At 41.2% G+C, this 144179-nt stretch overlaps 1 protein-coding gene across 2 annotated transcripts; it reads left to right on the top strand.

The window, feature by feature from the left end:
• The first annotated feature begins 45700 nt into the window (after nucleotides 1-45700).
• Nucleotides 45701-109146, top strand: gosr2 (golgi SNAP receptor complex member 2). 2 transcript variants are annotated; one of them, XM_060848590.1, is made up of 6 exons: nucleotides 45709-46120; nucleotides 71325-71389; nucleotides 73502-73610; nucleotides 76251-76383; nucleotides 82753-82893; nucleotides 108924-109146. In XM_060848590.1, exons 1-6 carry the CDS (start codon nucleotides 46092-46094, stop codon nucleotides 109083-109085), a joined length of 639 nt encoding a protein of 212 aa, XP_060704573.1. In that variant the 5' UTR covers nucleotides 45709-46091; the 3' UTR covers nucleotides 109086-109146. The 2 variants fall into 2 exon arrangements, with proteins under 2 accessions (XP_060704574.1, XP_060704573.1); XM_060848591.1 differs by lacking the exon at nucleotides 82753-82893 and having other exon boundaries at nucleotides 45701-46120.
• The last annotated feature ends 35033 nt before the right edge of the window (nucleotides 109147-144179 follow it).

Genomic DNA, 144179 nt, shown 5'->3' with positions numbered 1-144179 from the left:
TGGTACTGGGTATTAAACCTAGTTGGTAAAAAGGAACTCAGAAATAGCCTCAGTTAGTGACAATGTATTAATCATGTTTTAGTGAGTACCCAGAGCTGAACGGAAGCCGAAAAAACAACAAACAAATAGGCCCCAGAGTCTGCAAAGCTTCCTGTTACTTCATACATACTGTTAAAGGTCGGTTAACCCTTTGATGGCCTTTCTCATTCTGTCTATGTTTCCTCTGCCATCTCCCACAATTATCCACATAATCAAGTTGGGCTTTAGGTTTCGGCTGCATTCAGTTCTTCAATTTTCTGTCTCACCTGAGTCCCAGGATGCCTCACACCACAGCACATGCACCACCTGTAGTCTGGCCAAAGAGCTGCACAATTCCTTGAGGTCAATTAAGGCAGAAATTGGCCTAAGTTTCCTTGATTTTCTTTTATCAACAATATCTGTTCATATGCTGTTTTGTGATATTGTTTGACCAGGACACTAGGGACAATTCATTTACCTCAAACAGTCATGGGATTTTTCATGTTTCTTCAAAAGGACAGATGGATATCAAGTTTAACATCACATCTGATATCCAGCAGCACTGCATTTTCTCAGTATTACCAAGAAATATTGTCTGCTCAAGTTGTCAGAATGGGTGTTGAAAAGACATCCTTCTTTTAATCCAGAAGGTCTGCCAAGGCATGATAGAGGCACTGGCTGAGAATTTCAGGTTTGTTGTACGGCATCGGTCACTAGTAGCCTGTGGTGTTAATGTAAAACGGAGAGAAGCAATGGAGTACTGAGGGAGTGCTGTAATGCTGCGGGTGCTGTTTTTCAATGTGACAGAAAATTGAGGCCTCGCCTCAGGCGGATTTAAAAATCTGCCTGGCTTTATTGGATTAACAGAGGGGAGCTGTCCAAATATCCTGATCAACATTTATTCCCCACCTACCACTACCAACGTATAAACTAGTTATCACAATCCAGAATGTTCTGCCTGAAAGAGGTGCTGGGGGCAGATTCAATCTTTGCTTTTGACAGAGAATTGAATAAGTCTGAAGCAAAAGAAAGGGGATAATTGTTGGGAAAGAAAAAGAGAGTTGGGCTGGACATGATGGGGTCAGTGGTCATCTTCTGTGATGTCACTGTTCTTTGATTCTAGGATCCTGTCTTCGTGCTATTCATGGCACATTGATGTGAACAAATCTGGAGCAACCTTTTGTACTGTATAGGAGTGACTAAACTTCAAAAGTAAGTAGGGGGCTGTAAAGCATTAAAAATTAGAATTAGGCTTATTGTCACAGGTACTCGAGTATAAAGATACAGGAATACAAAGAAACGTACAATGTTGTCATTCACAGTATCATCTGAAGTACAAAAAAGATAATGTAAGAAAATATAGTTAAAGTTCAATATTAAAATTCTTCTTAGTTTTAAGTAGAAAAATAAAGAAATAGAGTTAAATGTTCAATATTGGAACATAAAAACACAAGAACTAGAAACAGGAGGAGGCCATCTGGCCCTTCGAGCCTGTTCCACTATTCAATATGATCATAGCTGATCTTTTTGTGGACTCAGCTCCACTTACTCGCGCTCTCACTGGGTTGGTCCTTCTTGAACATTGCAGTCCTTGGAGAACTGGTTCGAAGGTAGAAGACAGAGGGTGGTGGTGGAGGGTTGTTTTTCAGACTGGAGGCCTGTGACCAATGGAGTGTAACAAGGATCAGTGCTGGGTCCACTACTTTTTGTCATTCATTTAAATGATTTGAATGTGAGCACAAGATGTATAGTTAGTAAGTTTGCAGGTGACACCAAAATTAGAGGCGTGGTGGACAGTGAAGAAGGTTACCTCAGATTACAACAGATTCTTGACAGATGGGCCAGTGGGCTGAGAAGTGGCAGATGGAGTTTAATTCAGATAAATGCAAGGTGCTGCATTTTGGCAAAGCAAATCTTAGCAGGACTTATACACTAAATGATAAGGTACTTGGGAATGTTGCTGAACAAAGAGACCTTGGAGTGCAGGTTCATTGTTCCTTGAAAGTGGAGTCGCAGGTAGATAGAATAGTAAAGAAGGTGTTTGGTATGCTTTCCTTTATCAGTCAGAGTATTGAGTATAGGAGTTGGGAGGTCATGTTGCGACTGTACAGTACATTGGTTAGGCCACTGTTGGAATATTGCATGCAATTCTGGTCTCCTTCCTATTGGAAAGATGTTGTGAAACTTGAAAGGGTTCAGAAAAGATTTATAAGGATGTTGCCAGGGTTGGAGGATTTGAGCTATAGGGAGAGGTTGAGTAGGCTGGGGCTGTTTTCCTTGTAGCATCGGAGACTGAGGGGTGACCTTATAGAGGTTTACAAAATTTTGAGGGGTATGGATAGGATAAAGAGACAAGTCTTTTTCCTGGGGTGGGGGAGTCCAGAACTAGAGGGAACAGGTTTAGGGTGAGAGGGGAAAGATATAAAAGAGACCTAAGGAGCAACTTTTTCACGCAGACGGTGGTATATGTATAGAATGAGCTGCCAGAGGAAGTGGTGGAGGCTGGTACAAGTGCAACATTTAAGAGGCATCTGGATGGGTAAATGAATAAGAAGGGTTTGGAGGGATATGGGCTGGATCCTGGCAGGAGGGACTAGATTGGGTTGGGATATCTGGTCGGCATGGACGGGTTGGACTGAAGGATCTGTTTCCATGCTGTACATCTCTGTGACTCTATAACTAACACAGAGAGTGTGAATGGGCAGTTTGGCATGGCCAATTCACCTGACCTGCACATCTTTGGATTGTGTGAGGAAACCCACTCGGACAACGTGCAAACTCCACACAGACAGTTGCCCTAGGCGGGAATCGAACCCGGGTCCCTGCCGCTGTAAGGCAGCAGTGCTAACCACTGAGCCACCATGCTGCCCCATGAGGTGCATGGATAGGATAAATAGACAAAGTCTTATCCCTGGGGTCAGGGAGTCCAGAACTAGAGGGCATAGGTTTAGGGTGAGAAGGAAAAGATATAAAAGAGATCTACGGGGCAACTTTTTCACACAGGGGGTGGTAGGTGTATGGAATGAGTTGCCAGAGGAAGTTTTGGACACTGGTACACGTGCAACATTTAAAAGGCATCTGGATGGGTATATGAATAGGAAGGGTTTGGTGGGATATGGGCCGGGTGCTGGCAGGTGGGACTAGATTGGGTTGGGATTAGATTGGGTTGGGATATCTGGTTGGCATGGACGGTTTGGACCGAAGGGTCTGTTTCCATGCTGTACATCTCTATGACTCTATGGCACTATGTGCTTAGGCATGCTGGGCTTACACTTCTTACAAGGGTTTGATCTCTCCATGCTAGCCTGGATCTCTCTGCACTCGACACCACTGCTGACCTCAGGAGACTTTAAGTTGCTTGCTTCTTCCACTGCCACAGATGCAGGGGACTGCTACCGCTGCCATGCTGGGTTTTAGCTCCCCTGTGCTGGGCTTGTGCTCTCGCTCTTCCCCATTTTCTGTCACTGTTCCCCATACTGGCTTGATTGCTCCACAAAACTAGACTAAAGTAAGAAAAAAAAACCTGTGAAGAAAGAAAGGTAAATGCGGACAGAGCAGATGAACTCTGGGCAGGAGTCCGCACACTGCGTTACTAGCCGCCGCCATCTTGAAGATCTTGGATTTGAGGTGTTTTGAAAATGTAAAGGAGATTTGATAAATGCAACTTCTTTCTTGCTGTACTGTTCTTAAAAGTAGTTTAAAGTTAAACGGAAGGCAAAACCTTTAAAAATAAATGTGGAAAGTTGTAGAATAGCAAAAAAAAACTTAACCGATCTGTCACAATTCTACTCTCTGGTTCATTAAATCCTTAATTATGGCATTGAATTGTATTTAGAATAATCCCAAACTTTCGGTTTCTATTAGTGAGGTGCAGTTTTGCTGAAATAAATCTCAATATATAGAATCAAAACTTCACAAATGTCAATTATCTGCAGATTCCCCTGAAATTAATTTAAAAGCTCAACTTGAAATCATTGAAAATTCTCTTCCTGAAGGAATATAAATCTTATTTCACTGACCACTGAAATTTGTGTAACTGGTCTGGCCAGTCAGCAGATGAATGACCAAAATAAGTATTGCTGCAAAGACACATTTTGTTGAAAATTTGGTCTTACACCCATCAGGACAATCCATGAGAAATGCCAAACCAAAAAGAAGACAACAGTTTTTTTTTGCCCTGGATGCTGTCAAGCTTCCCAGACATAACGTGGAGGTGCTGGTGTTGTACTGGGGTGGACAAGGTCAAAAGTCAGGCAATACCAGGTTATAGTCCAACAGGTTTATTTGAAATCACAAGCTTTTGGAGTGTTTTTCCTTCGTCAGGTGAAGTCATTTAATCTAACGAAGGGGCAACACCGTGAAAGATTATGCCATCTCTAGTGTTATTGGAACTACACTCAACCAGGTGAGTGGGGAGTATTCCATCACACTCTTGACTGGTGCCTTGTTCATGATGGACAGGCTTTGAGGAGTCAGGAGGTGGATTACTCACTGCAGGATTCCTGACCTGTTCTTGTAGCCAAATATTTATATGACGAGTCTGAAGATTTACGACCTCTCAAGAGGGGCCTCTTGGTTCGAGATCAGTCAAAAGAAGCAACGAATGCAGTCTGTTCAAAAGCAAGGGTCATTAGTTAATTGAATTAAGGTACCTTGACACAATTCTATTCAGCAATATAGAGGTTAAAGCTTCTGTGTTCCATGGTGAAGTTGCGCAATTACATTTGAAAATTACACATTATTTATATGTTTTTTTAGGAGACAGTACAGCCTTAATTACAAGAAAGACCAATCACATGTAATGAGGTGACATGATTTGCAGCAAATTAATCCAATGATATTTCCTGGGAAAGGGTTCTTAATTATGAGAAAAGTCCAATCAACTGTAATATGGTGACACGGTTGACAACAGGCTAATCCAATGGTATTCCTTGGAAAAGAAATCTTAGTTGTGTAAATTGTCATACCATGGTAGCAGTTCAAGGCTAGTTCAAATGATCAATTAATGTGTCAGTAACTGCTTTATGAAAACTCTATTGTCCTCTTATCTTTGAATTTCAGCTTAATTCTGCAAATCAGCAGCACAAGTTCACAGGGTTCAATCACAATTCTCAGCCATTTTATAGTATTCTTTTAAATTGTGATTAGTAAAATCTACATATACTTGTTGCTTCTAATAATAACCTAAATTCAAAATTTAGATCCTCAAGTCCAGTTCAGTTTCTGGCAGATGGTAACCCCAGGTTGTTGATAATGGGGAATTCAGCAATCTTAATGCAATTTAATGTAAAGAGGTGATGGTTAGATTCATACTTGCTGGATATGGCCATGATGAGAAAGTGAGGACTGCTGAAGATCAGAGTCAAAAAGTGTGGTGTTGGAAAGGCACAGCTGGTTAGGCAGCATCCGAGGAGCAGGAGAGTCAACTCCTCGGGCATAAGCCCTTTATCAGGAATGGTCATTGTGTGGCATTTGTGTAATACGAATCCCATTCGCCACTTGTGAGTCCAAGTATGGATGTTGTCCAGGTCTTGGTGAATTTGGACATACGCTTACAGTATCTGAGGAGTTGTGAATGGTGCTGAACATTGTACAATCATTGGCGAACATCCCCACTTCTGACCTTATGATGGAGGAAGGTTATTGATGAAGCAGCTGAAGATGGTTGGGCCTAGGACACGACTCTGAGGAACTCCTGCAGAGATGTCCTGGAACTGAGATGACCGACCTCCAACAACCATAACCATCTTCCTATTTGCCAGGTATAACTCCAACTAGCAGAGAGTTTTGGCACTGATTCTCATCGACATAAATATTGCTAGGAACCTTGATGCACACTCAGTTAAATTCAGTTTTTATGTCAAGAGTAGGAATTCTCATCACCTCATGGAAATTTAGTTCTTTTTTCTATATTTTTATAGCGAACATCATATCCGGATGCATCACAGCTTGATATGGCAATTGCTCTGCCCAAGACTGCAAGAAATTACAGCGGGTTGTGAATGCAGCTCAGTTCATCATGAAAACCACCCTTCCTTCCATTGACTCCGTCTATACTTCCCACTGCCTTGGGAAGGCAGCCAACTTATTCAAAGATTCCTCCCAACCCGGTCATACTCTTTTCCACTCTCTTCCATCCAGCAGATGATACAAAAGTTTGAAAACATGTACAAGAGGTTTAAAAACAGCTTCTTCCCCCTGTTATCAGACATTTGAACGGACCTCTTATATATTAGGTTGATCTTTCTCTGCACCTTCTCTGTAGTTGTGAAACTATTTTCCGTATTCTGTTCTATTAGCCTCATGAGCTTATGTAAGGCAAAAGTGGGTACTGAAGATGCGGGAGATTAGAGTCAAGATTAGAGTGGTGCTGGAAAAACACAGCAGGTCAGGCAGCATCTGTGGAGCAGGAAAATCAACATTTCGGGCAAAAGCCCGAAAGCCCTTTCCTGATGAAGGGCTTTTGCCTGAAACATTTCTAGCACCACTCTAATCTGAATAGCATGCAAAACAGTACTTTTCACTGTATCTCAGTACATATGACAATAATAAATCAAATCAAATTTCCATGGGCAGGGAAAAAGCAATGGTGTTTCACTGTGTTAATGAATTTACAGCTTGTTTCTTTCATTGATCAGTTACTTACTGCCATGTTCTCAGCTTGTTAACCCTGGCAAGTTCCACACAGCCTGGATAATCCATTTGCTGGCTGTTAAAACCAAAAATCTGGGTCAAAACCACAAGTGATTATTCATTTGGCAGTTTAAATGACTGACCTGGCAGTTCCATGGGGGTTTCCAAATCTTCTCAAAATCTACTGTAGTAAAACCCAAAAATATTGGAATAGTAAGGTGGTGTAGTGATAAATTGCCTGAAATGGTAATCCAGAGGCTATTGATCTGGGTACATTCTAATCCACCCCACACCCCCTCCTACCTCACCACTATCACTCCCCCATCCCACCCACCCCGTCAGTCGCTGGTGATGGAATTTAAATTTAATTGATAAAGTTTGGAAAAGTTTGGAATAAAAAGCTAACATTAGTAATGGTGACCACAAAATCATCATCAATTTTCATAAAAATCCACCTGGATCCTTTAGGGGAGGAAATCTGATAACATGTCTGACATGTGATTCCTGACCTACAACAACCTTGTTGACTCTTAACTGCCCTGAAAATGCCAAGCAAGCCTCTGAGTTTAAGGGCAACTAGGGATGGACAACAAATTCTAGCCTTGCCTGTGACACACATATCCCATGGAAAAAGTTTTAAAAAGCTATGGAAGTGAGCAGAATCATATTGGATTTCTGAAAAGCTGGTATTTTCAGCCATGTATTCCCATACAGACACCCAAAATCCCCAATGCCACTGTGTTTTTGCAGATGAAGTTCTGCTCAATGGCATTTGCTGTAATCACAGCTCAGGTATGATTGAGCTAACTGAGCTGTAAAACTGATTTTATTTTTCATTTCCTATACCAGTAAACATGAAGACTGCTATGAGTCAGATTTCTAATAAGTGACAAATTAGAAGTAGCTTTTGCATTGCGTGTCTTTAGTGTTGAAATGAAGTCAATATTTCATAGACTCCTTATAGCCAGCAGGGAGAGAGAAAGAGAGAGAGAGAGAGAAGGAGCACGAGAGAGAGAGCGAGAGAGAGGAAATTCTCATCTTATTGGTCCAGAGTAGGTTCAAGTGTCAACACAGGTCCAACATAATTGTATTAACACACTGCATTATTTTATCATTAATTTATAATCTCAATCTGAGCAAATCAGACATTAAATCAAAATTACAGGCCGTGAAATCTGTTTTTCTCTGATAGCTGCCCATGTTGCAACTTGCTGTCTCGTGTTAGGAATCTGGAATAATTTCAGAGAAATTTCTGGACCGCACTTTGTAACAGCTGTACAGGATCTGTCAGAGTATTAAAGGGTAATTTTATTTTCCAGTCATAATTATTTCTTCAGCCTCTTATTACCTGTCAGGTGGTGACAATAGAGATTTCAGTTTTCTCCTGTTGTGTTATCATGGCTGCAGGCGAGACAGATTCCACCATGGACTGTCAATGAGGCCTGTAGAGGCACACTGTTGTATTGCCCTTGTCCATGCATGTGGCTGTGTTCCTAAAAGTCTGATAGCATCTAAAATGTCTCATTTACGTGCCTGAAACATTACATAACTTTAAAGCAGGAAATAGAACCTAAAGTGGTTGGAATCAAGCATTGAGGTTTTTTGATGCAAGTCTATTCTCTGAATTTTAACAGAATCAAATCTTAAAAAGGGACTCACTATATCAAGAGTGACACTAAAAGTCAGCATGATTATATTAGGAGTAAATTACTGTAGATGTTGGAATCTATACTGACCTGGAAATCATAGCGGGTCAGATAGCATCGGTGGAAAGAGAAAGCAAGCAAATATTTCAAATCTAGATAACTTTTCATCAGAGCCCTAATGAAGGGACATCTCAACTCAAAATGTAAGCTTGCTGTCCCTCCATGGATGCTTCCTGACCCACTGTGATTTCCACCATTTTTTGTCCACCATAACTATATTGTTATTTTACTGAGTTGATTTGAAGACTTGCAGATAGACACCATCCCAGGATGTTTGAATAAATGTTCTGCTCCTCATCTCCCCATTGAGGTTGTTTCACTCCAAGAGATAAAAATACAATAATCTAATGGCTTTGGAATTGGACCAACCCCGACAAAGTTATGAATTCAAATTCCACCATTCTGAACTGTGAAACTGAATTCAATGGATTAAGAATTATATCATTGCAAAAACAAAAGGCCTTCAGAAAAGTGAGTTGTCAATTCTCTGCAGTTTAGCCTGCATGACTCAAGCTGCACACTATGTTGTTGACCCACAATGGCCTAGCAACACATTTGGTCCAAAGCATTACAGGATAGGATATAACCCATGCTCCACTATCTCAGCCCAAATTATCCTGCCAAACTCCCCAGTCACTAACTTCATGGAATCCATACAGTGAGAAAGCAGGCCATTCAGCTCATTGAGTCCACACTGATCCTCCGAAGAGCATCCCACTCAGACACACCCCATCCTTGTAATCCTGTATTTCCCGTGGCTAACCCATCCAGCCTGCACGTCCCTGGACACTATGGCAATTCAGTGTGGCCAGTCCACTTAACCTGTCTAACGTGGGAGGAAACCCAAGCACCTGGAGGAAACCCACACAGACATCAGGAGAATATACAACTCCATATAGATAGTTGCTCAAGGATTGATTTGAACCCGGGTCCCTGGTTCTGTGAGGTTGTAGTGCTAACTACTGAGCCACCGTGCTGCAATAATCTTTAAGATTATTGCACAGTTTAAAATAGTTAACATGGAATGATCACCATATTGTATCAACCAGGTAATTTACCTGAAATCACAGCCTACCCCAATAATATTGTATTCCTCCATGTAATGAACCTGTCAGCAGAAATATTCCACTTTCATTGTTCGCTGCCAATTTTCAAATGTTAATATCACTAGTAATCAAGCAAGGAACTGAGTCTTAAACAATACATCTGCCAAGCCCAACTTGTGTTGGCCAACATGAGGATGCTTTCTGATTGGCATTGACTTCATCATTCTGCCTGTCGCTATAAAACTGATAGAAATAGTGATAAAGGCAGCCTGAGGGCTACACATTGAAGGCTTGCAAAGCAGGCAACAGCACTGTACCTTACTGGATCCAGCTGAAGAATATTGATTTTTTAAAAATGGGCAGCTAACAGCAGGATGAGCAACAAAACAGAAATTCCTGGAGAAACTCAGCAGGTCTGATAGCATCTGTTGGGAGTCAATGTTTCAAGTTCAGTGACCCTTCTTCAGAACCAAAATAAATCACTTGTTAAGTGTTTCTGAAAGATCACAATTGTAAGTGGTGATGACATTTGGTATCCTGCTGAGGACCCTATCATCCTACTTGCCAATTTCTAAGTAATTCGGATCAGTCACTTCGATGTTAAGATGTGATCGAGTCCAATAGTCATGGGTCCAGACAAAATCTCATTCCTATGAACCCCTGAAGAATCTTATATGTTTCAATAACGTTGCTTCTCATTTTTTGAAATTCCAATGAGTACAGGCCTAAACTACGCAATCACTCCCCATAAGACAGCCCCTCCATACCCAGGATCAGCCTAATGAACCTTCTCTGGACTGCCTCCAGTGCGAACATATTCTCCCTAAGATAAGGGACCATAACTGTTCACAGTATTTCGGTAAGGGCTGGTTAAACCTCATTACATTTACACTCCATTCTCTTTGGAATAAAGGCCAACATTCCCTTTGCCTTCCCAATTACCTGCTGAACTTGGATTCTAGCTTTTTTGTGAATCATGCACAAGGGCTTTCAAATCCCTCTGCTCTGTAGCTTTCAGCAATCTTTCTCCATTTAATTAATATTCAGCTCATCCATTCTTCCTGCCAAAGTGCATAACCTCACGTCTTGCCACATCATAATCTATCAGTCAAGTTTTTCTCCCCTCACTGAGCCTGTCCATATCATTCTGTAGACCCCTAATGTCATCCTCAACACTTGCCTTCCCAGTTATTTTCGTATAATCCTGAATCTTGGCTCTAATACATTCATTTTCCTTATCCAAGTCATTAATGTAAATTGAAAATAATAATGGCCCAGCACCAATCCCTGTGGCATTTCACTCCAGGTTGCCATCTTGAAAATGACTCTTTTATTCCAACTCTTGATCTTCTTTTTGTTATAACTGCCTCAAGTACTCCCTCAGTTGTTCATCATGAAATCTCTCAGTTACTCACCAATAGCTTGCTAAATTACTTCCCCAAAACTTTCTCAGCTACTCATTAGCACATCCCTCAGTTCCTCACCAATAACTCCCTCAATTACTCACAATAATTCTCTCACTGATATTCAGGTTGTTTCCAGTAGAACAGTTCTTTATGGAAGTGAAGCTGTTAATGCTCTAGGAGAGTTCAACGAAGGTTGCCCTGACATAACAGCAGCACTGGACTAAATATGCACCTGAGAAGAACTGAATTCAATGTAGATTAAGGGGAATAAAACGCTGACAGTAGAAAATTTGTTGGATTCTTGGAGGCCAGTTTTCTTTGCTCCAGGACATCAACAGAGGATTTCTTCAGGATTGCATTCTTGGCTCAGCCGTCTCCAGTTCTTTCATCATTGACCTGCCCTGTATCATTAGGTCAGCAGATGAGCTCGTAACTGAGTGTTCAACCCCATTCATATAGCATTCCCCTAATGATGTTGCAGGAGTTGACTGAAAGATCTAGATAACATCCAGACAGAAGCTGGCAAGTGACAAGTAACATTAGTCCAATTTTCACACATTTGTACCACTGTTACGAGATCATCAATATTCAGATTTAACTCTACGGGCATATAGATACACTTGCCACAAGAGCAGGGCATATATTGGATATTCAATGATGAGTATCTCACCGTCCAGCCTCGTCTCAATTCTTCAATGTCTTGGATACTTTGATAAGTTCATGAATAGGTTTTGCAGGAATATGGGCCAAGTGCAGGCAGGTGGGACTAGTTTAGTTTGGGAACACGGTTGGCATGGAATAGCTGGACTTAAGGGTCTGTTTCAATGCTGAATGATTCTATGACTCAACCCATTTTGTTCTGTTGTGAACGGATCTTCCTTGAGCATGGAGTCTGATATTGGATTTGAACCTGGAGATTCTGGTTTAGAGACAGAAATTCTACCTATGGCTCCACAAGCCTTCCTAATTCTCTCCATTAGCAGATCAGGAGAGCAAGAAAACACAACGTTCAGGATTGAACAGGTCACTGCTGGGCTTTCATACTGAACTCTCCTACCTTGAAGACAGTTTTCCTTGGCTTCTGTGGTATCAGACTTGAACAAGTAGTCACTTTGTTTGATGACTTTTCCCTCCATTGGATAGAGCATTCATCCTCTCTGTCATCAGTGATGAGTGGAAAGGAAACATACAGTATTGACACCAGTGTTGGATGTTATGTTTGTTTTGATTCGATTTGATTTTTAAAATTTGATTAGATTAATTATTGTCACATGTATCTAATTGAAAAGTTTTGTTTTGCTTGCAGTACAGGCAGATGATAACATACAAAGACATAAAGATCATGGGGTGATTGAATAGAGCAAGGAATACAAAGTTATGGCTGCAAAGGAATTGTACAAAAAGCAAGATCAACATTAGATTTGAAATTTTGGGGTCTATTCAGAACAACGGGGATGATGCTGTTCTTGAACATGTTGGTATGTGTGTTTAAGCTTTTGTATCCGACAGAAGAGGTTGGAAGAGATTATAACTGGGGTGGGAGGGGTCTTTGATGATATTGGCTGCCTCAGTGGATATGCTGCCTCTGATGGATCAGGTGCTTGGCGGGAACAACTGTGTGAGAATTTACTTAGCCGATTCCCAAGGAGTCACTCCCAGTTTAAACAAATAGTCCAACTGAAATCCCTCAAGTATCACAGTTTTGCTGCATTTCACATCATGGGCACAAAGCTTTGGGAGTGGATCTTCCTCTGCAGTTTAATTATTACTTTGTTGCTACAGTGTAACATATTAAAAATAGCTTCGATTTGAGTAGTTTTTAATTATTTAGATGTTGCTTTTTTATTTCAAAACTCAATAGGCATTTAAACTCGGGAATTTCCTTTAGGGAGGTTTAACTGCTTGGAAACAGGGGCAGAGGTGACTGAAAACCTATGCTCTTGGCTCAAGCTCCTCTGTGGTCCAAGTTTGGACTCTGGAAATATCATTGAAGTGAGATTAGGAGATCACTTAAACATAATAACTCATTGTTAACTTGTAGCTTGACAAAGCGGTTCCAACAATCCAAGGAACCAGAAAGTACAATTACAAATTCTGATTGGTAATACTGCATTCAATTCACTAAACATAAAATAAGCAAAAACATTAAAATCACAATATATGAAAAAGACAAGCTGTCCATTTTATTAACTTGTCTCTCACATGCACATTGGGTTTAGCTGTTATCATAAAGTTGACTTGCACACTTTCTTAAAATTCTTGTTTCAGTACTTGAAATAAACATTATAAATATTTGTGTCTGGTAGCATTTTAATCAAGGAATCCAATCTCTTGGCCACGATCTAAGTGTGTGCTTTGACAGCCTCAGGGTTCTGAGGAGTTTGGTGAATGTATCACTCAAGCCTTGGAACTGAATGGAGAATAGATGGTGTGGTTTTTGGTGGTGTTGGTACATGTTGATGATGGTGGGGAGTGGAATGGAAAGGGAAAAAAACAGTTTATTTTTCTGAGAGTAATCGTCAGCTTTTCCAATTATGGCATACAAATTATTTGCCTACCAAAACTAAAGCTGAGCACAGACCCTCAAAACACCACGTTCTTTGTTTCGTCTTCTGGTCTGGTCAGTATCCTCCAACTGCAAAAACTAAGTGTTGCTATTACATGTTTTACAGCTACTGCTCTGATTTCCTATTTGAGGTGGGATTAGATTAGATTACTTAGATTAGATTACTTACAGTGTGGAAACAGGCCCTTCGGCCCAACAAGTCCACACCGACCCACCGAAGCGCAACCCACCCATACCCCTACATATACCCCTTACCTAACACTATGGGCAATTTAGCATGGCCAATTCACCTGACCCGCACGTCTTTGGACTGTGGGAGGAAACCGGAGCACCCGGAGGAAACCCACGCAGACACGGGGAGAACGTGTAAACTCCACACAGTCAGTCGCCTGAGGCAGGAATTGAACCCAGGTCACTGGCGCTGTGAGGCAGCAGTGCTAACCACTGTGCCACCGTGCCGCCCTAAAGCGGATCTGAGCTATGATCTCCAATTACACAGAATGGGGGTGATGAATTAATAAAGTATGGACCAGATTGAGCTGGGAAACAAGAAATGATTTTTAAAAGTGTTACAATGCTACTGGGGGGTAACTTTCAGTTGGGTTGCCAAAGTAATTCAGGAGATATTGGATCACGTGCTGATTATGCATCACTGCCCATTTTACTTTCAGCGAAGTCAAGAGAAAGAAACATTAAGAGAGGTAAAATGTACATAAAGTCAGATCTGAGCCTGAAGTACTTCCTTTGATTCAGTAGAAGTAAAAACCATGAGAGATTCACATTGTCACATTATAGGAAAGATTTGGAGACTTTATAGAGGGTGCAGAAGATGTTTACCAGCATGCTGCTTGGATTAGAGGGCATTAAGGAGAGGCTAGAAAAACATAGATTGTTTTGTCTGGAGCAGCGGAGGCTGAGGGGAAACTTGATAAAAGTCTGCAAAATTATGAGCTGCATAGATAGGGTTGACAGTCAGAATTGTTTTTCCTAGACTTGAAATGTCTAAAACTAGGGGCATGCATTTAAGGTAAGAGGGGGAAAGTTCAAAGGAGATTTGAGGAACAAGTTTTTCATGTAGAGAGTGGTAGAAGTGTGAAACATGTGCCGGGGTGGTGGTGGAAGCAGTAGGTGGGTTTAAGAGACTTTTCAACAAGCACTTGAAGTGCAAGGAATGGAGAGATATGGATCAAGAGGTTCATTTAATTTGGTGTAATGTGCGGCACACCATTGTGGATCGAATGGCCCATTTGTGTGCTGTACAGTTTTATATTCTAGATCTCTCATAGATGGTTGATCTCATCATGTCTATTATGTTATCCCTAATATCCTAAGTTACAATTGCCCACATTTAGTACAGATTCCACTGAAGATACTACCATTTGTATTGTTTATCATTATTGAAGAACACTTGCACAAATGTGCAAAGACCTTACATTCATGGTTTCCATAACTAGTGAGGATTTCAAGCCTCTACATAATTAGAATCGATAACACAACAATCCAGTACAACTGAACTGATGCAATTCAATTTGAATCTGTATTGCTCAAATAAAATCTGAGAGTCTGGCACAATGGACCAGGATTAGAGAATTACATAGATCTATGGAGCTGACAAAGGTCATTTGGCCCATTCAGTTCATGCTGGCAATTATGCTGAAATAAAATCTTCTCTGACATTTCCTCATCTACCTCAGTCAGTGTAACTCTTTGCCCCCTCTGCTCCAAATGTTTATCTGGCTTCCCTTTAATGAATATTCCCCTTAACTAATCCCCATGATAGAGAATTCCACACTCTTGCCAGTCTATGAGTAAAGGTGTTTCCTGTGAATTCCCTACTGGATTACTTGGTGACTATTTTGTTATAATTGTTAACTCTAGTTATGCTCCTCCCCAGGAGAGGAAACATCCTCTATCAAAACCTTTCCTAATGTTACAGACTATTATTAGGTCACTCTTCAGCCTTTTCATTTCAAGAATAATGAAACCTAGCCTGTTAACTTTTTTTTGTCAGGTGTAACTTCCCATTTCCGGTAACACCCTTACAAATTTCTTTATTGTTTCTATGTTTGATTTGATTTGATTTAAGCTTTATTGTCAAGTCAACTCACGTACAGAAATATAGGAGCACAGTGAAAAATGTACACTGTTGCCACTCATAGCACCACCTTAGATACGAAGGTACCTAGGTACAAATCTTAGGTACAAGTGGTAACATAGAAAAATAAAATTAAAGTAAAGCATTACTGCTGTTCTTAGAATTAAGCAGAAAAATAAAAGAATAAAGGTTAAACAATCTTAAGTGCATGCTCTGCAAGGGCTTAGTCTCCTCCGCTCTGGCCTACTGTCCAGGAAACCTCAGGCTTATGCTTATTACAATCCTTATTATGATATGGTTACAATTGTAGACAACGCTTGAACTTTGGTTCAATAAAGGTTTTGTGAAATAACTGTACAAAGGCCGGTATCTGTCACCAAGTCACCCTTTAGTTACATGTGCACAGCACACTGGCCGTAACCAGCCAGTTTGGAGTCAGTACCTGAAGTCAGAAGACTCTCCGAATCCCTAGTTTATATCTGTCAGCCAGGGCTCACTGATTGGCCCAGATTAACAACTCCAATCAAGGATCTCGTCAATAAGATTCACCTGACTCCACTCACTACAGTTTGATACAAATTTAACTTAAGTATCTTACTTTTCATTTTGATCCTTCTAGAAATGACCACTGATATTTGGCCTGCATTTTTATGGCCTTATTAGCTGTGTGATTAGTAAAGTGATTGGTACATTTATGGTCCCAGATCCCTTTGCTCCTTGACTCAATTTAGATTCTTAATTTCCAAGCAATATGTGAGCTCCTCATTTTTCTTATCAAAGTGGAGTTACCTATGATGAGATATATATGCTAATACTATATCAATCTTGCAAGTCATTAATGTCACCTTGTAATTTATTGTACCATTGAATAAGTGATGCCTGCAAATTTAGAAATTGTTTCTTTTGCTCTAAAGTCTATATCATTAACATACATTTTGGACAATTGATCCAGCTGACAGTTCCTTTAAAATGGATTTGCTTTGGCCCATTGGTTTTAGCAAGTGGTTCCTTTAACTTAGTTTGCCCAGTACTGCAAAGATCTTAGTTGTCACGGAATGAAACCTGTAGGTTTTTTGCACCTATTCACTAACCCCCTCCTCCTCACTACTCAGCAGTAATCATTGTGGGGCCTCACTGCTAGTCTGAAAAACTACCCTCACTCTCTGTTTCCTGTCTTGCAGCCAGTTAGATATCTATATTCACCTTTTCCCTTCCTCCACACACTCTGATCTGATTTCTGAATCTGTTATGACATACCCTACCAAAGGCCTTTGGGAAACCTAGGTGAGTTACATTTATTGTATTACCCTTGTCTACTTTGTCTGTTACTTGTTCAACAAATTCAGTGAGGTTAGTCAAGTAAGGCTTTTTATTTTGAAATTCATGGTGACTATATTTTATTGCATTTGTGGTTTCTAGATGCACTTCTATTTTGTTTGTAACAAGGATTCCGGTGTTTTATCTACTACATATGTTAAGTTAACAAGTCTCTGGTTGTCTGGGCATGTTCTATCTCCTTTCTTAAATATAGGTTTAGAATCATTGATTGAACATTGTCTATCCATCAGGTACTAGACCTTTTATCTCATGGTGCACTAATTGTTTGTAAAAGTGCTGCTTCTCTAGATTATTTTAAAATATTAGACTGTTCAAAAGAGAGAACAGCACCATTACTTAGAGGGTTAATGCTTAACTGGCTCTTTAGCTCTTTCTGGAACGTTTGATGGATGAGCTTCTTACACTCTTGTCAGGTTTATCCCCTGCAGTGGTGGAAGGCGTAGCTAGGACCTGTTTTGTGTAACAGAGACTGACAAAGCTGGGATGCGTCAGTCCATACCTCCAGGTGCTTCACTTAACGTATTCATCAGCCCTTTGCTATTCATTTCCCTCACTGCCTGCCCCAGGACATGAAGGCTCCTCCTGATAAAGCTCTTCATTTGTCCTCCTTCCTGGGTGAATCTGGTCAGAGAAATCACCTGGGGACATGCAGTACAGTGGTGGCCCACTGCTCCCTACATTCTAATCCTATTTACAATACATTGGCTTTATCTGACATGCTCCATTTGCCTGTTGCTGCTGGCTGTTGTGGCTGTGGGAACTGAGTTACTGACTAGCTCTGGTGTAAGGGGATTGACTGGTCTTGTGATGGATTTCCTGAGGTTCACTCCCACACACCTGTCCCAATGCAGCACCATCCTTCACACAGAAAAAAAAACAAACTTGGCATCATATTTTCTTACTTTGCTCTTAGTTTGTGCTTGAGTTATTTGTGAACTCCAAAAACAAGGGATTTGTAGCACAGCAAGTCAGAGATTTTCGTATATAGGGGAATTTCTGTCTGAGATCAATAAACATTTTCTATTCCACTCAGAATTTGAAGATTATTTGTCCATAACAGACACGGACTGTTGTGTACTTTCAGAACTTTCTGTTTCTACTTTCAGGCTTCCGTCATTTTCTTTTTATATTTACAAAGTCTAAGAATCAAAATGTACCCTGTTTTTATAAAGTTAAAAATCACACAACACCAGGTTATAGTCTAACAGGTCTATTTGGAAGTATTAGCTTTCGAAGCACTGCTACTTCATCAGGTGGTTGTGGATGAAGGAGCAGCGCTCCGAAAGCTAGTGCTTCCAAATAAACCTGTTGACTATAACCTGGTGTTGTGTGATTTTTAACCTTGTACCCCCAGTCCAACACTGGCACCTTCAAAAAAAAAGCCTATGTAACCTATTTTTAAATGAAAGGTAAATTTGACATTGTTCTTCTTCACAATTCATCTCAGCCAAGGCAGTCCCACAGCTGTCTGCTACCTGCATATGATTTCATACCTGAGCACTGCTCCAGCATTCTTTGGACGTCCATATATATCCCATTTATCTTAGCACCACCAGGGTATTATGCTACAGTTGCTGCCAGACCTTTGGTATCTCATCCATGTATGATTAAATAATCAGTCATCAGTAACTTGGTCAAATGTGGAAAAAGGCCCTTTGGCCCATCGAGTCGATGATGGTCAAAAACAATCACTTAACTATTCTAATCACATTTGCCAGCCCTTGGCTCAGTCCTGTACATCCAACCAAGAAACAAAAAGCCAAAGGACTGCAGATGCTGTAAATCAGAAACAAAATCATAAGTTGCTGGAAAAACTCAGCAAGGGCTGGCAGCATCTGTGAGGGGAAAGCAGCGCTAATGTTTAGACTTATACATTTAATAGACAATAGACAATAGGTGCAGGAGTAGGCCATTCTGCCCTTTGAGCCAGCACCACCATTCATTATGATCATGGCTGATCATCCTCAATCAGTATCCTGTTCCCGCTTTATCCCCATTACCTTTGATTCCATTATCCTTAAGTGCTCTATCCAACTCTTTCTTGAAAGTATCCAGACACTTGGCCTCCACAGCCTTCTGGGGCAGAGCATTCCATACACCCACCACTCTCTGGGTGAAGAAGTTTCTCCTCAACTCTGTTCTAAGTGGCCTACCCCTTATTTTTAAGCTGTGTCCTCTAGTTCGGGACTCACCCATCAGTGGAAACATGCTTCTGCTCCAGAGTGTCCAATCCTTTAATAATCCTATACGTCTCAATCAGGTCCCCTTTCAGCCTTATAAACTCAAGCATATACAAGCCCAGTCGCTCCAATCTTCCAGCATAAGATAGTCCCGCCATTCCGGGAATTGACCTCATGAACCTACGCTGCATTCCCTCAATAGCCAGAATGTCTTTCCTCAAATTTGGAGACCAAACTGCACACAATATTCCAGGTACGGTCTCACCAGGGCCTTGTACAGCTGCAGAAGGACCTCTTTGCTTCTATACTCAATTCCTCTTGTTATGAAGGCCAGCATGCTATTAGCTTTCTTCACTGTCTGCTGTACCTGCATGCTTGCTTTCATTGAGTGATGTGCAAGAACACTTAGATCTTGTTGTACTCCTCCTTTACGTAACTTGACTCCATTTAGGTAGTAATCTGCCTTCCTGTTTTTGCCACCAAAGTGGATAACCATGTATTTATCCACATTAAACTGCATCTGCCATGCATCTGTCCACTCACCTAGCCTGTCCAGGTCATCCTGTATTCTCCTAACATCCTCCTCACATTTCACCCTGCCACCCAGCTTAGTATAATCAACAAATTTGCTAATATTACTTTTAATACCTTCATCTATAACATTAATGTACATTGTAAAAAGCTTTGGTCCCAGCACTGATCCCTGTGGCACACCACTGGTCACTGCCTGCCATTCCGATAGGGAACCGTTTATCACTACTCTTTGTTTCCTGTCAGCCAACCAATTTTCAATCCATGTCAGTATTTTGCCCTTAATACCATGTGTCCTAATTTTGCTCACTAACCTCCTATTTGGGACTTTATTAAAGGCTTCCTGAAAGTCCAGGTATACTACATCCACTGGATCCCCCTTGTCCATCTTCAGAGCTGCATGCTCAAAAAATTCCAGAAGATTAGTCAAGCATGATTTCCCCTTCATAAATCCATGCTGACTCTGACCTATCCTGTTACTGTTATCCAGATGTGTCGTAATTTCGTACTTTATAATTGACTCCAGCACTTTTCCCACCATTGAGGTCAGACTAACTGGTCTATAATTCTCTGTTTTCTCTCTCCCTCCTTTCTTAAAAAGTGGGACAACATTAGCTGTGTTTGACAGCCTTCGATGTCAAAGGAGTTGAGGGTTACATAAGACAGAAGGTAGGGAACGTGGAGTTGTGGCCAAAGTCAGATCAGCCGTGGCACAGCAGGCTGGAGAGTTTACTCTTGCTCCTATTTCTTTGGATCCAATGATCACAACTGGAGCTTGAAAGTGGAAAAAAGACTCTCATTCGTATTTGTGGCACATGCAGTGTGGTCTGCAAGAAAGAATGCATGTGTATAGTTCTGAAAAACAGTCAACCGCACGGATTTGCCTTTCCAAATAGTAGCACCTTACATTTATCTAGATTAAACTCCATCTGTCACTCCTCAGCCCATTGGCCCATCTGATCATGGTCCCATTGTATTCTGAAATATTCTTCTTTGCTGTCCATTACACCTCCAATTTTGGTGTCATCTGCAAATTTACTAACCATATCTCCTGTATTCATACCCAAATGATTTATTTAGATGACAAAAAAAAGTGGACCCAGCACTGATCACTGCAGCATACCACTGGTCACAGGCCTCCAGTCTGAAAAGCAACCCTCCAACACTACCCTCTGTCTCCTACCTTCTAGGCAAATTTGTATCCAAATGGCTACTTTTCCCTGTATTCCAGGGAAATTTGTCAAACACCTTACTTAAGTCCATATAGACATAGTTCACTACTCTGCTTTCATTAATCCGCTTGGCCATTTCCTCAAAAGAATCAATCAAGTTAGTGAGACAAGATTTCCCACACACAAAGCCATGCTGACTATCTCTAATCAGCCTTTGCCTTTCCAAATGCATGTAAATCCTGCCACTCAAAATGCCCTCCAACTTGTCCACCACTGATGTCAGGCTCACTGGTCTATAGTTCCGTGGCTTTTCCTTACCACGTTTCTTAGATTATGACACCATGTTAGCCAATCTCCAGTCTTCCAGCACCTCACCTGTGACTATCGATGATACAAGTATCTCAGCAAAGGGCTTCCCTAACTTCCCACAAAGCTATAGGGTACACCTGATCATTTCCTGGGGATTTATCCACCTTTATGTATGTTATGACATCCAGCACCTCTTTCTGTGTAATTTGGACACTTTTCAAGATATCGCTACTTATTTGCTGGCAGGTGGGACTATATTGGGTTGGGATATCCAGTCAGCATGGATAAGTTGGACCGAAGGGTCTGTTTCCACGCTGTACATTTCAATGACTCTATGACTTTAAGTTCTCCAGTTTCCATGTGCTTATCCACAGCGAACAGTGATGCAAAATATTCATTTAGTATCTCATCCATCGCCTGCGATTCCACACATTAGAGTCTTGCTGATCTTTAAGGGGCCCTATTCCCTCCTGAGTTACTCTTTTGGATTCTCCTTAACCTTATTCCCCAATGCTATCTCATTTTCCCTTTTTGCCCTCCTGATTTCGCTCTTAAATATACTCCTACTACCGTTATACTCCTCTAGGGATTCACTCGATCCCTGCTGTCTATACCCGACATATGCTTTCTTCTTTTTCTTGACCAAAACCTCAATTTCTCTAGTCATTCAGCATTCACTACATCTACCTATCTTGCTCTTCACTCTGATTGGGACATACTACCTCTGCATTCTTGTTACCTCATTTTTGAAGGCTTCCCACTTTCCAGCTGTCCCTTTACCTGTGAATACCCTCCTGCAATCAACTTTTGAAAGTTCTTGTAGAATACTGTCAAAATTGGATATCCTCCAATTTAGAATTTTAACTTTTAGTTCAAGTCTATCCCTTACAATCACTATCTTACAATAAATTGAATCATGATCACTTGCCCCAAAGTGCCCCCCCCCCACTGACACCCCAATCACCTGTGGCATGTATTGTTAGAAAGTACAGATAGAAAGGGGTGAGGCCATGTGGGAATCTACTATTACTGCTGATCCCCTTCTCTGGTGATCCTCACCCTATGGTCCAGTTAGTTCCATCACTCACCAATACTCGAGTCTCTCCATCCCTGAGTCCTCAGTGGAGTGTCTTACAGGCAGTGACTACTGCCTCCCTAGTGACTCCCTAGAGGGTTGAGCCTCTGTTGGCCAAGTAGCTCATAGTAGATGGGACCTTAGGCCTGTGGGCAGGCACATCTCTGATCTGTCAAGTGGCTGAGATCTGAAGTTGTGGCACATCTTCTCAAAATGATACCAGCATGTCACCAGATCTCCAGTTGGCAGCTGACACCCCTCTATAATGTCAGACATTAAGGTACAGTCTAAATTTCTGAAGAATTTGTCTCATGTAGGAGCAGGCATTGCCATTCAGTCCATCAAACCTGTTCCACTGTTCAATAAGGCAAAAACATGGATGAGAGATGATGGCATCTTCCTCACTAACAGAAGACATTCCTACCCTGACTATTCCTTCCACTCTGACCTCAAGTTCACCTGGATCATCTCAGACACCACCGTCTCCTTCCTGGACCACTATATCTCCATCTCTGGTGACCGAGTCAACACGGTCATCTACTTCAAACCCACCAACTCCCACAGCTACCTGGACTGCACCTCCTCCCAAACCCCCTCCTGTAAAAATGTGATTGCTTACTTTCAATTCCTCCACCTCCACCATATCTGCTCCCAGGAGGCACAATTCCACTCCAAGACAGCCCAGATGGCCTCCTATTTCAAGGACCACAATTTCCCCTCCCATATGGTCAACAATACCTTCTAGTGCATCTCCTCCACTTCTCACACCTCCGTCCTTGAATCCCACCACTCCAACTGCAACAAGGATAGATACCCCCTTGCCTCTACCCCAATCCTCACCTTCTACCCCATTAATCTCTGGATACAGTGCATAATCCTCCACCATTTCTGCTGCCTATAATCAGACCCCACCACCAGAGATATATTTCCCTCTCCATCCCTATCAGCATTCCACAGAGACCATTCTCTCCGCGAGTGCCTCGTTAGGTCCATGCCTCCCCTCCCCCTCCTTTTAACAGAAAGTATTCTGTTAAAATCCTTTAACAGCTTTAGTCTACAAAGATCTATTGGTTTCCACGTTGAAATTTTCAATTGACCTCAAGATTCAACAGCATTTTAGGGATTTCTGCCACTGTTTGTATGAAAAGTGCTTCTTGATATCAAATCTAAATGGCTGAGATCTAATTCTAAGATTCTATCACCCTCTTTTTTGCTCAAATCCAAGCAACCCAACGTCTGGAGGAAGACAGCCTTGGGACCCTTCAACTACACAGCATCAACGTTGACTTTACTAGTTTTCAAATCTCCCCTCCCTCCAGATCCAACCCTCCAACTCATGACTGGCCTCTTCACCTGTCCCACCTGTCCATCTTCCTTCCCTCCATCTGCTCCACTCTCCCCACTGACCTATCACAATCACCCCCTCCCCACCTACATCCACCACCTTCCCAGATACCTTCCCTCAGCCCTCTTCCCCTACCACATTCCTGATGAAAACGTATGCCCGAAACTTTGGCATTCATCCTCCTTGGATGTTGCCTGACATGCTGTGCTTTTCCAGTACCACAGTTTTTGACTTTGTATCAAAAGAGCCATGCAATCCTTTCTATTCTGCATTCAAGGGCCTGGGTAATTATCAGTGCTGGAAGATAGACCATTGTACAACCCAATCAAGAACAGAATCTTGTCTTACATTACAAGATGGAGTTTATTGCATGATAGCAAATGATATAATTAACATTACTTATTTAGGCAGAATTATAACTGTCAGCAGCCAGGTACCAGATGTTTATATTCATCGGGACCTCATGGAAGACTAATTGTTTCCTCACCCAGATTTGTCAGATTGGGTGGCTCTAATACAACAGCAACATTTACTCTCTCAGAACTGATACCTTCTTGAACATTTGGGAGCTCAAATTAAAATAAAATGTTAATATAAAATTTCGTTCTGAAGGTAGGAATCGCATATTACAATTGCCAAAATTTTAAATTATCAATACCAATAAACAATAACTTAGTTGATGTATTTTGAATATAATTATTATGTGTGGGGTGTCAGTTGTGGAGAATTATATGTACTTTTCTGAATGAAGCAGCACAAAGCAGTCATCAACAAGTTTTAATAGGTAAAAACCTATTCCTATTCCTAAACCTAAAATTTCCTGGTGAAGGGCTTTTGCCCGAAACATCCATTTTCCTGCTCCTCGAATGCTGCCAGCACCACTCTAAGCTAGAACAAGTTTTAATATTGGAGTAAACCTGTGAGGCTTAGTGACTGCCACGGGGCATCATTCAACATGAACATGGTTTTGAGATAGAGGATTAGCCATGAGATCATACTGAATGGTAGACTGGGTTCAAAAGGCTGAATGGCCTACTCCTATTCCTATTCTTCTATGTGAGTGTGTAATGGACCCAGCCCATATCTAAGAGTGTTACCACTCTCTCCCTCTGATCTGTGCTCCTGGCCAGCAGAGCTCCAACTAGTTAAAAAAATATCCTTTTAACGAACCACTTCATTCATTCTCCCCCAGAACATGTTGAACCTAAACTCAAAGAAGTCAAGCTCTAATCCCACAGCAAAGATCTGACCACTTCCCAAATCAAGCATAGTGTCCCAGAGGGAGGTTTAGTTTGTGATTGCAGTTTGTCTTGATATATAAACTGTAATCCATATCTGCTGTGGTTGAATGAAAATGGCGTAAATATATTTACATAATATTCTTGCAATTGACAGGTATGTTTAAAGATCAATTAAATTCATGTTAGAGAATGAGTCATTGTGTTGGGCCGGAAGGGATTGTATACAAACCCTCCATCCCTCCCGGATTATTGGGAGTTAGCTCATCATGGAATAACATAAACAATAAAAATGTTTCTAAACAACTCCATAACAAAATACTAATAGTAATGTTTTGTTGCTGTTTGCTCAGATCACATTTGCAAGTCAGGTAATAAATGCGATTTTGAGAAGATTTGTAGCTCAGGTTGAGGTTCAGGTTGTAAGTTTGCTCACTGAGCTGGTAGGTTTGTTTTCAGACATTTCATCACCATGCTGGGTAACATCAACAGTGAGTCTCTGGTGAAGTGCTGGTGTTCTGTTCTAATTTCTATTTATGTGTCTTGGTCTCTTAAGGTGGATGATTTCGTATACACGAACACCAACTAGCCACCAAAAGACATGGCCCACTATCCAAGTATCCTTAAACACAGACGAAGAAGGACACCACTTTGACGGGGACAACACATCCATCCTAGGACAGGCTAAACCGAGACACACACAGGCATTCCTAGAGGCTGGGCATTCAAACTGGAATTCCTTCAATAAACAGATCAAATTAGACCCAATTTACCAAACTCTCAAAAAGAACTGGTAATGATATCACCCACAGTATCACACCAAGACACATAAATAGAAAGTGGGACAGAACACCAGCGCTTCACCGGAGAGTCACTGATGATGTTACCGAGCATGGTGATGAAACATCTGAGAACAAACCTGCCAGCTCACCTAGCAAATTTACAATCGGATAATATATATTGTGAAGCAGTTGTGGCAAGGATGGGTTAATGGTTCAGAACTCCCAAATGTACCAATCCTTGCAGGAAGAGCATCTCCTGAGCACCTGACCAATAGGTTTCTCTTCCAATCATTTATTAGGATCCAGAACTGCAGACTAAACCAACAATTCCTTCACTACAAGTGTTCATTAGGAATAATTGACCATTGTATTGCCTTCCAGCAGAACCTTTCTTCATATTTATCGTTAAATTAAGTTCTTGGGGCTGAAATTGGTCCTCATAACTTCTCATACGTGAGGACAGAAGGCCAGCATACTTGTGGTGCAATGGTAATGACCCCACCTGTAAGCTAGGAGGGTTTCATTCAAGTACAATCTGCTCTAGAGATGTGTAATAAAATCTCTGAATAATTTGATATGAAAATATCTATTCAGATGTGCCTAATTACAAAAAAAAAGTTACAAGGATTCATTTCAGGGAGAAAGCTCTGTTCCCAAGCAATCTTAGGTGCCAACATATTGGCATGTGCATCTGCACAGGCACATGTGTCACCTTTGTGAAACAGGAGTTAGATCCCTTTCGTATCGGAATGAGGGACCTATAGTGTCTCTTACAGAATTTCTGCATTAAATTAGGGAATGATAGAATAAACAAGTTCTGTGCCTGTGAAGGGGAACTAATCTTGCCTTATCTGTGACCACAGGAAATGCACTCTTGTTCCCCAAAATATGTTGGTGTGGAAGCAGAAATTCCTTGTCTAGCTCCACAGTACAATTACATCCTGCGGTTGACCTGCAAGTGGCTCTGCACCTGTTATTGTCTTCCTGTCCTCTGGGACTTAGCTGGGAGCTGTCCAGGCAGGTGCCTGAAATTTGATTACGGAAAACAGCTATCCTGTTCATTGGATAAGTCCAAGATCCACGTCTGGGGGCTCTTTGAGGGCCAGGACCCATTTAAAGACTCCAGTCTGGTATTGACCAACTGGGGTCTGTTGCTACATGGAGTGGACAACTAAACCTATGCAGCTATTCATGGAAGGGTCTATCAAGCAAAGACACTCAGTACCTGGTCAAGGGCTAGATGGGTGAGGCAGCTAATGACAGCCCTGTACCCTCTTCTCACAAATCCCAACGTGAGAAATCACACCCCTCCACCCCTTCCATATCAATGGCCTGGGTGACTCTGGGGGGGGGGGGTGCTGTCAAGTGTTCTTTCTCCAGTGGTGACCTCCTCAGTGGAACTATTGAGCACAAAAGCTGCTGGTCTCCAACTTACCGGCAACTCTTTATGGGTGAGGCTTCTGAGAGTCTTGATTCCAGGCGAAGGTTCAGGAGTGTTCTTACTACTACCTGATTGGCTCGATGTTTAATGGACCCTCTTGAAAACAGGCAGCATAGGTCACTCCAGCTGGCAAGCAGGCAAGACCCTGGGCAAAGTTCACCCTTTGTCCATCATTGATCAAGAACTTGGCTGACAGGAATCATTTCAGCTTTGTGTCTCCACACCCATAATAGTAATAATCTGATAACTCACCTCTCATACCTCTTTCACCACTGGCAACAGTGGAGGAATTTTCCATGGCGTTTTTAAGTGGAGTTGCAGGAAATTTCATCAGGGTGAGTCGGGCATGTACAACTCCTTTCCTGCAAATTTGATTCCACATCGTTTCTGAACTGTCTCCACCCTCACAACAACTCCCAACCAAACTGTTTCACTGCTTTTGTCATCAAATCTATACAATTTTTAATGGTAGGGTTTCTGGAGAGAAGTTTTATTTTTGGATAAGCCTTAGTTCTTTAGTCTGGGACACTCCTACAATGTGTCACTGAATTAACCACTTGCACATACATAATGTGGTGGAGAACCATGAGTCCAGAAGGTTTTGTGACGTTATTGCAATAACTCCTTCCACTTGACTTTTCCTTAATTTATTCACAGGATGTGGCCATTGCTGGCTGTGCTGTCATTCATTGCCCATCCTTAATTACCAGAGGGCAATTGAGAGTCACCCACATTGCTGTCAGTATGGAGTCTGTAGGCCAGACCAGGTAAGGATGTAAATTTCCTTGCCTAAACGACATTAGTGAACCAAATAGGTTTTTCCTGATAATTGAGTCATGGTTGTAATCATTAGACTTCTAACTCCAGATTTTTATTGAATTCAAATTCCACCATCTGCTGTGGTTTGTTTTACGCAAGACAGGAATAACTTTATTACTAATGAAAAGTACTTTACAAATTCTAGGAATGGCAATGACACAAGCTCGTTAAATAAAACCCACTCACTAACCACTCGGACCATAAGTCCAAAATCCCCCTTTCTCCCCGAGCTGGCACTTAAAATTGACTGACAAGTTAAAAGGTTAGCAGTGGAGGTTAGACTTTAGATTAAAGATAGAGAAAGGTGGTAAGCCACGTGCCTGGACCCAGAGTATTTGAATCTCAGGTTCGCAGTTCCAAGCTCTGAATGTGCTAAACCCCTCGAAGTAGCTCTATGATGGTTGGTGAGTTTGGAGATTAAACTTCAGATGGAGTTACTGAGATGTGTTGGTTCCTTCTTCTAGGCAGTCTTCTTGTGGCACCCTTACAACGTGACACTCACAATACGGCTTCTTGTTGAAGATGGTTTTCCAGTTCATTCTTTACTTCTCGAGTCACACTTATATGTTCTTTGCTTCAAGCAGTGTCCCCTGTGGTTCCTGACCAAGTGGGCACTCACTGCATGACTCCTGTCCAAGAGCAATCCTTTCTCGGACCTCACTGCTGAAGCTCTAGCAATCAACTCCCCACATGGTGCTTGGTTTTACAATTCCAGCGTCTCATTTTCCCTCACATTGTAACTTTTCTTACTGGTTGGGGGTGGGAGTGCTAGGCGCTGACTGAATCTTGTACCTCACACAGAATCCCAGTCTTTTGTGACAAAAAAAATTTCTAAAGCATGAATGTTAGAAGTTAATTATAGAAGGAAAGTTAGATAGAACAGATAAGGTTAGAACAAAACGAATCAAGGAATCATCAGGAGGAGCAGTATCACCAAGTAGTACCGGACAATATGGCTCCAATACTGTGAGAATACACATATAAGGATTGTTTGGTGCTGGAAAAGCATATCAGGTCAGGTAACATCCGAGGAGCAGGAGAATCAATGTTTCGGGCATAAGCCCTTCATCAGGAATCAGGCTTATGTCCGAAAAGTCGATTCTCCTGCTTGTCGGATGCTGGCTGACCTGCTGTGGTTTTCCAGCACAACATTCTTGACTCTGATCTCCAGCATCTGCATTCCTCACTTTCTCCACGTACAAGGATTGTCCCTATTGGTCTTATCCTTCCAGGGTACCAACCATCATGATCACCTGTTATAGTATACAGTTATTTTGTAAATCACTTCAGCATCCTGTTTTCAATTATTATTGCTGGGAACTTATTCCAGCTGTGAATCATTCTTTGTATGATGACTTAATCCTGATTTTACCTTTCCCAATCTTGAATTTGCCCTCTTGTTTTGTTCCTGGTGTACTTTCTCAAAACCATTAAGTCATAGAGTCATACAGCATGGTAACAAACTCTTCAGTTCAACCAGTCCATGCCAAACATAATACCAACTTAAACCAGTCCCACCTGTCTGTCCCAGCCCATATCCTTCCAAACCTTTCCCATTTATAGAGTTACCTAAATGTCTTTTAAACGTTTTAACTGTGTTGACATCCACCACTTCCTACAGCACATAGATGGGCCCTTTGGCCCAAATTGATCAATGCCAACCAAAATGTCTATCAATGCTAACCACATTTCCCTGCACTTGGCCCATATCTTTCTAATCCTTTGCTATCCATGTATTTGTCCAAATGCCTTTTAAGTGTTGTTAAAATACCTGCCTAAACCATTTCCAAGGGCAGCTCATTCCATTTGTTTACCAGCCTCTGTGTAAAAAAGCTGCCCCTCAGGTTCTCCTTTATTCTTTCTGCTTTAACCATAAACTGATGTTCTCTAGTCCTTCATTCCCTAACCCTGGGAAAAAGACTGAGTGCATTCACCTATCCATGCCTCACATGATCTTATACACTTCTATAAGATTGCCCCTCAGTCTCCTACGATCTAACGAAAAAAGTCCTAGCTTCTCCAATCTGTCCCTAGAACTCAGACCCTTGAGTCCTGGCAACATCTTTGTAAATTTCTTCTGCACTCTTTCCAGTTTAATAACATCCTTCCTATAGCAAGGTGGCCAAAACTGAGCACAATACTCCAAGTGCGGCCTCACCATAAAACTGGATCATAATTTCCCAACTTCTATACTCAATGTTTTGACTGATGAAGGCCAGTGTGCCAAAAGCCTTTTTCGCTGTTTTGTGTACCTGTGACTCCACTTTTCGAGAACAGCGCACCTGAACTCCAAAGTCCCTCTGTTCTAATACACTTCTTAAGGCTCTAAGGTTCAGCATGAAACTCCTGCCTTGATTTGTCTTTTCAAAATGCAAGACCTCACACTTATCTATATTAAACCCCATTTGCCATTTCTCAGCTCCTCTTCCTCAGCTGATTAAGGTACTGCTGCAAGGAAAGGCTGGTAGGTAGAGGGAATGCTGGATGACTAAAGAAATTGAGGGTTTGGTTAAGAAAAAGAAGGAAGCATATGTCACATATAGACAGGATAGATCGAGTTAATCCTAAGAAGAGCATAAAGGCAGTAGGAGTAAACTTAAGAGGAAATCAGGAGAGCAAAAAGGGGACATGAGATAGCTTTGGCAAATAGAATTAAGGAGAATCCAAAGGATTTTTACAAATATATTAAGTACAAAAGGGTAACTAGGGAGAGAATTGAGCCCCTCAAAGATCGTCAAGGCGGCCTTTGTGTGGAGCCACAGAAAATGGGGGAGACACTAAATGAGTATTTTGCGTCAGTATTTACTGTGGAAAAGGACATGGAAGGTATAAAGTGTAGGGAAATAAATGGTGACATCTTGAAAAATGTCCGTATTACAGAGGAGAAAGTGCTGGATGTGTTGAAAAGCATAAAGGTGGATAAATCCCCAGGACCTGATCAGGTGTACCCTAGAACTCTGTGGGAAGCTAGTGAAGTGATTGCTGGGCCTCTTGCTGAGATATTTGTATCATCGATAGTCACAGGTGAGGTGCTGGAAGACTGGAGGTTGGCTAACTTGATGCCACTGTTTAAGAAGGGTGGTAAGGACAAGCCAGGGAACTATAGACCAGTTAGCTTGACGTAAGTGGTGGGCAAGTTGTTGGAGGGAATCCTGAGGGACAGGATGTACATATATTTGGAAAGGCAAGGACTGATTAGGGACAGTCAACATGGCTTTGTGTGTGGGAAATCATGTCTCACAAACTTGATTGAATTTTTTCAAGACGTAACAAAGAGGATAGATGAAGGCAGTGCGGTAGGTGTGATCAATATGGACTTCAGTAAGGCGTTCGACAGAGTTCCCCATGAGAGACAGGTTAGCAAGGTTAGATCTTACGGAATACAGGGAGAACTAGCCATTTGGATACAGAACTGGCTCAAAGTAGAAGACAGGGGTGGTGGTGGAGGGTTGTTATTCAGACTGGAGGCCTGTGACCAGTGGAGTGCCACAAGGATCAGTGCTGGGTCCTCTACTTATCATCATTTATACAAATAATTTGGATGGGAGCCTAAGAGATACAGTTAGTAAGTTTGCAGATGACAGTGAAGAAGGTTACCTCAGATTACAACAGGATCTTGATCAGATGGGTCAATGGGCTGAGAAGTGGCAGATGGGGTTTAATTCAGATAAATGTGAGATACTGCATTTTGGGAAAGCAAATCTTAGCAGGACTTATACACTTAATGGTAAGGTCCTAGGGAGTGTTGCTGAACAATGAGACCTTGAAGTGCAGGTTCATAGCTTCTTGAAAATGAAGTCGCAGGTAGATAGGATAGTGTAGAAGGTCTTTGGTATGCTTTCATTTATTGGTCAGAGTATTGAGTTCAGGAGTTGGGAGGTCATGTTGCAGCTGTACAGAACATTGGTTAGGCGACAGTTGGAATATTGCGTGCAATTCTGGTTTCCTTCCTATCGGAAGGATGTTGTGAAACTTGAAAGAGTTCAGAAAAGGTTTACAAGGATGTTGCCAGGGTTGGCGGATTTGAGCTATAGGGAGAGGTTCAATAGGCTGGGGCTGTTTTCCCTGGAATGTTGGAGGCTGAGGGGTGACCTTATAGAGGTTTACAATATCATGAGGGGCATGGATAGGGTAAATAGACAAAGTCTTTTTCCTGGGGTGGGGAGTCCAGAACTAGAGGGCATCGGTCTAGGGTGAGAGGGGAAAGATATAAAAGAGACCTAAGGAACAATTTCTTCATGCAGAGGGTAGTATATGTATGGAATGAGCTGCCAGAGGAAGTGGTGGAGGCTGGTACAATTACAACATTTAAGAGGCATTTGGATGTGTATATGAATAGGAAGAGTTTGGAGGGAAATGGGCTGGGTGCTGTCAGGTGGGACTAGATTAGGTTGGGATTTCTGGTCGGCATGGACGGGTTGGACCGAAGGGTCTGTTTCCTTGCTGTACATCTTTATGACTCTGTGACTCTATAATTCCTGATAACCTTCCTCACTTTCTATGATGTGTCCTATTTTAATGTCATCTTCAAACTTACTAATCATGCCTTATACATTCTCATCAAAATGATTGATATAGATAGCAAATAGCAATGGGCCCAGCACTGACCCATGAGGCACTCCACTAGCCACAGTCCTCCAATCCAATTTGCATTTTTTGCACTATTACCCTCTGCTTCCTACCATCAAGCCAATTATGTATCCAATTTGCCAGCTCCCCCTGAATTCCATATGATCTAACCTCCCAGAGCAGCCTACCATGTAGAACCTGATCAAAGGCCTCACTGAAATCCATGTGGACTACATCTACTACCCTGCCCTCATCAACCTTCCTGATCACTTCATCAAAGGACTCTAACAAATTTGTGAGGCATGATCTCCCACGCATAAAGCTATGCTGATTATTCAAACCCTTTCTTTCCAAATGCATGTATATCTTATCTCTCAGAATCTTCTCAAGTAACAAACCTATTGTAGATGTTAGGCTTACTGGTCTATAGTTCCCAGGTTTTTGTTTAATAAGGGCACAACACTCGCTACCTTCCAGCCTAATGGGGCCTCACCCATACCTAACGATTACGCAAAAATATCAGCCAGGGCCCCACAATTTCTTCTCTAGCCTCTTGCAGTGTTCTTGGATGTATCTGGTCAGGACCAGGAGATTTATCCACTTTCATATATACATCCAACACCTCCTCTATTGTGATATGGACTGTCCCCAAGATATGACCACTAACTTCCCCAAGTTTCCAAGTCTTCATATCTTTCACTATGGTGAACACAGATGAGAAATATTCATCGAGGAACTCAACCATCTCTTATGGTTCTACACATACATGTTCCCTTGGCCCTCTGGAAGTTCCTTCCACAAGCAAACCATTGTCTGTGTACAAAAAGCATCCTCTGTGTATGAAATTCTTGATGCCTACTATCTCCCATTGTCAGTCATTTTTCACTCTCTCCCAGGTCAATGTTCTTTCAATACATGTCCTTCTATTAATGTAGCATAGATCTCAGTAATTACAAGCTATAAATAATATTCCTCTCAACCCGATTTGTAGCCCAGAAAGAACATAGGGAACTCTGGCCGTGGAAATGACGATCATGAGCAGGCAGCATGGAGTCTGTGTGCCGTCACAAATCACATGAACACAAGATTATTCGAGCTTATTTTAAATCATGTATTTTAAAACATGTTTATCCAGGCATGACATCTGATACATATTCATATGGTATTTTTCAAGGATGCAGGTGGTTGCTTGAATTATTCAGATATATTCATATGAATATATTAATATATCTGAATAATTATATTATCTGAACAACTAGCTGCATTCTTGAAAAATATCACTTTTAAAACCAGGATCATTATCATGAATGGCACAAGAGACTTGAGGGGCTGAATGACCACCTCCTGTTTCTAAAACACAAGCATTGTGGAGTGTTCACTAATAAATATGTGCCAATATGATAATTACACTATCTTATTTATGCAATTTCAAAGGCTTGGTTTTTCAATGCATCAACTGATGGCTTATTCAACATTACCCAAATATCATTCACTGCAGAGTCAAATAGTGATTTTACTGAGAGGCTGGAAACCGAAATCTGTTTCTCTCTGGAAACTGAAATTTTCTTCCCGAAGAGAAATTTTCTTCTCTTATTTGTTGTTTTAGGACCTGAAGACAGTGCAGTAACTCAAATCTGTCAATTATTGGAATAACATCAAAATTGAGCTGGATCTTTCAGAATTGAACCAGTTTGCAATTTTGTTAGGCAAACAGCTCTTTCATTTTTGAACCTGAATTTCCAATGCTTTCCCAATACTCATAAACATCTTGACTTCCAAAGAAAACAGTTATCCTTCATTTAAATACCTTACTTCATATTTTGACTCCATTTTTTGTCACATCAGTTTATATAGTTTTCTTCCAATCTTGTTAGATCATAAAAGACCAAGGTTTATCTGCTTACATTCTATAATTCCTGTGATACAACAATAATAACACCAGTAAGTCGGCTAAAACCTCACTGTAAATATCCTTTTTGGGGAAATGCAATTCATTTGAATATTTAAGAAAGGTGGTTTTACTTATTCCAAATGCAATTAGAGCAGTCTTAGATTTAATTTTACCAAAGTTTAAAATATGGAGAAGCATATAACTGATTTATTCAAAATCTTGACACAACTATTATTTATGACAAATTATATCATAAAATTTGGGCTGCAGTTTTCCACTGGCTAGTAGCAATCTGTTGCCGACATTTTGGAGCAAAACATGTTGTATTTAATGACATTGTTATGCATCATCAAATGTAGATAAGAGCAGAAACTGAAGCATCTGATGACTGTATTCTTCATTTATGCCAACTCCCATTTAGTCATCATACTCTACTTGCTCCTAGTTTATCAAAGTCTTGATTTCCATATTCTCATTGTCATGTTCAAATCCCTCCATGTTGCTGACTCTCTGTAATTTTTCCTCCAGGGTCTCTGTACTCCTATAATTCTGGCCTCCTGAACATCTTTGATTTTCTTTGCTTCACCATTGGTTGCCATCTAGACCGAAAGTCCCTCCCTAAATTGTCTACCTCCCTCTTCATTTAAGACACGTGTTACAGCTTAGCTGTTGGACCATGCTTTTGGTCCCCCACAATAATGGCTCCTTCTTTAAGTTGGAATCAATTTTTGGCAAGTACCTTGTGACATTCTATGAGTACCATGAAGCTTACTAGATAAATGTAATGTATTGTTATTGTTTGAACTGGGTTGTACCTATGGATGGTCAAAGTAGCTGCTTCATTCTCTTCTTTCTTAATGAAAGTGATGCCTTTTTGATAATTCTTCTGGAAGTACTAATGGGAATGTATGCTAAAAGTGAATATATAGGGCAGAACTTTTAGACCACAATTAGCTCTGACTCCATCCTGCACTCCACACTAGTATAGTTTTCCACTGGGAATGTGGAAACTCTCTGTATCATGTTCAGTGCAGTTATTCATTGCTATATGAAATGACCTTTCAGATAATCCTACCCTTCCTCTATTCTATTTTAAATCAGTATAATTAAAATTCCTCATAATAATCTTCTGCCCTTTACCCAATTCATTTCATATTTGTTCAAATAATTCCACATCGGTTTCCTCCACTTGCCCAGATGGACTGCAACAATCCCAATTATTAATTTCCTTTTGCGTCACATTTTTCCACCCAAACTGACTCATATCTCTCACCATCCAAAATCAAATCTCCTCTTTTGATAACACTCAGCTACTCCCTTTCCAAGAGTGCTTTCCCTCCTCCACCTCATTTTTCGCACCGCCTCGAAACAAAAAAAATTGTTTACGTAGAATTCTATAATTGCTTTGAGAAAATTTGTTTGCGGAACTTGAAAGGTATTACGTTTTTTCCTCTTTTTACTCTTCCGATCCAACTCTCCTCAAGTTGGCAGGTTGTGGTGAGATCTCCTTTGTATGGGAGCTGACCATTCTTTGACAAAATGAGAAAAAGGAACACTTGCATTTATATAGTACCTGTAATAACCTCAGAATGTCCTAAAACACTTTACAGATAATCAAGTTCTTTCAACTGTTGTAATGTGGGAAACATCAGCCAAATTGCACACAGTAATTCCCACAAGCAACAATGGCCAGAAAATTTGTTAGTTGAAGGATACATATTGACCAATAAGGGGAAAATTCTCCATCTCATCATCAAAAGAGTAATTTAAGACCTTTATATCCACTTCTGTCGATTGTTTTCTTTAAATGACTAAATATCTCTTCAGCTGACTCCACGTTCCCCTTTCAGTGGAAGGCCCAATTCATTGCCCTAATTATATGAAATGCTAGGACATTGATCACACCCCACTATAAGAGAAGCCCGAATGAGTGGAACAGATCCCCTGTCACTGATACCAGTGCCAGCCACCCCACACCCCCATGAACAAAATTCTCGAATAAAAGCAAATCGGTGGGGATGCTGAAGGTCTGAAACAAACACAGAGAATGGTGGAGAAAATCAGCAGGACTAAGCAGAGCTAACAGACCTGCTGAGTTTTTCCAGTATCCTCTATTTGTTTGTTATTTAATTCTCTAATCTGGTTCACCCTATGCCAACATGGTTAAGGTAATAATCCACAGAGTATTATTTCTGAGGTCTGGCCTTTAATGTAACTGTAATTGCTCGACCTCTTTCATGATTACTTGTGCCCTCAATCCATGAAGAAATATGAGAATTTACCACAGATTAATACCCCACTGTCAACATCTGGGGCTTACAGCTGACCAGAAACTGAACTGGACCAACAAGAGCAGATCAGAATAAAACGAAAGACTGTGCATGTGATGACCTGAAACACAAATAGAAATTGATTCAGTGTGTCTGGCAACATCTGTGGAGAGAAAGCAGAGGGAACTTTTTGAATCCAGTGACATTTCTTCAGTACCGAATAGTTGCTAGGAAATGACATGGAGAGAGAGGTAAAGGAGTGAGCAGACGGGTGGAGACAGAGCAGAGAGAGTGAAAGAAAAAAATTTAAGCAGATAAAGGATGGTTATTAGTAAAGCAGGGAAAGAGAAAAGCTGATAATGGGAACCCTGAGTGGGTGAAAATGGGTTGGCTATGCTGAAAGCAGCCCTTGTTATGACAGAGCCTAGGATGTAAGTAAAGGACATGGAAAAAGGTGTTCAGATTCTAAAATAATTGAACCTGATATTGAGTCCAGAATGCTGCCGAGTCCCCAAGTGGAAAATGTTGTTCCAGTTTGCTTCACTGGAGCACTGTAGCAAGCCTGAGACAGCAATGCTGGCTGGCAACTAGAAGCTCAGGGTCTTTTTTGCAGACAGAACATAAGCATTCTGTGAAGCAGTCACCCAGTCTGCACTTTGTTTCCCAATGTAGAACAAACCATGTTGTGAGCAGTGAATACAGTCGACTGAATGGAGTGAACTGTTTCACCTGGAAAGTGTGTTGGGTCCTTGGAAGTGAGACTGGAAAAACACAGCAGGCCAGGCAGCATCCAAGGAGCAGGAGAATTGATGTTTCGGGCATAAGCCCTTCTCCAGCATCTGCAATCCTCACTTTCTCCTTGGATACTGAGGAGGGAAAAAAAACAGGCAAGTGTTGCACTTTCTGACATTATATGGGAAGATGGTGTGGAAGTGTGGGGAGGTGTTGGGAATGGCGCAGTTGACCAAGGTGTATCAGAGGGAGTAGTCCATGTGGAATACTGACAAGGGAAGGGAAGGGAATATGTATCTGGCAGTGGCATCCTTTGAATGGAGATGCTGGTGGTGTGGTAAGTGAGGAAGAGGGGACCGTCTTGATCTTGTGGGAGGGAAGGGAAGGAGTGATGGCAGAAGTGCAGGAAATGAGACGGAAATGGTTAAGGGTAAAAAATGAGGTCTGCAGATGCTGGAGATCACAGCTGCAAATGTGTTGCTGGTCAAAGCACAGCAGGCCAGGCAGCATCTCAGGAATAGAGAATTCGACGTTTCGAGCATAAGCCCTTCATCAGGAAATGGTTAAGGGCCCGGCTGACTATGGTGGTGGGGAATCCTTAACTATGGAAAATGGTGGATATTTCTGAGGCTCCCCTATGAAAGGTAGCATCATCAGAACAGATGCAACAGAGATGAAGAAACTGGGAGAATGGGAAGGAGTCCTTACAGGAAATAGGGTGTGGGAATGTACAGTTGAAGGGCTTATGCCCAAAACGTCGAATTTCCTATTCCTTGGATGCTCCCTGACCTGCTGTGCTTTAACCAGCAACACATTTTCAACTGTGATCTCCAGCATCTGCAGACCTCATTTTTTACCTGTGGGAATGTACAGTCAAGGTAACTATGGGAATTGGTGGGTTTGTAATGGATATTGGTGGCCAGCCTATCCATAAATGGAAACAGAGATCTCAAGGAAGGGAAGGGAGGAGTCAGAATTAGACCAGGTGAAGGTGAGGGCAGGGTGGAATTTGGAAGGGAAATTCATAAATGTTTCCTGTTCGGGATGAGAGAAAGAAGCAGCAGCAATTATGCCATTGCTCTACTGGAGAAAGAGTTGTAGGTGGGGACCAGAGAAGGACTGGAACAGGAATGTTCAAAGTACCCCACAAAGAGACATAAAAACAAAACTGGGGGCCATGTGGATACCCAGAGCCACACCTTTGACCTGAAGAAAGTGAGAGGGGTTATTGTAGAAGTTGTTCAAAGTGAGGTGAAGCTTGGACAGGCGGAGAACAGTGACTGGTTCAGACTTACTTACCTGAAAGATTTGGAGATGCCGGTGTTGGACTGGGGTGTACAAAATTAAAAGTCACACGACACCAGGTTATCATCCAACAGGTTTAATTGGAAGCATACTAGCTTTCGGAGCGTCGCTCCTTCATCAGGTGGTAGTGGAGGGCTCAGTCCTAACACACAGAATTTATAGCAATGTAACTGAAATTATACATTGAAAAATTGATTGTCTGTTAAGCTTTTCATCTGTTAGGATACCGTGATAGTTTCACTTCTTTCATGTATAAATCACAAAACCTTTTTTTAAAAAGTTGCATTCTCAGGTTAGCTGTTAACAATGGTGATAGCTAGACAATATGTTGAAGGTGTTAGCCCCCTGTGTTCTCTGTCTATGCCATGATGTTTAAATTGATTCTAATCTAAAAAGTGAGATAACGGAGTTTTACATGAATTCATGCAGTTTTTGAGCTCAGAGTTCTACATGAATGAATGCAGTTTTTGAGCAAAGTACAATTTAACCCTGCAAGTACAAATTCACCCCACAAAATATATGTGTGCATGTGGGTCTTTGTCTGTGCGTGTGTGTGTGTGTGTGTGTCTGTCTGTCTGTCTGGGTTGGGGGTTGAGTCACACCATTCTGATGAGGAATGGATGTGTAATCCATGTGAAGAGGAGGCAGCTACTGATTAAAAAAAAGAGTAGAGGTAAAGAGAAATATGATCTGTGGGGCAGGAAAAGGCAGAAAAAATGAGTTTGTTATTTAATACAATGGTATTGTATTGAAGTGGGAGTTGACACTGGACATGCTGACATGGGCACACAGACACAAGAAGGCCACTGAGGCATAAGGTGGTCACTTAGCACACAAAATGGTCGCTGAGCCATTACATGGAAAAGTATAGCGAAGCATTCACAGATACTGCATGAAGCCAACAGGAAACCAGCACAATAGATATAGAGCATGTTTTCTTACAACCAGGTGAAACTAACCAAATAGGCCCAAGTAGAGGGGAGATGACGAAGGGAATCGTAAACCCATTATGTTCTGTCAATGAGCTTTTTAATTCAGCCAGGGTAATGACATCCTGCTTCTACATTTGTCAACCAATCAGAGAAGGTGCGATGGCTTAAATTCAGAAACTGTCCAGTTGAAGGCAGGTGATCACGACCAATTCCTGCAGCAGTGGACTTTTGCATAGCTGCTGAAACTGATAATGACTCTATAACATTTCTTTGAAACTGACAATGACTCTGTAAAGTTTTCTGTAAACAAAACATGCTGCGCAAAAAAAAAGACTCGATATCTGGACCATTATATCATGAAATGTATAAAATATCGTGACATGTACTCCGAGGGGGGGAGAAGGCTCGCAGCTGACAGCCGTGCTGCTGGACGTTTCTCTGTCCCTGGAGCTCCGGTTTCTTTGTACAATAAACTCTGTCGCTGAATCCCGATTCTGACTCTGAGACTGGAGATTTTCCCCACAACAATATTAAATAACTAATTATTATTTTGATGAAGATAAGCAATAGCAAGTTATAATCCCCTAGTTTGGAGTCAGAAGAAGAAGATGAAAACATTCCTGGCGGTAAATTGACTAGGATAGACAGCAGCATTCCCCTTTCTCCTTCAGCACCCAATTGACATTTGCACTAAATTCTCAATTTTAGCATTTGGTTAACAAACCCTTCATTTCACAGTCACTCTTTGCTCCGCAATGCATTGAGTCAAAAAGTCCTTTGGCGTATCCTTAGGTTGTGAAAGGGGTTCTAAACATGTAATTTATTTTTCTTCATTTCCTTCTTTCTTATATTGCCACAATTTGTGGGGTCAACATCATTTTGCCAATGATGTCTGGAAAAAAGTAGTTCTGATTTTAAAATGATTGCAGTATCTCATAACAGATAATATCTAATCTTTCAAGGCAATGTCAATGGAAGAAATATAGTCTTATGCCCGAAACGTCAATTCTCCTGCTCCTTAGATGCTGCCTGGCCTGCTGTGTTTTTCCAGTCTCATGTCAACTCCCATTGGACTTGATTGTAAAGGCATATTGTAGTCTATACATTTTGATAATAGCTAACTTATATTATTATTTATGATTCATTAAAAAACATCATTAATTTAGGAAGTAAAGCATTACAGTTGGTTGGAAGATAGGAGATCCACTCAGGCACAGATGATGATTTTGAGCTGCTATTGCCAGGCACTTGTTACTTCTTCAAATGGGCACTGTTTCTAAATAACACACACAGCAAAACCCCAAACACAACAGGCAAATCTTGCATGGATTGAGCCTGGTGAATGAAACCACTTAAGCAGATAGCACCAACTTTTGTAAGCGTGTAGCAGATGAGAGGGTGGGAATAATTGTCATTCACTCCCATGTTTTCTTACTACCAGGTGAAACTAACCAAATAGATTTTTTTTATTTCAAAAATATACTTTATTCATAAAATATTCATAAAATATTTGATACACTGTACATTTGGTAATGCCATACATATGTCAACATTTACATACACAGCTCAGAATTTTCATTATTACATACAGATCTGTGCATTTCTCACTCACATATTGAGCTGAGGCATCAGCAGAGCCCAAATGACTGCAGGGCCCCCTGATCTTCTTTAGACAGGCAGATGTTAAACGGTGGTCTTTCCCCACCTTGTCCTGGGAGCACTTTTTTTTATTTCAAAAATATACTTTATTCATAAAATATTTGATTCACTGTACATTTGGTAATGCCATACATATGTCAACATTTACATACACAGCTCAGAATTTTCATTAACCAAATAGATGCAAGTAGAGGGGAGGTGACGAAGGGCATTGTAAATCCATTATGTTCTGTCAATGAGCTTTTTAATTCAGCCAGGGTAATGACATCCTGCTTCTACATTTGTCAACCAATCAGAGAAGGTGCGATGGCTTATATTCAGAAACTGTCCACATTATGATTTCTAGATTAGATTAGATTAGATTACTTACAGTGTGGAAACAGGCCCTTCGGCCCAACAAGTCCACACCGACCCGCCGAAGCGCAACCCACCCATACCCCTACATATTACCCTTTACCTAACGCTACGGACAATTTAGCATGGCCAATTCACCTGACCCGCACATCTTTGTGACTGTGGGAGGAAACCGGAGCACCCGGAGGAAACCCACGCAGACACGGGGAGAACGCGCAAACTCCACACAGTCAGTCGCCTGAGTCGGGAAATGAACCCGGGTCTCAGGCGCTGTGAGGCAGCAGTGCTAACCACTGTGCCACCGTGCCGCCCACTAAGTTGCTGAAAGTTAAAGGGACCCTGGCAGGGTTCAAACTGCACATTGATTGCAAAGAATGAAAAAAAAGGAATGGAGTGATCTCCTTGATTTGTTTAAAGACATAACAAAAAGGATTGATGAGGCAGAGTGGTGGATGTGACCAATATGAATTTCAGTAATGCATTCAACAACTTTCTTCATGGTAGACTGGTTAGCAAGGTTAGATTATATGGAATCAGGAAGAACTTATTTAGAGAGCTATTTAGATACAGAACGGACTGGAATTTAGAACTCAGAGGATGGTGGTGGAGAGTTGCTTTTCAGACTGGAGGCCTGTGACCAGCAGTGTGCTACATGGGTGGGTGCTGGGTCCACTGCTTTTTGTCATTTATATAAATGATTTGGAGGTATGGTTAGTAATTTTGCAGATGACACCAAAATGGGAAGTGCAGTGGACAGTGAAGAAGGTTATCTCAGAGCACAACGGGACCTTGATCAGATGGGTAAGTGGAGTTTAATTTAGACAAATGCGAGGTGCTGCATTTCTGTTGAGCAAATCAGAGTTGGACCTCTACACTTAATGGTAAGGTCCTGGGGAGTGTTACTGAACAAAGAGACCTTGGAGTGCAAGTTCATAGTTCCTTGAATGTGGAGTCGCAGGTAGGCAGGTTAATGAAGAAGATGTTTGGTATGTCTTCCTTTCTTGGTCAGTACATTGAATGTAAGAGTTGGGACGTCATGTTGTAGTGGCACAGGACATTGGTTAGGCCACTTTTGGAATATTGTGAGCAATTCTGGTCTCCCTCCTATTGGAAGGATGTTGCAAAACTTAAAAGGGGTCAGAAAGAATTTACAAGGATGTTGCCAGGGATGAAGGAGTGGCTGAATAGACTGGGGCTGTTTTCTCTGGAGGTCGAAGATTGATAAAATCATGAGGGGCATGGAAAGGGTAAATAGAGAAGGTCTCTTCCCTTGGGTGGGGGGCTCCAGAACTAGAGGACATAGGTTTAAGGTGAGAGGGGAAAAATTAAAAAGAAACCTAAAGGACAACTTTTTCACACAAAGGGTGGTGCGGGTACGGAATGAGCTGCCAGAGGAAGTGGTGCAGGCTGGGACAATTACAACATTTAAAAGGCATCTGATTGGATATGTGAATAGGAAGGGTTTAGAGAGATATGGGCCATGTGCTGACAAATAGGACTAGAGTAGGTAAGGATATCTGGTCGGTATGGGCGAGTTGGACCGAAGGGTCTGTTACATCACTGTGACTCTATGACTTACCTGAAAGCTCCGTATTGGACTTGTGCTCACACCAAAATGAGTAGTAATAAAAATGGCTTTGGCAGTTACAAATCTGCGTTTACATTTGGCATTATTGTGATTCATGTTTGCCAGTAAAATGTAAACTTGCAGGTTTAATTAGGTATTCCTACCTATGATAGCACTGTTAGCCTCCAGTAGGAGGGAACATGAAATCACAATATGACAAGACTAGATTGGTAGTTTCCCATTAAGAAGCTGTCATGAAGGTTTGTGATGGAATCAATTGGAAGGAAGTATTGGCAAATACACATATTCATGTGTGGAATATTCTCAAGTCTTACTATCTGCTCTAATTCTGGCTTCACTGATTTCCTTTGTCTTGCAATTGATGGCCACGTCTTTAGTTGTCAAGATGAAGTGGTTCCAGTGTTGGACTGGGGTGGACAAAGTTAAAAATCACATAACACCAGGTTACAGTCCAACAGGTTTATTTGGAAGTACTAGCTTTTGGAGCATTACTGCTTCATCAGGTAGCCACCTGATGAAGGGGCAGCGCTCTAAAAGCTAGTACTTCCAAATAAACCTGCTGGACGATAACCTGGTTTTGTGTGATTTTTAGCTTTAGCTGTCAAGGTTGTCTCTGTACTGACTGTATGTTAATTTTGTCTAATTATATGCAGGCTATGGGCAGTAACTAGAGGTTCACTTTTGTGCCATCCTTTGTCAGAGGCAGGTTCTTTACGCAGAGAGTGGTAAGGGCATGGAATGCCCTACCTGCTAATGTAGTCAACTCAGCCACATTAGGGAGATTTAAACAATCCTTAGATAAGCACACGGATGATTTTGGGATAGTGTAGGGGGACGAACTGCGAATAGTTTACAGGTCGGCGCAACATTGATGGCCGAAGGGCCTGTTCTGCACTGTATTGTTCTATGCTGTGTAGTGATGGAAAAACACAGAAGGTCAGGCAGCATCTGAGGAGCAGGAGATTCAACATTTCAGGCATAAGCCCTTTGTCAGGAATTCCTGCTCTCAGACATCTGCAGTCCTCACTTTCTCCTGCCATCATACTGAACAAGTCAAAAGTATGCCTTTTCAGTTAGGAGGTGCTTGCTCGTCATGTGTAACTCCGCAAATAAACGCTTGTAGAATTGTGCAGAGTTTGACTCAATTGTATTCTTCACAGCACTGCTTTCTGGAGTATAATACAAAGTTCTGGAATTCTCCAACTGGACTTTCTGTGTCTTATATAGGAACTTTCCTAAAACCTACCGTATTGACTAAACTTTTGGCCATCTGTCTTACTCCTGTCTCTTATTCGCATTTGTTCCTATACCTGATCTAAATTGCTGCTATCTCTGATCTTGATCTGCTCCTGTCACTGGCCCTCTGCTGTTTCTTATCCTGATTTGCTCCTGGATCTGATCTGAATTTTCTTCAGTTGTGATCTGTATCAATAGCTGCTCCATTTTCTGATCCAGATATAGTAGGATGTATTCCAAATTCTGATGTGGAGTTGGGTCTACTTCAGCTTCTGATCTGAATTAAGATTTCCTCCGGTTTCTGATCCAGCGGCAGGATCTGAATCTACTCCAATTTCTGACCTGGATCCAAATCTGCACCAGTTTCCGATCTTATCGGTACTGGTTTCCAACCCAGTTCTGAATCTGCTCCCGTTTCTGATCAAAATCTGGAGCCGCTCAGATTTCCGATCGGGATCCGCTCCGGTTTCTGATCGGGACCCGCTCCAGTTTCTGATCCGGATCCGCTCGGGTTTCTGATCCGGATCCGCTCCGGTTTCTGAACGGGACCCGCTCTGGTTTCTGATCTGGATCTGCTCCGATTTCTGTTTGGGATCCGCTCCGGTTTCCGATCGGGACCCGCTCCGGTTTCTGATTGGGATCCGCTCAGGTTTCTGATGCGGATCCGCTCCGGTTTCTGATCGGGTTCCACTCTGGTTTCTGATCCGGATTCGCTCTGGTTACCGATTAGGATCCGCTCAGGTTTCTGATGCGGACCCGGTCCGGTTACTGATCAGGATCCGCTCCGGTTTCTGATCCTAATCTGCTCTGCTACTGATGTGGATCCGCTCCAGTTTCTGATCTGGATCTGCTCCGGTTTCTGATCAGGATCTGCTCCAGTTACTCATCAGGATCCATTCTGGTTTCTGATCTGGATCCACTCCGGTTTCTGATCCGGATTCGCTCCGGTTACTGATCAAGTACCGCTCCGGTTTCTGATCCTAATCTGCTCTGCTACTGATGCGGATCCGCTCCAGTTTATGATCTGGATCTGCTCCGGTTTCTGATCAGGATCTGCTCCGGTTACTCATCAGGATCCACTCCGGTTTCTGATCAGGATCCGCTCCGGTTTCTGATCTGGATCCGCCATGGTTTCTGATCTGGATCCGTTCCGGTTTCTGATCAGGATCCGCTCCGGTTTCTGATCTGGATCTGCTCCGGTTACTCATCAGGATCCACTCCGGTTTCTGATCAGGATCCGCTCCGGTTTCTGATCTGGATCCACTCCGGTTTCTGATCTGGATCCACTCCGGTTTCTGATCTGGATCTGCTCCGGTTTCTGATCAGGATCTGCTCCGGTTACTCATCAGGATCCACTCCGGTTTCTGATCAGGATCCGCTCCGGTTTCTGATCTGGATCCACTCCGGTTTCTGATCTGGATCCGGTCCGGTTTCTGATCAGGATCCGCTCCGGTTTCTGATCTGGATCCACTCCGGTTTCTGATCTGGATCCGGTCCGGTTTCTGATCAGGATCCGCTCCGGTTTCTGATCTGGATCCACTCCGGTTTCTGATCGGGATCCGGTCCGATTTCTCTTTCCGTGGCTCCCCCTCACTGCGGGAGTCGGGTCTCTGAAGCTGCTGCGAGAATCTTCCGAGAGCGAGACCCGGGGGGAGGCGGCGGGAGACACAGGCAGAGGCAGAGGGTGGGGGCAGGGCCCGGGCCTGGCCTGGACCCGGATCCATCGGGCCCGAGGCAGCGGCTGCTGACGTGTTCGTGTGAGAGAGAGAGAGAGAGCGAGCGGGAAATCCGGCCACAGCGGGACAGGGACAGGGACAGGGAGAGGGAGAGACCCCGGCCCCGGCCTGCTGCCGGGATGGAGACGCTCTACCATCAGACCAACAAGTAAGTGGAGGCCTTTGTGGGAGCTGGGGCTGGATTGTGGGCCATGAGGCCTCTCAGGATCCCCTTGGGCTCCAGGTGGGAACTGGAAGCTGATCCCAGAGTAAAGTTCAAACTGTAATTTATATTTAAAAAACTAGAGAGGAAGAGGGAGATTAATTGGATTTGGTCAAGGAGCCAGCACAAACCTGATGGAGCGAATGGTCTGCAGAGCAGTTAGATTCTGTGTCTGGCAGAATATGATGTTATTTTTGAAAATATATTTATAGGTAAACTTTCCCTTTTTTTATGTTGGCTGACATAAGGCTGTTACTTCTCCCTGGGCTAACACCGTTGCTTTCCTATTGCCTGACAGGTTAGGTGATGCTCGGGTGGGACTGAAAGGTGGGACTGCAGTCCCATGTAGTCCTTTTCTCCTGTACCACGCTCTCCCCACATAACAAGAAGTGCTTAAAAAGAATTGCTTGAATGCAATTACCTTCGAATCTATATTGAGCTCATCATAATTTGCAACAATTGTGCATGTTGCCACTCAGTTTCATCATCTAAATTTACAGTACTATTTTCAATTGTATGCTGTAACCAACTCCACCTAACCACTTGATCTCTGTATTGGTTTTGTGCTGTTATCCTGGATGAACTATATTTCTTCTAATTGACCTTAAGGTAGTTTATGAAATTAGGAGGGGCATAGATAGGATAAATAGACAAGGTATGACTCTATGACTACAAACATTGCAAGGAAAGAAGACCTTGTCCATGGCTCCCTCCACAATCTCTTTCCCAGACACTGATTCCATTTTTCTCTTGACACTATCTGCTAAATAAGAACTGTTGCAACTTTGGGACTGTGTTTCATATCGTTTTGAGCTTCCAACCTCATCCTCCCCATCACCAGTATGTCTCTACGCTTCTGGGATATCGCATGTCTTTCTCTAGTTCCCCTGCAGGCCATCTGCTTAAATCTTCATGCACAGTTGACTTCCAGAACTGTCAGAGAAGAGTCACACGGAAACAGACCAAGCATGATTCCAAACTAAACTAGTCCCACCTGCCTGTTACTGGCCCATACCTGTTCAAAGTGTTCCTATTTATGTACTTTTAAGGATTATAACTGTGCCTGGAGTCACCACTTCATCAGGAGGTTTATTCCACACACGAACCACCCTCGAAAACTTTCCCCTCACCTCCTTTTAAAATTTCTCTCTTATCTTAAAAATATGTTCCCATGTCTTGAAGTCTGCCGCCCCCCCCCACCCCAAGGAAAAAGACATTTCCCCATTTACATTTTAATGGTGGCTGTTCTTTTGTTGTCCATGGGGAATTGTCTCCCTGAATCCCTCTTCTCCTTGAAATCCATCTTTGACCAAGCTCCAAATCAAAATCTCTTTTTAAACTTCTGTTTGAATACACTTCTCTGAAGTGCCTTGGAACTCTTCTTCCCCAAACATGCTATGTACATTGTTGTGGTTCTATTCGCCAAGCTGGGAGTTTGTGTTGCAAACATTTCGTCCACTTTCTAGGTGACATCCGCAGTGCTTGGGAGCCTCCTGTGAAGCACTTCTGTGATGTTTCCTCCGGCATTTACAGTGGCTTATCTCTGCCACTTCCGGTTGTCAGTTGCTGTCCGCTGCAGTGGCCAGTATACTGGGTCCAGGTCAATGTGTTTGTTCATAGAGTCTGTGGATGAGTGCCGTGCCTCTAGGAATTCCCTGGCTGTTCTCTGTTTGGCTTGCCCTATAATAGTAGTGTTGTCCCAGTCGAATTCATGTTGTTTGTCATCTGCGTGTGTGGCTACTAAGGATAGCTGGTCGTGTCGTTTCGTGGCTAGTTGGTGTTCATGGATGCGGGTTGTTAGCTGTCTTCCCCTTTGTCCTATGTAGTGTTTTGTGCAGTCCTTGCATGGGAGTTTGTACACTACATTGGTTTTGCTCATGCTGGGTATCGGGTCCTTCGTCCTGGTGAGTTGTTGTCTGAGAGTGGCTGTTGGTTTGTGTGCTGTTATGAGTCCTAGTGGTCGCAGCAGTCTGGCTCCTGATGTGTGGTAGCTGAAAATGTGTTGCTGGTTAAAGCACAGCAGGTTAGGCAGCATCCAAGGAACAGGAAATTCGACGTTTCGGGCCAGATGACCCGAAACGTCGAATTTCCTGTTCCTTGGATGCTGCCTAACCTGCTGTGCTTTAACCAGCAACACATTTTCAGCTCTGATCTCCAGCATCTGAAGACCTCACTTTTTACTCCTGATGTGTGGTAGTGTGGCTAGTCCTTTGGGTTGCGGCATGTCCTCGTTCCGTTGTCTTTCCCTTAGGCATTTGTTGATGAAATTGCGCAGGTATCCGTTTTTGGTGAATACCAGGACGAAGGACCCGATACCCAGCATGAGCAAAACCAATGTAGTGTACAAAATCCCATGCAAGGACTGCACAAAACACTACATAGGACAAACGGGAAGACAGCTAACAACCCGCATCCATGAACACCAACTAGCCACGAAATGACACGACCAGCTATCCTTAGTAGTCACACACGCAGATGACAAACAACATGAATTCAACTGGGACAACACTACTATTATAGGGCAAGCCAAACAGAGAACAGTCAGGAAATTTCTAGAGGCATGGCACTCATCCACAGACTCTATCGACAAGCACATCGACCTGGACCCAATATACCGGCCACTGCAGCGGACAGCAACTGACAACCAGAAGCGGCAGAGACAAGCCACTGTAAATGCCGAAGGAAACATCACAGAAGCGCTTCACAAGAGGCTCCCAAGCACTGAGGATGTCACCTAGAAAGGGGACGAAACGTTCGCAATACAAACTCCCAGCTCGGCGAACAGAACCACAACAACGTGCACCCGAGCTACAAATCTTCTCCCAAACTTTGAATGCTATGTTCATACATGATATTGTTATTAGTCTTATTTCAGACACTAATGAACCATGTGTGTTCTGATATTTTTATTGTTACTTATTTTTAAATGTTAAATTAATTACGTTCCAAAAATATTTTGAAATGACTTCAAAATCCCAGAAGATATGACAATGTAGGTTCTGTAAGTTAATGTTTAACCTCAAACTCTGTACTTCCAGTGATTAAACTGAAGAACTTCTGTGGTAGTTACAGAATGAGCTCTGAATTAATGCATGTGTTCACATTGAACCAGCAATTTGCAATCAAAGTGAGAAATAATTTATTCTTGAAGAGAGTATGTTTTGGTTGTGAAATGTCTCGTCATTTGGTTCAAGAAAGTTGATGCTGAAAAATGGAATGCTTTCCATTTTGTGTATTTGGTCTCGAAATCAGACTCAGGTGTATAATATTAGAATCGAAGATCTTCTAATCTACCCAAGCTATAGACATTCCTATGTTTAAAAACAGCAGGTATGCTGTTGCTTCTTGGAGTAGACCTGCTAATTGAGCATCAATTTGGTACAATTTTGTATATTTGACGTATAGAACTGAAATTGAAACTGCCCAAACCCTTTTCATATCTTGTAGTCAATAGACTAGAGACTTTATTTCAATGGTCAGCTGTATGTAACCCCATATGCCAGATCCTGATGCCGTGTTCCAACCAGACCTGAGTTTCCCATGATCTCTGCATCACCAAGGCTGTTTTTATCCACTTGCACAAGATTTTATACATTTCCTTTGGTAACTGAAACAGGCTTTTCCCACCTCTGGAGTTGATTTCCATCCTTCATAAACTCAGTTGCAGCAACCTGGCACCCATCCTACACTAATCTCATTTACCAGTTCCTTCCCAATCCTCATGAACCTTTGTTGGCTCTCTTTGATACAATGCATTTTATATAAAATTCTTTTCTTTCCAGATTTCTTCTCAGTTTTGCTCCATCCTACCTCTGCAACTTCCTCTCAGCTTGTAAATCTTTGCTGCTCTGTATGTGGTCTTCAATACTGTTTTCTCCTTCACCCCTCCATAAGGAATGGAACTCTTAGCTACCTCTTACCTACTCTTTTGCTTTCAAAGTCGTATCCAAAACTGAACTCTCATTTTAGTTTTGATACAGCCTTCAACTCAGTTTCAGTTCACCTGTAATTGTTTCCTGCCTAAGAATGTTTTTACTTTTGAACTGTGATCTAAGTCATCAAACACACTACATTATAGTGTACATTGACATTTGTATGAATTCTCTGACCACTCTCCACCCTCCCCCACAGAAAAACATTTTCTCGGCATTAGTGTTCTCAGCAATAAAGTTGTGTGTTACAAAGCTATTCTGTTCTATGGGAAAGCAGCCATACAAAATGCAGTCATACATTTGTTTATGGAGCTATAACAGATAGCCCTGTTATCCATCTGTGTTGCCTTCAGCTGTACTTTGCACCAATATCTCTCAGGATTTGGTCTCGTGTTGCCTGTCTGCGTCAAGCTTGCGCTTGCCTCGATAGCCTGAAAAGTAGTTGATGAATGAGTTGCAGCTGCATTGGATCCACTGTTGGTTTTGGATCATCCACAGACTGTCTACTGATCCAGACAATTTGGAAAGTGGCACACCTGTAATTCAGCAGTCAGCAGCTATTCTGTCATTGTCTGTAATGCATTATGTTAGTAGCAGCCAGCTATATTGAATGGATTATTTCCAGAGGAGACCACCAGTGAAATCATTGCTTCATATCACGAGACCAGAGTACACTTCTATTAGACCATTGAAATGAATCAAACTATTTAAAGGAGTAGCTTGCTTAGTTTTATGGCCATCTGTTGTTGCCTTTCTTCGGTTGGAGAGAGTGGGTCTGCTTTGTGTTTTGTGCTCAGGATGTGGCCCACACGACAGATAAGTGGGATTCGACCAATCTGCCCATTGGAATCATAAAATTCATACCGTACAGGACGAGGTCACTTTTGACCCATTATGTTGAACCAGTGCTCTGAATGAGCATTTCACAAAGAGCAATCTCTTGTTTTCTCCCATAATTCTGTGTGTTGTTTCTTTTCAAGTAATGTGTAATTCACCATTGAATGCCTCCATTGAATTTACCTCCACCAAGCTCACAGGCAGTGCATTCTAGAACCACTTGCTGTATGAAAATGTTCTGTTTCGTATCACTTTTTTGCTACTTTTACGAATTCTCGATCCTTTCACAAATGGGAACATTTCCACCCTATTTGCACTGTCCATTTTGCATACTTCAGACCTTGTCTCAACTCTCTCTTCTTCACGGAATGCAATCCCAACTTCTCCAAACTGTCTTCACAATCTCATAACTGAAGTTACTCAACCCTGGAACCACTCCTTTTTGTGAAGTGGGAATTGCAATATTGATCCGTTGAGGAATGAGGCAAACATTGGCAACAGTGCTGTATTTTCTAGTGACAATGCTACATGAATAGAGCACTAACAGCAAACCTCTTTGTGCCTCAGGATTTAAGAGCTGTTTCATGCCTATTTATATTTCAAAATTCTGCATCTATCCCACTTGTACAATGTAGTACCATTATTGTCCCTCTATGAAAATGGCCTGCATGGTATTTGTATATTTTTTATTATGTGGGGCTGGGTTCATTTGGGATTATGGTCGCCATGGACTGGTTGGACTGAACGATCTGTTTCTGTGCTATATCACTCTATGAATGTGACTTGGTGCTGCTGGTTTAAAAATGTATTAGCAATCCTGAAAATCATGCAACGCCTGTATTTAGTACATTAAAAATAATGTTCTTGTCTTAACAGGCTAGTTGTAAGGAAAACTTAACAAAAGGAAACCTTTTTGGCTTTATTTTCTCAACAAGTCAGTGATACTTGTCAAATCGCTGGCGTAACTCACATTAATTGTTGATTCCTAGTACCCCTTAGTAAGGGTGGATCATTGCCTTGATTTCGATAGTGTCTGTGATTAGTGTCATCCGTGCTGTTGGGCTCAGTGATTTGACCTTGGGATGAAGGAGTGGAGATGTATGAATGATCCTGATAGTCACGATGGCGGTCTCATGAACCTGCTACTTTGATCCTATGTGTTTGTGTTTGATAGTTTTGGAGATGCTACTGAAGACGGCACAGTGACCTGCCATAGTGTGGATAGTACATACTGCAGCCAAGGTATGTCAGTGGTGTCAGGTCTGTGTGTGATAGACTAATGCTGTCGACCAAGGGGGCTGTTTTGTCCTGAATATTGTAGAGCCACTTCATTCACCCAGGCAATTGGACATTATTTCATCCTTCTGCCAAGCCTTGTAGATAGTTGGAGGAACCTTCAGCAAATTAGCCACCTGCCACAAAATATCTAGTCTTGGCTCTGCCTTAGCTTTTATGTTGCTGATTAGTTGAGGTACAGTGGAAAATAAAACAGAGTTGCGATAGTTTTCATTCAAGGATAGGCCCATGAGCAGGGAATAGAGCCCCATAACTCTAGTGATTTCTTCCAGCATGATTGCTCTCCAACATTTGAATTTTATGAGAATTCAAGTGCCGTTGAGTGTACCTCCTTGAGGTGGTGCTGCTGGTTCACTGATTGGCTGGCGGCTTTTACAAGCAGGCAGCCATTCGGGACTGGCCGTCAAACCTGATTAATGAGCCACTGTTGACAAAATTAAGGGTACGTCCCGCTGGCCAGCCATGTGTGTTGGTGACATATATTTCTGACTATGGTTAGAACTCTTAACACGTTTCTCAGAATTCTGCTCTCTCCCTTGTCCAGTATGAAGAACCTTCCCAAAGCCCCATTGCCTTATTCAAACCTCAGCTTACTGCTCCTAATTTCTCTCTCCATGACATGCAGTCCATTCTCTTACCTATTGCCTTTTCTTCTGTGGAGTCATTTGGAATGTTCTCCAGGTTAAGAGTGCTTTATGTGTAATTTCCAGAACTAAATTGTTTGTCGTTTAGTATTTTCTTGAACATAGAATGTAGAGCAGCACAGCACAGTACAGGCCTTTCGGCCCTCGATGGTGTGCCGACCTTTTATTCTACTCTAAGGTCAAACTAGCCTTCATACACTACATTTTACTATCATCCATGTGCCTATCCAAGAGTTGCTTAAATGTCCCTAATGTAGCTGACTCTACCACCACTGCTGGCAGTGCATTCCACGCACCCACCACCATGGGGAACCTTACTGTAGTTCATTCAGAAAGAAACAAGTCATGGGATACAGGGAAAATTTGCTGTCTGGATACAGAATTGGCTGGCTCACAGAAGCCAGAGGATGGTAGTAGATGGAAAGTATTCAGCCTGGTGCTCGGTGACCAGTGATGTTCCTCAGGTCTATTCAGGGAGCTGTGCTTTACGTGATTTTCATGCATGACTTGGATGAGGATGTGGAAGGGTGGATTAGTAAGTTTGTCGATGACATGAAGGTTGGTGGAGTTGTGGATAGTGTGGAGGGCTGTTGTAGGTTGCTTCTGCATCATTCAGAGACAGTATGTCCTTCCCATGATTAGATGAATTCTGTATTAAGTGGCATGTTCCTCTAACCAATCCTCTGATGTGATGTGTAGAGTTGATCTTGTTGTACCCCTCTAGGTAGCCTCATCTGATTTGATTTCTTATTGTCACATGTTCTGTGATATAGCGAAAAGTATGGGTTTACATGTTTACGGGATAAATCACACCTTATTGAGTACATCAGGGTAAAAGAGCGCTGAATATAGTGTTACAGTTACAGAAAAGGTGCAGAGAAAGATCAGCTCTTATGTATGAGAGGTCTGTTCGCAAGTCTGATAACAGTGGGGAAGAAGCTGTTCTTAAATCTATTGGTATGAACTTGCAAACTTTTGTATCTTCTGCCTGATGGAAGAGATTATAATCAAGGTGGAATGGTCTTTAATTATGTTGATGGCTTTCTTGAGGCAGCGGGAAGTATAGGTGGAGTCAATGGAAGGAAGGCTGGTTTTTGTGATGGATTTACCACTCTCTATAATTTCTTGTGGTCTTGGGCAGAGCAGTTGCCATACTAGGTTGTGATGGATATTTATTTTTAGGAATTTGAAGCTCCACCTCATTCCCATTGATACAGACGAGCCTGTTCTCCACTCCGCTTTCTGAAGTTGATGACCAGCTCCTTGATTTTGCTGACATAGAGGGAGAGATTGTTGTCTTTACACCATCCCAATAAGCTGACTATCTCTTTCCTGTACTCTGTTTCATCATTGTTTGAGATCTGATCCAATCCACTATTGTCATGTCGCCAGCAAGTTTGTAAATGGAGTTGGAGCTGAATTTGCCCTCACAGAGGTGAATGTATAAGTAATATAGTAAGTGGCTGAGTACACAGCCTTGTGGGGCAATGGTGTTGAGGATTATTGTGAAGGAAGTATTGTTACCTACCCCTATTGATTGTCATCTGCGGGTCAGCAAGTCGACGATCCAGTTGAAAAGGGGGGAAGCAGAGTCCTAGGTCATCTGACATGGTCGGACGTAGAGGTCCTTGAACCTTATAACTGTGCAATTTTATATTGTGAACCTCCCAATGAGTGCTGGTCTATCCAGTGATGCCCATATACTGTGAATGTATAAAAGCAAAAACTACCTTGAAAATAACCCAAACATATCTGAAAAGTGCTTTTGAAAGAACTGTCCCACTGAATTGGATGATGTTAACTCTTTTGAGGTTAATTTCTGTCCAATTTCTCCCATTCCTTGAAGATAAGCACTATTTTGCTTGACTGGCCTTTTAAACTTTTTTCTGTTGTAGATGGCCTTATCTCACCTATCCTCCCACAAATGAATTTTACCAGTGCATTTGCTGTGAAGCTGGCATACAGAAATTGCTCTCCTTTTCTCCAAAGAAAAAGAAAATCTCCCAATGTCTGCTGAAAGCCGTAATTTTTGTTGTGCTCGTTCACCACCGCAGTCATACCTCCTAAGGCAGTTTCTGTATGTGAGCTGAGGTACTGAGTGTTAACAGGCAGTTTAACCCTGGAGAAGGTTACAACTGAGATCAGTTCTGTTTTCACCATTCACTCTGAGTACATGAACTCTGCTGCACTGGACCCTGATCACAACTGGGAGACAGTGCCTGATTTATATTTTTCTAGCCACTTCTGCAGTAGGACTGAAAGTAGTTGTAGCAAACAAACTGCTGACTTGGCACAAACCAGTGATGGAGCCCCTCTGCAGGACTCAGTACTGTACCAGTGTGCTTGTTTTTAAAGATATTGGACTGTGATGTTATGCTGCTTCCAACACAATTTCATTAATTATGACTTGAAGATTTAAGATAAATGTTTATGCTTTAATTCTAGCATAAACAGCATTTTGTTGGCCAGAAAATGATATGATCACTCATACTATCAATACAAGAGCAGGTCACAAGCTGGCATTTCTGATGTACATAGCTCACCTCCTGTCTTCCCAATGCCTGACCATCATCCACACAGTGCAAGTCAGAAGTGTGATGGAATACTCTGTACTTAACTGGATCAGTGCAGCTTCAAGAACAGGCCACAGCAATCATCTTAATCATTACTGTATCCACCAATTTAAACTTTTAACTCCCTCCACCACTGATGCGCAGTGGCTAAATGTGTATCAAAGGCAGGTTTCAATAGAGTTACTTATCAAAACTCTTTCAACAAACTTGTGATTTCTATCACCTAGAAGAACAGGGACAAAGGATACATGGGGAAAACCATCACTTAAAAGGTTCCCTCCTAGCCACGCACCAAACTAACTGGGATCTATATCATCATTCCTCAACCGTCGTTGGGTCAAAATCTTGCAACCCTCTGCCCAACAGCACTGTGGATATACCTGAACTATATGAACTGCTGCGATTCATGCAAGTGGCTAAACACTGTCATCTCAAGGGTAATTCGAGATCAGCAATAAATGCTGACCTTGTCAACATTACCAAATCATGTGGAAGAATTTGAAAGAAAGCTTTTGTCATGTAGGAAAGCCTATAAATTCCAAATCCTGAAGCTAGTTCATAAGAGGGAGTGTGTCAACATTTAGGGAGAAACCATAATTGGATGAAGAACTGATTAAAGTTCACTGATCTGTCAGACAAAGTTTTCTCCTCCTTTAACGATTATTCAATATTCCTGAGGCATTAACTCTTCTTGGGACATTATTAAATAGACAATGACTATTATAAAGTTATTCCATAAAGGGTAGCTTCTCAGCCATGCATGATCCAGGCTTCAGACACAAGCTGTTCCAGTGGGATCACTGGATAGAAATCATTATTGTGTCTTTTTCTTTGGTCCTTCTCCACTGTGCCAACAAGCTGAGTTACTGGTGTCACAGGTGAAATCAGGCAAGATCACAGACCAGTGATCAAGCATGGGGAAACTTTGGTCAGTTTGCCTTAGTCCTATCAGTTATCTAATGAATAATTCTCAGTTAACCCAGAATTTGTTTGAGCTTTGAGTCATCCAGACTTGAAGCATTAGCTTGCTCTCTCTCTATGGAAGCTGTGATCTCCAGCATTTGTTGGTTTCAGTATAAATTCCAATGCCTGCAGTAGTTTGTTCCTAACCCAGAATGTATTTGTGTTAATATGACACCATGTTTTGTTTAACTTGTCCATCGGCAGAGATTTGCTTTAACATTGAGTCGAATATAGTACAAAGGGGAGTAGCGCCGCCTGGAATCAATATTATATTTCTTTTTACCTTATTTGATCTATGGTTATTTTGTAATTTTTAAATTGCATGGTGATCTCCTCAAGAGAATTGTCTGGGATGTAAAAGTGAGTACTGATTTTTTTTTCTCTGAAGATCTGGTTACTTAAACCGAGAGCTGGTTATTCTCTCATGAGGTTAATATATATTCATTGAACTTACTCCTAGCCCAAATCTTTTATGTCATCAACCGATCATAGGAAATACTTAAGAAATCAACCAAAAACCAAATCAAGATAGAGATAGGAAATTGATAGGAGGTATGTTTTAAGTTTAGTTCAGAGCTCCCAACGGTAATTGAGGTGAATGTTTAGTCCCACACGCATATTTACCTTGGAAGCTTAACCTTCAGATAGGTAGAAGTACACACCCTGGCCCCCTCTGGGAATGTCTTTGACACTGACCTTAACATTGAAATCTTGGGCTTGCTGCCCTGTAGTTAAGTAGAAATTAACCTCAGGGTATTTCCACTGTTAATCACAGGCATGGAACCTGGATTAACAGTGATCGATAGAAGGAATTGTATCAGGAAGGCTTATGCATTCACTTAAAACTAAACCTGAACAATTAACACCTACCCATGCCACCTCCATAGGAAGTCTGAGCCACAGTGCTGATAAAATGTATCAGTTTACGTGTAATCACTGTTGATTGTGGCATTATTTCTGGCTGGAAGATTTTGACCAAATTGTATCCGAGCAGCTGGCACGAATTTTGAAATACACAAGAAATTGACAAAGTCTTAAATATTAATTAGATTCAAATCAACATCGATTCAAATCTCCACACCTGATTGTTGTTCAGAGAGTAGCTGGACCTGGATTTCTGTTTGATCTGCATTTCTAGTACCAGGTATGGATAGAAGCAGAAAAGGGAGGATTGACTGTCCAGCATTGGCAGATACAAAGAAGCTGAGAGACCATGCAAGGTGTAATTCAGTTGCCAACTGTGATACACATTGCACTTGAAAAAAGGCTTGCTATCATTACTTAAAAGAGGAATATTCTCTCTTTGTGAAACTGAATATCACAAGCAAAAAACAGCATCTTTTACAGGATAGAGTGAACAAAACTGCATTTGAAGTCAGTGTTAGATGTATCAAGCTGAATCACGAAGCCCCTTACACTCATGTAACTGACTTGAAATCTGAGACATAGCTGGGATCTCTTAACAAACTTTGTCACTTTCTCTCAACAAGATTACCCATGCTTTTAGAAACTGAAATGTAGAAATTATGCAAATGGGATAACTAAGGTGAATGGATAACAACAGCAACTACTTGGACAGATTGTCCAATTACCCGGCATTCAATTATTTGAATATTTGATTATTTGGCAAGATCGCTTGCTCGCGATGCTTAGCTAAACTGTGTTATCTGGTATTCAATTATCCGGAATTCGATTAACCGAACAAAAGACTCCCCGCCTGTGTCCGTTGGGTAATCGAGGTTCCTCTGTATTTGTACAGCACCTTCAACGTAATCAACATGTCACAGTTATATTATAATGTGAAGATGACACTGAACTGCATACAACATAGTAGGACAGATGACCAAAAACCTTGGCCAGAGAGAGGGCTTTTGAGAAGCAACTTAACGTAGGAAAAATGCTGCAAATTTTCCAGTGAATTTCAGATCGTACAGCTGTGTGAGTGAAGGGAAGCTACCAATGACGAAATGATTAAAATCAGGGCTGCAATAGAATCTAGAACTAGAGGGATTCACTGCTTACTCTAGTGTTTGTTGCATAGCTGGAGACTTGAAAGACTAACTTCAATTGCATGTCCAGAGTTAGGGTGAAAGGAAAGGCTGATAGGTGTAGGGAAGGCTGGATGACTAGAGAAATTGAGCGCTTGGTTAAAAAGGGAAGCATATATCAGGTATAGATTGAATGAGTCCTTAGAAGAGTATAAAGGCAGTAGGAGTATACTTAAGAGGGAAATCATGAGGGCAAAAAGGGGGCATGAGATAGCTTTGGCAAATAGAATTAAGGAGAATCCAAAGGGTTTTTACAAATACATTAAGGACAAAAGGGTAACTAGGGAGAGAATAGGGCCCCTCAAAGATCAGCAAGGCGGCCTTTGTGTGGAGCCACAGGAGGTGGGAGAGATACTAAACGAGTATTTTGCATCAGTGTTTACTGTGGAAAAAGACATGGAAAATATAGAATGTAGGGAAATAGATGGTGACATCTTGAAAAATGTCCATATTACAGAGGAAAAAGTGCTGGATATCTTAAAACAAATAAAAGTGGATAAGTTCCTAGGACCTGATCAGGTGTACCCTAGAGCTCTGTGGGAAGCGAGGGAAGTGATTGCTGGGCTCCTTGTTGAGTTATTTGTATCGATAGTCACAGGTGAGGTACTGGAAGACTGGAGGTTGCCTAATGTGGTGCCACTGTTTAAGAAGGATGGTAAGGACAACCAGGGAATTATAGACCAATGAACTTGACGTTGGTGGTGGGCAAGTGTTGGAAAGAATCCTGTGGGACAGGGCATACATGTATTTGGAAAGGCAAGGACTGATTAGGGATAGTCAACATGGCTTTGTGAGTGGAAAATCATGTCTGACAAACTTGTTTGAGTTTTTTGAACAAGTAACAAAAAAGATTAGATTAGATTACTTACAGTGTGGAAACAGGCTCTTCTGCCCAACAAGTTCACACGGTTCAATTTCTGCCTCAGGCAACTGTCTGTGTGGAGTTTGCACATTCTCCCCATGTCGGGGCGTGGGTTTCCTCCGGGTGCTCCGGTTTCCTCCCACAGTCCAAAAATGTGCAGGCTAGGTGAATTGGCCATGCTAAATAGCCTGTAGTGTTAGGTGAAGTGGTAAATGTAGGGGAATGGGTCTGGGTGGTTGCTCTTTGGAGGACTTGTTGGGCAGAAGGGCCTGTTTCCACACTGTAAATAATCTAATCTAATTTAAATTAAATGTGAGGTGCTGCATTTTGGGAAAACAAATCTTCGCAGGACTTACGCACTTAATGGTAAGGTCCTAGGGAGTGTTGCTGAGCAAAGAGACCTTGGAGTGCAGGTTCATAGCTCCTTGAAAGTGGAGTCGCAGGTAGATAGTATAGTGAAGAAGACATTTGGTATGCTTTCCTTTTGCAGTAAAGAGTATTGAGTACAGGAGTTGGGAGGTCATGTTGCAGCTGTACAGGACATTGGTTCAGCCATTTAGAGTCATAGAGATGTACAGCATGGAAACAGACCCTTCTGTCCAACCCGTCTAAGCTGACCAGGTATCCCAACCCAATCTAGTCCCACCTGCCAGCACCCGGTCAAATCCCTCCAAACCCTTCCTATTCATATACCCATCCAAATGTGTCTTAAATGTTACAATTGTACCAGCCTCCACCACTTCCTCTGGCAGCTCATTCCATACACGTACCACCATCTGTGTGAAAAAGTTGCCCTGTAGATCTCATTTATATCTTTCCCCTCTCATCCTAAATCTATGCCGTCTAGTTCTGAACTCCACGACCCCAGGGAAAAGACTTTGTCTATTTACCCTATCCATGCCCCTCATAATTTTATAAGTCTCTATAAGGTCACCCCTCAGCCTCCGACGCTCCAGGGAAAACAGGGTGCAATTCTGGCCTCCTTCCTATTAGAAGGGTGTCGTGAAACTTGAAAGGGTTCAGAAAAAATTTACAAGGATCTTGGAGGGTTGGAGGATTTGAGCTATAGGGAGAGTTTGAATAGGCTGGAGCTGTTTTCTCTGGAGCGTTGGAGGCTGAGGGGTGACCCCACTGAGGCCTATAAAATCGTGAGGGGCATGGATAGGATAAATAGACAAAGTCTCTTCCCTGGGGTGGGGGATTCCAGGACTAGAGGGCATAGGTTTAGGGTGAGAGAGAAAAGATATAAAGAAGACCGAAGGAGCAACTTTTTCATGCAGAGGATGGTACGTGTGTGGAGCGAGCTGCCAGAGAAAGTGGTGGAGGCTTGTACAATTGCAACATTTAAGAGGCATCTGGATGGGTTTGTGAATAGGAAGGGTTTGGAGGGATGTGGGCCTGGTGCTGGTAAGTGGGACTAGATTGCATTTGGATATCTGGTTGGCATGGGCAAGTTGGATCAAAGGGTCTGTTTCCATTCTGTGCATCTCTATGACTCTATAACTAGGTGAAATGCTTCTATTGTAACATTATTTTCTGAATTTCTCCAAATCCCAAGATTGACACAAGTGTATTAGCTGTAATGTCAACAGTTTGCTAATCACACAAGGCCATCTACTTTCTCAGTTCTCTTGATTCTGCCTTGCCCGTTAGAATATAGAACATAACAGCACAGTACAGGCCCTTCAACCCTCGATGTTGCGTCACCCTGTGAAACCAATCTGAAGCCCATCTAATCTACACTATTCCATTCTCATCTATGTGCCTATCCAATGACCTTTTAAATGCCTGTAAAGTTGACCATTCTACAACTGTTGCAGGCAGTGCGTTTCACGCTGCTACTACTCTTTGAGTAAAGAAACTACCTCTGACATCTGTCCTATAACTGTCACCTCTCAATTTGAAGCTATGCCCCCTCGTGCTGTCCATCATCATCCTTGGAAAAAGGCTCCACTCGATCTAACGCTCTGATTATCTTTTGTGCCTCAATTAAGTCATCTCTCAAACTTTACCGAAAACAGCCTCAAATCCCTCAACCTTTCTTCCTAAGACCTTCCCTCCATAACAGGCAACATCCTAGTAAATCTCCTCTGAACCCTTTCCAAAGCTTTCACATCCTTCCTATAATGCGGTGACCAGAATTGCACTCAATACTCCAAGTGCAGCTACACCAGAGTTTTGTACAGCTGCAGCATAACCTCATGGTTCCAAAACTCCTGTTACTCCTTCCAAAGTGAATCAACTCTCGCTTTTCTGCATTAAACTCCATTTGCCACCGCTCAGCCCAGGTAAACATCTTACCTATGTCCCTCTGTAATGCACAACATCCTTCAGCACTATCCACAACTCTGCCGACCTTCGTGTCATCTGCAAATTTACTAACCTATCCTTCTACGTTCTCACTTAGGTCATTTATAAAAATGACAAACAGTATTGGATCTAAAACAGATCCTTGTGGTACACCACAAGTAACTGAACTCCAGGGTGAACATTTCCTATCAACCACCACCCTCTGTCTTGTTTCATCTAGCCAATTTTTGATCCAAACTGCTAAGTCACCCTCAATCCCATGCCTCAGTATTTTGTGCAGTAGCTTACCATTGGGAACCTTATCAAACGCCTTACTGAAATCCATATACACCACATCAACGGCTTTACCCTCATCCACCTGTTTGGTCACCTTCTCAAAGTACTCAATAAGGTTTGTGAGGCACAACCTACCCGTCACGAAACACTGTTGACTATCCCTAATCATCTTATTCCTTTCTAGATGATTATAAATCCTATCTTTTATAACCTTTTCGAACACTTTACTCACAACCAAGTACAGCTCACTGGTCTGTAATTACCAGGGTTGTCTCTTCTCCCCTTTTTGAACGAGTGAATAACATTTGCTATCCTCCAGTCTTATGGTATTATTCCAGTAGACGATGACTGCATATTCTTGTCGAAAAACAGGAGATATGGGTAGGCCATTTGGCCTCTTGAGTCTGATTCACATTCAGCCAGATCGCAGTCGATCTTCTATCGTAACTTTATTTCTGCATTATCTTAATTTACCTTTATAGCTACAGGTTGTTCTGTTGTAACATGAGTTATGTTAATGCAAATTCGCTCTAACCCAATTGACGAATTGGGGTCACTGTTTCTAAAGCACAAAGTTGTAAAACAGTTTGTTGGCTGTAACGTGATTACATCACCAACGTGCAATATATCTATAGTGCAGGGTTGCATAAGAATGTAAGCATCACATTATAGAAGAATCACCTGTATATTATCTAAACTGTAGGTTGTTGTATGAAAGTAACAAATATTTTGTGAAAAATCTATAGAAGAAAAGAATTGGCAGCAAAATAAGACATTCAATCTTGCAGTCTTAATGTTCGTAGATCCACAAGTTTAGTTCTCATTGTTTATGTTCGGAGAACTATTTGATTGAATCGCATTAAGCTGTTACTCATTGTCACAACAGTTGCCCTCTGTAGTCCTCTCTGTTGCTGTTGATAGATTTTGTCCCTGAGGCTACATGTACCTTTAGAGTTCAGTTATTTAAAGCAGGTATTTTTGTTGCAAGCCTGAAGCTGCAGCATCTCTGTTTACCAAGATTTAATTGCTTTCATTTCATCCAAATTGTAAATTGAGTCAGTAAATGAAACAAGTTTTGCCATATCTGTTAAAGATATGAGGAATCCTGGAAAGTACATCTGCTCGTAAGACAGGTGCTAGAAACTTTTCACTAATTTAACTGGAGCGAACTAACCAGGAGAGTTCATAGAATCCCTACAAGTGTTGAAACAGGCCCTTCGGCCCAACAGGTTTACACCGATCCTCCAAAGAGTAATCCACCCTAACCCATTTCCCTACCCTATTATCCTCTATTTACCCCTGACTAATTTACCTAACCTGATCATTATAGGCAATTTAGCATGGCCAATTCACCCATCCTGCACATGTTTGCATTGTGGGAGGAAACCGGAGTACCTGGAGGAAACCCACACAGACATGAGAATGTGCAAACTCCACACAGACAGTCGCTTGAGTTAGGAATCGAACCCAGATCCCTGTTGCTGTCAGACAGCAGTGCTAATCACTGAGCCACCGTGCCATCCCACTGAGCCACCGTTGCAGCACTGACCTCTGTCACAGGAACACTGAGACCACCTACTTTGAATGTCATTACTGCTATACACGTTTGGTACAGGTGAGATGGAAAAGAAAGTTACCTTAAATAATCTGCCCTAAAACTCACCTGTGCTTTACCTTCTCGTTGAGGGAGCTTTAAGGGTTACTATTTTAGGATTTTTAAAAAGATTACTTAATGAAAAAATGGCCATTGAAATAAAAACTGAAGCCCAAATCTGCAATTACGTTTATGCTCTGGCATTACTAGAGAATTTGATGTCATTTTTGAAATACAGGACTCCCGGATAAGAAATTACCTGTATTATAAGTGTGCTGATGTTTGAGATTCAGCAATGTGGAATGTGGTTAAATTGTATCTTGTTGGAGATGGTCATTTTCTGGCACTTGCAAGGTGTGAAAGTTTTGATTTTGTGAAGAAACTGAAATCAGACCATCTCAAAGCAATTTAAAAGCATTGAAGTATTTTTGACACATCTCTATGACTCTGTGTCATCACTGTTGTAATGGTGGAAACAGTTTGTATACGGGAAGCTGCCAAAACTTTAACAACAGATTAAGCAACTCATTTCACGCTGATACTCAGGACAGTCTTTGAGAGTAGTATTTTCCATAGTAGACAGCTAAACATTAATTATGTGAAAGTTATTAAACATGTTGAATGGACTATGCTGCAAGGCCATGGAGGCAGGTGGTCTGAGAAAAAAAAAAGATAATTGGATAAACTTAAAAATCACGCACCAGGTTATAATCCGACAGATTTATTTGAAAGTACAAGATTTTGGAGCTATTCCTTCGTCTGGTAGCTAGTGAGGCAGGATCATGGGACACAGAATTTACATGTAAAAGATCAAAGCGTCATACAACTAATACAATGCATTAGACAAACCCAGATAACTGTTAAGTCTTTAATCACTTAGAATGGGGATGCTGGATTCGATTGATTGATATGTAAATCTCAGAATTTCTTTCAGGTCACAGCCCCGAGATAACTTAAGGGTTTATCAGTGGATGAAAAAAGGTGTCATCTCAGCTCAGACAGTGCATTAAAGGTGTGAGGTTAGAGTCTGTCTGTGTCCCAACCTGGAGTCAGACTGCTGCACAGGACCTCCAACTAGCACAAGATACCAGATACTGGATTAGTGGTGCTGGAAGAGCACAGCAGTTCGGGCAGCATCCGAGGAGCAGTAAAATCGACATTTTGGGCAAAAGCCCTTCATCAGGAATAAAGGCAGAAAGCCTGAAGGGTGGAGAGATAATCCCCACCCCCACCTCCTCTAGCTTATCTCTCCACCCTTCAGGCTCTCTGCCTTTATTCGTGATGAAGGGCTTTTGCCCGAAACATCGATTTTACTGCCTCTCGGATGCTGCCTGAACTGCTGCGTTCTTCCAGCACCACTAATCCAGAATCTGGTTTCCAGCATCTGCAGTCATTGTTTTTACCAAGATACCAGATACTTTGATGACATTATCCTTCTCTGGATCTATGGTGAGCTGTGAAACAACTACACAGTGATATCATCCCACCATCAGACTTATTATGGACTACTGTTTAGGATCAGTCTCATTCTTGGACACATGCATCTCCATTAAGGACGGAAACCTCAGTAACTCACTTTACCACAAGCCTATTGATAACCTCATGATGCTGCACTTCTCTAGCTCCACCTTAAACATATTAAAACAGCCATCCCCTATGGACAAGCCCTATGCAGATACAGCATCTGTTCAAATGAGGAGGAATGAGGCGGACACCTTTTGGTGCTGAAGGAGTCGTCGTAAGAATGGGATACAGCGCTCAACTCATTGGTGGCCAGTTCAGACATGCTATAGTAAAAAAACCATAATGATCTCTTCAGAGGGCAGGCACAGGAGATCATCAATAGGATACTCTTCATCAGCCAGTTTTTCCTGGGAATGGAGAAACGATGCCATGTTCTTTGCAGTCTGCAACACATTATTGAAGAGTTGAGCACCTTGCCAGGATGTTCTCTCTGTCTCCCCTTCTCGCCTTCAAAAAAACTATCAAAACTTAAACAGACCAATGTTCACAGCAAAATACCCAGCCTTCAGGACAACATTGTCCACAGCAGTAAACAACCTTGTCATGGCAGCCAATGCAAGACACGCCAGAGCGTTGACATGGATGCTACCATTACACTTGGGCTCACCACCCACCATGTGCATGGCAGGTACTCATGTGACTCAGCCAATATTGCCTATCTCATACACTGCAGGCAATGATGCCCCGTGGCATGGTATATTGGCAAAACCATGCAGACACTGCGACAATGGATGAATTGTCAGTGTTCAACAATTGCCAGATAGGATGTTCTTGGGGAACACTTCAACGGTCATGGAATTTTGGCCTCTGATCTTCAGGTGACCATCCTCCAAGGGTGGACTTCAGAGATGCAACGACTCAGAGTCACCGAGCAGAGGCTGATAGCCAAGTTCGGTATCCATGAGGGCGACTTCAACTGCGACCTTGGGTTCATGACACAGTACAGGTGACCTCACCGCACTGTCCACTCTCTCTCTCTCACACACTCTCGCACAAACACACTCACACAGACCCTCTTTCTCTCATACATACACTCTCACTCAAGCGCGTGCACACAATCACAGGCATATATTCCATCCTACTTGTGAACTCCGTGCGCACACACATACACTCACACAATGTGCCTCTTTCTCTCTCTCTCTCTCTCTATCACCTGCACATGCACACATACATATGCATATATAAGTATATGGGGTGAATTTGATTTGCCAATATATTCTATTTTGTTCAAAAATGACACCATCTGTAGGCAGTCACTGTGACATTTTATAAATTCCTAATTGTAAATAATACCACTCTGACATCCAGGCTGGGATTCAAATAGGCTCTAACCTCACATCTTAATGTGTCTGCGCTGATGTGCCACCTTTATTTTTTATCCAATGATAAAAACTTAAGTGATCTTGGGGCTGTGACTTGAAAGAAATTCTGGGATTTACATATTGATCAATTGAAACCTACATCTCCATTTTAAATTATTAAAAACTGAACAGCCATCTAGGTTTGTCTAATACATCACATCAGTTGTATGACACCTTGATCCTTTACTTATGAATTCTGTGTTGAAAAATGTGGCCCTGGAAAAAGTACACCTGGTTAGGCAGAATTCAAGGAACAGGAGAGTTGACGTTTCAGGCATAAGCCCTTCAGAAATGTGGAGTGGACTAAGAGATAAGTAGGATGTGGGGGTGGGGCAGTGGGAAAGCTGGGTGGGATGGTGATAGGTGGGCTTTGGCCAACTACTTCAGCTCCCTCTCCCACTCGCTCAAGTACATGCAAATCCTGGGCTGCCTCCACCGCCAAAAACAAGCCCCTCTGAATGGAGGAAGAGCATCTTCCACCTTGGGACCCTACTACCACCACAGCGTCAAATTTGTCTAAACAAGTTTTGAAATCTCCCCACCTCATCCCAAATCCAACCCTTCAATTCGGCACCACCCTCTTGACCTGACTTACCTGTCCAAAGTCCTTTCCACCTATCTGCTCCACTGTCCCCACCGATCTATCACAATCACCTCCTACCTGCATCCACCTATCACTATTCCACCTACCTTTCCCATCCCCCTATTTATCTTGCAGTCCCCTTCCCCCTCCACATCTGCAGTCCCCAAGTTCCCCTTATAAATTCTGTGTCCTATGTACCTGACAAAGGTGCAGTGCTCCAAAAGTTTGTACTTTCAAATAAACTTATTGGACTATAACTTGGTATTGTGTGATTTTTAACTTTGTCCACCCCGGTCTAACACCAGCACCTCCACATGATAATTAGATAATTCAGTTAATGGGTGATTGAAGAGTGACAATCTGGACTGTGGTATTCTTTGCTTCCAGTGTTCCTATATACTGTATATAGAGAAAGAGAAACATCGCCAAGTTTAAGTGCATTTAAGTCGTCATTGGACAGGCATATGGATGTACATGGAATAGTGAAGGTGGGATGGGCTTCAGATTAGTATGACAGGGTAGCGCAACATCGAGGGTCGAAGAGCCTGTACTGCGCTGTAATGTTCTATGTTTATATAGTATCGTTGGCACTTTTCAGTCAGTGAAATAAATTTCGAGTTTAGCAGGAAATGTGTCAAGCAATTTTGAATACTGATGGGTTAGTGATTAGATAATCTGTTTTTCTGATTTGACTGAAGAATATACGTTCGCCAAGGCAATGGGGAGAACCCCCAAGATCTTCTTTGAGATAATGACCTAAGATCTTTTCCATCTCCCTGAGAGAGCAGAAAAGTACCTTAAATTAGTTTAGATTAGATTCCCTATAGTGTGGTAACAGGCTATTCGGCTCAACAAGTCCACGCCGTCCCTCTGAAGAGTAACCCACCCAGACCCATTTCTCTCTGACTAATGCACCTAACACTATGGGAAATTTAGCATGACCGATTCACCTGACCTGCACATCTTTGGACTGTGGGAGGAAAGCAAAGCACCCGGAGGAAATCCACACAGACACTGGGAGAGTGTGCAAACTCCACACAGACAGTTACCTGAGGCTCGACTTGAATCCAGATCCCTGGCGCTGTGAGGCAGCAGTGCTAACCACTGAGCCGCCCCGTGTAAATTCCAATTTTTAAAGCTGACATCTTTGACAGTACAGAACCCCCTAAGCACAGCCCTGGAATGTGAAGGTAAATTACACAATCGTGGTGGGACTTGAACCTTTGCTCTTCTGATTCAGGTGCTAAGGAGTAATTTGAAATTTGCAGCTACTAAGAGTTCTACTTAAAATGTGTTGATCCATTGTTGATATAGCTTGAGTATTGGTAGCAATAATTTATGGGGAAAAAGTAATCTTTGCGGTACAGAATGTGACATTCTCTTTCACCTCAAATTGCTCTCAGTTCTGATGAAAAGCCTGCAATGCCCAGGACTTCGTCCTTGTGTCACAGACAGCTAAAGTACATGTGCGAGAAATGATCCAAGTTGAGAACAACCAAACTTTCGGAGCGCTGCTGGATGTCTTTCACAGTTCAAGTAAACACAATTTGAACATTTTTATTACTCTTTACGAAACATTGTTGTTCTGTCATTGAGTTGCAATTCTACATTTTAAAAAACATGAAGCACGTGACTTTCAACTTCCATTGTTCTGAGCATTTGATTTTTGGTTTCCAAATGATTTTTGTCTCATAAATAGGAAAAGACAAATAAAAAATAACTAATGTACTGGATTTAAAGCTATTTCAATAGCCGTTTCAGAGCATTGGCACAGACACAAGGCACCTCCTATGTGATATGATTTTGAAAATTAATCTGACTTGTTTGGACTTGGCTTTATGTTTCATGAAAATGTCCCTCATGATCGTTGTAATGTAATACCGTATGAAAACTCTGTAAAGTTGTAAATAAGCTGTTAATTATACAAAAATACCTTTGTCGTGGAGGTAGCTTGTTGAATGTATTTAAAATCCTGCAATTGGTTGGTAATGTCAATCTGAAATTCTCAGGAAGTCCTGGCAACATGTACAACAACTGCTATAGAATAACGTTTTTGCAAAATATTGAAGGAATCAATAAGCATTTGAACGATGTGGATTAACCAGAAGACCTCCAGTTACTTTAGCCAGTTGCTCTAGAACTCGTCCTGAAATGCTATTTAAAAAAAGTAAAATCACCTCTTCTGAATGCAGATTTTTTTTTATTGTCAAGAACTTTGGTTCCTGTTTCTCAAACACTAACAGTCTGCTCTGTTAGGGTATTTTTTGGTTATGAAAACATCACTGGTCTTAGTGCTCTCCTACTCCCAAGATTAGAGAGAATCTGATCCCATCCCACCATACCTCCCAAAGGCAATATAATTCATAGGAAAGTATCAATTGATATCACAAGGCAGATATTTGTACTGTCGTGTCTGTGTTGTTATTTGTTTTCTGTAGTGACTTAGTAGTTCCATATCCACCAGTAATGAAACTACATATTCACTTCTACAATAATCTGTAAAGCAAAATCCAAATATCTTGTTTGTTTGTCAGACTGTGATGTATGGTTGGTCTTGGCAAGCTGATTCTTTTGTATCTAAATGAATAATAAGCCATTTCTCCAACTAGTGGAATGTTCTATGACTGATTAGGACAGATAAGTGTCTGCACAATAGAAATATAGTTACTATCACGTTGTGATGTAGGTAGGAAAGCTCAGCACATTCAGCAGGTAAGGTACTGCTGAAAGTGAAGGGGGAAATGTTAAGTTTCTTATCAAGTGCCAAGTTTTGTTTAACTTTCCGCATTGTTCATTTTCTCTCAGTTTTAAAAAAAATATTAACTTTGGTGATGTCTGTAGATTAAATAGCTTCATCCTCCTCTTTCATCCACATGTATTTCACTTCATTTTGATCCTAATTTGGAAGGTATGATTTTTAACAGAAGTGTTTATTGGAACTGCGAGTATCTGTGGTATTTCAGCGTTTGATCAGGGATGATTTGCTGAGCGCAGCACCAAGAGGAGCTACAGTAAACAGCAGTTCCTCTGGTCCACCCTCTGTCAGCATATTAAAAGATTCATTTCGATATGTGGCTTCTTATGCACCCACTCTGTCATCATCTGGCTGATTGTCAATAATAGGAGGAGAAAGTGAGGACTGCAGATGCTGGAGATGAGAGCTGAAAATGTGTTGCTGGAAAAGCGCAGCAGGTCAGGCAGCATCGAAAAAGCAAACTCCTTCAGGAAGGGCTGAAGAAGGGCTCATGCCCGAAACGTCGATTCTCTTACTCTTTGGATGCTGCCTGACCTGCGCTTTTCCAGCAACACATTTTCAGCTGTCAATAATAGGAGTCAGGACCTGCTTTGGATCTGTCACAGATGACCTGAATTAATACTTCTGCCCACTGCTTTCTGACACAAAAGCCTGCTGAAATATGTTGACTGAGATCAGGATAATTGGGATCCATTCAGAATTTAATTTTTTAATCTAATTGAAGTTCTGAGGTCTTTATAGCTCAACAGCTCATTCAATAACACTCTTTCTTGGAATTGCATTGACTAATTTCTGTGCTGTATGTTCTTCACGTCAACTGGTCCATGGCAGTGTTAATGTTCCACATGAGTTTCCTTTTGACTACAGTACCTTGTGTGACGTTCATATGTATGAGAGTAAGTTAGTGGAAATAAACACTTGAATTTTTTAAACTATGATTCTACTTCCAAATGGTTTGAGACAAAGAGAAGCTGAGGAAAATAGCATCGATATATTTGAGAGAAAGGTGGGTAAATATGTGTAAAAAAGATGAATATCTTGTTGGTTTTGGATGAAACCAAATGGGAGGATGCTTTCGTGGATTTCAGCACTAAATCTCCTGAGCAGTATATTGTATCCTGTGCTGCGAATACTTTCAAATAGTCATTTAAGTATGTAGGCTCATTTATTAACATAGCATTTTCTCTTAAAAGATACTGATAATAATATTTCTCTCGTGACTGTCAGTAGTGTTTGCTTGTGAAAATGTTTTTTCGCCAGCCTTGTTAACCAACCTGTCTCACAGTGACTTGGGATGTGCAGCTACTGATTTGTGTCACCACTGTGCCCTAGATTGTATGTTTACATCATTGCAATGCATGCTTCCAATCTTCCTCTATCTTTGCCATCAGCTGTGCCCTGAAAGCTGAGCCACTCCTTGTGCTTTTGTCTGGTTTTCCATGGACTGATAGGGTGTGCTTGCACAGAATACTGGGGGGGGGAGGGAGTTGGGGGTGGGGGGGGGGTGGAAATGTCCTCTTTCCTCCGAAGGGCTCTGCCCATGTTTGCAGATAGATGCTAACACACCCATTTCCTCCTGTCTCTCCTCGCAGGCAGATTCATGAGGTGCAAACTCACATGGGGCAGCTGGAGAAGGCGGATGCGCAGTCTGTTCACTGTAAGTATTCATAATTAGGAGATGTAAACAGAGCCAGCCTGGTGCCAAGGCAGGGGAGCGGCTGATGTGGGCATGAGGCTCTGCCAAAAGAAATAATGACATTATTTTTAGTCCTGGTGGGGCATCTTATTACGACATCATATTATTAGGGTATGGTCCAAACCTCTTAGAGGGATGTTACAGCTTTTCATGAAGACATTCTAAACAAACATTTTTTGATTTTTTTTATTCAGATACCCTCCAGAGCTAATCTATTATAGCTTTGATCTCATCTCTTCAAATGTTTTACATGATAAACAGTAAATTTGTTAATTTGGAACTCTGAGGACTATTTCAGACATTAATCACTTGGGGTGACTGTCTGCCTTCATGCTTCTTAACTGATCTTGCCATATATTCACTTGCTGCAGCCCAGTTGGATTGGGGGGGGGGGGGGGGGGGAGGGTTAAAAATTTCAGTAAATTTCAACTAAAATTTATATTTTAGTGGTAGTATTAATGGAAAGTATAGTAGGAAATGCATGGGTTGGGCTGTATGGCTCTACTTACCCTATAGCAGCTGCCCTCTGATCTTTTTCCCTTTGTGATTTGACCCAGGCCGTGCTGGACATGGAGTCAGACCTCCCGCTAACCTAATATCTAAAATGTACTGAATAATTTTAGCACCATATGCTGCAATATTGTTTTAGCAGTTGTTGCAGAGCATTGATTAGGAGCACTGGCTGAATGTTCTTTTCCCCTATTGTTCACCCAGGACATTGAGGCCTATTTGTAGCAACCATTACTGCCACCCCAGGTTAAGTCAGTTTAAATCAGCAGACTGGAATGGAGCCTTGTGACCTTATATCTCAGTTGCTAGTCACCAACTGAGCCATCAACGAGGCGTTCTGACATTCTCTTAATTGGAGTTTGTGTAATTTGGGATTGAAAGTTCATAGAATGCCTCTCTGAGCATGTTTTTATTTCATATTTTAAAAGTCAGTCCCAGTGTTGTCTTGTTATTTGATAGCAGTTGACCCTAAGGGTCTTAGCAGAAAATAAATAAATAAGGAAAGAGTGATGCATTTACATAGCCCCTTCACCGTCTCAGGACATCCCAATTGTCTGTAAAGTGTTTTTAGTACTTTTCTGCCAACAGTTGTAATCTAGGAAACAGGACCTCTAATTTGCACACAACTGCCTCCAGAGCAATGTGATCATGATCATGCTTTTTGAAATGCTGAGTGAGAGATAAATATTGGCTAGAACCACAAGTTAGGACCACTTGTGTTAGCACTTCTTAGAACTGGTACTGTAGGACCTAGTGGAGGGGCCTCATACTTTCTGTGCTACATGTGAGTACCTGGCTTGATTTTTATGTTGCAGATTCCATTCCCCCAGGTGCATTTCTGGCAAGGGCAGCATGTAAAATAAGGTGCCTTGCCCCACACCTCTATCATACAGGGGCTGGTGGACAGGCATTGAAATTGGTTAGCTAGCTTAGGTATATTGTTTTATAAATTTGTAATGTATAATTGATTTTAAATGTAAATATTATGAACTCCGTTGACCCTAATATGACCCTGAGAACACAGAACAGTACAGCACAGTACGATCCCTTTGGCCCTCTATGTTGTGCCCTGCCACAGCACAATATGTTTGGTGTATGCAGGTTTTTTGTTCATGTTTTCAAAATAACAGGAAGGAAGTTGTGTTGGCCCTGGAAGATGCCGTTTCCTCATCAGTGGTATGTACCCAGAAGATAGAGGCCTCCTTCATTCATGCACACAAGCACTCTCCTCACTTTCTTCTTTTACATTCTCTTCTGTCTTCTTTTTCTCCTGTCTTTCCCTCTCTCGCTTGCTCTCACACTTGCACTCTCGCATGGTCGCTCCCATGCTGTCGTTCATGTGCGCGTACCCTCTCTCTCACATGCAGTCTGTCTTTTTCTCTCTCAACAACCTTCTGACTCTGATGAGAGATGTCACCCATGCCTGACACTATAAATGTGCCATATTGACATTCAGACAAGTTGGTGTATTACATGTCTACAGTTTGGCTTTAAGAACTTGCATAGTTCATCTATTTCTACTTCTATTGTTTTAATGATTTAATAATTCTGTTGCTGCTGCAGTGGTGGAAAATGAAATACAAGCCAGAATAGATCAGATTTTCAGCAATCTGGAGCGCCTTGAAATACTGACCAGCAAAGAGCCTCCAAATAGACGGCAAAATGCTAAACTGTAAGTGTGATTGCTATTTCAGTACACATCATTCCGTTCTTTTGTAAGCTTATTTATTTGTGATATATGTTGAACTTTTTACAAAAGAGTCCTAGGTTTCAACAAGCTGCGTGAAGCATTGAGTTTTGTGTAGCTGTATTGTTCAGGAAATTCCAAGCCGGTGTCCTGAATCCAGTGTAACAGGATAGTTGCAGCATACATAAAAATATATACTTTTAATACATGAATCTCAATATGAAACATGCTGAGGTCCAAAACAGATGTCTCTGCAAAACACTTGTTATAAATCACATAGTGACGATGTTCTTCCAATTAAATTTTTCACCTTTTGTCAAATTTTAATGAGTTGGTTATAATCAAAAAGAACCTGTGTGTATCTGCTAATTGACTTAGAAATTGACATGCTTGTTTTTGTGCCAAAAGTTCAAAAGATATAGGATCAAAATCAGGCCATTCAGCCCATCAAATCTGCTCCACCATTCGATCATGGCTGATATGCTCCTCATCCCCATTTTCCTGCCTTCTCTCCATATCCCTTCAACCCATTACCAGTTCAAAATCTGTCTAGCTCCTCCTTAATTTTACTCACTGTCCCAGAATCCACTGCATTTTGGGGTAGTGAATTCCACACATTCACACCCTTTTGGGAGAAGTAGTTTCTCCTCAACTCTGTTTTAAATTTGCTACCCCTTATCTTAAGACTATGATCTCTTACCCTAGATTGCCCCACAGGACGAAGCAACAGCTTCACGTCTATTTTATCCACACCTTTTTATCATCTTGAATACCTTAATTTGATCTCCCCTCATTCTTCTAAATTCCAGATAGTATAAGTCTAAACTGTTCAATCTGTCTTCATATGGCAAACCCCTCATCTCTGGGATCAATCTAGTGAACCTCCACTGATCTGCCTCCAATGCCACTGCATCTTTCCTCAAATGAGGGGACCAAACCTGTGCACAATACTTCATATGCAGTCTTACCAACCCCTTGTATACTTGCACCAATACTTCCTTACCTTTATATTCTATTCCCTTAGCTATAAAGGTCAGCATTCACTTTCTCATTATCTGCTGTGCCTGTATGCTATTTTTCTGTGACTCATGAACGAGTACACCTAGATCCTTCCACACCGGAGCACCATGAAGTCCCTCCCCATTGAGATAATAGGTCATCTCATTTTCTTTGACCCAAATGCATGACCTCACATTTATCCATGTTAAACTCCAAATGCCACATTTTGGCCCACTCTCTAAACCTATTCTATATCCATTTGTAAGGTTCTTATTTCTCATTGCAGTTTAACATACTGCCAATTTTTGTGTCGTCCACAAATTTGGCTATAAAGCCTACTATCCCTGTATCCAAAATTTTAATCAAAATGTGAGGTTTCAGTGCTTCAGTTGTGTTAATGTTAGGAGTCAATCTGTTTTAAATTCAAATCTATTCCTTAATTCCCAATCGTAAAATTTCCAAAGTGACTGCCACCAGAATAAAATTAAATCACCTTCATCTTCCACCCTCATTTCCTACTGACTGTAGATTGTTGTAATATAACTCCATATAAAATAGGAAATCCTCCTGGTGTACCAGATTTATGCCACTGAATAATTTTATAAATGAGGGACTAATTATTTTGTAAACTGTATATTTTGCCTCTTCGCTCTGGGCCCCAGTCATGGATGCTTTAAATGGAGTGGGGAATGGGCAGTTGTAATAGCATTTCCTCTAGTGGAAAATAAAAGCTGCCTTTAGTAATCTGGGCAGCATTATGAATTCCAGAGTGCTGTGACTGAAATAAGAAAACCAGAAAGAAAAATTCACCTTGTAAATCTAAAGAAGAGTTGGTGATGTGGAGAAATTAATTTATCTCTTTATTTGAAGGTTTTCTTAAGATATAGTTAAGTAAAGAAAATTCTAAAACTATGATTGAGATGTATTAAAGTTTGTTCTGTAATGCTGGATTGTTTATTTCTTTATTTTACCTAAGAATTTGTATTTACGAATTTGTACGTTTGTGCCGAAGATCGCACCATAAGTGGCGACTTGTAAACATTTCACTGTACTCATGTGAGTACATGTGACAATAAAATTAATTCTCATTGGACAAAATTCTTGTGGAGGGTCTGAGCACATAAAAGGGGCAATGCAGCTGCATGTTATTACTTCGTTTTTTTCAATTCTGGCTGATGATGAGGATTGTACACCTGAAAAAGCAAATTTGGATTGAGCACTCGCCTTGCAGGCATGTGCATCAGTACATCTATTAGGCTGTGTGCATTTCAAAAAACTGTTGCAGAGGGCAGCAAGTTTTTGTCCTTGGAAAAGGTTGCTGTATTCAGTTATGGGTTGCTATAGGCAAATTGGCTTCTGTGTTTGCTGACAAAGCAGCAGTAATTAATCACAGTAGTTAATTGGCATTTGAAGTGTCTTAGTTGATCCTCAGGTTGTGAAATGTGTTATATAAAAAATAGTACTTTATCTCAACAACTTCATGTTTCTTCCTGTGCACTAACTAGATTCCAAGATCTTTGTGATTAACACTGTCCTTAGGCCATGGCCTACTGCATTTAGGTTTTGCAGTGAAATATTTTTTGATAGTTATTAACTTATTGTTAAATTTGGTATTTTTCTCTCCAGCAAAGTGGATCAACTAAAATATGACTGCCAGCACCTGCAAACAGCTCTGAAGAATTTTCAGCACCGTCGATATGCCCGTGAACAACAGGATCGAGAGAGAGAAGAACTGTTGTCACGCACATTCACAACCAACGTAAGGAGCTATTCATGCTGTTTAACCCTACAATTTTTTTAAGTTTGTGAAACCAGTTCAAATAAAGACAGGTAGTGCAATAGAAGGGAAGTGTGTGGTGTAGTTGTAATGTCACTGGACTAGTAATCCAGAGTTAATCCTCTGTGAATCTGGGAATCCTCTGGAAATCCCACCATGGCAGCTGTTGGAATTTCAATTCAACCAGTAATCTGGAAGAAAAAAAGACTAGTCTTGTTAATAGTGACAGTGAAGCTATCAGCAATTGTTGTAAAAACCATTCTGGTACAATTATGTACATTAGGGAAGGAAATGTGGCCTACATGTGACTCACTCAATGGGGTTGACTTTTAACTGCAATGGCCTAGCAAGTTTCTCCCATCAATGGCAATTGGGAAAGGGCAACAAAAGCTCATGTTTTAGGATGATTCCCACAACCCATTAGCTTATAAAGAAAAAAACAAGATTGGAGCACCAGGGGAAACATGGGATTTTGGTCAGTGCCTGTTATGTCTCCATATGTTGATGTGCAATGAAGTGTGGTGGTGGAGGAATCCATCCTAAGAGCAAAATACTGCAGATGCTCAAAAGCTGAATTAAATCAGAAAATGCTCACTGTACTTCGCAATTCAGGCAACGTTTATGGAAAGAAGGAAAAATAACTTTTTAGCTCCGTAACCTTGCATCAGAATTCGAAAATTAGAAATGTACGGAGTTTTGAGCAATTGAAAGCAAGGCAGGTTGGAACAAAAAAAAGTTGAATGTGTGATAGGTGAGGACAAGAGAGATTAAATGACAATTTTTATCGTATAACATCCACAGCGATTCATGATGGGATAAATAATGAAACAAAAGGAACATCTAGATGAGTATTGAATGACATAAAAGTGACCATCTAAATGCAAAGTAAAGGGATTAAGAAAGAAGCAAGAGAATAACCAAACTAGCAAAAAAAGGCTAAATCCCAAGTGGAAGTTATGATCTAAAATTGTTGAACTCTTTGTTGAGCTCGGAAGCCTGTAAAATGCCCTGTCAAAAAATGAACAGCTATTCCTCAAGCTTTCATTGAGCATTATTGGAGAACTATAGGAATCCAAGGGCAGAAAAGTTAAAGATGGTGAAGAATTGATTACGTGCTGAACAGAGGTATTTTGCAAAGTGGTCATCCAGTTTGCATTTTACCAATGTAGAGAAAACATATGAGATTGAAAGGAAATATAAGTTTAATTTGAAAGGGATATTTGATGTCAGTGATGATAATAAAGGGATAGTAATAGAGAGGGAAGGGTTTTCTATTTCTTGCGATTGTCAGGGTGAGTGTCGGATTTGAGGGAATGCTTGGGGGTGACTGAGCACTAGACAGTGGTGTGTGGAAAAATATTCCCTTCAGAGAGTGATAAATGGCAGGGAGCAGGGCAAGAGGGCCAAATGTTATACTTCTACAGTGTAACAATTCTGCAATTTGGCAATAGTCTTTGATGATGGCAGAAATGTTGGAAAAGAGATCTAACATTTCTCTAGTGGCTAATTTCTACACTAGTGATTGCTCGGAGGCAGCTCATTATCTGTCTAGCTGCATTGAGTAATGGTAGGAATTGAGAAGGAGTGAAAGAAAAATAGAAGGAATTTTGCCTTCAATGCAAGAAAAAAACTTCATATTCGCTGCGTGGATAATTCTACAGTTCAGCTTAAGAAGAAAAATGCTAGTGTTAGCAGATAATTGTTAGTGCTACTGCTAAAGTTCTGAAATCATTGGAATGTATACATGGTGTAAATCTTTGTATCCCCTGTGGTGAAGGATTCAGCGAAGGGTGAGGAGGGGTACAATGGAAGAGGATGATTATATGTTGAATGTTTGCCTTCAGGTAGTAAGTTGTAGTTTGCTGTAATACTGCAATGATGGTAATAACATACATACCTTCATTTCTACATTGTTCTGTAAAGAAGCTAAGAGGTCCTTGCAAAAGTATTTTAGTTCTGGTATATTTAATTATGAAGCTACTTCTATCTGGTGGAAACTAATGTAGGGGTTTCACAAATTATCTGGTCCTGTTGCCTTCTGCTTTAGTCTTTCATTGGCATTGATCCAAAATCCAGAGGAACTAACATTAACAAAAAATTGATGTCGGATTATCCCTTAAGATGATGGTGTTTAATATACATTATAATGTGACATTTTGAAAAATTCTTTTAGGCTTAAGTTTCCCTCCCACCCCAAAAGATTATTCTACACTCTGCAAATTTAAATTTTGGCTAAAAAAATTGGATTGTATTAGTAAATAATGATGCTAATTTTAGAGTATTGTTTAAGATCCAGTCTCCTCTTAGCCTACCAACTTGGACTGAAGTTGACATCACAGCAGCATGAAAGGTTATTCCAGAATTTTAGAAGTACTTGTTACTGAATCAGACTCCCTTATATAAAAGATCACTACTTTTCTGATTCTTTTTCGAAGGGAGAAAAATGCCTGCTTAATATCCCTTTGATATGGATTTAGGATTATTGGGCACCGTGAATACTGCAGCTTTAAGTCTCTGTGTTACTTAAAGTTTTAGGCCTTACTGAGAAAGTTTGGTCAATCCTCAGTAGAAAACGTGTTGTGATAGTCAACTGTGCCTGAAGTAAATTTAGAAAGATTTAGTCCACTTGAATCGCTAACTTTTGTCACAGAGTTGTGACACAACACTGATGCTTCTGAATGAAGCATGGCACATGGAAAATTGCACTTGTGCAGAGAATTTCAGAAGGAATGCTTCACTTGTTGAAGCTGGAGAATGGTTGAGTCCAATTTTAAAATTGCTATTATATCTTCCAAGTGCATGAGAATTGTTCTATACATTGTATATTTGGTTTGGCTGACCAATACTTTGCTGTGAAATCTGTTGTAGTAAAAAGTGAGGTCTGCAGATGCTGGAGATCAGAGCTGAAAATGTGTTGCTGGTTAAAGCGCAGCAGGTCAGGCAGCATCCAAGGAACAGGAAATTCGACGTTTCGGGCAAAAGCCATTCCTGATGAAGGGCTTTTGCCCGAAACGTCGAATTTCCTGTTCCTTGGATGCTGCCTGACCTGCTGTGAAATCTGTTGTGTTTGTATTAGAAGACCTGCAGCTACTTTCTCGAATGGGTGCAAGTGCTTCCTAAACTTCTGTTGAGAGATTTTGAAAGAATGAACTGGGTGAAGAATGTGTGCAGCTGGGAAGAATGGTGGCTGCTGACTGTGTCAGAGGGTGAGATTGAAAGAATGTTCTTGTAGGAAGGGAGAGTTCTATACAGCTATGAGATTAGTGTGGAATCAAAATCTTGGGAAATTGTTGAACTGAGAGGTGTTGGAGATGTGGATCATATTTTGGTGTTAGTGGTACCAAAGTAATGGAGAAGGGCACTAAAATTGCAGAGATTGAAACAGACACCCCAAGATACACAGGGATATCTGCATCGCTGAGATCTACTTCCACCTTCATAGCATTATGTGTCTCTACTTCTATCTTGGCTCATCTGCAGTTGAGAGTCCCATGTCTTTTGTGCCCTTTTTAATTCTGGAGGTGATTATTCCAGTGCTTACCTGGTCGATCAGTCATCTTCTGCTCTGCATAAACCTGATTCATTAGAAACTCTGTTTCCTAACTCTCACGAAATTCTCTTCACTCAATGTTCCAATGCTCACTGAGCTACAATAATTTCTAATATGACAATGCCTCACTTTTAAACATTCACTTGGTTTCAAACTCTCTCCATGAATTATAATCCTCCGATCTCTGCCATCTTCCAGCTGTAAACTTCTGAGAATTTGTGACTTTGTAATCTCAACACTGACAACCGTGCCTTCAACTGATGAACACTTAGGCTTGTATTCTCTGGAATTCCCCCTGAAACCGCTTGTCTTTTTATCTACTTGTTAGGATGGCATCCTTAATTTCTTTCCTCTTTGACCAAGTTTTTAGCTACCTTCTCTCTCTCTCTCTCTCTCTCTCACCTTATGTGGCTTAATGTTTAATAATACTCCTGAAATGCCTTAGTGAAAAATATCCTGTTAAAGATGCTGCATAAAAGCATGATGATGTGGGATTGAAATTTTACATCGTTAGTTCAGGCTAAACAAAGAGCTGAGAATGGGGATGTAGGAGCGAATTACTTTAGATGCTCAAATCTGTACAGAAGATAAAAAAATGCTGGAAATCACAGCGAGTTATGCAGTGTTGAAGGGTCATCTAACTTTGGCTTGCTCTTTCTCTATGGATGCTGCCTGACCAACCATGATTTTGAGACCGAGGATGTAGTTATATTTAAGATACAAAGATTTTGATGATGATGATGCCAAAGGCTGGCATCTAATGTTCCAGTCTTCAGCTGAAGCTGATTCTGGCTTCTTGTAACTAGTGAGCAAGTAATTGTCAAAGTCTGTGTAGTTCGGAGCACGTGCTCTGGGAAATAAAGCTGGATATCAGCAGTAAGGCTATAAATGGCTTGCAGTTGATTTGATTTCCTGTCTGGACCTATGGAAATAGAACTATGGCAGGATATTCTTATTAGAGAAGGTACACAGTCAACCATTAAACAGAATATGCAGTTATGACTGCATAATTATAACATTTGCAAAGGGTGCCGTTGACTTCTTGGTCAAAATTGTTTCCTATAGATGGAAGATTCCATGGCAACAATACTTGAGGCAGTTTTGGACAGAACTGAGGGATCCAGGATGGTTTCCTTTTTCAGAAAAGGAGAATAATGATATTTATTTTGAAAGACATATGAACAGTAGTAGATCAAGAATAATTAATTGTGATTAGCAGCTGAGCCAGGACAGTCAAGAGCATAGCTAGTCTGTCTACAGGAAGGGCGAGTTTGGCGACTGGCGTTAGGAGACTGGGATGGCTTGGACTAGGAGCTGAAGCAAGTGAATGGTCAGGAACAAAGGAAATGGTCAGAAAGATGGGCAACTACTTGAATGGCCTGTTCTGAAGACACGAATTGGTAAGTTCCTCCTCCTCCATCAAAGGTAAGGGTGAAGGTACAAAGAAGGGAACATAGTGGAATTGAACAATTAAACACCTTGGTGCTGTTAGTACAGACTGTGCAAGTATGAGCATCTAGTTGTACAAAGGATAGTAGTTCTTATCTACCTGAGAACTGGCTTTGTGTAGGTGGATAGTTTGGATAATGCTTTGTGTATCTGTTTATTGCTTGTCACTAATGAGCAAATGTTTAGAGTGAGTGACTGGTGCAGTTCTCATTGAGTCCTATCCTTCCAGGCACAAGTTCAAACCTGGTGAAGTGGAAGTGCAATTGATAAGGGTGGTTAATTTGACAGTCTTTTTAATGTACTGTTATTTGAACACTTGTAACCCATTAGGATTTGATTACTTTTGGAATAGAACCAAATTAGTGGGAGCATGAAATTCTTGCTACTGAGTCAGTTGTTGATGCTCTATTATTTAACGTCAGATTATCCCTTGCAAGTTTTTCTTAAAATAGAAAATTAGAAAATTTAGATCCCTGCTTATTTTCTTAGAATAGGATGCTGTTGGTTATCCATGTTGTTGGAGGAGTTGCTACATTAGAGATGAGATCTTTGAGCAAGTTCCTGTGCAGTTACAGAGGAGCATTGTATCACTTTGTCCCAGTATTCATTTTCTGAGATGCAAGGAGCTTATGGAAAAACAAAGAGGAACACTGAGAATCTTATATGTGAAATACAGAGTCCTACAGCACAGAGACAGGCCCTTTAGCCCAAATTGATCCATGCTGACCAAAATGTCCATCTACGCTAACTCCAATGAACACAAATCTCTGATAAATTTGAATGCAAAAGGTCTTTCAACCTGTAGATTAGCTATTTGACTGCACTAGCAGATTGAAGCACAGTCACGGCAATTATAGACTCATTATTTCAGACCATTGTGAAGTCACAACCTAAATCCAGAGTCAGGATTTAACTTGAGAGAAGCAGAGAGTCTCAATCAAAACATAAACTGGTTCAATACTGTAGTTGCTCTGTAAACACATTAAACATTATCTCCACTTTCACATGAACTACTTCAATGAATGATTGGAGATGTGCTGTTTGGTCCTAGAGAGTACGACACTGATAGAAGACATTTACCTAAGTTTGCAAATGCATTGCAGTTCTCATGTGTTTTAATAATGTTTGACAGTTCATTTACATTTTCATTACTTTATTATTTCTCAGCCCTCCTTTCTATTTTTTAAAAAAAAGTGATATTCTGACAAAGATTGAGGGATAGCCTATAATCAGATTTCCCTCATAATTGCATATTTGTAAACCCGTGCTGAGATGAACCATATAAACATTGTTTTTATTTGATACCGAAAGGAATCTAAGCAGGTAATGAGGACCTCCCATTTTTTATGCAGGATGCTGACACCTCAATAGCAATAGACGAGTCCTTGCAGTTTAACACTTCTTTACACAATGCACACAAAGGAATGGATGATCTCCTGGGGAGCGGGTCCTCTATTCTGACTGGACTGCGGGATCAACGGATGACTCTCAAGGTGGGACAAAACAGAACCTGCAGGATCTCTAAAAAGACCCTGTTATGTATAACCTTTTTATATTGAATTACCTGTCTCTGACTATTAACACAGTATTTCATACTAGGTATCGTTTTTTCATTGCCAGATTTTCTCTCCTCCCATTGCTGACTGATGACGTTAATCTACGAGACTTTTTTAATAGTGATCTGCACCTTTCGATTCAGTGTCTTCAGTCTAAGCAGCAAGAGTAGCTATGTCAAGTGATTTCCAATTATGTAGCGAGGGAATGCTTGTTGATACTTAAAGCGTCAATACTGGACCCCTATTGATGCTGCATTGCAGCATTTTTCATTTAGTGGGGTCTTTACCTGGTGTTTGTGCAAAGGTTTAAGATGTCTGCTTTGTTATAATTGAAGCTACAAATATTTTTGAGAAAAAGTAGTTAAGGATCACGATCATCAAACTTACATGTGGAGTCCAACATTTTTTGACTTGGACGTCCAAATAAGTGTCATATACATTGTCTCAATAAGGTGAATTTTTTCTCATCTAAAGGTCAGTATTGTCAAAACGTGAGGAATAATTTGTCATTTTCACAAATGTGGTTACACATTTGACATAATAGTTTTATTCTTTAAAGAATATTTTCAGATAAGTCCTTCCCAAACAGCTACAGAGAATGAAATAGAGTCATAGAGATATACAGCATGGAAACAGACCCTTCGGTCCACCCATCCATGCCGACCAGATATCCCAACCCAATCTAGTCCCACCTGCCAGCACCTGGCCCATATCCCTCCAAACCCTTCCTATTCATGTACCCATCCAAATGCCTCTTAAATGTTGCAATTGTACCAGCATCTACCACTTCCACTGGCAGCTCATTCCATACACATACCACCCTCTGTGTGAAAAAGTTGCCCCTTAGGTCTCTTTTATATCTTTCCCCTCTCACCCTAAACCTATGCCCTCTAGTTCTGGACTCCCCTCGCCAAGGAAAAGACTTTGCCTATTTACCTTATCCATGCCCCTCTGACGCTCCAGGGAAAACAGCCCCAGCCTGTTCAGTCTCTCCCTGTAGCTCAAATCCTCCAACCCTGCCAACATCCTTGTAAATCTTTTCTGAATACTTTCAAGTTTCACAACATTTTTCTGATAGGAAGGAAACCACAATTGCATGCAATATTCCAACAGTGGCCTCACCAATATCCTGTATAGCCGCAACATTACCTCCCAATTCCAGTACTCAATACTCTGACCAATAAAGGAAAGCATACCAAATGCCGCCTTCACTTTCAAGGAGCTGTGAACCTGCACTCCAAGGTCTCTTTGTTTTGCAACACTCCATAGGACCTTACCATTAAGTGTATAAGTCCTGCTAAGATTTGCTTTCCCAAAATGCAGCACCTCGCATTTATCTGAATTAAACTCCATCTGCCACTTTTCAGCCCATTGGCTCATCTGGTCCAGATCCTGTTGTAATCTGAGGTAACCCTTTTCGCTGTCCACTACATCTCCAATTTTGGTGTCATCTGCAAACTTACTAACTGTACCTCTTATGCTCGCATCCAAATCATTTATGTAAATGACAAAAAGTAGAGGACCCAGCATTAATCCTTGTGGCACTCCACTGGTCACAGGCCTCCAGTCTGAAAAACAACCCTCCACCACCACCCTCTGTCTTCTACCTTTGAGCCAGTTCTGTATCCAAATGGCTAGTTCTCCCTGTATTCCATGAGATCTAACCTTGCTAATCAGTCTCCCATGGGGAACCTTGTCGAATGCCTTACTGAAGTCCATATAGATCACATCTACCGCTCTGCCCTCATCAATCCTTTTTGTTACTTCCTCAAAAAACTCAATCAAGTTTGTGAGATATTATTTCCCACGCGCACAGCCATATTGACTGTCCCTAATCAGTCCTTGCCTTTCCAAATACACGTACATCCTGTCCATCAGGTTTCCTTCCAACAACTTGCCCACCACTGACGTCAGGCTCACTGGTCTATAGTTCCTTGGCTTGTCCTTACCACCCTTCTTAAACGTGGCACCAAGTTAGCCAACCTCCAGTCTTCTGGCACCTGACCTGTGAATATCGATGATACAAATAACTCAGCAAGAGGCCCAGGAATCCCTTCTCTAGCTTCCCACAGAGTTCTCGGGTACACCTGATCAGGTCCTGGGGATTTATCCACTTTTACCCGTTTCAAGGCATCCAGCACTTCCTCCTCTGTAATATGGACATTTTGCAAGATGTCACCATCTATTTCCCTATAGTCTATGTCTTCCATATCCTTTTCCACAGTAAATACTGATGCAAAATATTCAGTTAGTGTCTCCCCCATTTTCTGCAGCTCCACAGGGAATGGCAGGGAACTGAAACTTAACATTGGCAATAAATTCAGTGCTGTTTTCCCTTATACTTTTAAAATGATATTTTTGTTTTACTTAGCTCATAAACCTCTCACAGTACTTTTTATTATTTTATACGATTAGTTCATGATATTTTGTTTCTGTTTTTGCGTCAATATTTATATGTCTCTTCGGTCTCAAATTGTATAATGGTACCTTAGAAGAGCACCACCTATTGTTCTTTCACTTTGTATCCTGTCTATGTAATGCAGGTGCTTAGCCTTGCTCCATTTATCTTGGGTACCATATAATGTCTTGTACACATGGAAATTAATCCATGGAACTGCAGGTGAAAAATGCTCAGTAAGATTGTTTTCCTTGGGTGAAGAATTCATTTTATTTGTTTCTGTACAAGCTCGAACTGACATATCATCATCTTGATGGAGAGAATTCTCAGAACTCCAGGTCTCTCATGAAGATAGATAGATCATCTCAACAGTTCTTCTTTTGCCATTGGATGGTTGAGTGCATCAAGTACCAAAGTACATTTTTCGGGAAGGAAACAGAGTGACAGATTGAATGGTTGTTTTATTTGTTCCTCAGCTTAACTCAGTCATGTTCCAATTGATGACATATGGAAGAGTTATGAAGGAACCCTTGCTGCTTTGTGGAATCTAATTGTTGAAGTTTAATTGATGCCAATGGTTGATTGTTATGCCTTCTTCATCTTTAGGCTCCCATCTTCCAAATGTTATGCCACTTAATTGTGCTCTGTTTTGTGTGGAGAGTGTAGTTTGAAAAGGATGGATTGTCTACCTGTTACATAATATCTAAATGTTGTTCATCCTGCACCCATTTCCATGTAAACAAATATTGCAGCAGAACAGTTTTCTTATTGTGGGACAGAGTAGTTTTTTTATTGAAAAAGGTTTTTATATTTTACAAAATTATAAAAGTACAAAATGATAGTATAACAATCTTATATTACAAAAACATTAACAACAAACTACCTACTACTTTACAAAATAAATCAAAACTATCACAAAGTTTTGCGGAACAATCTTTCCATGTTACAATTCGATAAATAATTGAACTTAGCAAATGAGTTTAAATTAGCTTAAATTATATTAGCCTAACCTAACTTAATTTAGATGAGGTCAAATTAAATAAAATCAACTTAAAGTAATTTAACGTAACTTACATCACCTGATGCACCCCCACCGAAGCTCCCAACCATGGGAGCATCAGTTATTATACCAGTATTTATTCAAGCTTCTTCCCTGCAAGGCCCCTGGACCACCAAATCTGGCCTTCACGGCTATATAAAGGCCCAGGTCAATATGGCTGACAAGTCCGTGTCCATGCAATTTAAAAAGGGCCGCCATGTCTTATAGAATAGTTCCATTTTCTGGTGCACTACATTCATAACAAAATCCAGAGGAACGTTCTCCATCATTAATCTACGCCGTCCCATGAGACCTTGGGGAGTTTTCTGAGGTCCAGTTCATTAAAATGTACTTGCTTGCACAATACGTGAGAATGTTGAATAATCTCTTCCTGTGTTCATTTAGCGAAGGCAGATTCGGCAATCCCAAAAGAAGGAATACTGGATCTGCCTTAACTTCAATTCTCAGGATCTCCTTCACTTCATTTGCTATAGCATCCCAATACCTACGGATCTTATGACATGACTGCAGACAATATGTATGGGTACTGGTGCTTGTTTTACATTTAGGGCTCTCGAAATGAATTTTGCTAATCACTCTGGGGTCACATGGGCTCCATGGAGATCTTCAATTGCACAGCCTACGCTTTATTGCATAGAGATCTTTTTCATATTGTCCTGCCATGTTTCAGACTAAATTTATGCCCCTAGTTCCTGACTCCAGATTCCGTAGAATCTTTCCATATCTTCCAAGGTGCCCCCTCTCTGTAAATGGTATAGAGCACTGACAGAGAGTGCCCATGCACCAGAGCACTCTTCTCGCCATGTCGGATTTGTAGGGCTGAGCTAAAATTGTATGTAATCTTCCTCTGTATATAATCCCCAATCCGAAAATAATGGAAGAGGTCCCTATGAGGTAGCTAGTATTGGTGACTCAGCTGGTCAAAAGACATCAGGACCCCTCCCCCAAAAAGGTCTCCCTTGACCTCCCATGCTTTAAAGCCAAAATTTATTGATGCCAGCCTGAATCCTGGGGCTTCAACTAAGGATGCAAACAATGAGGTCTTATGCAGTTTGTCCTTACCCTGCCGCATCATCCTCCACATTTTAACTGTGTTTATAATAATTAGCCTTCTACAATGCTCAGCAACAGATTTCATCCTGTCCATAAACAGCAAATTAAGGAGGGGCAGTTGCCTGTGAGGTTTCAATGTCAAGCCATATCAACCTCTGATCCTTCCACACCCAGTCACTCACATAGAACAATATGGCGCTTATTTGGTATTGCTGAAAATCTGGGAGATCTAGCCCTCCCCTGCCCTAATCTGCCCCACCTCCCCCCCATACCCTGTGGGAGTTGCAACTTGGTGAATTTAATATGAGAGTGCCTATAACACCAAGTGAAGGATCCAAGCCAGCTATTGAGCTTCAGAAGCCTTCTCCTGAGGTATAGTAGCAGAGGAAGAACATCCATTTTAATTAGATTAGATTAGATTACTTACAGTGTGGAAACAGGCCCTTCGGCCCAACAAGCCCACATCGACCCGTCGAAGTGCAACCCACCCAGCCCCATTCCCCTACCCCTGCCCCTAACACTACGAGCAATTTAGCGTGGTCAATTCACCTAAACTGCACATTTTTGGAGTGTGGGAGGAAACCGATGCACCGGGAGGAAACTGGAGCACCCGGAGGAAACCCACTCAGACACGGGAAGAATGCGCAAACTCCACACAGTCAGTCGCCTGAGGCAGGAATTGAACCCGGGTCTCTGGCGCTGTGAGGCAGCAGTGCCGCCCACAAAATCAGAACTATTTGGCCTAACCATGATAATGGTAACCCCTCCAACGTTGACTATTCTGTTTTATCCTTTCAAACAATTGCACAAAGTTAGCTCGATACAGCTGGTGGAAAGCAGGGGTAATAAAAAGACCCAAGAAAGAAAACTTTTTGGTCACCACTGGAAAAGAAATTGTGTTCCACCCTCCAGGTCAGGCACTCTCACCAAGTCCTCTATGGGCATGGCTTCTGATTTTGTAAAATTAATTTTATACCCCAAGAAAATGCCAAATAAGTTAATCTTTTGTATTAACCGGGGTACAGACATTTCCAGGTTAGCCAAAAAGAGAAAAACTCATCAGCGTAGAGAGTAATTTTGTGCTCTCCCAAGCTTACCTTTGGGGCAACTATTTTAGAGTCCTTCTGAATAGCTTCCACCAATGGTTTGATTACTAAGGTGAATAGCGGTGGTGAGAGAGCACACCCTTGTCGGCTGCCTCTCCCAATGCTAATATTATTTGATGTTACGCCATTCATAAGGACCACCACCATAAGGTCGTTACTCAGCAGTACCATCCACCTAATGAATCCCCCAGGCCAAAATGTTCAAGAACACCAAAAAGATACGCCCACTCCACCCAGTCAAATGCCCTTTCCGCATCCAAGGAGACCACCAAGGCCGGAATTGACCTCTGCTGTCATACCTGTGCTATATTCAGCACTCTCCTGATAATACTGGAAGAGCTACAACCCTTAATAAAACCTGCCTGGCCTTCCTTTATGATAGTGGGCAGAACCTTCTCCAATATCAAAGCTAGCATCTTAGACAGGATTTAAAAACCTACGTTCAGCAGCGAGATATGTATATACGATGCACAGTCCTCGGGATCTTTCCCTCCCTTTAGAATAAGGGAGATATTGGCCTCCCTAAGAGGGTGGAAGGCAGTCCTGGCTGTATGAGTGATTTCTATACGCAATATTTGCTGGGCCAACATGTTTATGAACTCCTTTTCGAACCCATTCAGAAACCCATCCGGGCCAGGTGCTTTGCCACTATGGAACTGTCTTACCGCCTCTTGTGTTGTTACGGGTGCATTCGAAAGGGAGGCTTGCTCTGCATTCATACCTGAGAGGTTCAGATTCTCAAAAAAGGATTCCATCCTTGCTACTCCATCCTCACAACCCTCCGATCGATATAACTCTGCGTAAAATTTCCTGAATATTGCATTAATCTTTTTAGACTCGTGCGTGATAGTACCAGTTCTCTCCTGAATGGACACAGTGGACTGTGGGGCACTTTTCTTCCTGGCCAAATATGCCAGCTATCTACTTGGCTTATCACCGTATTCAAATAAACTTTGCTTCGCAAAGGAGACCTCTCTCTTTGCCACCTAGCTTGGCCACAGACAGTCTATTATAATACACCAATTCGACTGTCTTCAGCCAGGCATCAAACATATGTTGCTGTTCTCTCGTCTTTTCCTGCTCACTGAGTATGAAATAATTAAGCCCCTTAAATAAGCCTTGGTGGTCTCCCAAAGCATCGATGGGTTACTGGCCGTACCCGAGTTAATGTCACAGAAGGTCCTAAACTCCCTTGTGAAGTACTCTGTAAACTTGCTATTCTTCAAGAGACATTGATCCTTGCGCTGATCCATGTATCTATTCCACTACTTCTGACCTTGGCATCCAAGTACATTGCTGCATGGTCTGAAATGGTTATAGTCCCAATCCTGCAGAATAACACCTAATCCAGACAGATCGATAGAACAAAGAACATATCAATTCTCCTGCGGCACTTGCGTGAGTTGGAGTAAAAGATGAAATCTATACCATTAGGGTGATGACATCTCCAAGCATTCATCTGCTCCCACCCCCAAATAAGTCCACCAACTTTCTGGATTGCAGGGAAATACCTGAGGAACCCTTTGGCATCATGTCCACCTTGGGATCCATGAGATGGTTGAAGTTTCCTCTTATAATGTTGTGGCACACCCCAAGAGTGTTGATTAAGAATTTAAGGAGATGTGTCAGTGGTCTTATAGACATTCAGGATGCCAGACCCTTCCCTGTGTATTAAGGCCTTGAGGATCATGATCTGCCCATGTTCATCCTTAATTTGGTCTATTATCTGAAATGGGAGGTTCCTCTGTACTAAGATACCACTTCTCTGCTTTTAGAATTAAAAGTGGAAAAGAATACCCTCCACAGTTAAAGGAGAAAGTGAGGTCTGCAGATGCTGGAGATCAGAACTGAAAATGTGTTGCTGGAAAAGCGCAGCAGGTCAGGCAGCATCCAAGGAACAGGAGATTCGACGTTTCGGGCATAAGCCCTTCTCCAATGGGCTCCTGAAGAAGGGCTTATGCCCAAAACGTCGAATCTCCTGTTCCTTGGATGCTGCCTGGCCTGCTGCGCTTTTCCAGCAACACAATTTCACCTCCACAGTTAAAGCACAGTACTGCCAGGTACCTCACAAAAAATTGGATATTCAGGTCTCTCAACCTCTTCCTGACTTCATCAAAAGATTTCCTCTTCTTATTTACAACTCCAGAAAAGTCTTGAAAGAACATAATTTTCAACATCTTGTATACCGGGGCTTCTGAGTCTTCCCCCAGCCTTCTGGAGGCTTCCATTATCATTTGCTTCTCCTTGTAACACTGGGGTCGCAGTAGAACTGGGCAGGGGCTCTGATCTGACCCGGACCAGTGGGCATCGCTATCCGGTGGGCCTGCTCCAGCCTGACTCGACTCCCAGTCCCAGAAGCTGCGGTAGCCACTGCTCCAGGAGGCTACCGGGTTCTCACCACCTTCACGTTCCGGGAGCCTGGTTACCTGTAAATCCTTCCTTCGACCTCAATTCTTGAGGTCGTCGACCTGATCCAGCAAGGCCCAAACCTGGTTTTCCAACATTTGGATTCTTTCCTCCAAATTCTCCGCCACGGTCGTTTGTTCAGCCGCGTTGATCAAGTATTTGGATCTCCTGCACACGCTTTTGTAGCAGCGGTTCCAGTGCCGACTGGGTTTTCTCCTGCAGTTTTACGAACATCGAGACTAAGTTAAGTTGCTCCAATGGGTTCAAAGGCGCCGCCGCTGGCGTCGGGTCCATGACCACGGGTGTGCCTGGTACTGTAGGGGAGTGCCCTGCCTGCTGTGATCCTCGTGCTCCTATTCCTTTATTCGTCTTCATCTTGTTCCCAAATGTTAGGACCAGTATTTAAAAGGTTCTAGGGGTTTTGTTTTATTTTATTTTCCCAATTTTTCTTATAGATGGCTAGTGGGTCGGGGTATATGTAAAAGCACCACTTTACTTGGGTTATGGTGCAGAGCCCAGCACAGCAGACCTATCAGATCACCACCATCTTGGATCCCTCGAGTTTAGTTTCCAATTACAGTTAACTTTCCGAGATCCTGGAGGTGAAGAAGACATATGTGACGTGTACTGGTGGTATGCGTAACAAACATATATAAACTATCAGTAGGAACCGGTCCCTGCTGAGTGTGGGGAATGCTTATTATTTGATAGAGACTATACAAAACGGGTAATTTATTATTTTAATTGTCCACACCTCAGCTATGTTTTTAATTATTTTTCTACCAAATAATTGGTGATCTATCTTAGTTCTAGACTGGTGTGTGATGTTTTACTACCCATATTTTGATTCTCTATATGGCATCCAGATAGAGGAGACTTTAAAATTTATTTATGATATCTAGATGTCGCTGGTTTGGTGAGCATTTAGAGTCCATTCCTAGTTGCCCTTAAGGTGATGGTGAGCTGCCTGCTTGAACTGCCACAGTGTATTTGTTGTAAGTAGATTCACAATTCAGTTGAGGGTGAGGGGACAGTGACACTGAAGAAATGGCAAAGTATTTACAAGTCAGGATGCTGTCTTTTATGAGAGGAGGTAGAGAAAACTCTGAATGCTAACCTTGGATCAGGAGAGGCATGTACCGAAAAATAGAGGGAAGCAAAGAACTAATGAATAGAAAATAATTAGTCAAAGATGATCGATGAAAAAGCTTTTTCAAGTCGTTGATCAAAGAAGGAAAAGGAAATTAAGAAAATCAAAAAAGGAAAAAGAAGGAAATCATCTCTGATGGAGAGTCATCTAGATTTGAAACGTTAGCTTTCTGTCTCTCCACGGATGCTTTCTGACACAGTGATTTCCAGCATATTTTGTTTTCAGTACAGATTCCAACTTCTGCTGTAATTTGCTCCTAAAAAAGGAAAAGAGCTCAGTTAGTGTTTCTTTCACATGTAACTTCTTTTTACCACTTGAATGTGCTGAGGAAAGTTATCTGGCCTCCTGCTATATGTTCTTTACGAGTGCCATTTCTAGCAGCACGTTGGGAATGTATACATGACTGGCTTGGTGATTGCAAGCCGCCTTCTTTACTGTTTGAAGTGCCTTTGATTTGAATGCATAAGCAAAAGGAAGATGGTATCTCAAAGTTTCATGTCAGCCTGCCCAATATAGTTTTCAGAATTAATAATTGGATTTCCACAGTTGAATGGATTAGATCTACCTTGGTAACTGAATGAAAACTGACTGCAGTTTTAGAGAAAATACATTGTTCGGTACTAGCTTTTTTTCATGTAGCTGTTAAGCTTTGAATTTTCAAATGCTGTTTTCTTGCTTGAAATCACATTTCAAGCTTCCTACCTTTCAGTCTGAGAGGTCTCCTTTACTTTTTAGTCTCTCCAGAGTTAATGCAGATCATTTAATAAATGATTTTGAAAGGATTCCCATTATACTACTTTGCAAAATCATCATGGAAACATATTGGTATTTAAATAATTTACAGTAAGGAAAGTGGGTAATTGTTATGAACACATCTGTAAATTATCCTGAAGCAGCCCACTAGGGTTAATTTTCTCTTTTATCCAGTTCAGTTTGTTTTAAACTTTGAGTAAATCACTTGGTTTTCTTTTTGAGGCTCAAGTATACTAGTCCTTTGAAATATTGCAGCTTTTACCAGGCAAAATACGTTGGCTGCCTAAATAATTTCTATACCGAAGCAAACATGAGAAATCCAAGTGGGACTGCAAACCCAAAAAGATCCTGTTGCTTTATGTCTTTGAAGAGATATCTGTTGATGTCGATCCCAATTAATAACAATGACTGTTTTGGTTGATCTTTTTTTTTGTATTCTTATTTTGTTTTAAAAGTCTGCCCTGAGAAGATCCTGTGGAACATTCCGCATACTGGAACTAAAGTTTCTTCTTCATTGTCTCTCGGTCAAAATTTCAGGTGTTCTGTGGTTATGAACTGGATAAATGGTTCTGAGCAGTCACCTTAAACAGTGAGTGGCATTTACCTTAGATCTCAGGTGCCACAGGCTAGAGATCTAACAGTGAATAGTTTAAGTACATTGATACAATGAACTCTTTATGTAAGATAATATAAGCTTTATAACCTCATCATGACACTGGGAAGATTTGGAAACCTTGCTACTGGTAGTTCTTTCTTAATAAATCAACAAAGATTGTACAGTTTGAAAGAGCAGTTGATTAAAATTTATATCAATGTGAACATATCAGTTCCTTTTAATTTTAAAAATGTTCTTTATGTGAAAGTCTAGTTTTTCAGTAATTAGCCAACAACTTAATTATTTTCTCCACATGCTTGATATGATCACAATCTGTAGTTATGGGCTATCCAAAATGAATCTTCTGTTGAGTGATGTTCCATCTTTTCTCTCTCTCTCTGTCTTTTATATAAGTTTACAGACTGAATGCGGTTTACTCCTCTTCAGTTTCATCTTGTCTTGTGACTCACTTGTATTTGTGCAGTTCCATAGTTACTGGCACCTCTGCTATCTTGCTACAAAGGCAGCAGTTCATACAGGAGTCAAACCATTTGTGTCCTTGTGAAAATGCATGAACACGTTCCATGAGGGATGCGAGTCCAGCACAGTTTACTCTGCTTTTTTGAAATCAGGTAACTCTGGACTGACCACTGACTCCATCCCCTTCCCAGGCTACTATCTGAGGTTCACAAGACTGTTTGTAGATTTGGCTTTTATTTTATTTTACTATGGATTTGAATTCCAACCCCATTTCAACTTCATCTCCACTGTATAATTGCCCATTTTTAATCTTGCCTTAGCTCATCTACTGATTGTGCATTTTTTTACCTCTAGACATAACTATTTAAATAATCTTCAGTCTTCTATAAACTTGAGCTCAACCAAAAAAGCTGTGATTTTGTGATTACCATTTGTCTCTTTCATATACAAATGTACAAATTATGAGAAAGCATAGGCTACCTCTAGTCTGCTCTATCATATAATAAGATCATAGCTGACTGATGACTCCATATTCCAGCCTACCCACAATAAAGCATCTGCAGTCCTTGTAAACATTTGTCTACCTCTGTTTTCAAAAAAATTCAAAGACTTTGCTTCCATTGCCTTTCAAAGAAAATGTTCCAAAGACTCAAGATCCTTGTGAGAAACAAAGTCTCCTTATCGCTGTCTGAACTGGGCAATCCCTTTTTAAAATAGGAAGCCCTCATCCTAGGTTCTCTTACAAGCATCAAATCATCATCTTTCAGCCTGTCTTAGCCTAACCCTCATCTGACTGCCTTGATCACACTTCGTACCTAGTTCCTGTGAAGACCTGACAGCACTCTCTTTTTTTTTTCTCTCTGGCTTTGTCAACATCTGCTGTTTGCATCTTCTATGCCAGTACTTTTACGTATCTTTTCCTTTCTCCTGAAACAAAGATACATCTCCATGCTGGTTGGTAGGTACTCGATTGAATCCATTGCATTCCTAAGCTTCTCTCCATCCCTCCCACAATCATGACGAAATTCCTGTTTTCATCACCTTCCAGCCCATCATGTTCAACAGACCATTTTACAGCATGACATGACTATCAATTTTCCTATTCCTTTCCCTACACTTACTTACAACATTCTGAAAGGACTGCTTTCATTGCTGTATCTTGGTTCATGCTGTAATCTCTTCTTTCCCTTGGCAGCTTTCCATGCAAATACAGGAGATGCACCAACTGCCTTTTCACTTGTTCCCTTCAAGACATCCAAGACCGTAAACTCTCCTTCCAAACAAATTAGGAATTGACTTAATTTTGTTTTCAATTGTACTTGATGGTCATGTTACAGTTTCTTACATTTGGGAAACCAAATGCAATTTGAGTGATTGGCTGGGAACAGCATCTAACCAATCAAGTTGGCACTTTAATGATCTTTCCTGTCAACAGTCAGATAATAACCACCTTGCTTTCCTTTCTGATAGCATTGGTGATGTTTCTGTTCTTGGTAGTTAAATTTCTGTTAGACCATGTTTTATTCTTATCTGACAAACTACCAGCTCTGCTTTTGTCTTACATCATAATTCATTTGTCATTTAATCAATTTTGCATTTGACCCTACAAGCCTTCCCTTTTGTTCTTTTGTCCCCCTTTCTCCTTTTCTTTGTCTCTGTATTTGTGCAAAACCTGTTGCAGATTGTTCCAATTCTGCTATGATACCTACAGGGAAACCAGAGACTAAAGTAAATAAATTTACTGAATGGCCATCAAAATAAAGAAGTTGCAAGGAAGATTTTATATTTTGTAACTTTGACTTCAGTATAAATTAGAATCAGCTCAAAATAAGCATAAGCTAATAGGCCTGAGATAGCAGATATAACAGAGACTGTCTTTCTGAGTTAGGACAGAATTGATCTATGTATAGAGCTTATATTTTGTCTTTCACTTTAAACATCATTCCAAATTCTTTTTGGTCAGTTGTAAATTGTCTTTTCAGAGCTTCTGGACATTTGTTTTCCTCCATGATGTCAAACAGAAAATTGACCGTCGCATAGAGAGCCTTGAATGCTTCTCCTTAACAAAATTTTATGTTTTTTTTGTCTCTGCTTTCTTATCGTGTCAGAATCTGCTTGATCACCTTCTGCCCACATCCATCCTATCTTCAGCAGTAGCTTTTTCATCTGTCTTCCCTGTGTCTGGCCACATAACTTTCATAACTACTCTCCTTTTCTGCTTCCAAGTCAAATGGACCAGTATTTTTTTAATTAACCAAGAAAAGTACAATTTAGTGCTTGACAATTCATGTAAACTCTTAAAAATCCTTTTCAGATACTTGGAAGATAATTACAGCTATTCCAATGATATATTAGTAATTAAAGCTCTTTCACACTGCCAGCTTCTCGTTCAAAAGATTGTCACAATTTTGACTAACAGTTTTAAAAAGTGAAATGTCAACCCTATTTCTCTGCTACAGTTACTGCCTTACCTGCTGGGTATTCTTAATATTTTCTATGTCCCTATCCTAACTTGCACCTGGCATCATTTATTCATCAACCTTTACTGACTTTCAGTCCAATGATGCTTTGATTTAAAAATTCTCATTTAACCCTAACCCTAATCAATTTCCCCTCCCTATCTCTTTTACCTCCTTCAGCCCATCAGATTCTCGTGCCTTTTGGTCTTTTGCACAATCTCGATTTTCATCACTCTACTATGAGGATTCCTCTGGGTGGTATGAGACTTAAATGCAGATCTTGGACATTGCTTGTTTCAGGAGAGTGTTCAGCTCAGCAAATAAATTAATCAGCCAAAATTCTATATTCTACATTGACTTCAAGTACACATTGGCTTCCTTCAGTTTCCCACATTTGTTCAGAACTACCCAGATAGACTATCAGCCCTGTACAACACATTGCTCACACTAGTCTCAACATTCTTGCACAGATGTCCATACATTATCAGAGGGAAAAAAAAACCGAATGATGTACATTTCTTTTGAGCTTAAATAAAACATATGGCAAAATTTAGCTGTCAGCTCAATAATCAGGCAGATTTCAAGCTGTGAGTAATGCGAAATAAATCTTAGTTAAATCATGGTTGACGTATCTACAACTGTTAGATAAGTTGATTCCAAATAGGAAAATAAATAGAACAGACACTGTTTTCAGTGATTGAGCCTAACAGCACTTGAAACACTGATTGATATCCCTTGATTTAGCTAAAAGCCAGGTAAATTGTTAAATCCCTCAACCCAAAATGCCTTGCTGTGTTCTTATTGCAGTTGTCAGTGATCTATACAATCTAATTATTGATAACTGGTGTCACCAAACTGTACAGTGAAAATTGTATCAGAGAATCTCACGGTGTATTTGGTTTCACAGAATCCCTACAGTTTGGAAGCAGACCATTTGGCCCATCGAATCCACATTCCCCCTCTGAAGAGCATCCCACCCAGACCCACCACCCTACCCTATCCCTGTAACTCGGCATTTCCCATGGCTAATCCACCAAGCTAGCACATCCCTGGAAAGTACGGACTGTTTAGCATGGCCAATCTACTTAACCTACATTCCTTTGGACTGTGGGAGGAGCATGCAGAGGAAACCTGCGCAGACATGGGGAGAATGTGCAAAGTGCATAAGACATAGGAGTGGAAGTAAGGCCATTCGGCCCATCGAGTCCACTCCGCCATTCAATCATGGCTGATGGGCATTTCAACTCCACTAACCAGCATTCTCCCCGTAGCCCTTAAATTCTTGATGTCACAAGGAATTATCAATGTCTGCCTTGAAGACATTTAGCGTCTCGGCCTCCACTGCACTCTGCAGCAATGAATTCCACAGGCCCACCACTCTCTGGCTGAAGAAATGTCTCCGCATTTCTGTTCTGAATTGACGCCCCCTAATTCTAAGGCTGTGTCCACGGGTCCTAGTCTCCTTGCCTAACGGAAACAATTTCCTGGAGTCCACCCTTTCCAAGCCATGTATTATCTTGTAAGTTTCTATTAAATCTCCCCTTAATCTTCTAAACTTCAGTGAATACAATCTCAGGATCCTCAGCCGTTCCTCATATGTTAGACCTACCATTCCAGGGATCATCCGTGTGAATTTCCGCTGGACACGCTCCAGTGCCAGTATGTCCTTCCTGAGGTGTGGGGACCAAAACTGGACACAGTACTCCAAATGAGGCCTAACCAGAGCTTTTTAAAGTCTCAGTAGCACACCGGTGCTTTTATATTCCAACCCTTTTGAGATCAATGACAACATTTGCTTTCTTAATCACGGACTCAACCTGCATGTTTACCTTTAGAGAATCCTCGACTAGCACTCTCAGATCCCTTTGTACTTTGGCTTTACGAATTTTCTCACCGTTTAGAAAGTAGCCTATGCTTTTATTCATTTTTCCAAAGTGCAAGACCTCGCATTTGCTCACGTTGAATTCCATCAGCCATTTCCTGGACTACTCTCCCAAACTGTCTAGATCCTTCTGCAGCCTCCCCACTTCCTCAGTACTACCTGCCTGTCCATCTAACTTCGTATCATCGGCAAACTTCGCTAGAATGTCCCTGTCCACACAGACAGTTGCCTGAGGGTGTAATCAAACCCGGGTCCCTGGTGTTGTGAGGCAGCAGTGCTAACCAGTTTGTGCCAGCTCCTATGAAAGAGCTACTGATTAGTTTTACCCCGCAATATTTTCTACAACCCTGCAAATTTTTTGTTTGCATCTAAATATCTATCTCCTTTTTGATTGTTACTGATGAATCTGTTTCAGCTGCCCTTCATATAGAGCATTCGGTGTAATAACCCATCTGCATAGAATAAATAAAACCTTTCCTCCTGGCTTTTTTGCTAATTATTTTAAATTTTCCCTCCTATCTGTGACCGCTTCACTTTTCCTTGTTCCAACGAATGGTAACGGATCTGAAATGTCCACAGTTTCTGTATCAAAATATACTGTGAGATAGACTGAATATCTCTAGCATTTTTTAAATTTTAACCATGCATTTGGAAACTGATCCTCCTTATTTAGTCAGTTAAAATCCTTTATGATTTTGAATGCCTCTATTAAATATAGCTTTGTCTGCTCTGATGAGAACCATTTCAGGTTTTTTAGTCTATCAATGTAACACCCCTTGTATCACCATTGTAAAATGTGCATACGTTTTTCTGAATCAAGTTAAAAAGCCTAAGGCGCTCAGTAGTGGTTCAGCTACTGTTTCAAGTTGGCCAACTGCACGTGGAAATGAGTTTTTTTGTTCAGAATTGCACCGTGATCATCATATAAATGGAATACATATTGTTCCATTGTAAAAGTAGAAGGTAAAGTTGCCATTGTTTACCACTTTATTGGTTCCCCCCTGAGATGAATCCTCAGACTCCTTCCTTTTTTTGGCAATTTCTTAAGTCTCTTTCTTTGATCTAATACAATCTTTCCTTTTTCTTGTAAGCCAGAGGTAGATCATGTTTGATTTTGTGTCTCAAACGATTGTAGATTTGTTGTAATTCTCCATGTATTCTCTAAGTGCATGCTATTGCCTGCCTACTGTTATAACTTTTAATGTAATTTCTCAGTCTACCACAACTAACTTACTCATCATACTTTCATAGTTCCTTTTATTTCATCTAATGTGCTATATATCTGCTTGCCAACATTCCTGTTGCTTGCCCTCGCCCTCTCTGATCGCCGTTGCCCTCTCCGATCGCCCATTCCTGGTGGGTAAGTCAATAGCTGCGATTGATTGTATTTTTCTAAGTATCTCTACTTTAAGCAAAATTCCTTTTATATCCTATTCCTGATTAAATCTTCCGCCGGCATCCTACCCTTGAAGCAGTTTTCTCTTCCTGACTGGGTTTCCTTGCTACTATTTATTTCTGTTCAAAAGAGCCTCCTAAAATCTGTCCTTTCCTTAAAGTTGCTAAATATGGTGTCCAGATCAGGAGGGAAAGAGAATAGAACTGTCTCACTTTTCTCTTTGATGATGAAATCTATTAGCTGAATTCTGGTGTTATAGTCAATCACATTTGTCTTCTTAAAGCTAAAAGCTTTGAGCAGATGCTGTTAGGTAAAATTATGCAGTGATATATTTTTGTGAAACAGTTAAATAATCTGGTTATATTGGAGAAAGGAAGCTCAACTTGCTTGGTTTTGGTGAACCTTTGTATTTAGTATACATGGTCTTTTATTACAGATGGTTGGCCTTATACTGTGAATCTTTGAATTGAGTAATGTTCTGGGGGCTGAACCACTGTGAGTGCTGAGTTTGCACAGCAAACATGGCCACGTTCACTATTCTATCTATCTGATGGGTCATTTGGGATAAGGTTTTCATTGTGTTCACAGGAAAAAGGTCCTGTCAGGTATTATAATATATCATCATCTGTTATTCAAAGCTTCAGAACTGGCCAGTGTGCATTTTGTTTAGGTCTGTTCTGATAACTGGAATTCCTCACTAAAAACACTTCTTAATTGGGGATTAATTTGAATGAAGTTAAGGAAGATAAGACTTCGGTGGCTAATGTGCTGCAAGAATTCAAATTGTGTATTCTCCAGATTGCACAGCAAAAATCAGCAGTGGAGATTCAATCCTTCAGTTAACCTCCTGTGAGTGACATGTGCAATATATTGGCCATATTGAGACAAGTTAAACTTGTGATTATTGCTCAATTGCTCCTATTCCTCAAATGTTCAATTTTTTTTACAGCAAAAGCTAGTGCAATATTGTCACTTCAGCTGTGAATGCTTTGGAACCTGCTTTGATAGTCTTGATATAAGTCATAAATGTCAAATCTTGCAGTGACCGCTCCGCCCAGTCTGTCAATCTTGGTGATAAGGGTTCTTTTATACATATTTAAAAATGATTGCAAGAACACTTATCAAACCGTGTAACTTTTCCATTGATTGATCAGTACATTTCCAACAATGACAGTACTTGTTATGTCACAGGCAATTAGCAGATTATAAACACTTAATGGATTACTTGAAGTTTGAATTGTTTTTAAATTTTCGTGGTGTATGGAAAAAGGCTGCCCAATTGCCAAGGTGGGTGTGAGAATGTGATTTGGCCCTTTTTTTGTGTTTGTTCACCGTTCAATTCAGTTTTGCCCTCCCTCCACTTCTGTCATTGCGCCTTCCTCTATCTGTGTTGGCGGCCAGTTGGAAGCATGTCACTGTCTTTATCTAAGGTGTGGTCCCTGGGAACTGAGGAGCAGAGCTGTGAGAAATGCAAGTCCTGTCTGCTTCTGTTAGGGAGCAGAGAAGTAAGTGAAGTCAGGATCACTTGCAGTATAACGTACGCAGCAGGCTGGAATTTTCTTGCCAATAATATGCTTTCTACTTTTTAAATTTAACAGTCTGAGAACAAAAATGTATGTACTACAGTTTTTGAAAAACCTGGGAACAAGAAAGTCCAGATGATCCAGTTGTTGGTTTGGATGTGGTTCTAACCTGGAATTGGGTTCCAGGCTATCTATTGATCAGTTCCCACACTGTAGGTTTAATCATCTATTCCAAAGCGGCTGCCTCCCACTGGAAAACATCTGTGTCCTTGGGTTGTTTTTCCAACTTCAGAAATGATCTGAGCTGTAAACTTTGTAAACAACAGATAGCATATAATCACAGTTACGTGGCCACTACAGAACTTGCTGCATCCATGGAGAGGGTTCATTTCATATTCTTGTTTTGTCAGCAAACTCTTATAGTGAAAGTGATTCTGATCTTTGTTGCCATTTTTCTAAATAGAAAGACATTCTTCCTTTCTTCATTATGTTGCTTCCTCATGAGGTAGCACTAAAGTTGGGCTTCTGGTAAAAATATATGTTGAGCAGAGTTATAGTCAGGCAGTTGTCTCCCTTATATCTTATAATGCCCCAGAATCTGCAGTTGTAATTGATTCCCTGGAAGGATGGAATACCCATCTGCCAGGAATTAGTCCATCGCAACCAATAAAAAACAGCTAACCTTGCACATCAAACACCTGGAAGTGAAGACAGTGGCTCTGGAATATTTCAAGTGCTTAGTACAAAGCAAATCATTACATGGGCAATTCTAGAATACTTTGCCACATCATCAAGTAGGAGGGACTTATAGCCAAAGTTGAATGGGGAAGTGAGGGATCTTATTTCTGCCACCTGCATAACCAGCTTCTACATTTCAATGATAGCGATCTTGTCAGCCTGAAAGCTGGATGATCACCCTTTGTTTTCATATACTGTATTCCTGGATCCGATATGAGTTATAGGATTGTCTACTGAATGTCATCTCTGGTGTGTTCACTAAGATGCTATCTACATAGTACATTTTTATGATAGTGACTTTAATGCATTATAATCTCGTCTTTGGAGTCTACCTTCTGTATTTTCAATTTTCTGCACTGTATTGAATTGTCACTATTTTATATCGTTGATATAGAGAAAAGTAACTTGTTCCACTGCTTTTCTCTATACCATCCTCGCTGTGTGGAACGTGATTATTCATCTAAAACTGTGTTCAAGTTGACTGATGTACTTGTGGCTTTTACACTGGTACAGGATTGCATTAACGTTAGGAACCAAACTGTGATGTACCATATTCCTTACATTGTAGTGCTTCTTTATCATTTTTATTTCATGTAATAATGTGACTCTGTGGAGTTGTCTTGTCTTTTTTTATACATCTTTTCTATGTTGAGTGCTGTATCTGTTACTCCTTATATTTGTTAAACCTTTTATGTTCAATTTGATAATAGGAAAAATGGTTTAAAAAGAATCAGCATACGTTACCACATTGCCCTTTCTGTGTTCAGGAGTTGCGTTTCTAATGTTGGGAGTTCTATACCATTTAGCATTACACTGGTTAGAGACAACCTGGGAGAATCCTTTCTATAGAATGCTCTCCTGTTTGTGACATAATGCTGTCCCCGAACGTGCTCATACTCCTGGGACATTAAGAAATTTTGGACTAAGTGTCACCGCTGACTTCAGTCAGTGTTAAAGTTATAAAATCCTACATTTGATCAGGATGCTGATCGTACTTGTCTGAAAGGGTGGTGAAAGCACAGATGATAGTAACTAGGAAAAAAGGAACTGGAAAATAACTTGAAAAGGGAAAATTTGCAGAACTATGGGAAATAGACCATAGAGACTAGTGGATAAGTCTTTCAAAGATCTGGCACAGAAACAGTGGGCTGAATGGTCTCTTTCTGAGCTGCACAATCACATGATGATTCACGGTCAGTCCAGCCAAAAGTCCATTATAATCATTTATCCTTATTATCTCTGCTGTTGAGCTATGCTTATCAGTGTGCTGAAGCAAACCTAATCAGTTCACTGTCACTTTATCAGTGCAACCACAGCTGTAGAACCTTGCTGTGAATATCCAGAAGGAACTTGGGAAGAGGGGAATGTCATTTAGCCCCTCAAGCCTGTATATCATTTGCTGAGATTGTGGCTGATTTGTGACTGAACTAAAATAATTTTTTTTGTCCTTTAATGCAATTGTTCAACAAAAATCTCTGTTTTACAATTAACAATTGATTTGACATTATTTGTCATTTGTGAAAACGAGTTCAAATTTCTGATACCCATTATGTGTTGGAACATTTATTAACTTCAGTGTGAAAGGCTTGGCTCTACTTTTTCAACTGTCTCTGAAGACAAAACTCCCAAATCTGTTAGAAAGTATCTTTCTCCTTTCCCCTTAATATCCTGAATATTTTAATTAATGACCCCATCATCTTCAAAATTCCTATAATACAAATCACGTTTGTATAATCTTGCCTCAATATAATTTTTGGAGTCCAGATACCATTCTGACTAACCCGTACTGTGCTCACAATGCCAATTTTTCCTTCTGTGATATGAAGAGCTGCATTCCACGTATGATCTACTCATTAATGCAGATGATTCCTGTCCCCTTGTAGTCCTCTAGATATGTAGCCAGTTTTCTGTTGTGACTAATCTTTCTGTTTGGACTTACAGTTTTGGTTGGGATGCTGTTTGGAGGTTCGGGGTGGCCTCGATGAGTCTACTGGCTGCTCCCACATTGTAGGGATTCTATGAATGGCAATACTGAGTAATTGGTGAAGCTCTCCTATGGCCTCCTTACTCCCTGCTCCCTCCACTGCAATCCGTTTGCCATCATCTTGCAGAAGTTGTGGTGCGGCTTGCTTGTAGAGGAAACCTGGTCACCCGGGGTAGCAGCTACCCCTGACTGTTCAGCACTTGGTGAGGTAGTGAGCCAATCCCTTCTCCCTGTGACTCAGTTCCAGCCAAGGGCCGGCTCTCTGTACGCTGCAATTCCCACACTCTCCATGTTCCTGGCTGTGCTCTGGCACAGCCCTGACAACCTGCAGTAGCAGCGGTGCACACTCCAACTGGCTCGGCTCAGCAAAGGATAAAAGTGACAGAATCATTGGACCCATGCAGTGAATGACAACATGATCCAACAATTGTACTGGAACTATTCCCCTCCTCCCCGTAATAGGGGCGCTCGGTGTCAGCAGGTAAGGTTGTACTGCCATCCGAAAATATCACGGCAAACCTCTTGCTTTGTCGTGACACACTGGTTGAAAGCCATTGCTGCAAAGTACTTCTCTTAGGAAAGAGTTCCTTCAATGCAACCATGTGATTTTACAAGTCTTGTTCTCTACAACTGGAAAAATAAGTTCCAATTTTTAATCAAATGTCATTGGAATGTTTTGCTAACGCTACTTGATATTTTCAGTCAGGCAAGTGATTTGTTTCAGTAAAAAGTAAGGTCTGCAGATGCTGGAGATCAGAGCTGAAAATGTGTTGCTGGTTAAAGCACAGCAGGTTAGGCAGCATCCAAGGAACAGGAAATTCGACGTTTCGGGCCAGAGCCCTTCATCAGGAAAGTGATTTGTTTCAGCAAGGCAGTTTGTAAAGCTACCAAATGCAGGGTTTTGCTTCTTGTATATAACTCTGTTTAAACCTCTTTAATTTCAGAGCGATAAATCACTGGCCATGTTGACCACCAATTAAACTTCAACAACATTGCTGTTCTAGCCCTTTCATCATTTGAACCCGTTTCCTTTTCCAATATTTACAGCTTTATATTTATCTACATCTGGATACTTGAGTATTACAGATTATAATTTATGCCAACCCACGATTGTACACTGTTGCTGTGGGAAGAATTGGCAGTATTGTTTGCTTTAAATCTATGCAGATTTGAAGATAATTTTATGTTGATGAGTATGGAGTTCTATAATTGAACCTCAGCAGGAGTGAATGAAGATTTGCCAAAATTAGTTCTAACAGCAGGAAGTTTGCAAATTGATTTACTTAATGACCTTATAATATAATGTGATTCCACTGATAACTGAAACAATCTAATAGATGCGAATTGCTGAAGCATTTCATATCGTTGTACGCTGAATTAAATCTTGACTCTCAAGCTAATGGAAGCAAATTGATGGCAGTTTTGCAAGCATGAGGAAAAAGGACATTGTCAAACGTAAACTGCTTAATCTATAAAACCTTAACCTCACTATTGATGTCCATTTAAAAAAAAAGTGTTTTAAAAATGATATGCATAGTATTGTGAAAGTCTCTTTCGCCAGTGAAATTGCAGAACTAGAAATGCTATTTCTTCAAACGCTCGCTCACATCCCAAAACTGAGTGGATCCCAGAACCTCCTTTCCTTTCAGTCATTTACCTGAATCATCTCTGCAGTATCACAATATTTTTTCCCTGATGCCAACTTGCATTCTATAAAGCATAATGTTGTCAGTCAGCCAGCGTTGTTACTCTGATTATACAATATACAGAAAGCATTGTCAATGCAATTTGTTGACTTTTGAGGATGTAGATAGCAAAAAGCACAAGCCTAGCTTTGTGTATTGATTGTATCTTCCATGGTGCTCAGCAGTACTTTCTTGTGAAGCGTGATGGCCTTCTGAAGGATTTCCCTTACCGGGTAATGAGTAGGGTGTAGGAGGTTGAGGAGTGACCTTCTAGAAATTTATGAAATCATGATGGGTGAATAGCAAAGATCTTTTCGGAAGGCTAAGGAAATTCAGTTATTCTGGTCCCATTTGCCAGCACTTGGCCCAGGTGAGGAATAGGTTTAAGGTAAGCAGGGAAAGATTTAAAAGGGACTTGAGAGGCATGTTTTCACCCAGAGGTGGTTCGTATGTGGAATGAACTTCCATAGGATGCGGTAGATGCAGGTACAGTTCCAACATTTAAACAACATTTGGAAAGGCCCATGAATGGATAGGATAGTGAAAAAATAGTTTGGTATGCTTTCCTTTATTGGTCAGAGTATTGAGTATCGGAGTTGGAAGGTCCTGCTGTGGTTGTGTAGGACATTGGTTAGACCACTTTTGGAATATTATGTGCAATTCTGGTCTCCCTTACAGGAAGGCTGTTGTGAAATGTGAAAGGGTTCAGAAAAGATTTACAAGGATGTTGCCAGGGTTGGAGGGTTTGAGCTTTTGGAAGAGGCTGAATAGCCTGGAGCTGTTTTCCCTGGAGTGTCAGAGGCTGAGGGGTGACCTTATAGAGGTTTATAAAATCATTAGGGGCATGGATAGGGTAAATAGACAAAGTATTTTCCCTGGGGTGGGGGAGTTCAGAACTAGAGGGCATAGGTTTAAAGTGAGAGGGGAAAAATTTAAAAGGTAACTAAGGAGCAACTTCTTCACACAGAAGATGGTGCATGTATGGAATGAGCTGCCAGACGAAGTGGTGCAGGCTGGTACAATTAAAACATTTGAAAGACATCTGGATGGGGATATGAATAGGAAGGGTTTGGGGGATATGAATGAAGTGCTGGCAAATGGGACTAGATTAATTGAGAATACCTGGTAAGCATGGACAAGTTGGGCCAAAGGGTCTGTTTCTGTGCTGTATATCTTTATGACTCTGTAGTAGGCAAGGTTTAGAGGGATATGGGATTTGGAAAACTTGTTTGGAATGGACATGTTGGATCAGAGGGTCTGTTTTTGTGTTGAGTGATTGCTTGGCCTTTTGAATTATGCTGCTGTAGAAACAGATTATTCACATGTAAGTCTAATTTACTTTTTGTTGGTCTTGAGTGCTGTTGTGTTCAGAGTAGAGACTAAGTATAATCTTCAGTTGAAATAAGTTATAATCAGACCTAAACATGCTGACATATTCCATTCTCATTTTAAAGTCGTACATTCTGTTGTCAGTTTTTTCTGATTCTATTATGAAACGCTCCATGGTCACTTTTATAATGGAAGCTGTAATATGTAAACTTGTCATACAGCAATTACAATGCCAGTGGTGCCACACTGCGTCCACTACTGAGAGACTCAAATCCTAAAGGTAATTACTGTAGTCCTATTCATATCGTGATTTATCATAAACCTCATAAGGCACTTTGTACGATCACTTATTCTAACGTGCAGTATTATGTAAGCAAATGTTCCGCCATTGTCAGCCAGTAGTGCAACACAGATAGTAGTAGAAAAAATAGTAATTTAATTTACTAGCACAGGTACTTCTGGAATAATGTGCGTTTTGGCAGTAAGATTTGGCTATAATGTTGCTACAAATTTAAGGAATGGTATTTTGGGGAAGGCTTACCTCTGTTGGCAATAGCATGATTGCAGCAGGGATTAGTTTACGCACTTTGTTCTGCACGTGCTCTGAAATCTGTGTGCCATTCTGCGCATGCGCCGGTGTTCTTGGTGTTCTGCGCATGCACTGGTGTCTGTGCATTTGCAGTGTCAGTGCTGGTCTTCGAACCATTCTGTACATATGCCAAAGTCTCTGTGCTGTTCTGTGCATGCATCATGTCAATGCTGGTCCATGTGCCATTCTGCACATATGATGTCAGCTTCCAACAGAGTAGCTTTCTGTGAGAGATACTGAACAGAGCAGCTTTATTCCATTTTTCAAACCTACTGTGTTAAATTTACTTTTGCTTTGCTAATAAATATGATTTCAACCTCCATTTAGGCTGTACTATACTTTGCACTAGACTTTTGGATGATTTTTCAGCGATCATGAGTGATATTCTTTGTTAGTCTACCTCTAAATCCACTTTTCCCAAAGGTCTCATTATTTCTATTAAGCAAGGTTTGGCTGCAACGCAACGATGACATTATAGGAGAACGACTGGTATTTGTTGGTGGTATTAAGTATCATCTCATGGTTTTGAATAGTATGGGCAAATTCTTTAACTTCCTGTTCAAGAGCTGCTCCACTGACCAAGGAGTCTTCTGTACTTCCAAAATTACTATTACATTAAGATGAGGAAGAAATTGCATTTATAGAGCACCTTTGAGGACTTCTTTTCTCATGGACATCTTTTCTTCTTCATAGATATGAGCATCATTGATCATCGTGAGGATATATAATCTATATCTTCAATCATACTGCTCGTTCTGAATTCTTCTTGAAAGAGATGGTGCACAACTGTTAAATCAGTGCAGCCTACATCACTGTCAGAGAGAGTATTCCAGGATTTTAACTCCATGGCCATGAAAGAACAGTGATAGATTTCTGAAATAGGATGGTATGTGATCAAGGGGTGGGGGTTGGGTGAAGAGGGGTTGAGGGGTGTGCTCTGGATGATGGGAAGGTACATCTACTGCCCTTTTTCTTCCAGGTGGTTGAGGTTCAGGGTAAGATCAGAGTTGAAGAGTAGTCACAGTTTTTAAAGAAAGAAATGAGACAGGCGATTTACACAGCGAAGTCCCACAAAAAGTAGTGCGATAATGAGGAACTAAACATGTTTCTTTCATGTTTACTGGTATTGGTTACTGTTTGTCAGGACAATGTGTACAACTCACTTGCTGATCGTATGAATAGTGCTGTAGGATCTTTTTGTGTCTACCTGAGAGAGTGAGTGTTGAGTCATTATTTTTGTTAATTTATGTACTTGAAATGATATCAGGATGAGAAAAGAATGATCCTGTCCAAGTTGTTTTGAAGCTATCTGTTGCTTCACTCTTGTGCTCTGTTTTTTCTGACTGTAGCATTTTGTCTAATATAGTATCTGTCATTGCAGGGAGCACAGAAGAAGATCCTGGATGTGGCAAATATGTTGGGAATGTCAAATACTGTGATGCGTCTAATTGAGAAGCGAGCGTTCCAGGACAAGTTCATTATGATTGGTGGGATGGTGGTCACCTGCATTATCATGGTCTTGGCGGTTAAATATTTGACATGAGTCAATTTTGTCTTGTGGACTCTGCTTCAGGGAAAATAAAGAATCAGTATTTCCATGAAAAGACTGCCCAAGTGATTGTCTGGCTCGTTGCTTTCAGACTCCTTCCCCTCCCTCCCCCAACCCCCCATTGCCCTGAAACTATTTCAGGTTAATGACTACTAGTCTGGACAAAAAGCCTTTACACAATCTGTAACAATGATGCCAATTCTTTTGGCCAGCACCATTGATCAAAGGTTTGATAAAGGCCAATAATTTCAAATCTAATAAATAAAAATGATGCATTATAATCATTTTAATTTTGTAGTACCTGGAGGAGGGAAAAAAAATCTTTGTTTAATAAAAAGAAACCTGTAAAAAATGCTGAATTTGATGATACTGCCAGGAAGCCACTTTGTACTAATTGCTCCTATCCCATCTCCAGGCATTTTCCTGCAGAAATAAACAAGTAATTTCAGATAGCTGACGTGACCTTCTCAGAAATAGCATTTTCAACCTTTGATGCATTCAAATGAGGCATTCCATATTTCCCACGCCAAATGTTGCAACCTGGTGTTTCAGGTAATAGCCAGGTGCACTGTCCCCATTTGCCACCCGTTGAGCTCTCAATTCTTGTGAGAGCAAGTTCCAGATCTCAGCCAAGTTTTGGAGGCAATTGTTGACTTGAAGGTGTATTTGCTGCATAGTCAATGAGAAACTCTTGAGGATGAGTGAACCCAGGCTACTTACATAGATCATCTAATAGTGGGCTCCAAACAGCATCACAGGGAAAGTGTGTAAGGTATCCTCTTCCTGTCCCTAAATTCATCCAGTGGCAATTTTTTTAAAAATCTCATCCGAAGAAAAACTGGAATTGGACTTAAAGGAAAAAGATACAGCTCTTACTATTGAAAGTTTTTTTCTATTGCTGTTGGAGGCTGTATTTATTATAAAGCAGCAAACTACGTTTACTTATTCAGTCTAGATGGTGCCCAAGTGACATCATATTCACTGTGAAGCTGAGAAATGGTATCCTTAGTCCGTTTGCATTAGTGGGAAATGGATGTGATGTGAATTGTTTCTCATTGGAATAACCTGTATGCTTACTGTGCATCAAATTGTGTGGTCATATTCCATGATATTGACTCTCAGCCTACAGGATACTTTGGAATAACTGAAAGATAGTTTCTGTACTCAATAAAAGAAAAAGCTAAATTGCCTCACCCTCATTGCTATTTTGTCGTTAGTTCAATGTTCTTTTGTCTGTGTTCGATACTTATAGCACGTGTATTGCCAGTTTCACTGTAGGCTGGCCCTAAACTATACTTAAAATTATTAAACCAAGCTCCATTCAGTAGATATCCAATGACTCCTGTAAATCTGTTAAAGATTCTTCTACTTTCTGAATGTTAAGGTGCAATGTACATCCTGCATTATGGTTTGAAATGCAACTGTGTATATATGATTAATGGTTTAATGCTTCCGATACACAGATATGGGTTGTAATTTCTTTTGACATTCTGTCTATCAGACTGTGAATCCTGTCTTTCCACCTCAATAGGTTTGAGTAAATAACGTAAATTTCAATCCAAATCTTATGAGGCAGGCTTTCCTCTTCCTGTGCCTGGGACTATTGGATTGCTTGGGCTGTGAGAAATGAGAATACACAGGAAGTCAGGCTGGGAGGAGTGCACAGTCATAAGGGAGCTTGTCTGATCTTTTGTCTATTTAAAGTAATTGTGGAAATTAAGCTGACTCCAGTAGGGTGTGCATACTTCCCACCCAATTTTCCTGTATTCACTACGCCCAGGTGATCCAGTAGCCCAAAGCACGGGAACATTTGCCCTGCAAATAGTTGGCTTGCCATATCTTGATTAATTTTGCAAATGAGAGTGCATTGACCTGTCCCATATGATATGTTTGTTTAACTGTTCCCTTTTGGTAATTGATTGTCAATGTTGATGATGGTTGAAAAGTCCATTTGCTTTCCACTGATCACTTCTGGTTAGAATTATTAAAGAACTTAATGTAAATGCAAATATTCTGTACTTTAAAAACTGTTTCATCTCAATTATTGAAGAACATTTCAGTACGTTGTTTAATAAGTTTGATCCTGGATACTTATCAAGTGAGCTAGACATTTTGCAGCATTTAAAGCATTGTAGTTAAATCTATGAGCTTTAATGTTGTTATGCTCTCTGTCTGTCACTACTAATTGGTAATGAATGGTTGTGAAACTTCTGGTTCTAGTGGGGCCTGTGTGTTGTCCTGGTTTCTTTTAGTTCCAGGTAAGTTTCCAGGATATTTTCCGACTACCTATTTCAAATCTTCACCAACCACTGTTCTGGAAAAGTTTCTCTCACCATTTTAATGGACATTCCCAAAATTATAAACTCTGCAGGATTGAATAAAATCAAAACCATGAATTAACTATATGTTTGCGCATATAGGTACAGATGTTCATAAAGATAGAGATAAAAGACAGCTGGACACATCATTGCTTATCCTGCAGGATGCAACCTGTGTCAAATCACTGTCCAACTTTAGCAAACTTACTTGGAAAATATTCCCCTCCTGCTTTGGTGAATCAATCAAGCAAGGTGACTATTACGGTTTGCAAACAACATGTCAGAAATTCCTGGACACACTGCATGACTTCCTACTACAATGATTAGAAGTTTGTGTACAGCAGACAACATTGTTTATAATATGCTCTCAATGAACTGAGCTCCATGGTGTCGTCTTCCAGCTACCCTATCACAAGGACAATTATAATAATCCGCCTGTCCTGGGAAGTACTGATAACTGAAAATTTATCCGTAAAACTGAAAAGTACACAAAAACTTTGCTTCAAATTATTTCAGAAGGTATCGCAAACATGATAACAGTGCAAGTTTCACAAAGTTAATAGTTCCAAATTAATTTAGGTGTAGTTTTGACCTATGATTACTTTGTTGATACTGCTGCTTTGGATTTCTGCAAAGATTAACTATGTAAAGGTACATTGCACACACAAATCTTAAAATGCATTCAGGAAGTCTTCTACCTGCGATAAGAGAAGAAGCAGCTGCAGGCTTAGTTTTAGAGAATGAGTTTGGGCAGGTGTGAATGGTCAGAGGGAGAGCATCTTAATGAGGTGTTTCATATAGACTTAGAGTAGTTATGGAAAAGATGAAAGATAAAGGAAGAATCGGGGTGGCATGGTGGCTCAGTGGTTAGCACTGCTGCCTCACAGCGCCAGGGACCCAGGTTTGATTCCAGCCTCTGGTGACTGTGCAAACTCCACGCAGACATTCTCCCTGTGATTGTGTGTGTTCCATCCGGGTGCTCTGGTTTCCTCCCACAGTCCAAAGATGTGCAGGTCAAGTGAATTGGCCATGCTAAATTGCCCATAGTGTTAGGTGCATTAGTCAGAAATGGATCTGGGTGGGTTACTCTTTGGAAGGTCGGTGTGGACTTGTTGGGCTGACAGGCCTGTTTCCATACTGTAGGGAATCTAATCTAACTAAAGTTTTAACATTTTGCAGGGAAAGGCTAGTTTACAAAGCAGAGATGAAATTTGACATGTGGACTAGAAGCAGCTACTTGAAGACAAATCAGTGTCAGAACTGTGAGAGGTACTCACGAAAGAAGTTGAGGGTTCAGAATAAATATAAGCCAAGAAAATGTGTGGCTCTCTTACATCTGAACTCCAGGGATCTTTAGACAACATCGAGCTTGGATAAAACAAAGGGAAAAAGTTTATTTCAGATGTCCCAAGCTCAATATTGCAGAAAGCCTAGTGTCCTATTGAAAGTGCAGGAGGGAAAATAAAAGGAAATTAGGAAAGCAAAGAGGCGACTTTTTTTTTAAAAAAAATGCAAGTTAAATCACAGAAAACCCAATATGATTTAAAAATCCAAGAAGATAGCTAAGGTTAAGCAAGTTAGAAACTTGTTTGCAGATGTGATCCAGAGTGGGAGATAATCTCATTGAAGCTTACAAAATACTGAAGTGTTAGTTTGGGTAGATGCACATAAAATGTTTCAGTTGATAGTAGCATCTAAAACTAAACAGAAATTTAAAAATAAGGGGGATTTCACTTTGGTCTGAGATGCGGAGAATTCTTTTTTTTACTCATTGTTGTTAACCTTTGGAATCCTCTGTCACAGAGGACTGTAAAAGCTCTAGAGGCATACTTTTAAGGGAAACGGTAGGTGGCTTTAAAGAGATGGGAGGAAAAAACTATCATCCAAAGTTGGTGGGAATCTGGAACTCACTGCCTGTAAGGGTGGTAGAGACATAAACACTCAGTATTTAAGAAGTATTTGGATGTGCACTTGTGATATCAAGGCATGCATGCTGGAAAATGGGATTAGGATAGGTGATCATTTTTGTTCACCATAGACCTGGGCCAATGGATTTTTTTCTGTACTATAGACTTCCATTACTCAGTCTTTGAGTATGTTTAAGATGGGCGTTGATAGATTTCTGATTGCCAATAGAGTCCAGGGTTATGGTGATAGTGTGGGGATAAGACATTGAGGAGTTTGATCAGCCATGATTGTGTTGAAGGATGGGGCAGGCTCAATGGTACAGAATAGCCTACACCTTTTCCTATATTCCTGATGTCAGGGATGGTATTGTTGTTACATACAGTGCCAGCCTTGTCTCACTGATAGCAGTCTTGACCTTGAGCCATTAGGTTTTGTGTTCAAGCTCCATTTCAGTGATTCAAACATATAATTTTGGCTGACACCCTAGTGCTATACCTTATGAATGCTGTACTATCTTTCATTTGAAATGTTAAATAGAGGGACGATGTGACCTTTTTTCTCCACCTAGTGTGATCCGTTCATTTACAGAGTTGGTATGACCCAGAAGGAGGCTATTTGTTCCATTGTGTCTACACTGGCTCTGAGCATTTTAATGCAATACCAATCTCGTTCCTTTCCATGCAACTCTACACATTGCTACTATTTAAGTAATCATCTAACGCTCTCTTAGATTCTTAAATTGAGTCTGACTGTACCATGCTTCCAGGCAGTGCTTTCCAGACCCTAAGTACTTAGTGTGTGAAAAATTTTCCTCACTTTGCATTTGCTTCTTTTTGCTAAACATCTTAAAACTATGCTTTCTGATTCTCAATCCATTTAAGATCAATTTTTCCCTATCCAGTCTGTCCAGATGCCTCATGATTTTGATAATTCGCAGAGAAAAGGTACTCTTATCCTTCTCCTTTCCAAAGAAAACAGTCCCAGATTCTCCAAACTTTTCTCACTATGATGTTTCTTTTAATTCATTCATTGAATGAGGATGTCACTGCTGGCCCAACATTTATTACCCATCCCTAATTGCTGCAGAAGGCCATTAAGTGTCAACCACGTTTCTGTCGGTCTGGAGTCATTTGTAGTCCAGGCTGGGTAAGGAAAGCAGATTTCGCTCCCTTGAGGACATTGGTGAACTAGATGGACTTTTCCCAACAAACAGCAATGGTTTAATGGTCATTGTTAGACTCTTAATTCGGGATTCCACCTTCTGACGTGGCAGGATTTGGACTCGGGTCCCCAGAACATTACCCAGGTCTTTCGATTAATTTTCTAGAGATCATAGCACTAGGCCATTGCCTCCCTCTCTCATTCCTGAAACTATTCTGCATTCTCTCCGATGTGTTCACACTCTTCTAGTGTGGCTCCCGGTATTGAATGTTTTCTATGAGTTTTGGGCAGCATGGTGGCTCAGTGGTTCGCACTACTGCCTCACAGCACCAGGTTCAATTCTCACCTCGGGCAACTGTCTCTGTGGAGTATGCACAGTCTCCATGTGTCTGCGCGGATTTCCTCCGGGTACTTCAGTTTCCTCCCACAATCCAAAGATATGCAGGTCAGGTGACTTGGCCATGCTAAATTGCCCATGGTGTTAGATGCATTAGTTAGGGGTAAAGGTAGTGTAGGGAATGGGTCTGGGTGGGTTACTCTTTGGAGGGTTGGTGTGGACTTGTTGGGCCAGTGGCCTGTTTCCATACTGTAGGGAATCTATTCTATAACTTCCTTGTTCTTGTACTCTGTGGCCCTATTAGTGAAGTGAAGGAGATTGTAAGCTGTATTAACAGCTCTCTCTGCCTGTCCCGCTAACTTTAATATCTTCTGTACATTTATGCTTTGGTTAGTCTGGTCCTGAACACCATTCAGAATAGTATCCTTCATACTCTCTCTCCATGTTCCTTGTACCAAAGTATATCACTTCATGCTCGTTCACATTGAGCTTCATCCGACATGTTGTGAATGTCCTTTTGAAGTTCTGTAGTGTCTCTACAGTGAACAAGTTTAGTGCCATCTGAAAGCTTTGAAATTGTCTCCTGCACATCAAGATGTAGATCACTCGTGTATACCAGGAAAAACTATGATCCTAATACTGTCCCTGGGGAAATCCACTCCAAACAAGCTTCTGGTCTGGAAAAGGCCCATTAATCATTGCTCTCTCTTTCCTATCCCTCAGGTAGTTTTGCATCGATCGCTCTTTTATTCATGACCTTTAATTTCCATCCTAAGGGTTTTATGTGGCACTGTACTAAAAGCCTTTTGGAAGTCCATGCAAACCACATTTATCAGCCCTCCCCACATCAACCCTCCCTGTTACTGCTTCAAAAAACCTCAAAAGGACATTGCCAAGTTGGTGAAGTGGAGAGAAAGGTGGCAGATGATGTTCAACATGGATAGGTGTGAGATGAAATGCTTTGGTACAAGGAACATGGAAAGACAATAATAAAGGGTACTATTCTAAATGGTGTGCAGGAGCAGAGTGGCCAGGATGTAAAAGTACATATAATCCCTGCCTCCTTCAACATCATGTTACTTACTCTGATCACTTAACCATGAAGATGCTAAAAGGCAGTGAGGAACATTTAAAGAGAGGTATGAGGGTATAGTGGAAGGAAGTAACAGTCACATGCATTGTATTTAATATCAGTGTGTTTATTTAGTTTTGACAAGCCAACGTGTTTTGGGTATTGCTTTCTACAATATTTAATTGCTTTTGGTATTATCTTGATTTGAATTTCATAGCTTGTTATTATCTCTTTTTAAGTGCTTGTTTAAAATATTTAGTTTGTGATAAATTCTGGGGGATTATATTGAAGATAAATATATTTCTTAATAAACCCATTGATGCCTTTGAGCTCGCTGCCACAGCTATGAAATAGAAATCAAACGAGGATTAAAGTAGCAGTAAAATTAAATGCTTTCTTATTGGCGGTAGGGCATCTTGACCTTTGCTCAAAATGGATGTGGGGTTGAGAAGATCAAAACGTCTTCTGCAAATATATAAAATTAATAGACAGGACACACAGTTGATCCAACAATTTTGCCCACACTCATGGAGTGTCGTGACTGGTCACTACCTTGGGATCCAGGCTACATGTGAATGACAGCAATGAGATATGAGTATGTGCTGTGGCTCATCTATGGGAAAGCTGGACATAGGCTCTCTATCATACTAAACTGGATGGATAGGTATGAAGGGAAAACAGGCCCTATAGGGCATCAAGTATGGTGTTGAGTGGCCTGAGTATTACTGTGAGAACTGTAACAGCACTCCTGATTCTTGCAAACTTTCTCCCAGAGAAACGTATAGCGTCATATATGAGTCATACAGCATGGAAACAGACCCTTCGGTCCAACTAGTCCACACCAATTATGTTCCTAAACTGAATTAGTCCCACTTGCCTGCATTTGGCCCATATCCCAACAAACCCTTCTTGTTGTACTTATCCAGTGCCTTTTAAACGTTGTAACTATATCTTATCCCTTTTTCTGCAGCAATCCCTATTGTTCCTCAAGATTATGCTAGTGTGCTACCATAATTTGTACCTTGAGGAGACACCAGCTGGAAACAGGCCAGACAACTCTGGCAGACAAGAAATTGGTGGCCTACAGTTGCGATTGTTAACTAAGAGTTTTAACTGTGATCTGGAGAGTCATGACTGGTAACTTCTAAAAATCATTTTATAAAATTACCAGAGAGGGAGACACCCATGGACTGATACCTTGGGGCCTTCACAACAGATTATTCAGAATTTCATAAGCTTGGCAGCATCTGTGTTTCAAGGGAGAGGCACTGGCTTAGTGGTATTATCATTGGATTATTAATTCAGAAACTCAGCTAATATTCTGGGGACCTGGGTTTAAATCTTGCCAGAATGGCAGAATTTGAATTCATTAAAAAACCTCAGGAATTAAGGGTCTAATATGACTGTGAAATCATTGTTGATCATCAAAAAACCCCATCTAGTACAATAATGTTCTTTACTACTTTGGGGCGGCACGGTGGCTCAGTGGTTAGCACTGCCACTTTACAGCGCCAGGGTCCCAGGTTTGATTCCAGCTTCAGGCGACTGCTAGTGTGGAGTTTACACATTTGTGTGGGTTTCCTCTGGGTGCTCCGGTTTCCTCCCACAGTCCAAAGATATGCAGGCCAGGTGAATTGGCCATACTAAGTTGCCCATTGTGTTAGGTGCATTAGGCATAGGGAAATGGGTCTGGATGAGTTACTCTTTGGAGGGTTGGTGTGGAGTTGTTGGGCTGAAGGGCCTGTTTCCACACTGTAGGGAATCTAATCTAATCTACTATCCTTACTTGATCTGGCCTATATGTGACTCCAGACCCATAGGTATTGGAGGGTTTGAGCTATAGGGACAGACTGAATAGGCTGGGGCTTTTATTCCCTGGATCATCGGGGACTGAGGGGTAACCTTCTAGAGGATTATAAGATCATGAAAAACATGGATAGGGTAAATAGCCAAGTGTTTTTCCCAGGGTAGAGAAGTCCAAACCTAGAGGGCATAAGTTTAAAGTGAGAGAAAAAAAATTAAAAGGGACCTGAGGAATGACTTTTTTCATGCAGAGGGTGGTATGTGTATGTACTGACCTGCAAGAGGAGATGGTGAAGGCATTTGGTCAGTTACATGAATAGGAAAGGTTTAGAGGGAAATGGGCCAAATGCTGGCAAATGGGACTAGATCAGTTTTACAATATCTGGTCAGCACAGATGAACTGGAAGGGCTTGTTTCTGTGCTGTACAACTCTATGATTACGACTTTTAACTGCCCTCCGGGTAATTGGGGATGGACAATAAATGTTGGCCGAGCCAGAGTCCCCCCCACCCCAACACACACACCTCCCCACGTCCTGTCAGTGAATTTTAAAAAATTATCCCAATAATCCCTGAATTTGCTTATTCAGATTTAGCATCCAAATCCAAACCATTTCTGCTATCTTTTTTCCATTTTCTAAATAATGATATCACTACTGAGGGAATCTTCTAGTTGACATGAGTAGGGTAAACCGTGGCTTATTCTCATGTCTGAGTCAGAAGCTTGCACTGTGCAGTACTAAGCAAGTGTTCCACTTTTCAAGGAGCTGTCTTTCTGCTGAGCTATAAAACTATGGCACAATTACCCTTTCAGGTGGTTGTAAACAAGCTAATGCAAAGAGAAGCAGGGACAATGCCTGCAGTGGCTAACCAATATCTCTTCCCTGAACCAACAGCATTAAAAGAGATGATCTGTTCATTACCTTAGTGCTTTTCAGTGGATTTTACACAATTTATCTCTGTGTCTGCATTACAACAGTGGCTACAGTTAAAAGATGTTTAATTGATCATAAAGATCATCAAATGCACAATATTAATGTAAGTCTGTTTGCTGTCTACCCCACCAGTCACTTTATTTAAATTCAGTTCTGTCTTTTCTTTTGTCCTATTTTCTTTGAAAAGATCTTTATTTCAATAACATTTGGCCTTTTGATATTCATATGACTTGAAGCCATGAGCCTTAATGCCTCCGGGATCTCATTAATTTCCATTGTTTTTCCTTTATTGTCCAATAACACTGTATCCTTTTGCATGTAATAAAATATTCATTGGTTGAAGTAATTAGAAAGTTATTAGCCAAGCAGTCAAAGTCTATGTTCTTAATGGGGACTTTACTTCCTCAAACCGCTCTTTTCAGGTACAACAATTGGAAAATATGGGGAGTGTTAATGTTTTCAAAAGATCATAAGAAATTAGAGCAGACCAATCCATTCAATCTATCTAGGTTGATCAACTATTCTGTATGATTATACCGGAATTGATTGTGGCCTTAACTCCAATTTCCTTAATAACCCTTAATTTCTTTGTCAACCAAACATCTGTCTAACTTAATCTTGAATATATTCAATGAACCAGTCTCCATTGCCTGCTGGTTCAAAGACTAATGGGTCTCTGAGAGGAGTTCATTTTTGTGCCCATCTTAAATGGGAGTTCACATATTTTGAAACGGTGCCTCCAGTTTTAAATTCTGGTATGAGAGGTCACATTCTCTCAGCATTAAACTCATCAAGATTCCTCCGAATCCCGGTGTCTCAATAACCATTCTTTTACACTCCATGATCACGGGCCCATTTTGCTTCATTTTTCCTCAGAAAACAGCTCCCATATTCCAAGTATCAACCTTCTTTGAACTGCCTTCTGTGTAATTTTCACTGACTGTCATCATTAACATTAATTGATTCAAATAGTATAAAACCCTCAAACTTATTTCACAATATTTTGGGTTGTTGTGCCATTCTTGTCAGAATAATGACTATCTTTGAGGCCCTTATCAATGCGAAAATACATTAATTGGCTGTTTTACGTTATTGATCTGTTTAATGTTCACAAGAATCACGCAAAATTGCTTCACTTCAAGCTTTACCCCAATTTTTCCACATGGACCTTATTGTAAATTTCTTTCAAGGGCTTCTTGAGAGTTGTTCTAATTGTGCTAGACTGACCTCTGTTTTTATCCCACCATAAATCTGATGTATATGTGTCTTTTCCAAATGCTCAATTCCCTAAACATTGCCTTTCTGACTTGGTGAACCACATTCGTTACAGGTAACCTTGGCCATACTTGAAAAGAACAAATTGATAATTTGCCTTTTTAATAGAGTCCATTCAAGTATTTTGGGAATAGTTTCAGACAATTTCCCCATGAGTCAGAATATCTTTACTTTGCCATTTTAAATATGTTTGATCATCAATTGTTTGTGAACATTTGGTGCCTGATAATTTTCAATGATGAATGGAAATGCAGCAAGTTTAAACAAGATTGTGCGTTATTAATATCCTGAACAAACAACACAATCAGCAATAGCAGCGATTCAATTGTGAAAAGGCTTATCAATCAATACTTGGCATTGCAACACCAAACTATTGAGTTCAGGATGTCTGCTTTTTGGCTCTCGTCACATACGGAGCTCTTCGAAATTGTTAAAGGTAGGACAGCGAGCACAGAGACGATGGATGAAAATGGGCAGGTTCAGAGTGGTGGCTGACTTCAGGTTTATGAAGGGGAGAATGTCAGAAACCAAAAGGATCGCTTTGGGTTTGACAAATCTGGAGGTAACAAAGGCATGGATGAGTGTTTCAGAATCAAATAAGCTGAGGCATGGTAAGATTGTGCCTTTCACAGAGGTAGAAATAGAAAGTCTTAGTGAAGGCATTGATATGTGGATGGAAAAATCACTTTAGGGTCATATAAGATATACCAGGGTTGACTGAGCCTCTTTCGGTTGCTGGGAGAGGTTGGAGTCAGAGGCTTAAGAGTTGAATCAGGGCTGAAGGCAATAGCCCATACTTAATTGGAGGAAATTTCAGTATTGAATGTCTGAGAAGCACTTTGATAAACTGAGAGGTAGTGCCATGTCAGTGTACGTATACTGTCTTTTCAGATAATGTTACTGATAGGCAGCATTCAAATGAGAAACAGCAGGAGGCCAAGGATAAATCTTGTGAAATCTAACCCTCAACCTGAAGTTGAGGGAGAAGGAAGAGAAACCATAGCAGATAATTTTCTGACTATGATAAGATGAATAATAATGGAATCTGGTGAATGCAGTCTAGGCAGCTGGACATTGAGAGGAATAGAGGAGGACAATGTTATCAGCCCTGTCAAAGGATGCAAACAAGAGCCAGGAAACATGGACATGGATTTGAGGGGATAACATCTTCAAGGCCTTTAGAAAGGAAAGGGCAGTTGGAGTAGTATTTTACAACGTTGACAAGCCCAATAATCCTTTTGGGGGATAAGGGTCATGATGGCAGATATGCAGGCTATGGAGATAGTACCGCAGGAAGGAGAATGATTCAGGAGATGTAGGAGTAAGCAAAGGAAGTTTTTTTGTTGGTAGTTTAGTAGAAATTGGATCAAGACAGTACGAGATGGGTCTCATGGGCAACTTGAGCTCAGAGAAAAACTCGAAAGTTGCAAGATCAGGGATTGGGCAAGGAGAGGAAGTTTGGCCCATGGGTTGGGAGAAAGAATGGAAGGGCAATGAACTTTGGACAAAAAATGTGAAATGTTGAGGTTGGAATCAAGAATGAGAATTAGTTGGAGCAGAAGCCAGGAAGAAAAGCAGTGAACTCTGAGCAATTTGATGTCCTCTGGTGGGTGGTAGAGAATGAGGGTTTTAAATGAGGGATGAAAAGGAAAGAGTGGAACAAGACAAGTTGCTCAGAGGAACAGAAAATATCAGTTTGGGGGCAGAGCAAGGTGTTACTTTATGATAAGATCGACAACAGAACAGCGAGACTCTGGGCAAGTCAAGGAGTGGAGTATGTTGTTAGGAGGGAAGGCTTCAGTTAATGGGGAATTGTCATCACTCTTCAGCCATATCTTCTTCTGCTGCGGGCATCTGTAACAAACTGCTGGAGTTATGGGCTTTGTTCCTGACTGACTGGGCATTCTGAGGGGAGTTGAAAGAAGGGATATTGGGATGACTTGCTGACCTCAGGATCACCACAGGAGCAGTGAGGTGGACTGGACAGATTATTCTCCAAGTTGGGAGTTTAGCAAGAAGCTGAGTCAGTCTTGGATTCTAGTAGAATGGAAACAGCACTCCGTAGGCACTTTGGAGGATACTAAAAGAGACAGAGAACGGTATCTTTATCCAAGAAGGTAACAAGCCGGGGATGCTGGTAGAAGAATAGACTCATCATAGCCTATAAATAGTGGAATGCCACAAGGATCAGTTCTGGACCTCTACTATTTTCAATCTCTATTAATGGCTTATCTTAGATTCATTTCGCTCTATTTCTTATGTTTTCTGACAATACAAAGGTGGGACTTCAAACTATGAGAAGGACTAAGAGAGGCTGCAAGGAGATATAGACATTAGATAAGCAGGAGGCTGGAAGAACACAGCAAGCCAGGTAGCATCAGGAGGTGGAGAAGTCAGCGTTTTGGGTGTAATTCTTCAGGACTGGGGGTGGGTGTAAGGAAAGCTGCAGATACAGGGACATGTGAAGGTGGGGGACGATTTTGGGTGGGGAGAGGGGTGGGATGGTAGGTTGGATTAGGTGAACACAGGTGGAGGATATGACCTGGAGGTCGGTGGGAGGAGTGAATCCGGTTAGTAGCTGGAAGAAAGGGTTGGTCAGAGCAATGGAAGGGATGGAGAGGGAGGTTATTTTGAAATTGGAGAAGTCGGTGTTGAGTCCTCCAAGCTGTAGGCTGCCCAGATGGAAGATGAGGTTGTGTTTCTCCAATTTGCGGTCTGATTCATTCACTGTGACAACGGAGGAGGCCAAGGGTGGTCATATTGGAAAGGGAGTGGGAGACGGAATTAAAATGGACAGTGACTGGGAAGTCAGGTTGGCCCCTGTGTGCCTGACTGAGATGCTCGGCGAAACGTGCCCTGAATTTAAGTTTGGTCTCACCGATATAGACAGATGAAGCAGCAATTGGAGTGTAACGTGGGAAAAGTAGACACTATTTGGTCATAGCAATAGAAGAGCAGTTTTTTTAAAGCTGTGAAACTTGTAAGTGTTGACTTGAATTTCTTTTAGAAGGAATACAGATAGCATACAGCAAGCAAGAAGGCAAATTGTACATGGGCATTTATTACAAGAGAATTGAAATATGGGATTTAAGATAATTGATACAATTATCCTGGACTTTGCTCTGACATTTGTAATATTGTGTGCAGTTTCAGTCTTCATAGGTAAAGAAAGACTTGTAATGGGGGCAGATAGCAAAAGTTCCTGGGCTGAGGAGTTGATGTGAGGAAAGACTGAGTAGATTATGTCTGTGTCCTCAGGAGAATGAGAGGCAATCTAATTGAGGCATACAAGATTCTGAAGAGACCGGAGAAGGTAGAGGTTGAGGGACTCTTTCTGCTGGTTGGGGAATCTGCAAGGTCAAAAAGTATGGTGGTGGAGAAGCACAGCCAGTCAGGCAGCATCTGAGAAGCAGGAGAGTCGATATTTTGAGCATAAGCTCTTCATCAGGAATGTCACATTGGGTGCTGCCTGACCAGCTGTGCTTTTCCAGCAGCACACTTTTTGACTCTTATCTCCAGCATCTGCAATCCTGTCTTTCTCCTGGAAAATCTATAACAGGATGCCATCTCAGGATAGTGAGTTGATCATTTAACACTGAGTTAAGGACAAATCGTTTCACTGAATGTTGTGAATGTTGGGAAGTCTTTACCCAAAAGGATGGAGGATGATTGATTGCTGATTGTTGTTAAGGCTGGGATAGTTTATTTGGTTTAACATGGAATCAGTTGGAGCCATTGATTAGATTAGATTAGATTACTTACAGTGTGGAAACAGGCCCTTCGGCCCAACAAGTCCACACCGACCCGCCGAAGCGCAACCCACCCATACCCCTACCCCTAACCTAACATTAGGGACAATTTAGCATGGCCAATTCACCTGATCCACACATCTTTGTGACTGTGGGAGGAAACCGGAGCATCCGGAGGAAACCCATGCAGAGACGGGGAGAACGTGCAAACTCCACACAGGCAGTCACCTGAGACGGGAATTGAACCCGGGTCTCTGGCGCTGTGAGGCAGCAATGTGGAATTGACACCCAAGCTCAATCTAGGTTGTTTTTGATGTCAGGCAGGCTTGCCTAGCTGAATGTCTATCCCTGCTCCTGTCTCTAAAGTTCTAAAAGATTAGGACTTGGGATGGCAGAATAACCAAGTGGGAGAGATGAAAGGAGGCATGATAGCTGGTATGAAGGTATTAAATATACACTTTTTAAGATCACAGGGGAGACATAGATGAGCTGTTGTCTACAATAATTTTGGTAGTTACACCTGATAAAGAAACAAATATTTCGGGGAAAGGAATGTGTAAACCCAGATTTCTGGCTGTGACATCAGGTGTTTGGGAAAACATTCTGCAACTTTTGGTTGGAAGGAAAATTAAACTGATTGTGGAGAAAAAAAGGCTGAGATCAGATTTCACCAGGAGTTCAAGGTAACAGATTTTGAGGAGCTGTGCGTGTGAGACAGCTAAGCAACAATGGAAACTGAAGACTTGGTTTAGAAAGGGGAATGGTATAACTTGGTTACCACCACGACTTCAGTTTTTACCAGATCCAGCCATGCAGTGTACTGGGGTGGTGTTAAGTGGTCAGATGACTGTGACTGTGGGAAATCTAAGTCATTGGGGCAGTTATGAAAGAGTGAAGGATGTTCTGTACCTTTTTTGGTGATGACTATATCTGTGGACCTTGATTAGAACATAGATGTTGGCAGAATCAAATTTTGTGTAACAAAAAATTAAAGTCTACCAGTCAAAGAAAGAGCTGTGAAGGACTTTGAGCTGTGCATAGCATCACATGTGCTAAGGGGGTTCCAGTAAATCTATGAAAGCTGTCTTTTTTGTATTAGCTTTTAAAAATATTTCTTTATAGCAACATAGCAATTGAAGAGCTAAGATATGTGAATATATTGGCAATTTTACATGGACCTTGCCCATCATTGTGCTATTTCCAACTGTTCAGATGATGAACACTCCAATCTTTAAATATCATCACTTGACTATGATTTGCTGGACACTTGTATCTACTCCTCAAGGCATGTGGATTGCATAGAAAAGCTCATGGAATATCCATTTATGTCTAAAACTGATATCATAACTGCTTATGTGAAGAAATGGTGTCCTGTATTTCAATCACTCACTGCTATGAGCAATTTGCAGATTTAATGTTGAGGTTGTAGAAGGCTCACTGTTAGGGTTTTGTAGATCTGTGTCATGTGAAGAACTGAATCCTCAAGCATACTGAAATGGAATCTCTGCAACACTATGGTAACTCTGAATTAATTTGAAACATCAGCAGGATAGAGTCATGCAGTTTTACAGCGTGGAAACAGACCTTTCGGTCCAACTTGTCCATGCCGACCAGATAGCCTAAATTAATTGGCCAGCATTTGCCAGCACTTGGCCCATATCTCTAAACCCTTCCTATTCATATACCCATCCAGAAGTCTTTTCAATGTTGTAGTTGTACCAGCTTCCACCTCTTCCTCTTGTGTAGAGTGGTTTATTTATCAAGTCAGCTTTAGGTTTAACTAATCGTGCTATTGTTTTCATATTCTTATTTCTTGCATTAATTTCCACCCCTCTCCCTGTTTAACAGCTTCAAGTCTGTGTCTGTAATGGTTAGTCCACAGGTACGTCAGCTCTACAGCAACACTACTGGCCACTTAAACACAGGGCGACTGCTGTATCCGTGGAATCTGTTTCAGTGACCTGCGATTCACTGCAGCCCGAACATATTACAGGGAAATTTCCAAAACCAGGGACCAGGTGGCTACTGGGAAGGTGGCTACTGAATGGGTTTGCTCCTATCCGTAGTTTTGGTTTCTGAGGTAGGTCTTGGGATGTATCCCCCATGGGTATGGAGGGGAATACTGTAACTGCAGCAGGTGCGAACATGCTCAACTTGTTGCTGCTGTACCTTGACCTGACAGTAGTGTTGCTGTTGAACAGATCTATTCGTTACATGGAAAAGGCAAACTACTTAAGGTGCCTTGGAAATGGAACAAATAGCAAGGTATTATGATTTCACAGCAACAGCAGAATGCAAAGAAAACTGATATCATGCCTTAAGAATTGCCATACACCAACACATAACCTTGTGTACTTTAATGTTGAGGTTAATTTTTCCTGACTGTTCAAAATGGAGTTAAAAAAATCACAACACCAGGTTTAATTGGAAGCACACTAGCTTTCGGAGTGACGCTCCTTCATCAGGTGATTGTGGAGGGCTTGATCGTAACACAGAATTTATAGCAAAAATTTGCAGTGTGATGTAACTGAAATTATTCATTGAAAAATTGATTGTCTGTTAAGCCTTTCATCTATTAGAATAGAGTGATAGTTTCACTTCTTTCATGTGTAAATCCCAAAACCCTTTTTAAAGTTGCATTCTCGGGTTAGCTGTATAACAATGGTGATAGCTAGACAATATGTTGAAGGTAAAAACAATGACTGCAGATGCTGGAAACCAGATTCTGGATCAGTGGTGCTGGAAGAGCACAGCAGTTCTTTGGATGCTGCCTGAACTGCTGTGCTGCTTCCAGCACCACTGATCCAGAATATGTTGAAGGTGTTAGCCCCCTGTGTTCTCTGTCTATGACCTGATGTTTAGATTGTTATCTCACTTTTTAGATTAGAATCAGAGTTTTACATAAATTCATGCAGTTTGAGCTCAGTTCTACATGAATGTGTGCACTTTGCTCAAAAGCTGCAATGTAACCCTGCAAGTACAAATTCACCACACAAAATATGTGTGTGCATGTGGGTCTTTGTCTGTGTGTGTGTAGTGGGTGCAGAATGTCTTAAGTCTGTGAGGGGTGCATATGAGAGTGTGGGTATGTATATGTCTATAAGGGTGTGTGTGGGTGTCTGTGTGCGCGGCTGTGTGTACCTGTGTCCGCGTGTATGTGAGACTGTGTAGGAATATCTGTGTGTAGTGCAATGGTGATCACCTGTAACGTGACATGAACCCAAGGTCCCAGTTGAGGCCCTCCCTATGGGTACCGAACTTAGCTATCAGCCTCTGCTCGGCCACTTTCCTCTGACCTCGGATGGTCACCCGAAGGTCTGAGGCTGAATGTCCTGGACCACTGAAGTTCCCCAACTCCTGTCTGTTGATTGTTGTGCGGTGCCCATTCATCCATTGCTGTAGCCTTTGCTCAGTTTCCCCAAATGTACCATGCCTCCGGGCATCCTTGCCTGCAACGTTGGCTGAGTCACATGAGTACCTGCCATGTACAAGGTGGGAGGTGTTCCCACACTCCAGTTCAAAATGGAGAATTGAATGGCATTTAAGATCAGAAGCATCTCAAACGTACTGAAAAACAAACACTGCAGCATTAGTGGTTCACTAATTTCCTTAGGGAAGGAATCTTGTGCTTATTCAGTCTGTTATATATGTGATTCACAGTCTCACAGCACCATGATTAGTCAACTGTCCTTTGAAGTCACCTAAAAAGCCCTTCAGTTGCATCAAGTTTGGGGCACTAATTGATGGATAGTAAATGCCAGATAATATATGCTACATATTGACAAGTATTAAAACACGTTGTCTTGTGTTATATTTCTCACTGATGGGGATACTGGATATGTCAGAACCCAGAGTAGAATCTGGCTTGATAGACCATAGTTTTACTTTCCATTTTGTTTATCATGGGGACCAGTCAGTGAACATAATCAAAAGAGGCTGCAAGTGTACTTTCAACAAAAGCATAAAAATTGATTGCACAGAGGACAATATGAACAAGAACATGAGCTATTGTCATCTGAATTCCAAATTTCAGAAAGAAAGATTAAATTCCTTTTGCCCAGAAATGCCCTGACACCTCAGTGAAGAGCCATCCTTCTCTCCACATGAAAGCTGATAATCAGTTTTGTTTTGGCAAATTTCTCTGCATTCATTCAATGCTATTTTCTTCAGGTAATGCTTCTTCCTCAATCCTTAAAACAAGCTACTAATTTCTCTGTCTATCTTTCTCCCTCTTGCTCCTCACCCCCTCTCCCTGTCTTCCTCCCTTTCCTCTCAGTCAAAAAATTGAAGTCAGCAAACACCTTGGTGTCCTGCTGGTCGTTTAGCTGACATCACATGACTTTTATAAATGCGGTTTAGAAATCAATATTCAAAATAACATTGACCCCTAAAATAAAAGTCAGACCTTCACAGACCAAAGAAAAATCCACTTTCTCCACTTAGCACCCAATATCATGAACATGTTATTAATTTTTATTACACTTGTTAAATAATGTTAGTGATTGTCACTTCCTGTGAAGGAGGTTCAATTGGTTTATCTATTTGTATTTACTGAAGTGGCTTCAGTTATATACCAATGATGGAGTGGCAATAAAACTCAGGACACAAACTGGCGAGTTTAAGGTCCTAGACGTCAGACTTTGTCTTAGAGGCATGTTTTGAGTTTGGTTGACTGTGGTTTAACTCCTGCCTAAGTCTCAAAGAAAAAACACCATTCAATCTAATAAATCTGCCCAAGACCAAAATTCCAATCAACTTACATAAAAAGTGGGGAAAAAAAATGAAATTTAAAATCCTTCAAGCCTTGTTCTCAAGAATAAGTTGAAAAATTATTCATTAGAACAAATCTAAAGCATGAAACTGACTGTTGTCTAACAACCTATTAACTAATAGAGACTAGATTCTAAAATATACCATTCATTCTTCATTGATATCCTTGCTGAATCCCTCTCAAGTTTAACTGTGTAATTTAGTTCTGTACTTTTATTCAGTTTTGTAGGTCATATAAATTTGAGTTGACATAATATGTGCTCCATTGTGCAATGATTTCCCTTTCAGATCTGTCTTCTCCAGATTGACTGCACTTTGTTTTACTGTCTGAATGATTGGTAATATTTGTGATAATTTCCTGCTGGTGTAAACTCCTAAAAAGCACACAATTACTGTTTTCTGGTTATTAGTTAAGACCTTAATACAATACAACCACTTTAACCTTCTGTTCTTGTCTGTCTATTCTTACCCTTAGAATTTGGTCTGTTGAAGGTTCTATTCTAGACTGTACAGAGGCTGACTAATCTCCTTTAGAAAATGATCTTCCTGCTGTGCCAAAGATCTATATAGTAATGTGCTAAAATGGTTAGCTGCCTCTAGCATCCTACAAGACACATTGTGGGCTATTTTATTTCATTGTATTTGCAAGCTTTACAATTTACACATGTACCACAAGAATTAATTTACTTTTACCACAAACTGCACTTCTGTAGATCATAGTGTTTCTAGAATTCATATAGTTATCTGGCAGTGATCTTAGGTGTAAAGCAATACATACTAAATGCTTAAGATTCTATCCTGCAGTCGAATGGAACAAAAAGAAATCGTTCAATTTTTGTCATGATTTGGAGATGCCGGTGTTGGACTGGGGTGTGCAAAGTTAAAAATCACACAACATGAGGTTATAGTCCAACAGGTTTAGTTGGAAGCACTAGCTTTCGGAGTGACGCCTGATGAAGAAGAGTCGCTCCGAAAGCTAGTGTGCTTCCAATTAAACCTGTTGGACTATAACCTGTTGTGTGATTTTTAACTTCAATTTTTGTGTACTTTTTTGAGCCTTCACTTCTGTCACTGTGATTAAAGGAAGGCCACAAAACAACTCATTGACTTCAAGCTTTGAATTGAAATTTCCAAATGAAATCTATTTATGTTATCTGTTCTTTCTCAGCTTTAACAATCCGCTCTATGATTTTCCCAGTGGAATCTCTGTGAATCTTTCTTTATTAATCTCAAAGTTCTCCTTAAACCAGTTTTACATTTTTTTTATATTAAGTTGCCTTGATAGGATGCCCAAACATCAGATGTATGATTCACACACCTGGAATAATATTTCATAATTTGGATTGTATCTTGGGTGGTGGAGATCATTCAAGTGATAATTTACAAAATCCATGTCAATATTCAACATGAATCTCAGCAGTGGTTTACACAAGGTGAGAATAACCTGCTTCTGCTTGAATTTGAATGCCCTGCAGATATTCCTTATAGCAATTTCAAGTATATATTGATATGATACAATATAATACAGCACAGGAGCAGGGCCTTCGGCCCACCAAATATACGCCAAATCCTAATCTTTATTTAGACCCGCTACATTTTGTGTGATTCCTATCCCTCTGTTAGCTTCCTGTTTATGTGCCTTAAATGTTGCTAACATGTCTGCTGCCACTAGCTGTGTGTTCCAGGCACCCACCACCCTCTAGGGGAAACATTTTCCCCACACTTCTTCCCCAAACCTTCCCCCTCACCTTGAACCTGTGCCCTCTTGTAGCTGACCTTACCACCCAGGGAAAAGGCCCCCGACTATCCATGCTTCTCATCATTTTTTTAAATACAAAAAAAATTTACAGCCCACGAACAGGCCCTTTGGCCCTCCAAGCCTGAGCCAATCCAAATGTACTGTCTAAACCTGTCAGTCAATTCCCAAGCATCTGCTCCCCACCTACTCATGCATCTGTCCAGACGCATCTTAAATGAATCTACCGTGCCTACCTCTACCACCTCTGTTGGCAACACATTCCAAACGCCCACCACCCTCTGTAGTACTTGCCATATGTATCCCCCTTAAACTTTCCACCTCTCACCTTGAAAGCATGACCTCTCATTATTAAATCCTTCGCCCTGGGAAAAAGCTTGTCTCTATCCACTGTCTATACCCTTCATGATTTAGTAAACACAATCAGGTCCCCCCTCAATCTCCTTTTTTCTAGTGAAAATAAACCTAACCTACTCAACCTCTTCATAGCTAGCACCTTCCATACCAGGCAACATCCTCAAACCTTCTCTGCACCCTTTCTAAAGTGTCCACATCCTTTTGGTAATGTGCCAACCAGAATTGTACACAGTATTCTAAATGTGGCCGAACCAATGTTTTGTACAATTTTAACATGATCTGCCAGCTCTTATACTCCATACCCTATCCAATGAAGGCAAGCATACTATATGCCTTCTTGACCACTCTATCCACCTGTGCAGCAACCTTCAGGGTACAATGGACCTGCACTCCCAGATCTCTCTGTGCATCAATTTTTCCCAAGGATCTTCCATTCATTGTATAATTCGCTTTAGAATTAGACTTGCCTAAATGCATCATCTCACATTTGTCTGGGTTGAAATCCATCTGCCACTTTTCCGCCCAACTTTCCAGTCTATCTATATTCTCCTGTATTCTCTGACAGCCCTTTATGCTACTCCACCAATCTTTGTCTCATCTGCAAACTTGCTGATCATACCAACAGTGCCCTCTTCTAGATCATTTATGTATATTACAAACAGTGGCCCCAATACTGATCCCTGTGGAGCATCACTGGTCACCTTTCTCCATTTCAAGAAACTCCCTTCAACTACTACTGTCTCCTGTTGCTCAAGCAATTCTTTATCCACCTAGCTAGAACACCCTGCACACCATGTGACTTCACTTTCTCCATTAATCTACCATGGGGAACCTTATCAAATGTCTTACTAAAGTCCATGTATATGACATCAACAGCCCTTCCTTCATCTAACAACTTCCTCAAAGAACTCTATTAAGTTGGTCAGGCACAATCTCCTGCACGAAACCATGTTGCCTATCACTGGTAGGATCTATTTATATTTCAAAAAGAATGAGCTTATCTCTCAGTACCCTCTCCAGCAACTTCCCCACCACCGACGTTAGGCTCACTGGTCTGTAGTTTCCCGGAATATCCCTGCTACCCTTCTAGTACAGGGGACAACATGAGCAACCTTCCAGTCCTCCGGCTCCTCACCTGTATTTAAGGATGCCACAAAGCTATCTGTCAGGGCCCCAGCTATTTTCTCTCTCTCCTCCCTCAGTACCCTGGGATAGATCCCATCCGGTTCTGGGGATTTGTTCACCTTAATAACCTCTAGCATACCCAACACATCTTCCCTACTTATGCCAATGTGATCCAGACTAATCAAACTTCTATCTCTAATCTCAAGATTCATAATTTTCCTCTCCTCAGTGAATACTGATGCAAAGTAATCATTCAGAATCTCACCCATTCTCAGGTTTGACACACAGCCTTCCTTCATTATCTTTTAGTGGACCAATCCTTTCTCTAGTTACCTGCTTGCTTCTTATATAAGAATAAAAGGTTTTGGGATTTTCCTTAATTCTGTTCGCTAAAGCTATTTCATGACCCTTTTTAGCCCACTTGATTCCTTGTTTAAGACTTGTCCTACTCTTCCAATATTCCTCCAGGGCCCGTTCTGTTCTTAGCTGCCTAAACCTTATGTATGCTTCCCTTTTCCTCTTGGCTAGTCGTACAATCTCACCTGTCATCCACTGTTCATGAATCTTGCCCTTCCTATCCTTTGCCTTCAATGGGACATGCCTATCCTGCAGTATATTTGAAAGGTTCCCACATCTCAAATGTGGACTTCCCTTCAAATAGCTGTGTCCAATCCACATTTCCCAGCTCCTGCCTAATTTTGATATAATTGGCCTTGGCCCAGTCAATGTTGGGAAAATTAAAATCTCCCATCACCACTACCCTATTGCCTCTACATCTATTCATAATCTGTTACATGAGATTACAACTTTGTGCATCTAATTTAGCGTCTATCAATTTGTACTCTTCCCTTAGGACCACTGACTTTATCTTTGAGTATTCTAAAACTTACAGAATTGTGTTCACTGTTCCCAAAGAAATCCCCCACCGCAACTTCTACACTTGTCCTGTCTCATTCCCCAGTACAAGGTCCAATATGGCCCCTTCCCTCGTTGGACTATTGACATACTGTTTTAGAACACTCTCCTGGACGCTTCTTACAAATTCTACTCCATCCAGACCTCTGACTCGGAGCGTAGCCCAGTCAATGTTGGGAAAATTAAAATCTCCCATCACCACTACCCTATTGCGTCTACATCTATTCATAATCTGTTACATGAGATTACAACTTTGTGCATCTAATTTAGCGTCTATCAATTTGTTTCATGTGGCCTTCAAATTGTTGAAATTTTTAATTCCAATTTTCTTCTTCAATAGCTGTGGCTTTAAAATTAAACTTGGCTAATGACAAGTTCTCTTCACCGCCTTTTAACCTCATTTCTATTTCACTATGGGCCTTGGACTTTCATGAAGTTTTCCCAAAATATTTACCTGTCCCTTATTTGGTCCAAAGCTCCACTATGTTAACTTTGCAGATTTTTTTAAAAACAATGCCAAAGAGTGAGTTTTGCCAAGACTTTTTAGGTGTCTATGTCAGCTTGATTGAGTTTGGGAGTCATATATTCAAGTAAAAAATGAAGTCTGCAGATGCTGGAGATCACAGCTGAAAATGTGTTGCTGGTTAAAGCACAGCAGGTTAGGCAGCATCCAAGGAATAGGAAATTTGACGTTTCGGGCATACGCCCTTCATCAGGAATGAGGAGAGTGTGCCAAACAGGCTGTTTGGCACACTCTCCTCATTCCTGATGAAGGGCTTATGCCCGAAACGTCAAATTTCCTATTCCTTGGATGCTGCCTAACCTGCTGTGCTTTAACCAGCAACACATTTTCAGTCATATATTCAAGCTCTACTCCAGGAACTAAATGTATAACCTGAGATGACAGTTCAGTGTATGAGGAGGGAGTCCACCCTGTTAGATAAAACTGATTTTGGTTAAAATAATTTCCAATTTGCCTGTTAGGAATGCATAAAAGATCCCATGGCAATATCTGTAGAAGAGCAGAATACTCCCAATGTCCTGGTCATCATTTACCCCTTAAATAACATCACTAAAAGCAGGTAGAAAGTTTTGTTTAATAATTTCTTTCCTATTTGTGGGTTTGTGCTCTGTGCATTATGAGAGTGATTAAAAAAAATCCTTTACTGGGCACTCGATGTGAGGTCCTTTCAGACACCTGGAGGTCATAAGAGGCACTTTATGTATGAAAGTCATTGTGTAGATATACAAAAACAACAACCGCTCTGCAGCACTTCATTATATCTAATAAACATAGTTCTGCACACAGCAAACTGGGAAAGAGTTCCAGAAGATACCACTCTATTTTAGTTGTTGTGACAAACAGGTTGTATATTCTGAATTTATTTCAATAACGAAAGAAAAATAGCTTTAACGTCTTCAAAATGTCCCAAAGTACTATACAGCCAATTATTCAGAGAAAACTCATTCTCTGATATCACGCATTTCGACAGTGCGATTTGCTTTTAATGTTGCTGAGGAACATTACCTCTTTTTGAGAACGCTTACCTCTGTTCGCAATAGCGTGATTCCAACGGTGATCGTTTCACTTGCTTTGTTCTGTGCATGTGCCAATGTCAGCTGCCCACAGAGTTGCTTTCTGTGAGAGTTAATGTGCAGAGAGCAGTTTCTTGTGAAAGGTTAACTACTCCTAGATTATCCACTTTTTTGAAAAAAAATGGAGGGGCAGAGTGACAAGACTGTTAGCAAGAAGCGTCTTGGTAACAAAATAGTGGGTGGTAAATGCAAAAGAAAGGCTATAACACTGGAAGAGAAACTCTATATTATAAAGCATTGAGTGTAAGGAGGCAATATGTGATATAGCTCACATAACAGGAATGAGGGAGTCTGCCATATGCACCACGATGACCCACCGTCCCTGTGTAGGCAATATTTTTTAAATGTACGGTGTTAAATTTACTTTTGGTTTGTTGATAAATATGATTTATACTTTTATTCAGGCTATGCTTTGATTTGTGTTGGACATTTTTGAGTGATTGAGAGTGCTATGTTTTTGCTGGTCTGCCCCCTAACCCCACTTTTCCCATAAGCCCCATTATTCTATTGAATGATTTTCTATTAAGTGAGATTTCACTGGAATGTAATTATGGTATTACAGGAGAACTACCTGTACTTTTGAGACAAACATAGCAGCCAACTTACATGCAGTAAGATCCCACACTAGGCATCACAGTAACGGCATTAGATTACCAATTCTACTCCTTTCCTGCTGCTATACTTTCTCAGCCCCACATAGATGTGTCAGTATAGATGCTGACATACATTTGGAGTTACATTCTGACACAAGGTAAGAGTGCTACTATGGAGTATCTAGATGCTGCATATTGGAGTCTCTATTCAACAAGCAACAAATAAAGGGTTCTTTGAACAGGAAGCTTAGGTTCAGGTCTTACTTATTTCAGAGGTGTGTTATAACAGGTTGCATCAAAAAAGTATCAAGCTACAAATGTTTCTCCTTGGAGAGGGAATATGTGGTGTCCACCAATACTGGTGATGCTTTTAGAGACCGCAAGATGGGCTCTGCAAGGGCAGGGTGAGGATTGCCTTATTTCCTGTTTGATTTGATTTATTCCATTTGATTTATCCCCATACCTCTCCCTCAATTTTGGGGAGATTGAATTCTCCTTAATGGGCTCTGCAGGTAAATTGAACAATTTGAATCGGATTGATTTTAAGGCATGGCTAATAGATGAACATTGCTACAGATGTGGTGATGGAATAAGCTGTTTTGTTGTGCTTAATAACTTTTCTGGACATAAAAAAAACCCCATAAGTATTTGCACTGTCCCCAGTGGGCTTTGCAGGTAAATTGGTTAATTAGAACCACAAGTAATTAGTGGTGGCAAAATCCTGTAAGTAAGAGCATTTCTGGTTTTAAAAAAGAAAAAAAAATACAGCCCACAAATAAATTGGATGTTTGGAATATTAGTTCAATGACAATATCACTAAGTTTCAGCCTGATCTTCTGGATTCAGGTGTTCAAATTCCAGGATGGTAGATGGTGAAATTTGAATTTAATAAAGTCGGGGATTAAAGACTAACCTTTCAGCGATCATGTAGTTAAAACCCATCTAGTTTACCCATACCTTAAAAAAGGGGAAAAAGTAAGCCACAAATGCTCTGTATATCTATATAACAGACCAATGTTGAGGTGAAGTGTACTACATTAGGTAGTAAGTACAATATATTTAGCTATTCCTTCAACATGATCCAATACACTTGGATAAGAACCAGTTGGCCTGCAGCCTTTTACTGTAACACTTAATGGACAGAGGCGGGTTTACACTCTGTTCCAGAGAGAAGCAAATTCATCTTCAAGCGAATGTCTTTAGTTCAGAGCCACAGAAAATTCTTTTCGTTTGCATTAGCAGCTTTGCTGCCTGAGGGTTTCTCTCTCAGACAGTTTCTCACCACCCTCGAAGATAAAAGCTCAGTCTGGCCAAGTCCTGACTGGAGAGAAATTCCTTTTTATTTTGGGGATTAAAAACATCAATTATTGAGGATTGTAAAAGTTAGCCACTGCCCATCATTGGTTCTTTACTGAATTTAGACATCAACTATCAGTGGACACTGGCACTGAACAACAGGAAGCAGCCACCTTCAACCAGTTCGATCTTGTAAAATATTCAAGCATCACATCTTAGAGAAATAGGTAACTGTCACAATTGTTTTACATCCCCGTAATTTATTTGACATGATGAACAATTGTACATCAATCTTACTCCCTTGATTGTTCAATAGTAGGGTAGGGGGTCAGAGACTTATTTAAAAATATTGGGGCTGTTAACAGAGCATATGACCCTGTATTGGGTGCAAATACAGAACTGATTACATCAGCCACAGGCAGTAGTGTAACAAACAACACAGGATACAGGTCCAGTGTGAAAACCTGCATTGAGTGCAACGCTCTTCTCCCCCGAAGACCGGTACTTTTTTTTCCCCATTTGATTTATTATTGTCATGCAGTTGGGTACAGTGAAAAGGTTTGTTTTGTGTGCAGATCATTCCATACAAAGTGCAAAAGGTTAATAGAACAGAATGAGGAATACAATGTTAAAACTGCAGAGAAGGTGCTAAAAAAAAAGTGAGGCCAACATTAAATTTGAACTTTGAGTTGTCCATTCAGAAGTCTAATAACAGCAGGGAAGAAACGGTTCTCTAATCTATTTGTACATGTAATTAAGGTTTTGTATCTTCTGCCTTATGGAAGAGGTTAGAAGGGATTGTAACTGGGTGGGAGAGGTCTTTATTATGTCCATGGGACCATGTCCAGTTTAAGACCTCCACAATCATGGTTCACTTTACATCTGTCCAGAAGAGAATTGAGGTGCAATGGCATCAAGAGGCAATAAAGAAACAACCAGGGCTGGATCCAGATAATACAGGAGCCAACTTGTATTAACAAACTTGAAATTTAACAAACAAGTCGCATGCAAAAGAAAAGAAAAATGCAATGAGAGGTGTTCAAATTATTTTAAATACAGTCCATTGGTGCGAGGTGGCTAAACCATCTATAAAATATTCCAAAAATAACTTCCAACTCAGTGCCACTCATGAGCATCTTGACTCCCTTGGTTCACTCCCCCATTCTGTCTCTCTCCCAGAGGCGTTACAATTCCAGTAATTTTAAATTATGGAGATTATTCTATCCTCTGAATGTGCCATCTCTCAGCCAAGTAATCCACAGAAGGGAAATGATCCAAATGGTCAGGAAGGAAAACAAACAACATCAACAACAACTTGCATCATATAGTGCCTTTAGTGTTGCTTAGGAGCATTACTAATTAAAACTTCATAAGCCATCCCATTGGGTGATACTAGAAATAAAAGCAGAAAATGCCAAAAAATACTCAGGTAGCAGAAAGTGTTGAAAATACTCTGGAGAGAGAACCAGAGTTAATATTTGAGGACAATGATCCTATCAAAACTGGGAGTAGTGCTGGAGATGTAACAGGTTTTAAACAATAACAGTGGTCTACATTAGGGTTAGGGTTAGAGTTAGCTTAAAGTGTGGGCTTGGGAGGTCGACATTAGACTGGAAGATAGATTAAAAGAAGGGATGATGGTGGGAGGAAAAAAGGAGATAGCACGGACAAAGTGAAAGATGATGGGTCTGGTGGAGGTGTGTCTGAGAACAGTAGAGTTGTTAACAACAGTTGCTGAAAACATTAGCATCAGAGGCTATAGTCTGGACTGTTGAACTCAATGCTGAGTCCAGAGATCTGTAAAATACGATTTAAAGATATTGGAACAAGTGACCAGATGATCAAAGAGGCTGGTTTCAGATATGCCTTAAAGAATGAGGGAGGAAGAGTGCTTTCAGAATGGATTTCAGAATATCCAGAGAACAACAGTGAAGTATTGTACAAGGGGCCTGGGTCAGATGAGTATAATCAGTTGTAAGGACAGTTTATAAATTCAAATCCAACCTAAATAGTTTGTCTCACAGTGAGATCTTTTTCCTGGTGCCAGTGGTATCGCTGGATTCTCATGCACCACATTCATGTAATGTCAGTAAAAGAGGCATCTTTTGTCTCATCATCCACTTCAACCAATCAAGTATCTGGGTCAGTATCAAGGTAATCCTTGATCCTTGCTATCTACACATTCAATTAATCAATCAATTAGCTATTCTGGTCAGTGAGCACTTGTTATTCAGTTTGTAGTTATTGATTGTTTCTACCTCAATGTAAAATGTCTTTGAATCTAGCACTGAAGAATCACAGTACTGTTATAGCACCGAAAAGGGCATTCAGCACATTATGAATCGGCCAACTCTGAATACGTTATCCATTTTGTAACACCCAGCCTCCTCCTCTCTGTAGACTTGCACATTCTTCCTTTTCAGATTGTACTGTAACACCCTTTTAAAAGTCTCATTTGGACCAGCCTCCACCTCACAATAAGGTAGCATATTTCTAGACATTGTGCTCCTAGGTATAGAGCATTCTTATTGCAAAATGTTTAGCAATATTGTAATCGTTTTTGAACGTATTCTTGTGTGCAGATGCTTGATTCCTTTTCATAGATTGCCCTCTTGCTGTGGGAAAAGAGGCTTGAGGGTTCCATTATTCCTGAAAACGGTGGTGTCAGGAACTCTTGCTCTGGGCAGGTGACCCATGATGGTGAGGTCAGAGGGCAGGCACCTGACAAAGCGCAATCGAAACAAGTCCAAAATGGTGATCCAGGCAGAAGATACTTATGATATCAATGGCATCGATAAGGTGTATAGTCAAGGTCTTTACCTCAGGGTAGGGGAATCTAAAACTAAAGGACATAGGTTTAAAGGCAAGAGGGGAAAGATTTAAAAAAGGACCTTAGGGGCAACTTCTCCACACAGCGGATGGTGTGTGTATGGAATGAGCTGCTAGAGGTGAATACAATTACATTTAAAAGACATTTGGACAGGTACAGGAATGGGAAATGTTTAGAGGGATATGGGCCCAATGCAGGCAACTGGGACTAGTTCAGTTTGGGAAACATGGTCAGTGCAGAGGAGTCTGTTTCTGTGCTATGACATGCTCAAGGTTTACCTGGTCATTCGCACAAATGTGGGGAAGCTGCTGACAGTGTGTCCTTGTTGGCACACTGAGCACTGCCTCACCAACACAGCTATGTCAGCATCCAATCCTGGGCACCAGATATAACTTCTCATCAACATCTTCACTTTGGAAACTCCTGGACGTTTCTGGTGGGAGTTCAGCCAATGTCTGGCAGCGATCAATGCTCAGGACAACCAGTCTTGCTCCCTGTAATAGCATGCCATCCTGTACAGTGATCTGGTCTCTGGGTCCAAATGTTTTCAATTCTGGTTGTATGGCACTTTGATTTCTGCCATCACCACCAGCTGTTTCAGTTTTGCCTGGACCGAATCTTTCTGCATCTAAAGTCTGATATTGTCAGCTGTCTGGAAGAGGGTCCAGAAAATTTAAAATCATTACAGATTCTTCCAGTGGCGGTACCACCATAGGTGTGTCGGCCAGTGGGAGGTGGCTCAATACATCCATATTTGCGACTTGGCCTCCTGGATGGTGTCAGTAGAATTAGTTGCTGCTTTTCATATGCCCCAGTGTTTTTTGCCCAGAAAAATGACTGCATTCTTTCCACATACTGAGCTCAGTCTTTGCCAGCAAGATCAAATGAAGCTTCCCAAATAATGGTATGATGCCAGAAATAACCCCCCAACTCAAAGATGACTGTTGGGAGTGAATGTCTTCAGGAGTGACCTTTACTCTCATTGCCACTGACATACCTTCACAGAGGTCAATATCCCATCACCAGGACACCCTTTATTAGTCCTTGACATGGATCCAGCTTCCTCAGAGCCAAATCTCAAAGCGAACAAAATCTGATACCCCTGTTTGTATTTCTTTTATTTTAATAAACAGTTACAAATTACAAACACAGTTAACAGTGAACAGCAGTTTACAAGAAACAGCAATTTACAGGGGAAAGGGGCAGCAAAGCCAGACCCCCAAACCCCAGCGTATGACCAGTTCACAGGGAAAACAGGACAAACCTCAAATCCCACCTTACCATATCAAAAAGGAATCAGCAAACGCAATCACATACAAACAGTCTGATAAACTGATAAATAAAACAGGGCATATATCACAGACACCCCACAACACAGCAAACACCCTATCCCTCCCACTTTCCAGCCACTCAAAGGCATCCCACTGCAAAAAGACAGAGTCAATTACCAAAAAGAGTCCCCTCTTGTACACAGTCTATTACCATAAACCATTCTTATCAGACTGCAGAGTCCGTTCCCAGGAATAGAGTCCACTCTAGTATGCGGAGACCATTGCTAAAAACAGAGTCCACAACTGACAGCAGTCCATTCCAGAAGACAGCAAATGCACACCCCACTGCATGCGCGCGCACACACACACACACACACACACACACACACACACACGTACAGTCTCCATTGAGGCCTGGCCCATCTATTGAGAACCAGACCCACTCACAGGAACACAGTACATTGTAAAGGTGCTGTTAACTCACAGGTGTTTGGTCCACTCCCAAAGGCAGAGTCCACTCTAGAATGCAGCAGATGTTCATCTCCCAGTGCACACACAGGTGGTCAGTCTTTACAGAGGCCTAGTCCATCCATAGAAGAACAGTCATTCCATATTGTTTCACACACACACCATCCACTATGTGGAGAAGTTGCCCCTAAGGTCCTTTTTAAATCTTTCCCCTCTCACCTTTAAACCTACATTAGCCCAATAACCTCCATATGCTTGTCCAATGCTCGCTTAAATGCCCGCTACCAGAGGGTAGTAGTTGATGGTATAGGTTCATCTTGGAGCGCAGTTACTAGCGGTGTTCCACAAGGATCTGTTTTGGGACCATTGCTGTTTGTCATTTTTATAAATGACCTGGAAGAGGGGCTTGAAAGCTGGGTGAGCAAGTTTGCGGATGACATGAAAGTCGGTGGAGTTGTGGACAGCGAAGAAGGATGTGGCAGGTTACAGCGGGATATAGATAAGTTGCAGAGCTGGGCAGAAAGGTGGCAAATGGAGTTCAATGTAGCTAAGTGTGAAGTCATTCACTTTGGTAGGAGTAACAAGAAAATGGATTACTGGGCTAATGGTAGGCTACTTGGTAGTGTGGATGAGCAGAGGGATCTTGGTGTCCATGTACACAGATCTCTGAAAGTTGCCACCCAGGTAAATAGTGCTGTGAAGAAGGCATATGGCGTACTGGGCTTTATTGGTAGAGGAATTGAGTTCCGGAGTCCTGAGGTCATGAGACTCTGGTGCGGCCTCATCTGGAGTATTGTGTGCAGTTTTGGTCGCCTTACTATAGGAAGGATGTGGAGGCATTGGAACGAGTGCAGAGGAGGTTTACCAGGATGTTGCCTGGCATGGTAGGAAGATCGTATGAGGAAAGGCTGAGGCACTTGAGGCTTTTCTTATTGGAGAAAAGAAGGTTTAGGGGAGATTTGATTGAGGTGTACAAGATGATTAGGGGTTTAGATAGGGTTGACAGTGAGATCCTTTTTCCGCTAATGGAGTCAGCTGTTACTAGGGGACACAGCTTTAAATTAAGGGGTGGTAGGTATAGGACAGATGTTAGGGGTAGATTTTTTACTCAGCGGGTTGTGAGTTCATGGAATGCCCTGCCTGCAGGTGGACTCTCCCTCTTTATGGTCATTTAAGCGGGCATTGGATAAGCATATGGAGGTTATTGGACTAGTGTAGGTTAGGTAGCTTCAGTCGGCGCAACATCGAGGGCCGAAGGGCCTGTACTGCGCTGTATTTTTCTATATTCTATGTTCTATGTTCTATGCCGTTTGGTTTTAGACTCCCCTACCCTGTAACCAGCCAATGAAACAATAGTTCCCTGAGAACTGAAATACATCTGTAACACATTGACTGTATAAATCAGCCAGTTTAGACATCAGTCCTCAATAAAAAAGGAATACCAGTTAACAAATTGATTATATAGTTCAGCCAGTTTAGGAATCAGGTTCCCCAAACAATACTGAAGCCAACAGCAGTAACACACTGACTGTGGGTGGCCAGCTCAGAGTCAGTCCCCTCCCTGAGGCAAATGGAGAGTCCTTGGCACTGATCCAGCTCTGTCAGAGCCAGTTCTCCGAGTGAACAGAATCTCTGACACTCCTGTTTGTATTATTTTAGTAAACATTACAAAATACAGTTAACAATAAAAATAAATCAGCAGTTCGCAAAAAAATCCACTACATACAGGGCAGCAAAGCCAAACCCCAAACCCCACCGTTCAACCAGTTTTCAGAGAGATGAGGACAAACCTCAAGTCCCACTTTCAGTCAACAATAACAATAACAAACACAGATAAGACAGTGCAATCAAATGAAAAACAGTGCATAGAACACAGACCCAATGTAGCTGTATAAAAAAATCTGACACCCGTCCGCACTGTACGTTGATCAGACCGAGCTTGGCTAGCCTTTCTGCAGGACAGTTATCAGCCTTCCTGTCTCTAGCTGCCCTGCATACTAACTGACCCTCCCCAGCCCGCTTTCCTCCAGGACGGACATTAGCCACCAGCTGCCGGTCAGCTGGCAAACCAACCCGACCGGCTTTCCTACAGTCGGGCTGAGGGCCTTCCAGCACACAGCCACCCCATGTCCAGCTCACTGGTCGGCCTTCCTACGGGCTGCAATGGCCACCTGACTCAGCCTCTCTGCATATTGACCAGCCTGCTCTCTACTGACCTTCCCGCGAGGATGCTGTCAGTTGTCTCACCCCACTACTGATAGGTTCCTCCTGGCCCACTTCCTTCCAGGCTGGCCATTGACCGTGTGGCCCCTAGCCACCCTGAGTACTGGCTGCCCCTCCCCTGACCAGCTTTCCAATGGGCATGCTGTCGAGTGCTTAGCCCCCATCCATCTTGCGTACTAACAGACACCCCCAGCATGTCTTTCCCTAGGCCAGTATTGACCTTCCAACTCCTGGCCACCCCACATACCGACTAGCCCACTCTAGCCCGCACTCAGATACAATCAATTACAAAACCCACATTCATTAACAGAATTCTCAAAGTCCTCACAATACAGTTTCCAGTACCAAGGTAGAGTCTACACCAACAGACAGCAAATGCCCATCCCGTAGCGCACACACAGGTGTTCAGCCTCCATAGAGGCGTGGCCCATCCACAGAGAACCAGGCCACTCACAGGAACACAATACATTGTAAAGGCGCAGTTAACTCACAGAGGTTTGGTCCATTCAGGATGCAGAGTCCACTCCAGGATGTAGCAATTGCTCACCTCCTAGCACACACACAGGTGTTCAGTCTTTACTGAGGCCTAGTCACCCACAAAGGGCCAGGCCTACTCACACAGGAACAGCTAATCTGGAAAGATGTATTTTCTCACAAGGGCTCAGTTCAAACATTAAAAAAGTGAAAACATGTTAAAATAAAACAAAGAAAACCAGAATGCAAGGGTTCAGTCCTGCCACAAAATCAACATAGTCCTTTTCTCAAAATAAAGGAGAAAAGAGTAATACCGGCTGTAATTTTCCAGTGAAAGAACAGTTCCCTAATGAAAACCGAAATACACCTGAAACACATTGACTGTGTAAATCAGCCAGTTTAAAAGTCTGCCTTCAATAAAAAGGAATGCCAGTTATCAAACTGGCGATATGGTTCAGCCAGATCAGGAATCAGGTTTCCTCCAAAACAAAACAAACAGAAACTAACAGCAGCAGTAACACACTGGATGTAGGCAGCAAGCTCAGAGCCTGTGCCCTCCCTGACACAAATGGAGAGTCCTTGACACTGATCCAACTCCCTCAGAGCCAATTCTCAGAGTGAACAGAATCTCTGACACTCCTGTTTGTATCTGTCAGCCAGGGCTCCCTGATTGAGCCAGGTTAACAGGCCCAATCAGGGAACTGGTATTTTGTAAGATCCACCTGGCTGACCTCATTACAATCACTACAGGAACAAGAGTCAGAGATACAAAGAAACAAAGAGCAAAAGAATATAGATACTGGATGTGATGAATTACTGATGTAAAAAAAATCCGCTAGCAAATCTATGGCATTAAA

Source organism: Hemiscyllium ocellatum, chromosome 32 (assembly GCF_020745735.1).
Source record: "Hemiscyllium ocellatum isolate sHemOce1 chromosome 32, sHemOce1.pat.X.cur, whole genome shotgun sequence".
NCBI classification, from domain to species: domain Eukaryota; kingdom Metazoa; phylum Chordata; class Chondrichthyes; order Orectolobiformes; family Hemiscylliidae; genus Hemiscyllium; species Hemiscyllium ocellatum.
This window is presented reverse-complemented; position numbering and strand designations above follow the sequence as displayed.

Excerpts from the sequence above, each read along its gene's own strand:
- gosr2 (XM_060848590.1), top strand. The coding sequence starts at position 46,092 with ATGGAGACGCTCTACCATCAGACCAACAA. Across the intron at positions 71,390-73,501 it reads GGATGCGCAGTCTGTTCACT|TGGTGGAAAATGAAATACAA; the intron begins GTAAGTATTCAT and ends TTGCTGCTGCAG. Across the intron at positions 82,894-108,923 it reads ATCAACGGATGACTCTCAAG|GGAGCACAGAAGAAGATCCT; the intron begins GTGGGACAAAAC and ends CTGTCATTGCAG.